Below are 124,445 nucleotides of genomic sequence, written 5' to 3' on the forward strand. Positions count from 1 at the left end.
GTGGTCTTGCTTTATTCTCAGTAATCAGGAGATAAAAGAATAAGTAAATTCAGTGGCAGATACTAGCTTTAAAAAGTGCTTTATTTCCTGCTATTGGTAATAATACTGGAAAGTCGAACCACATTTCTACTGCACTTAGTTCATTAACCCAGGAGACCCCATCAGAAGCGTGGTCTAGATTTTCAGTATGATCAATTATTTAATTAATTGAAACAGTTACACACATAACTTATAATACTAGTTATTAAAATAATTTGAATTAGAATGAATGCAGATGAATAGAACCTGTGCAACATTGGAAAACATATTAAAAGTAAATTAGATCATGATAGAGGAAACAGAGGGAAATAAAGCTAATATATTTAAAAAATGTAACTGATTTACATCAGTGTGTAATTTGGTTTTCTTCTTATTTAATGCAAATGTCTATTGTTCTATGGATGTACCTACATAATCTATTATAAAGTGTTATGAAGCATTGGACTGGAACAATCTGATATATTTCTTATATGTTCCATTTTTTCTAAAATTTTTATTTTAAGATGATTTTAAGTTTATAGACAAGCTGTAAGAAAACTTTGAACGACTATGTTACCACAGTATAGTTATCAAATTCAGTATATTTAGCACTGATAAAATAGCTTTATCAAATCTACAGTCTGTATTACAATTTTGACCATTTTTTTATAATGCTCACATAGTGTTTTTCCCTTCGGTACAAGACCAATCTAGAATCAGACACTGCACGAAGTCTTCTCGTCTCTGTATTCTGCCACCCAGAATATTCCCCAGCCAACGACGCTGAGCTCTTGAATAATACAGGCAAGTTATTTCATAGAACATTCCTGAACTTTTATTTTTCTGATGTTTCCTCATAGTTAGAGTCAGGTAAGAATGCTACAGAAACAATGTTGTTCTTTTTTAGAGTGTCATATCTGGAGGCGCATGCTATCCATCCGTCCCCTCCCTGGTGATATTAATTTTAATCCCTGGTTAATGTATTGTCTGGTGTCTTAACTGTATAATTACTAATTTTCCCACTGAAACCATTAAACAGTCTTTGGGGAGACACTCTGAAACCATGAAAACATCATCAAACTTGTTTCCTACACCCTGCCTTCATATCCATCCACTGATTGTTCTTACCTAAAGCAATAGTTGCTACCATGAGGCAAAATGATGACGTCACAACCAGCACTCTTCCCGTGGTTGGCAACTGTCATTCTACCACAAGGAAGAGCCCTTCTGCCCTCTGTCAATCAATCTCCATTCTGGGCCTATGGACTCCTATTTTATCTGAAGATATTTCTGTTCTCATTTACTTGGATAATTAAAACATCTCAGATTGCCAAGGTGGAGCCATTTCAGGCTGGCTTCTGTGCTATTTATTTATGCCTCCATTTAAAAAACATTTTTGGGGGGTGAACACTTCCTTCATTTCTGACACAATAATGGGTTCCAGGCTCACCTTGCGCCTTCTTTGCCCCAACCCTGCAATCGGACATCTCATTTTATCGGCTTTATGGAGCCATTTAAAAAATTTTACTTTCAAAATATTTAAAACATAACCCAAAGACTTATTCTGGCATTTTGGATATATTCTTCAGTATTACTTGCTGCACTAATGAGGAAAAATATGAAAATGTTTTCTTTTTCACAAAAGAGCAGCTCATTTAAAAAAATTTAATGACACTTCTGTGGATTAAAAAAATCAACACTAAGAGATCTCTAATAGAACTTGTAAGTCAGAGAATACTATGCTGGATCAGAATATTTTCCTTGGCCATTAGAGCATGTTAACAGGGACTGAGGTGCTAATCACACAATTAAGTATTGCTGGAGTGATGGGAGCAACTGTAAGATCTATATTTGTCTGCCCAACATCTGCTGCACATTATCTCAGTACACCTATTAATTCTGATGACACAACACTTTGCATTCTGTCACAACTGTCAGCAGTAAAAATTTGCTTTTATCACTGATTTTTTAGCAATTTGAAACAGCACTTGCTATTTTTCTTAAAATTAATTTTTTATTACATGATCCAATAATGACTTTCTGCTTTTCAAAATGAAATACAGTCTATTCAAAAATATCTCACTTAAATTACATCAGAATACAAAGATGGGGTAAGTTTGGGATTAGGACCACTAAGGTGATCCTGCTCTTGCAGAATAGCCTCTATTTTTTTTCTTTCAGTTAAAAATGAGGTGAGGTAAACTGTTGAAAACAGGAGGGGCTGTGAAAGAGAGGGTTTGAAAATCATGGAGGACTGAACCATCCTTAGGACAGTGGAAGACGGATGACTTGGGAAAACCAAAGGAGTGCCAGGCACTGAGGCCCAGATAAACTTGATGGTTGCCCTTTGAAGTGACACACCAACCTTCAAAGGTGTAGGATCTCTTCTGGATTTCTCAGTAGTCCCTATAGACAAGAGCAAAAAAGCGACTGGACTGATATAAATCTGAGTTTTTTCTAAGTGAATGACATGGCTAGGTACAAATACTTCCCTCTCCTCCTAATACTTACTAGAAGAAATTCTAAAAATTTAATTCATAGAAGAAATTCTAAAATTTAGAAGACAGAGGAAAGAGGAAAGAACACACTTCATAACATAAACGAACACATATGTAGCTCTTGGATATAATTATTTATGCCCTTTAAATACATAACATGTTTTTACTGCTTATATAATGAATATCAATGAGTCAATGAGGTATATTTCTTCAAATTGAAATAATATTTTACAGTGATAAGTTATGTCTCAGGTATGTGGGAAATTCAGATTTAAAATACTTTACTGAAAATGATTGGCAGTTGCCCTGAACCCTGACCTCCTTTTGACAATGTGCAGAATGACCCACCCTCTCAATCTTATATGTCTCCTGTAGCTGGTTCAATAATCATCAAGTATCTTTTGCCCAAATATAATTTTGTAAATACTTTTAGCATAGTTTCCCAATTACTCTGTTTGGATTGGAATTAAAAAATAAAATAAATATTCTCCATGTTCAAAGGCTGCTAAGTACTTGTACAAATACCAACTCTTTCAGAAATGTTTAATTGGGGGAATTATTTTTACATTATGTCGTAAAAAAAGATGAGTCAAAAGATTAGAAATGTTCTTGTGTTTGTTTTTCATTGTGATCTAAGTAGAAGAAAAAAAGCCAATAAAATGTGTTGAACAAATAATGAAAAAAGGCAAATATGCGTGTATCTGTCCCCCAGAATAAAGAGCGAGCGGGCTCACTTCGATTGTTACAGACACTGTAACACAAACTTAAAGACATAAAAACATCCAGGGAGGAGGTGTGTCCTGCCTTTCTCTGAGTTAACATCCATTTGACACCAACAGCAGTGTTTCTGTTACCTTTAACCTCAGTTTGGCCGAGGTTCCTAATCTGATTCTTTTCCTCCCAATCTTTGCTCTGCCCGCCGAGAGCTACAGATCAAGTTTTCCAGCTCAGGCAGAGGAGCCCTGTATCTTCCCAGTTAAAAGACCAATTGTGTTATGCTTTTGTCTCCTCCCCTTTGGACGAGCAACATTCCCTTATAACAGATGGTCCCATACTCAATGTCAACAGCTTCTCTCTCTCTCCCTCTCTCTCTCCGCCACCTCTTTGGCCGCTTGGCTTCCTGGCCTCGGACTTGATTCCTGATTGTCACCACTGGGCCTTGAGCCTGATGCCTCTGCTCTCAGTGGCCCTAGTCACCTCGGTGAGGGTGTTTGTGCTCTTTCCCTTGAACTTTTCTTTGAAGTGCCTAATTACCACTTTCTTAAGGACAATGTGGGGGGCGGGGGGGGGGATAGGAGGTGTCCTCTTGCCTGTATTCCTTCTGGTGAAAACATAATTGTGTCCTGGATACAATCCTGGTATTTTAATGCTCAGGAAATACCTCTCCCATGAGGGGAGTGTATGTTTTTTATAAGGTAAGAGGGAGGAGGAGGGGACTGAGAAAGCTAGCAGATTTCCTGCCTTTTTCCTCCGGTTACCACTTTCCCCTCTCCCCACTCAGTGCTAATCTCTGCTCTGAGGTGACCCTCACGCTCCCTGCGTCCCCACTGCTCCGTGAGAAGTGCAGACGCCACAGAGATACCTCAAACCTTCCACCCCAGCGCTCCACTCCTCACGGGACTGGAACCCATCTCCCTGCCCGTGGTCAAACCCCAGGCCCTGCACGACGCTCATACGTCCCAAATGTTCTAAAGCCCTGGGTTACTTTCACACTCCTAAGAAATTTGGATTAAAAAGAGATATTTAAGTCTTTCAAGGTAGAATAATCTGAATCTGCTACCTTTACTAGAATCAGCCGGATAATAATTCATAGCAGTGTGATGCATAAAGATGTAGAACCTGTGCGATGGACTGTAAGTCACTTACAATGACTTTTCAATTTCAGGGCTTGGAAGAACTCTGAAGTTCTTCGTTTCACATTGACTTAAATATGAAATACAGTTGCATGCGAGAAGTTTGGTTACTGTCCCTTTCCTCCTGTGGCTTTAATTTAGAAAGAAATTCTTTGCAGTATTTCAGGTTTCTGTGAGGGAGAAGGGTTTTCTGGGTCTGGTTTTCCAGAAACTCTGAGATCACGCCACACTCCAGGCGATGCAGGCTCTTCCCATTCACAGAACCAGTATCGGTTGAGGGGCTCCCCGCCTCCATCCACAGTCTAATACTCAGGCTCATAGTAACTCCGTAGGTAGGGGCCAGTCGGGGCACAGCATAACCAAAGGTGGACGTCCACTGAACCTAGCCTCCTGATCCTGAGCCAGGTTCTTTATATATATATATATAAAATCTTTATTAATGTCAGCGAGAGGAAGGGAGAGGGAGAGAGAGAGAGAAACATCAATGATGAGAGAGTCATTGATCGGCTGCCTCCTGCACGCCCCCCTGCTGGGGATCGAGCCCGAAACTTGGGCCTGTGCCCTGACTGGGAATCGAACCACAGTCTCCCAGATCCTAGGCCGTTGCTCAACCGCTGAGCCCCGCCTCGCTGGGCCTGAGCCAGGTTCTTGACCTCCTGCTCTGGGTCCCAGTATATTCTTCTCAAGTCTGTTCAGGAAAAGAATTGAAGGATCAGTGATCACTAAGAATGCTCTATCATCTCCCCTGCCTCAGAAATAAAATGAAAAGGGGAGTTAGCCCAAATTAGCTTTAGACTGCTCAGTGAGTTTTATCTAAAACATGTGAATGAAGTAAATGGGTGCTATATGTTGTTTTTTTTTAACGTTTCAATAATGTCTTATTTAATTAAAAATATACAAAATATGTCAATATGTAATCAATACAAAATTATTAATGAGATGTACATTCATTTTTTTGGTAGCAAGTCTTCAAACTGTGCATATTGTATACTTATAGCACATCATTAATGATTTTGTTAAAACAAAAGCAAGAAAAACATATCTAATGGGATGTATGGTTATTTATTATGTTTGTCTTTATTTTATGATTCAACATATCACCAGTCTATAAAAAGTATACCAAATGTGTAACAGTGATTGAATTCAGCCAACTTAGATATTTTTCACTTTCGAGTCAGATAAAAAATCCATAGTTTTACACATATTTTGCAACTTTGTTTTTGTGAAGGTATGTGACAACTAGAATATGGGCCTCCATTTGTGCTTTTATCCCAAGCCCCGCCAGTGTTAGGGGTGGAACTGATTACTTTCTACCACATGAGCAAGTACCGTGGAGGGGAGAATTCACAGGCAGCCAGAGCCCCTGTCCGTGATCACACTGACCACCGAGCTTCTTCTTCCTAAATGTCTTCCCACACTCCCTTTGTTCTCAGCCTTTCCTTTACAATGAAATAAATACTTGTTGACTAAACAATGTGGGGTTTTTACTTCTGCAGCCTATATAGACTTTCACATGTGCCACCTGGCTGGTACATAACACATTCCATGAGTCAGAGATAACAGGTAAGGAAACAGGTTGAGAAAGTTTAAAGTGATGAAAGCAAACTTTTAATTAGTCCCCCAGGGCTTCTTGTTTTAAGTTCTTGCTCTTTCACCTTCATTTTGTTGCTTCATTTTGGGTGTGATTCTGACCAGGAGAAATGAGAATTAGGAAAGTATGTGAAGTGTAGCAATGAGCGAGACCCAAGAAGGAGAAAGTAGCTGTTTGGCTTCACTGAAGCTCACTGTCTGTGTTCAGGAAAAATGGGAAATGTGAACAGGGCTGTGTTGATGGAGCCTTGGGTGTTAGGTTGGGATTTTACAATTTACCCTGATGATTTTGCACCATATTTTCTAGAGAAAGTAATTGAAGTAGAGAAATCTTATTAATAAAAATACTGTTTATTTGCTCTGGAGAGTAAGCTGATTAGTGGGAGCAGGAGGGGAGATAAGTAGTTCACCTTGAACCTGCTAATAATAACCCGCTAAAGCCTACCCCTTCCTTTCATTCTGCAGCGTGGGAAGGGAGCAGCTAATTCTGACCAGCTGGTTCCTCAGTGTGTACAACTGGTCAAGAAAATATGTGTAAGATCATCTTGTTCCTGGATTTAAAGTCCTGCTATGGCTTTCTATTTTACTTGGGGTATAAACATGTCTTAAAACACCTCAGAGGGCCTTAAGCAACCTAGCTCTTCTTTACCTTTGTAGTTTTTTTCCTATTTCTCTCTGCCCTGCTCACTCACTCTTACCTAGCCACATTGGCTTCTTTGCTTTGCTTCCAATAGACACACTGCTGCCTCAGGACACTGGCACTTGTTACGCCCTCTACCTAGAATCCTCTTTCCTCCAGATACCTATGTAGTTCATCCCCTCCTGTCCTCATAATTGTTGCTCAAATATCTTCCCCATGACGCCTGCCTAATCTCGTTATTTAAATGGAACCTCTACTCCAGCACAGCCTGTCCCCTTTCTGTTTCATTTCCCAACACACTGCTTATCATCACATGGCATCCTATAGCCTTTATTTATATATTTACTGAGGGGAGAGATTTGATCAGTTTTGCTATGGCTGTACTTGTCAAGACTTACAATGCCCGGCACGTAAAGGTACTCGATAATATTTGTTAAATAAAATGAATGACACCTTTTCTTCTCTGATAATTGTGCATAACATTTTTGGGATATTTTGGTTTGTTAAAGAAACTGTTAACCTTCTTATGGATTTCTATGAATCTGGAGAAATTTCTTCATCCCTCTGAAAACGTTGTGTTACTGTTAGAGACTTTCTTTTCCAAGACTGGCACTGACAGCAGGGTTTTAGTCACACTGAACAAAGATGACCTACTTTTTCTAGGTCTTAGAATGGGGCTTGCTAAAGCCTGGGACCTTGCAAAACTCTCCATTGCTGGCTGGGATCTATGGTCAGAAATATTAGTACTCAAATGGTCTAGTCTGTTACGCCACTCTAATTGTATTTTATGTGTTTGTATTTAATGTGTGTTATTATAATAGTGTTTTATGCTCACAGACTGGTAACGCTGGAAATGCTTCAAAGATATGTACACTTTTCTCTATAATCAAGTTTTAAACCTTGAGGGCGAAGGACCAGGTTTCTATGTCTAAACTGGTGGCACAGTTTAGACATCATAGAATAATAAATATAGGTTGACTTGGTGTAGTGATGACTGTCTTTTAATTATAAGTCAAATAATGCCAGAGAAATTATAGTCTTACACATGGGTATTAACTATACCAAGCTCCTCAAGATTCATATCAGAACAAACAACTCCTGCATGACCTTAAAATATCAAGAAATTTGGAATCAGAGAATGGAAGGAAAGGAATAACTGAAAAGATAATTTTCTGTTATCTTGTTTCAACATTTATTGCCAACATTTAATTGTTGAGAATGTTTTCAAAATACTATTTCATCTTAGTCATGCTGTGTGGCCTGGGCTAGGAGACTACGGATTATATTTCCTAGGCTCCTTTGACCCTGGCAGATCAAAATGGTACAGGAAAAGCTTCTAGTTTCTAGCTCCTACCCTATGAAAACTGTTGGCAGTTTTGCAGTGGAAATGAGGCGAGGTCATCCCAGATTCTACAGTACAAACGGAAGCAGCATTTTTCTTTATGGAATGGTCCTTACTTAGCATTCCAGTTCAGCCCTGACAAAGTGGGTGCTCCCCAGGCAGGAGCATTAGCAGCACCTAATCCTAGGTATTCTCTCTCCTTGCTCCTCTAGCCCCCATCAACATTTTGTTCTTCCAGATATTCCAGTAGCTTTGTTATCAATTTCTTGGTATGTGTTTAAATTCCTACTGCTGTGTCTGTCCTGATTGGACCCTGACTGATAAAGTACTGATAGGAAGCCACAAGAAATCTTCTACTACAAACAGAGGATCTCTCTTTGACACCAGAATAGAGAGGCACCTCAACAATTATGCTCCTTTTGGAAGTCATATAGTTTCACAAAAATGAAGTATGTTCATGCTTCTGAAACAAAAATGCAGTAGTGTGTCATATTATAAACTCAGCACAGCTCTTTGGAAAATAAAATTGACTTGAAGATTGTATTTCAAAAGACAATATTTTTTTTTTACTCTTAAAAGTCTGGGGGCATGTAATTATACTAGTAAACTCTACCAAACACCTAAGAAAAAACTAACACTGATCCTTCACAAACTCTTCAAACAAACAGAAGGGGGAGAACACCTCAGATTTCAGTCTGTGAGGCCAGTATTATCCTCCTATCAAAGAAAATAAAGCTTAGTAATGCTCCCTGCTGTAGTTATGGTCAACTAGGTTTGGGGTTTACAGGAAATTGGCAAGGTGAAAAAGATACACTTATTGAATGGTGCTCCGCAGTTCTAACATGCCAGATGGACTTCCCGAAATGACTGGTTGAGAGGTGAGTGCTAATCTTGCTCTTTATTTTAAATTTAAACACTAGAAATTTAGCACTTTGATCAGATATTGATCTTTGTTCATTAATTTTATAAGGATAACTTATAGTAAAATAACCAGTGAGTTTTAAAAGATACGAGCTGTATTTTTAATAAATGGAAAAACACACACTACAGGGAAACAGACCTACAGTTGTTGACATTGGGGAAGGAAGGTCTCCTTTCATATACCACATGGATCAGCAGCCCTGGAGCAGCCCATCAATAGTACCTCCTCTCAAAGAGTTTGTCTTCATTTCCTTTGTGTATTAGTGGGCTGGAAAGAAATGCTGAAATTTTGTTGAAAATTCACAGAAATAATTATTTAGATGCCTATTTTTTTAGATATATTTGTAAAGAATTGGGCAATTAGTTTGAAAACTCACTCTTGGACGTATATGTGCTGGCTTAGGCAGAGAAAATGAGGAACAGATTTTCAATTTAGTGGAGTTACTCTTTTTTAGAGAGTTGAAAATTTATTATAACAATGGTTAAAACATGGCTTGAAATGATAAATCATTGCCTTGCCTAAGGATAAACAGTAATTCTCAAAGTTGGCTTATTCAGCAAAAACATTTTATGGGTGGATCAGGAAATTGAAATTGTGAAAGCTTGTGCTGGGTGTGTTAAGATGGCAGCAGAATTAAACTATGAGACTTGGGAAGAGTTGACTTTATCGACAGTGAAATTTTGGAAAATTTAATTCAGTTTATATGTGATAAAAGTTAGTCCACATATGTTTTTCTTCCTTCGGAAGGCCCATCAACTAGTTTTTCCTTAAGACAATAAAAGCAGCAGCCTTACAATATTTCATATGACATGTCACTGGATTTTTCAACTAAAAGATGCTCAACAAAATTTCTTTCAGTGTTCTGGTCCTTGTGCCTTGTGGATTGGATTATGCTTATAAAGTTTGCAAAACAGTAAAAAAAACTATTTCAATTTGCATGCACATTTTAAAGTGGATTCATATTCTCAAAATATGGTGACACTATGACAAGAAATTACTATACAATGTAAATTCAGGTTGGCTCAATTTTATGAAATAAGTACATTCAGTCCAGCTGTGATTAAATAAGGAAGCAGAGAGGAAAAAATTTTCCCCCTGATAGCACATGATTAAAACATTAAAAAATTTTGTTAATTTATTCAACAAATATTTATTGAGCCTACTATCTGCAGACACTTTTTTAAGTACTTGGCATAATCGATGAACAAAGAGAAAAATTCATATACAAGGACTAAAAATTTTCAAGTTAAAACCCCTCAAATTTGAAGAATTTTAGACACCATCAGAGACCTTTGGAGAGCTATTTATTTTCTCTGCTATTAGAGAACTTTCTGGAAATATTCAAGAAACACTGATCTAGCTGCTTTCTTACTTTTGTAAATACCTAGGTAGTTAATTTGAGAATCAGAAGTCTGCTTGAATGAGTGTGGAAAAAGTGAGCTGATGGAATTGGGTAACCTCGAGGGATACAGTGAGACAGACATCAGTCTGGGGGAAGCTCCTGTTCCTACAACAGAATGGAATAGTCTTGTGCACAGAAGCTTCATGTTCTTAGACCCTGGTCTTTTCTGCTAGATAGCAATGGATCCACACTGGATAGTCTTGTTCTTGAACGACCTTTTCCTCTGCTCCATGCAGCCCATTTCCTTTCATTCAGACAGAGCTTGGAGCAGTTATTAAGTCTCATTTCCTTTAGCTATAATCACATTGCATTTCTTTTTCTGTGACTTTATATTCTCAGGTGCAATCTGAGTTTTCTCTATGCTCACCCACTTATATTTATACAATTTTGTGATAATCTAGATTCTTCTAAAATGATCTATTTGATGATGTGCTTATTTTTAAAAAAAATTTTATTGGAGAAAAATATCACTTTCCATTTCTGTGGTGTCTAATTTTGCTCTTATGGTCTATTGCATGAAGGTACAGATGACCTACTTTATGTATGTGATTGTCTGGATACAATTTTAGATTCTGGTGACCGTCACAGGAGAATGGCAGTAACAGAAGTTGGAGAGTATCAGTTTGCACCTCATCATCTCTGCCGATCTTTTAAATCCCTCAAAGGGAGGGCTGCTGATGGCCTCCTATCAATTCTAGTTCCTAAAGATATCACAGAGGAGAGCTGAAGCTGTACTGACCCCCCACTTTCTTCAGTTTTGTGGTGATTACAGTCCAGTTGCCTTCAGATGGGTCCTTCACTTGCTACCCAAGTCTTCTTGGCTCCCAAATTCAGTAGAGATCTGATGGGCCAGTGAAGACCTCTCCACTCTTATTTCCAGTGGAAATCTTCCTTCTTACCTCTACCTGCATTTCTTAACGTTCTTTCAAGCTGGTTTCCAGGACTGGGTTTCTAGATCTAGTATCTTGCTTTTGCCTATTTCTTTCCCTGGACACTTCATTCCTATCCTGGTCCTGGACCTAGTGTCCTGTCCCAGCTGCTTTATGAAGAATCTCCTTGAGGATAACCACCTGCCTGAGTTCTGAGCACGGTTCACCCTGGAGTCCTTGATGATGTGCTTTTCCAAGCCCCTTGATTTTCCTGGGAGAGCCTAGCATTTGCTGAGTTAAACTATTTTAGCTTTGGCTCCCTGGACTACACTATCAACAGCTTCCTTTTTAATGAGGTGACATGCCTGGTCTCAGCTTCTCTCTCCTTGCCTGGGATTTCCTAGGAAGAATCCATATTCCCAGTGATTTACCTTCTGAATCTTAACATACAGAGACTATTGTTCCCTTTCACTCTTACTTGCAAGTTCCTTTAAAAATATTGTAAATAGTCCTTGGCTTTCATTTAAAATTAACTATTTCACTCCAGATCTCATTAACTCAGAGAATCATTTACTGAGTTAACTGTAACACAGAATTTCTTGCAAAGATTGAAATGACAAAAAACAAAAGAAAAACCCCTCATATTTTAGGAGATGCTAGGTTGAACTGTGTACATTTTAAGTTTAGACTTTATAAAAACTTTCAGCTATTCTGAAGACCAGTGTAGAAAGGAGGAAAATCAAAATATTCTCATTGTATACAGATGCCACAGCAGGGGTTTCCACACCTATTTATTTGGTAGCTTCCAAAGACTGAAGGAGTTATCAATATCAAGTAGTGGTTTGTCACAAATGTGCCAAAAAATAATTTAAAGAATCTTCGTAGGAAACCAGATTCCCTTTTCTTAGGTCCAGATATGTTTTCAGAATGACGTGGAGTCTGGCTAAATCCTCTATGTAGAGAAAGATCATGTTTTGTGCGTGATAATTTGGTCATCTTCATTGTAAAAACAAAAAAAAGTTCTAATTTTTGATAAAGTGAATTCTGGAAACATCATTTATATTTTTATATTTGGCTTTGACATAAGGCTACATAGAGAACTTGTGCAGATGTGCCCGTGCTCACACATGCACAGATATGCGCACAGAAATCAAGCATTCTTCTCTGCTGCATTCTTATTCCTTTCTGAGATAAACCATCATATCAGTAATCCTCAACTGAAATAATATTTTCCCCCCAAAAGTCTGCTAGGGAAAACTTCAATGAACACAAATGTTTCTTACCAAATATTTCCAAAGTGTTTACAAATGCCTTAAATCCAGCCATGATGCCATAATAAAGGGTATCGTGTTGGGAAGAAAATGTCCATCCAAAGTAGAAAACTACTGGTTAAAAATCACAACGCATCAAAAGATATTTTTTCAAGGATAATTTCCATTTACCCAAGATGTTTTTCCATAAAAATTTATAAAATACTCTAAAAGAGAAAACAGAACATTCAAATAAGCTTTGTTTTAGTTTCCTAATCTTTACAGTCAAGGAGCTGGACTAGATGCCGAGTTTTTTTCAGCTCTAATGTTCTATGATTTTAGTCCACATGTTAAAATGCGTCCCACTGTTTAAATCAATTGGTAATAGAAAATGTAGCTCAAAATTATGAAGCCTAATCTATAACCCTTTTAATTTACAGATAACAAAGGCCAGTCCCAGGGAAATAACACTACTACCCAATGCTACCCATCCATTTGGGTATCAATGCCACTTCTTCCACATCTCCTGAATCATCAAGTATTTCCCTTTTTGCTTTGTTTTGTTTTATTAAAAACTCCATATTCCCACTTCCCACACCTAGAAAATCTGCTTTAGTAATTTTGGGGTGAGGTTAGTGATCTAATTTTGTAAAAGAGATTCTCAATATTCTGACTTGTAGTTAAAGGTCTGAACCACAGGTCCACATCAGACTACCTGGGGCACGGTGATGTAGAGGAACAGGTGTGCAGCACAGTTCTTGGGCAGCCTCTCCAATGTTACGCAGCAGCATCTTCCTAATAGGTCCATCATTCTATGGACCTCCCTAGTGTTTTCTCCCTTCCAGGTGAAATGTATATTATATGAATGACATCACTTGGTGTCTAAGTCACTTTTCTCTGATAGGCTTCCTATGAAAAAGGATATTCCGAAGGAAACGAGAATTCAAAGAGTAGACTGATAGCCCTTACTTACCATCTGCTCCAACCTCACATTCTAGAAGTTTAATTCAGCTCAACTCCTGGAAACTCCCTTATTGGAGAGCATAAATCTGTCCATCACCATGCAACAGTCTTGAGCCTGTTAAGGCAGTCTGGGATTTGGAAATTATGTACTTGGTGTATTATGAAGTCAGTTTCTGTAAATTGTTAGAATATATCATAAGGAGAAGGCTCTTTGGATACTTTTTCATAAGAATTTCTTGACCTTTTTGGTAGTAAAAGAAAAGCTTAAATAGGCTTAATATCTAATAGCATTGCTATTTTATAGAGAGAAAACGGACAGCAAAATTGCTTCTAAGAGATTCCAAGCACTTCAACATTCATGTAACTGTCAGTTCTCAATACAGATTTTATGTGTTTACTATATGCAAATTGTGGACAAAATACATTTCTGCCCCTTTTGTTACTCATGGGTGCCAAAGTTTAGTTTAAGGCTTTTATATGTAGCACACTAAAAGAAATACATTATGATTCAGCCCTCAATAAAACATCATTCCTGATCTTTTTTATTCACAAAAAAGCAAATTAATCTTTTATCTACTCATATTAGGAAAAAGGTTAGAAAAAGGAAACAGGAAATGACTTACCTCTAAATATGTATGACTCCAAAAAAGTGGTTGAACTAAAGCTTAATACAATTTTAACAAAAAGTAGAATTCAACATAATTTCATTTCTTTTTAAATCTCATTTAAAGAATGTTTGTTATTGAATTTAACAAAGTAAATTCATTTTTAAGTCATGTTGTTTATAAGGCAGTCTCTGAGGATCAAGTATACATTTAAAGCCATAATAGACTACCAAGTGATACATAAAAGCTTTTGTGAACATTTTATGTTTGCTTTAGAAGGCTGATTTGTTAAATCTGTGACAATTTTATTTTTTTAAAAGAGTAAAACAGGAGATCGTATCCTTATATGGATTAAGAAACTATTTATGAGTTGTATATAGAAATCTACCAATGTTAGGTATGTGTATAATTCTTGCCTTCAATGTAGTTGGGCCAAGGAAGTGGTTAGTTAATATACGTACCTCAAATGCTTTAAGTGAATACCTATGAAAAGGTATACAAAATATAAATAGTACTGTATATTTTCAAAAATTTTAAATAAACACAAAGAATATATAGGTGTACATGTTATAATTTCAAAGTCAACACTAGCACATAAGTTTTTTTTTATCTAAATACATACTAGGATATTGCAACACATGCACCTACAAACACATGACCATGCACATAACCTTGCTTTCTGCCACTTGCAAGAAAGTTAGAATATACAATATAGTACATTGTTTCAACTTAAATCATATTGGCAAATTAATGAGGATGGCATTAAAAAATTCTGATCTAAGAAATCAACATGTAGAAAGATAATTATGCCATAGATTAAAAACACTGAAGACTGATGGGAAGCTAAGGTTTTGATTGTTTGTCCCAGTAATCTTGAAAGATACAGAAGAGACAGGATTGCCTGTAAACACTGAGAATGATCTGTTTGGCAATTGGGATTTTTGAAATCTAGCAATCCAGGCCAGAGACTCAGACCATCGATGCTTCGGATCGCAGAGAAATAGTATAGTTCTGGGCAGTTGTCTGCAAGGCTGGGGGTGCTGATGGAGATCTTGACGCCCATCTGGATGGGAGACGGCGATTTGCTGGTCTAGCTGGGCGGGAAAATCCTTTTCCACGTGAAAATTTCACTGCCACGGATTCCTACAACACAGAAGAAAACATTCGTCACACGATACCTGCACCAACGCTGGGCGTAAGATTTTATGAATCCCAACAATGGGATTAACGTATTAGCATATTTACAAGCAAGAGAAAGCATAAGAAAACTAAAGAAGATATCTATTATTTGTGGTATTGAATGTTTTAATCAAAGCAATTCACTTTTAATATAGAATATGACATTTAAAAATCTCTTCACATTGACAAATTTTAACACAACTGATCTCTTTTTAGAACTAAAAAAGAACTTGTATTTTCTTTTTCTTTCTTTGGAATCTTATTTTTCTCAAGGGAAGAGATGAAGAACTATCCCTCAGCATCCACAGTAGAGGACCCTCCCCAAATCTTCAATCAGTGCAAAAATGGGAAATATTTAGTAATAGTTCTTGTTAGCTAATGAGAATTTGGATGGAAGTATACGACCATTTCCCACCTGAAGCTATAGGACCTTACAGGTATTTATAGGCTCAATTACAAAAGAAAGATTCATAATATGCACCTTATGTTCACTGCAGAATTATTTACAATAGCCAAGCTATAGAAGCAACCCAAGTGCCCATCAATTAATAGATGAGTGGATTAAAAAGCTGTGGCACATATATACAATGGAATATTACTCAGCCATAAAAATAATAAAATCTTACTATTTGCTTGGATAAACCTAGAGTACCCTAAGTGAAATAAGTCAGTTGGTGAAAGAAAAATACCATATTATTTCACTTACATGTGAAATCTAGAGAACAATATAAATGAACACACAAAACAGAAACAGACTCATAGATCAGAAAACAGACTGATGGATGCCAGAGGGGAGGGGGTTGGGGAACTGAGTGAAAAAGGTGAAGGGATTAAGAAGTACAAATTAGTAGTTACAAAATAGTCATGGGAATGTAAAGTACTGCATAGAAAATAAAGTCAATAGCATTGTAACAACTATGTATGGTGCCAGTTGGGTACTGGAAATATCAGGGGGATCACTTTGTAAAGTATATGATTGTCTAATCAGTATGCTGTACACTGGAAACTAATACAAAGTAATAATGAATGTAAACTGTAATTGAAAAATATTAAAAATTAAAAAATGTAAAAAAATAAAGATACAAAAGTAGGATAATTATTTGTACATTGTGCAAGTTTGCACAAGGTTTCTGATAAAATAGATGAAAAGTGTTATTTCTGTAGGGTTTGAAAGCCACATAAAATATTTTTTAATGCCAGAAGGGAGTAACCTGCATAGCTTAAAACTATGTTGCATACATATTGAATTGCATACAAGGATTTTTAAAGAATTAGCTAATTATAACAATATGTCGCCCTGTAAGCTTTTGTAAATTACACATAAAAGGGGATTGTTGGATAGCTCTTCATTGTAAATACCAATCTCTTCTTCTACCTCTTCTTTACCGATAACTAATGAAGATTATACATTTTCAAACTGTCTGGAAAAAAAAAAAAAGAATACTGTTTATTCGAATACCAGTTTTTTGGCAATTTCTACGCTAAAAATTTAAGGCTCAGTGGTTGTGTCGACCTATGTACCAGGGGTTCCAGGTCTGATTTCTGGTCAGGGCTGTGGGCTCAATCTCCAGCAGAGGGCATTCAGGAGGCTGCCGACTGATGTTGATATCTCTCTCTCATTAATGTTTCTATCTCTCTCCCTCTCCCTCCCTTTCTCTAAAAAAAATCAACAAAAAGATATTTAAAAATATATATGCTAAGAATTTATACAAACAAGGATGAAATTTTAAGCTATAATATCATTTTTTATTTCAATGTACTGCCTATTAGCTATGCAAATAAGGGAAGTTTATAAGGCACTATTTTAAACAATATGTTTTACCCATATTCTCATTTATGTGACTAATCCCATGAGAAAAAACATGAATCAAATGCATCCATAGTTAATAACTGAAAAGTGCAAGCTATTTTAAAAATATTTCCCATATACTTTAAAAAACATAAATACTTCAAAAAATGAAATTCAATAAATCAACAAATGCATATTCAGAATACTTTTTCAAAAAACTTACAACAAACATTTGATCTTCTTGAGGTTCTTAAGCCTATTTATTATATTTATGTTATCCTATTTCAGAATTTTAAAAAGTTATAATGTGCTAACTCCAGCATTAAAACTACACTTTAAAAAGTTCACGTTGAGGAGATTAAAGACGGCAGCAGACTGAGTGGAAGCTGCACTGACACGCCCCCCGGGACCAATCTGGATTTACAATTAAAACATAGAAAAACCATCCTGAAAACCAACTGAAGACGAGCTGCAGAGCACCCTCATGACCAAGGACAGAAAGTGGAGGCCGCATAGAGACTGGTAGGAAGTGTGGACGCGAGAGGGCCGGCTGGGCCCCCACAGGCGGCAGCTGAAGGGCTGGAGGAAGAGCTCAGCTGTGGGGGTTCCCACTGAGGACTCTGGGGCCTCAACCCCAGGCTGGGCTCCCCAGCCCAGAGCACAGGACTGAGAAAGGTGCCCACATAACATCTGGCTGTGAAAAGCAGCCAGGTTTCTCTCTGCCAGGGAGAGGAGGCTGGAACTACAGGCACCCTCTTAAAGAGCCAACGCACAGAGTTTAGTGTGCTGTCACTCACCTTGGGCTCCGGCAGAAGGAGGGCAGAGTGGACTGGAGCTGTGTGAAGAGAATCTAGTGTTGTGGGCTCTAGAGATTGAAATCAGAAGGCACCCTTTTGGATTCCTGTGCCGAGTCATTCCCCCATACTGCAGAGGACATCTTTCTCAGGCAGATAATTTGAGGCTTTTGCCCTGGGGGGTGGAAGCAATTGCCCCACCCTGCTGGAAAACCTCTCACACCACCCAGAGAAGTTTCTACAGCCTGAGGCTCATTAAGAAAAATCAGATTAATCAGCCTACTGGCAGAGGCAGATCTCAGAGTGCTTTAACTCTTTGCCTGATCTGTTTCTGGACCGGGCCTTGGAAAAGCAGACTTTGGTGTGCATCTTGGTCCTGTCCAAACACACCCAGCCCCAGCAGAGGGGACCTCAAGCAGAGGGTTGTTGACAGCTCCATTCAGGATCCTCAGGGCCAGTCACAAAATGCATCTGACAGCCTGCACCAGAGACCCTCCAAAAAGACTTAGAGTTCTAGCAGATTTACTTAATACATAGAAACAAACCCAAACAAACAGCCAAAATGGGGAGACAAAAAAAAAACAAGCCCCAAAAAAGAAGTCTCCAGAAAAAGAGCTAAATGAAATGGAGATAAGCAATCCATCAGATATAGAGTTCAGAATACTGAATGTAAGGATGCTCAACAGCATGAAAAAAGACATGGAAACTATGAAGGAAATGAAGAATGACATAGCAGAAATAAAGAATACATTGGAAGGAATAAACAGCAGATTAGAGGAAGCTGAGGATCGGATCGGTGAATTAAAAGACAGGGTAGAAAAAAATCACTCAATCAGAGATACAAAAAGAAAAAACAATTAAGAAACAGGAGGACAGTTTAAGGGAGTTGTGGGACAACATGAAACATAACAATATTCACATTATAGGAGTGCCAGAAAAGGTCAGAGGAAAAAGTCACACAAGTTCAGGAGGCACAGAGAGTCGCAAGCAAGAATAATTCAAAGAGGCCCACGCCCAGAAACATCATAATTAAAATGCCAAGAATTCAAGACAAAGAGAGAATCTTAAAGGCAGCAAGAGAAAAACAATCTGTTACCTACAAAGGAGCTCCCATAAGGCTGTTAACTGATTTCTCATCAGAAACTCTACAGGCCAGGAGGGAATGGCATAAAATATTCAAAATAATGCAAAACAAGGATCTGAAACTAAGACTACTCTATTCAGCAAGGCTATCATTCAAAATGGATCGTGAAATAAAGAGCTTCCCAGACAAAAAAAAAAGCTAAAGGAGTTTATCACCACCAAACCAGCACTGCAGGAAATGTTAAAGGGACTGCTGTAATAATAATAAGAAATAGAGAGAGAAACATAGGCATAAAGAATTAAAATGGCAATAAATAAGGACCTATCAATAATAACCTGAAGGACTTTAAGGAAGGGAGAGATCAATAGCAATACAGTCATACTAGGGGACTTTAACACCTCATTGACTTCACTAGACAGATCTTCTAGACAAAAAGTCAACACAGAAACAGTGACTTTAAATGCATATTAGATCAGATGGATTTAATTGATATTTATGGATCATTTCTCCCCAAAGCTGCAGAATACACATTCCTCTCAAATGCACGTGGGTCATTCTCATAGACCACATGTTAGGACACAAAACAAGTCTCTACAAGGTCAAGAAGACTGAAATCATATCAAGCATCTCAGATCACAATGGCATGAAATTAGAAATCAACATCAGTAAAAACACTCAAAAACATTCAAAAACATGGAGGCTAAATAACATGTTATTAAACAATGAATGGGTTACCAATAAGATCAAGAAAGAAATCAAAAACTTCCTGGAAACAAATGAAAATGAACACACAACAACTCAAAATCTATGGGACACAGTGAAAGCAGTCTTAAGAGGGAAGTTCATAACACTACAGGCCTACCTCAAAAAGCAAGAAAAATTTTTAGGAAAACTATCTAACCCTACAACTTAAAGAATTAGAAAGCTCCCCTGTGAAGCCCTCCAGACCAGGGCTTTTGTTTCCTGGGAGTTTTTTTTAAATTACTGCGGCATTTTCACCTGTTATTAGCCTATTCAGGTTTTCTGATTCTTCCTGATTCAGTTTTACATGATCTCACTCATATGTGGAATCTAATAAACAAAATAGGCTGAGGAACAAAACAGAAACAGAGACAAAGAAGCATGGAACAGACTGACAAATCTCAGAGGGAAGGTGGGGTGGGGGAGTGGGTGGGGAGAGATTAATTAAAGAACTTATATGCATATATGCATAACCCATGGACACAGACAACAGTGTAGTGAAGGCCTGTGTGTGTGTGAGGGGATGGATGTGGGGTGGAGGGGATCAATGGGGGGAAAAAGGGGACATCTGTAATACTTTCAACAATAAAGATAAATTAAAAAATAAATAAAAAGTTCATGTTGCGTTATAATCCAAAGGTTTACAGTTATTCACAAATGAAGGATCAAAAATTTAAGATGCCAACACATGCACCTACAGTATATTAATATGACTGCAAGGGACTGAATTCTAAGCCACGGCTAAATATGAATGCAATTCCACCAAAATATGTTCATTACTTTCTCACCTCTGTTATCTTTTTCCAGTCCACTCCTTGCTTCACTTGCTGCGCCCCACACATAGCAGTTTTTCCTTGAAGCTCTTGTTCGATTTGGAGCATTTCTAAATGCTGACTTAATGTGGCCCCAACACTGACATCAGAATTACATTTGGTCCAATTATCCTGGCAGCATTTAGAATTTTGCAATGCAGGCCCTGTTGATGTCTCATAGGTTTTCAGCAGCTTTTCCACAACACCATAATTTGACCTTGGATCAGCTGATCTTGGTCGGCCAGACAAATTGCTAGGTCTCCAGTCATGCTCGTGGAGCATATTCCGATAACTGCTGGGACCTACGTGTTCCTGTGTTTGTCTGACCAGGCCTGTTGTGGAATTTTTGGTGGGATTATCAGGCACATTTTCTCTAGGCACAGGCATGTGGGCACTGGTTTTCAGAATATCAGACACATTGTCATTTTCTGTTACGTTGCCTATACCAGTAATTAAGGTATCACAGGGTTTAAGATCTTCAGATGGTTCTGAGTAGCTTTGATTTTTCTGTATTGCATGGCAATTTCTATCTGTTCGGAATACGGTCCTATTAAATTCATCAGTCTTTACAGCCAGCTTTTCATTCCTAGTAGTCTTTTCAAAGCCACAACTGAAACTTCTAAGTGGGCCACTGCTCTGTGTCACCGAGGAGCTAGAGTCACTGCTTACATGAAGGTCAGAATAAGATTTAGCAGGATGATCTGGGATCATCTTTTCATATTTTGACTTACTGGGAGCAGAGCAGGTTTTCTGAAAGCACAAGGTCTTGGGGCTATTTTTTGTGCCTATCACAGTGTCATAAGGCCACATGCCAAATCCAACATTTTCATTACATGGAAGCTTGTTATCTATTTTGGCTTCTGGTGCCAAAGAAGAAAACATGATCCCATCTTTCAAAGTCTTCCTTTCATTTAGACACAATGTAGGTATCTCATTGTGCCTCACAAGGACATGAGGACTGCAGTTCCTTCCACCTTGACCCTCTTGGACCACCTGGCTGTTGTGGTCTAAACTGTCCTTCACCCTTTCATGGGCTTGTTCAGGATAAGAGCTGGGAAGATTTCGAGATGTACTTCTTGGAGGAGGAACTGGTGGAGTTTCATTTCTTTGTAGCGCAATTGTATCAATTCCATATTTTTTCATAAAATTGTTTTGGAGCATATCAGTATAACTCAGATTCTTTCTATTTTTCTGTTTTTCTTTCTCTAAATTGACTGGAGGAATGCACTGGCCATTGTTGATCCTGTGGGCTCTAGGGGACATGTTAATTACATTTGGCATTTCCTGGAGAAAAGAATCTGACTTCATCCTAAACAATGATAAAACATGTTACATTAGTGATAACTTTATTTTAGGATAAGGTCTAAAAAAAAACACAAAACAAAAAAACAAACCCAAACAAACTTGGCCTAAGCAATGGATTTCTGCTATAGAAGGAGCCACAACTTCCTGAAGCATTGTTTTTATATAAATCCCTTAGTCAAAACCCCCAAGTCTTTTTTACTGTAGGATAAAGCACACTTCTCAGTGCTGCATTCAAGGCTCTACATACTCTGACCCAAACTATCTTTCCAGCTGTGTCTCTCATTTTTTCTATTACCCAAAACTTCACCTACACTCAGGCTAGATCACGTATAGTCTCTTGGGTGTCTGCTATTAGCATTCCCATTTCTACAGGTTTTCTCTAGTCATTTCCTTACCTCCACTGTGCCTACTGAATTCCTGCTCATTATATCTTGTGAGCTCAAGTTCCTCCCCTTGAATTTGAAGTAACATTCTAAGTAGTATGACAGAAATCTGAATAAAAGTGCAACAAGACATGAGTGATACCAAATGAAAGGTGTCATTTGGACTTGAAAGAAAAAAAAGAATTTTGGGGGTGAGTAAAGGACAGACAGGCAAAGCGAGTGGCAGTAAAAGCAGTGTGGCTATTCAAGGAACAATGAGCACTTTGGTGCAGCTGGGCTACAAACCCGAGCGGGCAGAAGGGTGGAAATAAGTGAGCAACACTGGGCATCACAGTATCTCCGAACTGCATAGTAAGGATTTTGAACTTTTCCCAAGGCCATGAAGTAACAACAAAAACTTTGTACCAGATGCGATTTATAAAAGAAAATGGGCAAGTAACTTTTTAGAATTAAGTTAATAAACACTTAAGAACTTATATGCATATATACAGAACCCATGGACACAGACAATAGTGCAGTGAAGGCCTGACGGGGGGCTGGAGGGGGTTAATGGGGGAAAAAAGGGAACAACTGTAATACTTTCAACAATAAAGGTAAATTTAAAAAATAAAGGAAATAAAAACCTAAATATAGCCACAATAGGGAATCACAAGTTAAAGTTAATTAATCATACTGATAAATATAAATCATTTATCTCTTCAACTTATAAAATATTATGTGCTAGCTCACAATGAAGTGCAGATAAATACTCATTAACAGAATAGTAAACAAAAGCTAAATGGGCAAGTAGAGGGCAAAATTATGGATTAAACATGGTTGGATGAGAAAATATATTGTAAGTCAGTACAAAAATTCTCTCTGAGCTCCCTAAGAGATTAAAAAAAATAAAAATAAAATAAGGGCACACATTGCTATAGCTTCCTAAGAGAAGCTTCTTGTTTCCCTAGGGAATAAATGTTGATCCCAGGACAACCCATCTTTACCTAACTTGTACAAAATTCCAATTTATTTTTTAATTTGGCTAAAACTTACTTTTACAATTACATAGGTATTTCTGAATTGAAACACTATTTTTAAAGCATTGTATATATGTGTGTACATATTTCCAATATGTTGTTCTGAAAATTATGTATACTTCCATTAAACACATAATAAATGTAGAGAAATAAATGATCCTTAGGTAGAAAACATTTCAGTGGAACATCATTATGTAATTAAACACCACACTGTTAAATCTGATATAGTTTAAAGATGTATTTAACTAGATTAACCCAGTTGTATACTTTTCCATTGGCTAAATACTCAAAATGAAAAAAAAAAAAAACCAACAAAACTTCATCAGAAGATACTTGTTAATTTATTATGGATAGTATCCCTTAACTAAATACCAAAAGAGTAAAGTACTCCTAATAGTCGAATTGTAAAGAGAATTAGAAGATCTGTTTTAAGAATTAGCAAACAGGGAAATATTCAATGAAAGACTTTATCTCTTATCTAAGATAACAGATTTTAATAACTCATTGGTAACTATCGCTAACAAAATGTAAGGAATTCATGAACTGAAAATAGTACTTTTCTTGATTTTCCAATGTAAATAATCATAGATGTACCAGCTTACCTTCTATGGTTAGACCGCTTTCGAATTTCCTCTTGGAAGCTGCATAATTCTTCACTGACTTTGGCAAGTTCTTCAAGAGCCTTTATGTATATAAGCAATAGCGGGTAAGCACTTTGAAATGTAAATAATCCTTTAGAAACAGCTTTAGGCCAGTCACATCTAACTTACCGTGTGGAGGGCGCCAGAACAGCCCTGGCTTGCTTCCTCTGAAGTCCTCAGGTCAGGCCAGGCGTCACGTTCCTTTTGGCTGCCTGTGGCCAGAGGGTCCATAAACCCCACCTTTGATTTTTCGGTTGCTTTTTGTTCCTTACACATTTGGTTTCCTCCAATGAGTAAGCTCTGCTCTGTTTTGTTTTCTTTTTCCAGACCATCCCTGTGATTCATGCCCATAAATTCACATTGTCCTGAACTGGGGTATTTTGGAGAAGATTCCACCACTTTATCTTGCATGGACTTCTCATGGTCAAGATCAATGACCTTGGTACGTTCATTCATGTTCATTTTCCTCCGAAGCTTTACTTCATGGCAAAGCTGCACGGAAAACAAAGATAAGACTTTTTTCCCCCTTAAGTTACTTTGCTAAGCACACTATTTTGATTCCCTTTGCCATATGACTATATACTACCCTGGGGTATTAATGCCTTTAAATAGTTCTTTTAAAGTCTGGATTAGCCATAAAACTTTGATAAACCATAAAGACTACTTTTTGTAAGCCAAAGCATGGATGATAATTTCTGTCTTTCTCATCAGAAATTCAACTTAGTCAAAATTAAACCAAACCCTTATCTACATATAGATATCACTATAATAGAGAAGCACTGCCACACAACTGGAATGACCTGAATCAATCAATTACTGGCCATGCTCTCTCATTGCTTTTGGAGAGAAGCAAGAGTCTAACTCACATTTAAAGTCATGTTTTTAAATACAGTAGGCCAACATTTAACTGTCTTAACAGTTGACAATCTCATATTCTGTTCCCTAAGTAGATATTTTGCAATTGAAGGATGTTTCTGTTGGAAGTTATGTTGGTGAGGGCTAGTTAAAACTGAGTGGTTTTTTTTTTTAATGCCAGGCTATACGCATTTAAAAAAAGGTTTCCTTCCTGATTAAAACAAATGTGACCCTGTCCTATGTGATATAAAAGAATTCTAAGGCTTTCATCATCTGTCTATGTTAAAGTGGACCCCAGATTATTTCTTTTTTCTTTAATCCTCACCTGAGGATATGTTTTTATTGATTTTTAGAGAGACAGGGAGGGAGAGAGAGAAGGAGAGAGAATCATCCACGTGAGACAGAAACATCGATCAGTTGACTGCCGTATGTGTCCCTACCTGGGATCAAACCCGCAACCTGCATATGTACCCTCACCTGGAATCAAATCCACAACTTTTTGGTGTATAGGACAATGCTCCAACCACCCAAGCCACTTGGCAAGGGCCCCCAAATTATTTCTTGATGAGAATTTAGTTTAACCTGCAGGCACTCATTCAGTTCACCTCTGAACAGAGGAAGCATGTGGCTTTCTCTTCTGGCATGAGTTCTGAAAAAGCTTGTCAAATTTCAAAGAAGACTAACAAATAACTATTAAAGCAAAGGACTACATTTTACAGCCACAACCTATATTTGCACTACATCTATTATTTAAGGAATAACAGATTTATTACTGCTCAATATTTATCTAAATCTCATATGAGAGAAGCACTATACATAGTTGATGCCTGAAGGTTATACAGGATATTTATTTCCCTAGATACTTATAAATCTATCATTAGGTGAAGTGCGGATAGCATCAACTTGCAGCCATGACCCCTATAAAATTTTTTACTGAACTGTCCTGGGCATTATGATTTTGGTGACCTTGAGGGTATTAAAAGAAGCAATCCTCAAAAGTACCATGTTAAATCTAAGGATGCTGCTGGAGATGCCCTCTTTTTGAGGAGTCATGGGTGAAACAAGATTGCTTTAGTTTCAAAATTAGGGACAGAAAGGCTATTCTTGGAAAATAAATTTGCTTCTGTTTTCTGAATATTGAAAAATACATTTTACATGTGAACCTTCCTCTTGTCTTTATCTTACCTTTCTTTTTGTTTTGGCATACTGTGACTTAAGTAGAATTTTTATATGCCATCATAAAGTCTCTTGGGAATTTATGTGAGATATGAATAAGCAAATAACATGATGTTATTGATGGAAAACTACTTTGTATAAGGAATCTGGTACTAGCTCTTGTCAGTGGTTATCTAATCATTCGAACAAAGGAAGTAAGTAGGAAAGATTGCATATGATAAAAAGCTCCCAGGCATATATGTACTCTATCCAGGGATTCTATCTGGATTATACCAGGTTTCAGGTGATCCAAGGCTGTACATCTTGGTTTTACAGTAGCAAATGCAATGATCATAGATAGTGGCTGAATAGAGAATCATCAGCATTTTAATACCCAATGCTGGAACCTCTCACTAGATCATATTATTACCTGGAATCACTAAAGTTATATGTATGCTCCTAAAAATCTACAGTTCTCTAATACATGGCTTAATAGTTTGCATCTGATTTAATATACAGAACTTATACCAAGTATTGATTATTGATTTCAGTTAAAAAAATTATCTTGAGTCTCTGTGACATGTGAGGATGATTTCTCTTTTCCTCAATCTTTTCTACTCTCAGCTTTGTAGACTGCAAGAAGTGATGTATAAAAGGTACATTCTTGCACGTTACAAAGCTGGGACTCTAAAAGAAATATATACTTGTATAATAAGGGGAGCAAAATGCTAGCATTCAGATACTGAGGAGCGTCATCTATGGGTATTCTGGGTAGCACATTTTCTGAACACTTTCCCTAGTTATTAGAGCTGTATACTGCAAGCAGCAAGGTGAAGAAAAACATTAGAGCTCTTCTTTCTCCTTGACGCAGAAAGGATAGTATTTACATGGACTATCAGTCTAAGTTCAAAGTATGTTTGCCCTGGCCGGTGTGGCTCAGTTGGTTGAGCATTGTCTGGTGCACAGAAAGGTCACTGGTTCAATTCCCGGCCAGGGCACATATCCAGGTTGAGGGTTTGATCCCAGTCAGGGTGCTTAAGGGGGCAACCAATCGATGTTTCTCTCTCTCTCCCCCTTCCATTTTCTCTCTCCCTTTCCCTTCCTCTTTCTCTAAAATCAATAAAAACATATTTAAAAAATAAAAAAAATAAAGTATGTTTAATGCTTGCTAATTGGTAAGGCTAATATTTGCCATAGACAGAATTTACAGAGCTGTCAGAATAATTATTTTACAATAACAAATTTAACCAGAAAGAAGATTGTTTTTGCAAGTTGGCTTAAATCATTGGCTAGACTAATCCTGACCCCCTTAATTATTTTGCTTGGATGCTAGAATTATCTGAGACTGTTGCTAACTGGACCTTCCAAACTTTTGGGAGCCAATGACCCATCACTTCAGGTTTCTGACTGGAATTGTGCATTCTGATTTGACACTGGCATCTCCTTGTTGATCCACTCTGAGTCTCTGGGTGGAGGAATTAAGAGAGTGAGCAAAACACCTTTTCTAAACTATAGAGGGATGAGCAGTGGATTCTTCCTTCAGTCTCTTAATTATATACCACATGCTTGCCTTCTCACCTCTGTTTTAGAGGGATAGTTTAATAGCTACTCTTTTTAAAAAATTTTCTCGTAGCATGCCAATTTGTGTTTTATTCACAACCAATTACATGGTTGTTAAAAAGAAAAATATTTGCACTATAAACACATAAAGCACCAGCTTTGATTGCCTCTGAATAAAGGCCAAACAGTCTGTGAAAATGATTGCTTTGGCTATGTACACAAAACCGTGTAAGTCAATACCATAGAAGTTATCAGAAGAAAGCAAGATACGTATGAATACTTTTCAGTTGCAACAAGCTTAAATACACATCAATGTAAATGCTTAAGGGGAATATTCTAGGCTCAACATGCTGAGGGAAGGCTAATGGGGATTAAATGACTCTTGGTATCAGACTCATGGCATGTCATTTTTCATTACCCTTTTTCTAATATATGTGCCAGTAAATGTGGCACCAGAATAAATATCACGTCCACTGCCATTTTCTGTCTGAGACACGCACTCCATCTGATTTTATGGAGTTATCTAATATGTAGTTTCCTTTCGCAGACATTATTCATCTATCATCTCAGGAAAGTTCTGCATTTTAATGCTCAATTGTAATTTTGCTAATTTGTTTCACCAATTAAGTCTTTCTTACATCTTCCTCCTAAACCCAGGATTTGAAAACTCATGAAAAAATACACACCTCTTTTGATACCAAGGCGCTCTAGGCAGAAAATAAACTGATACTCTTTACGGTGACATTTCAAGTTCTTAATTTTCATGCACGGCTATAAAATAAGCCTGGTCCGTATGATACCATTGGGTAAGGTTACGCTATTTTTGGTGTAGTAAATGTCAGTGAGACATGCATCTCTTAAGTGGAATTAGAAAAATAAAAATAGTTTACAAAACAAAACAGACTTCTGCATTTTCATTCTGAGCTTTAAGTTTCCAATGTGTTCAAAACAAGTCAACTTGTACCTCTTCTATCTTCTTCTGCATGATCTTCCATTGGGCCTCCCATTCCTTCCTTTCATTGTCAAACTGGTCCAGTAACTCCATCTTTTCCTTGTGCCAGTCAGTCTGTGTGTCCTCCCACTGCTTATGCAGGTCCATGGCAGCCACGTGAGTGTTAGTGAAGGGGGGTTTCTGCTCGTCTCTGCCTTCTCTTAAATGTTTTCTGGAAGCTTGGAGTTGTTTTATTTGAAGCAGTCTCACTTGCCTTTAAAATAAGCCTAATGTAAACATAACAAGAGTGAGTTCCAAATCCCTGTGCTTTCTGGCAACATTTTATCATTTTGTCAAGAGCCATCGACATAAACAAATTATACGAAAATTGGACTTAGAAGAAGAGAAGAGATGACAATCTACTTAAGAAGGAACGAATACCGTCAAAAAAATAAGTATTATCTAAAGTTTGTTTTCCCCCTTTCTAAGACAAGACGGCAAAATTATAGTGCACAAGATGGTTCAATGCACAAGTGAGATGTAAGGATTCCTTTAACTAACCGCCTAATCCAAACAGAATTTTTCATGACTCTCTAAGAGCGGAAGCCTGAAATTCAACTGCATGGTCACATCTACACAACTGTGGTAGATTCTCCAGCAGCAGAATTCCTCCTTCTGTTCCGCTTATGCAAGCAGGTTGCATATTTCTGTGACTTAAAGAAGTGAGACAGTGCTGGACTAGAGTCTCAATTTTATATTCAGAGTTCAAGCCCATGCCAAAGGTGATTACTGTATTAATAAGACCCCAACATTTGGTAGTAAATCTGGGACTGGTATATTAGCAAGAAACCAAACTAAATCACAAAACCAATTTTCACTATTTTACTTTATCAAGTAAAATGTAAAAGCAGCAAAACTATCCTGGGAGCCAAATATTAAAATTTATCCATGCTCTCTTTTCCTTCTAATAGATAATATACCAGAACCAATTTGGGATACTGAATACAGAGAATTAAAGAAAACATTTGGTTCAGTTTGCAAAGAAACCCTTGATCACATTAAACAGTACCTAAAATGATTAGATTTCTAGCATTTAGGGTATGTGTATTTAGGGTCCAAAGATGCAATTTAAAATACCAGATTAGTAACTCTGTTACAAATCACCTAAAATCTTTGAGATTAATTTATTTACATTAAAATAGGGCTAATCACAGGGTTGTTCTAAAGATTACATGACATAGGAAATGCAAAGTAGTTTGAGACATTTTTAAAATTTTCCTTATTTTTTGCTTTAAAAAATCTTGTGCTGACTTCCACTGAAAATAATTTTTATTAATAAAGTCATCTACTTTTTTAATGGATAGAGAAGTATGTTTAAAATGTTTGACTCATTCTAAGATAATCATGCCTATAAGAAATCTAACTCTTCAGGTTTCTAGGCCAGGACCAAAATGTCTTAACTTAGCAGGTGGCAGTTAATGCTAATTATGAGCTGAAGTTCCCAAGAGTTACTAGCTGCCTGGGTGCTGCTAGAATCATGGACTGAAGCCAACATAACCAGGCAGCACGCCTCGTTTTCTGTCAGGAGAGAGCTGCGTATCATAGCCCAAATATAAGATAAACATTGAAGACTAATTTAAATTTTTGTCAGACTGTTCTGAACATGCATATCTGAGTAGCAAACTGTTCCAAGCATGTATTTTCTGAGCTACTATCTAGCAATGAGCTATAATAGACTAATAAGGGTAAAAACGTTAGTGCTACATGCAGCTCCCCACCTTCAAAAACACCCCATTAATGTTCGGATCTGTATTGTTACTCTTTTCTCAAACAATCTGCTACAGATACTTGGATCACTTTTACCTATTTCTTTGGCACTCACAATACTATGACTAATTCACTCAAGAAAAAAGTAATTTCAGATTTAACCATTAAAGATGTATCCACTTAGCCACGCTCTTTTTCTAATCTCATTTTCCACCCTCTATAATCTTTCCTTCCTTCTTCCACCAGTGACCACAAAGACCTGTCACAGCAAATGCAAGCTGCCCCAAATATACATCAAAGACCTAACAAAATGAAGACAGTAAATAATATACAGAATTTTGGTTTTTTGTTTTGGTGAATCTGTCACTAATTTGATTAGATAGTAATTCTTTAGGTTAGTTTAATAACTATTCATGGGACATGCAGACAGTGATTATTTTCAGAGACTAGCCGACTGCTTAAAGCTGTATGTAATTAACTGCGAGCTGAAACTACCTTGCTTACTAGCAGGTATTTAGGAACAGTGGAGTGGTTTAAGATATTAAGAGATAGTTGCAGATTTAATCAAAGAAATTACAGAAAGGGAGCAGAATAATTTCAAACTACCTGGAGAAAGGTGTTATGATATTCGATATTTCATCCTGACGGTCTTTAAACACTGGGATTGTTCAGAAGTCATCGCAAAGTTTCCCTTACAATCATATAGCAAGTGGCTCCCATTTCCCTTTCTCTTCCTAAATTCTTGAACCACTTCCAGATCAGGGTTAAAAGGTGATACACCCTTTTCTTTTCCACCTAACTGAAGACCATCCAGGCAAACTCTAAATCAGGTTTGCCCTGGTAAGAGGAAGACACATGAGCCCAGATACATGTTTCTAAAGCAGACATAATCCTGCACTCAACTGCCAAGAGCCAAGCTCATCAATTAATACACAGAAGGGCCCAACTACAGAGCTTCCCCTTTCCAAGGCCAGAGCAATTTTTTTTTTTAAAAAAATGTACCCTTATTGATTTTAGAGAGAGGAAGGGGGAGAGAGAGAGAAGCATCAATGATGAGAGTCACTAACTGGCTGCCTCCCGCACGCCCCCGACTGGGGATCGAGCCCGCAGCCCGGGCCTGTGCCCTGACCGGGAATCGAACCCTGATCTCCTGGATCCTAGGTCGACGCTCAACTGCTGAGCCACGGCCAGCAGGGCCAAAGCAATTCTTAGTGCCAGGAAATGTAACGGGTATGGATCAAAAACAAGCCTTTGAAAGAAAATTCCTATAGAGCTGTAACTGTGCCAACTATGGGGGGAGGATTTGTTTTGCCCTCTTAGCATCTGTCTTGTCACAAATGTCAAGTGTAATATGGCTGAATATAGTGCTCCCTCCTCTAAAACTAAAGTGCAGGGCACAAAGTTGCGAGGATTAACTGAGCAAGAAAGAGAGAAAAGTGTTTTGGGTCCTAGTAGGTGTTTAATGAACGCCTGTTTCTTCTTTCTATCCCTTCCTTTCTTTGTCTTTTTTCTTGTCTTCCCTCCCTCTCTCTTTCTCTCCCTTCATCTATCCCCCTCTGTTTTCTTTCTAAAATAAAATTGATGGTTTTGATCTTTATTTAATTGGAAAATTGATAGAAGCAACTCTCATATTTTCAATAATTTTCCTTTGCACTCAGTAGTTTTCAAGTATTTCAAAGATTCGTGGAAAGTTAAATATTTAAGAAAAATTTTTTATTAGTATTTAAAGTAAACAAATCTTATATAAAGCTGCTTTTGTTATAATTCTTCTTAAAAAGATATATTTTTAAAAAGCCAACTAACAAGGCCACTTTGTAGGGACATAATGTTCTATAACGAGAGGTTATGGGGTAAAGTGGCTCACCACATTCAGACACTCCATGTCAGTGCTGTACTGAGGCAAATATAAAAGTCCTCTTTGTTCCTAGCTGTCACTCTTTTTCACCCACAGATATGGGCATCTACGTGGGAGAGAAGAAAGGATTTCTGCTATGTGCACCCCTCCCCGTGTCTCTTTGATTCTCCATTCCTTCCAGAATTTCATTCAGAATAAAAACGTATTAGGGCGAATGTAAATGAGTAGAGTGAGCTGCTCTGCTCGGCCAGGCACTAGCTCTTCCCCCACCAACTCTAGGACGGCATCACATAATCCACTTAGCTCCCCCCCCAGGCTTCAAGCCAGAATTGTAGAGTTGTGCGTGGGATGCATGAGGATGGTGATGGGAGGAAAATAGTTCTGTTAACCTTCCGGCCTTATTCAGAAGCAAAATTTAACAGTAACACATGAGTCTCATGATAAATCATTCTCATTTCCCAAATTAGCCTCAACGGGTCATGGTGACACTTCTTTGTCTGAGGGGTGCTCCGTTCTTACTACTCCTGGTCATTACCATTTCACCCTCCCCCGCAACGAAAACTGGATTTTAGCCAAACAAATGAAACTGTTGGGGAAGTTGACTCCATTGCAACTTTTCTCTTCCAAGATTTTTGTTTAGAGTATTTGTTTCTTGCTCTCCTATTTCCTCTTTCTAAACATATTACTTTTCATATAGTTGAAGATCTTTCCTTTGTAGGATGTCACATATTCCAGTAAGAATGCCACACACAGTAGGTACTGTCAATCTCACAATTCCTAGAATCATTTGCCCTGGAGATGCTTTGCTTCCTCTTGACTCTGAGGAATTAGACATTCCTATGTCAGTACCCATCAGAGTAATGCACCCTTTGCTCGAAGACTCCCTGGCCCTTTCGCCAGCCTATTATAAATCGCTTGCATCACTTCAACTTTATCCCTCCCCTACTGTTCACCCGCAAATGCATCTTTCCAAAGACAACCATGATTTGATTTTGTTACAGGGCAAAAGGGAATAATTTTTATTGCTATTGCTTACTATCTCAACATGTTCCTCATATTTCAATAAGGTCAAAGAGATATTTCCACACGCAAGTCTGAAGAACTCAGTTTTGCCTTCTCATTTTTAATTACCTTTTCTCCTTCCTTGTCTCTTCTCTAGTTATATATTCAAACTACAAAACATCCAAGATACAGGTGCACTGATTTTATATCTCTTATACAATAAGGCTCTGGAGGAAACTTTTGGCTCGGGTAAACAAATATCTAAACTTAACCAGCTTAAACAGAAGACTTGGTGGTAAGATTCCTGCCTAACAACTGCAGATTAACCCATTATGAATGGCCCACTCTTCAACTCAAATTACAGAAGCACTTCTCACGCAGTGAGCAAACCATCGTCTTGGATGAAACCACATTTATTATTTTTTCATTGCCATTTTCAAATATCAGCAGCCTCAAAGGTTGTGAACTTTACTTTGCAAATGTTAAAGTCTTCACCCTAATGAAAATAGCATTCTAATAAATAAATTCCGTAAAATCCATGGTAGGCAAACTGCTATTTGAAGTAATGAGAAGGGCAGTGTTTGAAAAACAGGCAGAGAGCGGATGGCACTCAGAGTTGGGAAATCCACTCACAGCAGCTGAACCCTCTGTCCCTGCGAGTCAGTAAAATCCGTTATGAACCCCGCCCCACTGCTCTAAGCCCAGACACAGACACTGAAACAGGCAGATGTTGAAATCAGCCTCCACTTAAATAGTATCCATAGTTTCAAACACGTCAACAGCAGCCCCTTTACATTTTGCCAGAATTAGTCACTTGCTTTCGAACTGCCAGAAAGACACATACCTTCTTGCTCTGGGGAGAAGTCCTATGGATGTTCGACCACTGGCCAGTCTAGCAGGGGAAGGATAGCTAGTTGCTTTAAAGAGAAAAGTCTCAGCTTGGTGAAGCTTGCTTCTTTGCAAGAAATGGAAACGCAAGAGGAGTCCAACCATTCAACAGAGCAGTACTGACAAGTCCCTTTGAAGCCTTCAGCACTTTCACAAATCAAAAAGCTGCTCAGCTCAGTCTCACAGCAGCAGCCCAGACTCCTGTGACGTCGGGCCCTCGGAGGCGGTCTTCCAGCCACCGCTTCCAACCCGAGCTTTGTAACTTTAGAGCAGCTCCTTTTCTGGGTAAACAACTCCAGGTCCAGGACATTTTTAGCTTTTATAATGGAGCTCAGTATTTTCAAACTTGCCAAAGGAGCTGGTAGTAATATCACACGATGACAATGGCCAATTTTATATTTCTTTTATTTGGAAAACTCAACTCCTCTTTTAAATAGGCAAGAATTCTCTCTCGCATGCCTCTCCCCCCTTTTGGCCAGCATCAGAATGCACTTCTCAGTGCTTTTAGAGGTTGTTGTCTGGATGTGGCAGAACATGTGTAGCAATGATACACAGGCTGTCCCCCCCAAAATGTGTATGCACTTTAACAGCTGATAGCTCAATTTGAAAATTAAATGTATTTTAATAAACCCTGCCTTTATAATTATTCAAAGTGTGTGTATACATTTTGGGGGCGCACCCTATATATATGATCTCAAAAAATTTGTGAAAATATATTAAATTTCTGTCTTTAAATAAAGTAGAAATGGGACATATTTAAAGACCAACCTCATAGCTCCTTGTGATTCTATGACAGTTTGCTGCCTGTGTCTACAGCTATAGTGATGTCTTTCTGCTGAAGGAAATAAGAACCAATGCGAAAAGGAGATACTTATTACTGGAGGAAAAAAAGCCAATGAGGTACTGATGTGCTTGTTTTCAATTGCAGTGCACTGTGGCCCAAGTCTTTGCAGGGGCTCCCTAAACCGTGACCAAATGGGTCTGTCTGGGAAATGCTAGGAAACCTTGTTTCCCCAGCCACATTTCCAGGTTGCGTGAACTTGCACATACACGCATCTGCTCATATTTGGTTTAACTGACTTAAAGAAAGTGTCTAGAGTAATTTGGTGTCTAATTCAGCAAATAAGCTAGATAACAGGTTAAATAATAAGGCCTTACCCTCAAGTCTGTGTAGTTGTTCACGCTCACATTATTCTTGCCTGCTTCCAGATAAATATTTCATGGGGAACTAAAAAGTTTAATAATAGTAACCCACTCACAGGACTTTAGCATATGTAGGACAATTGACTGAAATCATATTCTGTGTTCTGGAAGCCTGGTATCATAATCTCAAAAGCAATAACGACAGCAATGAGTATAATAGTGACCACCCACGGAGAGACAGCTCTTGGCAAGGCTCTGTGCTACGTACTTGGAATATATCTTTCTTTTAGGTCATCCTCACAGCAACTGTGTCTGTGGATACTATTAACCCAACCTTACGGATAAAACAATGGCTCAGAGAGGTAAGGAATCTTGCTTAAACTCATAGGAATATGCTTATGCAAAAGAGTGGGGCTTGGAACCAGGTTCTCCAACCGGAGGTCCTGGAATTTTGTCACCCAGATCTTGGTTTCAATTCTACCGCCACCACTTATCTGCATGAAATTTGAGTTTCAGCTTCTTCCATAAAGGGATAATTATATTTATTTTGTGAGTTTGTTGTAAAAAGTATGAGGGATACTTACAGTACCAGATACATAAGAAAAGTTAGCTCATTTCTGCCTACATCCTTATGAGGACAGGAGGAAGATCCTGGGGTGGTGTGTGTGGGGGGGGTGTCCTCCAAAGCATCTATACAGAATTATCTATCTAGTAACACTGTTCCCCCTTGCCCACTCTTCCACTCCAGACCTCTTAATTTCCATGTATCCTTTGTAAATCAAATTAAGACTATTTTCTGAATCCTATCAGAAAACCTGGAACACTAATTTGAAAGAATATATGCACTCCTCTGTTCACTGTAGCTTTATTTACAATAGCCAAGATCTGGATGCAGCCCAAGTGCCCACCAGTAAATGAGCGGATAAAAAAAGCTGTGGGACATTTACACCATGGAATACTACGCAGCTGTAAAAAGGAAGGGAATCTTATCCTTTACGACAGCATGGATAGACCTGGAGAGCATTATGCTAAGTGAAATAAGCCAGGCAGAGAAAGACAAGTACCATATGATCTCACTCATATGTGCAATCTAGTGAACAAAATGAACTAACAAGCAAAACAGAGACAGACTCACAGGTAGAGAGCAGGCTGGCAGCCACTGGAAGGAGGGGCAGGGTGGGGGAGTAGATGGATAGAGCAAAAAGGAAAAAGAGAGAAAACTAATGGACATGGACAACAGTGTGGTGACTGCCGGGGGAGGTGGTGGAAGGAGGTGGAGGAGGCCATGGGGGGATAGATGGTGATGGACAGAGACTTCACTTGGGGTAGTGAACACACAATACAGTGTACAGATGATGTGTCGTAGAATTGTACACCTGAAACCTGTATAATTTTGTTAACCAGTCTCACCCCAATAAATTCAATAATAAAGAACTTCAGATAATATGTGGTTAAGTTATAGAAGAAATTATGTTTGGTTATAGACTATACTATCAATCAGTAGTACCTGTGTCAATGCCCCTTCTCATGGATGTACCAGGAATTATTTATTGTAGGTGCTTTATCTGCTTCTTACCATGGTAAAGCTGAACTTAAATTATATATAAATAAAATAAAAAAACTAAGGAAAGACTTTGACAAGAATTTCACACCGAGTCCATCACTTCTTATATTATTTACCAACACTTTCTGTTGTAATTTTTCATACGTATTAGCTAAAGTTTCTATGCTATATTTCATACTCAAAAGAAACAAAGTAACACAATTAGATAATAGCATGCAAAGCAATAAATATTGAGCACAGGTTTTTTGAAACTTTCCACTAAAACTTTGTTTGAAGAAAACTTTGCTTTAAGGAAAAGTTTCTGCTGCTATGTACATGAAATTAATGGATTTAAGGATCGATGCTGGTGTACTCAGCCCTGCAGTGATATTCAGACACCTTGAAGTGCCTGACATTTTCAGGTTGGTGTCCAAATGGCTGAAAACCTTTTGGGAAAAATGTAACTTGTTGTATAATCCAGCCTAGCTTTAAATCATTTAAATATTTAAACCTTCAAATATTAAATTGATCCAAATTATTGCTCTATGTGTTGCAGGGAATTTGGAAAAATCATTCATATTTGATGACATACTAATCCTATTTTGATATATTACAAATATGTTAAGAAGTGTATATAATACTTAATGCAAAGTAAATGTAGACACACCAGATGCCATCAAGACACACACACACAAAATCCTGGAAAGGATTTGAAAAAGTTTATACAACTAGCGATATAAAGCGACACATTAAAATATTTTGAGAGCGATGAAAGAGGAACACTAAGTGCATGAAAGTCACTAGCAGGTGTTTCCAGACTTACAGAATCTTACAGCCTGAAAGGCCTCTGGAATCATCTAGCCAACCACCTTCTCATTTTACAGCTGAGGAAAGGAGGCCCTGATGTTGAGTCATTTGCTCAAGGTCACAAAGTCATTTACTAGCAATGCCAGGAATAGAATTCAGGTCTTCTCATTGCTGTGCCTTGAAGTTTAAAATTCCAAGGCATTCAAGGGAAGGGAAGAGAGCCCAAGGAAGAGTATGGGGTGTGAGAGGCTGATTTCTGGCTTTGTTAAGTTTTAAACTCAGCTTTCTTCTAAGTCCAAATGAGGAAGATGAGACTCCATCTTCCAAGTGTAACACAGGGGTCCTAGAGCAGAATATTTATCTTGATGACCATTTATTGAAAGAGGCTTGTGTCCTTAGATAATATAAATCCTAGGTCAAAATACAAAAACGAAAAGATTTTAACTTAGAGGTTGGAAAAAATCTGGGGATCAACACACCAACTTTGCCTTTAGCATGCCAGTACACACTTAATTTATAGGTTTTTGTATGGAGGATGATCTTGAAGCATCACAAAGCAGTTATTTAATCTCTTTATGCTATGACCACCCTGGTTGGGTGTGAGACTGGGTGGCTTCTGACTTCTTGCTTAGGTCATTTGTCAGTCCCCTTTTCCTTTACTTTTTGAACACATTTAGCAGTAAAAGGGGCATCGCATTTCTATTTTCACTAGTAAGGAGATAAAAAAAGTTGGAAAGGTGACAACTTTGAAAAACTGGACTCATTTTTAAGCATATTAAAATTTAGAAGCTACTACAGGTGACATATTTAAAATAATCCTTCCTTCTAGAATTATGCTGGCCCTTTGCAATTTTCAAAATACTTTAGGATACATGATCTCAGTTGTTTAGAACTCCCTAGAATCTTAAATTATCTTCCATTCCTAGGGAGAGGTCTTGGGTGCTCCTGTTAACATTTCTTTTAACAAATATCCGTAAGCACCAACTCTATGCCAGGTGTCCTGTTAGATCTGAGGATTGGAAGAAGACTGGGCTTTGTCCTCAACAGGCTCGGTCCACTCTGCAGATCCCTAAAGTATGACCTGTAGCAGGGCCGCCCACATCCTGAGTAGCCCACTGTCTAGAAATCAATTCATCAACTAATGTTGAGAGTCTCTCCTGGTAGTCCCCATAGCATTTCACCAAGTGGGCCTCAGTTTAGCATTATTCTCAGCCTTTGCTGCACACCATGGTCACTCAGAGAATTATTTTAAAAATTACTAAAGTTGTCACTTTCCCCTAGACTTTCTGAATGAGACCATCCAGTGGTGAGGACTGGGTTTCTTCACTTTTATAAAGTTCCACACCTGATTCTGCCAAATTTGGTCCTGTGTTATTTGAGTCCTAAAATAAAAGAGGTTGGACTCTGTGTTATAAAAAGTAGTATAATTTTGATACTTATAAGAATCTGGTTTGGGTTATACAGTCATGAGAGTCACACACAGAGTGTTTGTTACCCATGGAAGTTACATATTTAGAATGTTGTTTTCTAGCTAATGTGCTATTTTCCCAGTGCTGGATACTTTCCCCCTAGAATCATGAGATACTGGCTCTCTTTCCTGAGAGCTGAGGGCTGGTGACATGTCAACAGGTTTTTTTCCAGCCAAGCCAATCTGTCATAGGGCTATGTATAGGAATTTCCAAATGACAGAACTATTCAAAAGAAACAGTTTCAAAACTATGTTCTTTTTAAGAACTGGTGTGTATTCTGAAGAAATAAAACATTTTAGAAATGTGGGCTATTTAACACTAGAGTTTTTATAATAGGTTTTCAAATTTGTTTTTAGCATCTCATTATATTATTTCCAGATTCTTGACTTGGGAGATGTTGACAATGTTGACGACAAAATGTAAATAATAAGGAGTGTTGGAAATGCCTGCCCACCACTAGAGGGCCGCCCTGAGTCATTTCTCTCTGTTAGGAAGTCCTGGCAGTAAAACAGGGCTGAGAGAAGCCATTTAGTGAGTATAAATTGAAGGACACAGGAATTAACCCCTATTCTCCCTCACTCCCTGCCCCCAGGGAGTTGCTAGCCCACCTATATCTTCTACCAGAAATGTTAGACTTATCACCATTAGGTGATGGCATTATATTTTCAGTTATTGTCTAATAAATGCCATTGACAGAGGAAGCAGTCTCACCACAGCACAGAAAACAACAGCTAGCACACAGAAAGGGCTCGACAAAACAAGCCTATATAGGTAAGCTTTAATTAGAGCTCGGAAAGAAACTGTTTTATTCATGGGGCATGGAGTGGGGAGAGGGAGAGATCAGAATGAGGAACCCTATGGGTGGGTGCCGGATTTTGAGGGTTTAGTTCAGCATCATAATGTGAGAAGGCTCATGTAGATCTGGAGATGATGGTACAGAAGGGAGGCTCATGCCACCCTTCAGTGCAGCCTGGGGCCCACTCTGATCAGAGGACTTCAGAGCAGCCAGACCCATCTCCACACCAAGGGCTCTCAGTGCATTCACGTCAGACACACTACCAGAATGGCTGTCCTGGCCCTTACACTATATTCTTCTGTTGTTGTTGTTGCCATCAAAATATTTTGAACAGTAAGATTCCTACAACTTCATTCTTGAATCCACCCTGCTAGTTTGAATTACTATTTCTACAAATATCAGCACTTCAAATAGCTACTTAGGAATAAATTCTATCCCCTCTAAAATGAGGAGTGTGGCCGGAGACTTGAGTTTCTCCTCCCGGAGGCCTTCTCACTCGATTTGTGAGGTCCAAAGCTGGGATGCTCACTTTTTTTTCAATGATCTCCTTTGGCTACTTCCCAGTAGCTTTTTCCACATTGAGAATCTAAGCAGTTAGGGTAACATTAACACCCTCCATGCAGTGGCCCTGGTACCTCAGTAGACACACATTTCCTTTCAGACGAAACAGCTCAGATTCCTAGGGGTCACCTAAAATCCAGGAGAAATTAATTTTGCTGACTTATGTTAAACTCTCCCTCTGAAGTTCTAAATGACTGATCTAGGCTGACACAGAAGATGTTCCATTTAAAAAGTCTAACTGTTTTACCTGTCCAGGAGTTAATAAAACAGAGGGAGTGACATGGATTGTGCAAAAATTGCACATGCTCACAAACAAGAAGAGAATCCTAAACTAGACACTAAACTGAGCTTTCTGACTTTAAGAAATAAAAGACTCTATAAAATATTTTTTAAAGCTCTTAAATTCCCTTCCCTTACTAAATCATTTGAGGCAAGTGGGCAAATTAATGTCTCTCTGGCCCTCACACCTTCTAAATTTTCAAAGGCCTAGGTTCGAGCAGGTACTTTCGACAGGAATTTAAAGAGCCAACTTGCTGACTTTGAAGGAACATTATGGTGGACGAGCTCAGAAAGGTACAAATGTTGTTGGCGAGCCTTCAAAAGTCACTTACGCATTTTATTTGTTAACATAGATTATATAAGCAACTCAACTCAGGACACTTGGAAGAGACTACAGAAGATAAATTTGTAAAGCAACATTTTTCAGATTTGATAATCTCCAGAGCTTTGCCACTGGTGGTACAATAAAGCTCCTGAAATAGTTGCGCCATTCTGAAGATTTCAGGCTCGTTTGCCCATTTTGTGAAATTCAGTGTTCTAAGCTTTTCTGAAACGTTCTAGATTTTTGAATTGTGCAGTCCTCCAATTCACTGTTTATTTAATATATATTTTGGTATAAGATAAAAACGTTTAGTTATTTAATATATCTAAAAACGTGCTGATAATTTAAAAGAAAAGTGATCAAAAGAAAAGTAAAATAATATAAACTGGACTTGAAATACCCTAAACAGGAATTTTGGTTTAGCCAACATTCAAAGAAACATTCTAATACACAAGTCAAAAATTTGAAAAGGCTGAATAATTGCTAAAAACCACTGATTATATATTCTTATATCATAAATTTTATAAATTTATAAAATCACGCAATTTTATTTTCAGATGTTGGATTTTGATGGTACCTATTTTGAAAAATAGCTATAGGAAAACTCATACAACTAGGAACTAAAAAACCTTTTATAATTGTAACTGAAATTGAATAGCCAGGAAATGTCAATACCTTTAAGTTTATTAAATATAAACATCCGAGATATAAGACGAGGCCCTCTAGGACAGCACAGCCTGGCTTAACACTGGATAGTGAAAGGTGGAGATTTCTGAAGTTTCTCCTTATTTTTGAGAGGTGAATGTTACATTTGCTGCTCCTCTTCTCTGATCAAGTGAGGTCTTAAATACTGTACTTGAAAGTTGTTCCTGGAAGCGTTTTAACAATTACCAGTAACTTCACCAGGACAGCTGCAGAGTTATTTTAGAACTGAACTGAATACTTTACAGTGAGCGAGTCTCTAAGTAGAGAAGGTGTGGAATGAAATGCATTAAGTTACATCCAAAGGACCTTTAGAGATTCTATGATTTTGCACACACTTTCAGAATGGCCAACATTTAAAGTAGCTACCACCACACCCTCCTCTCCCAACTGATCAACACAAAAGTAGGAGTATTTAGTATGTTACCACAAAGCTGTCTTCCTCTGTCTGAGTTTCCCTCTGAAATTCCACAAGTAGACTGTTGAGAATACCAGGACCTACTCAGGAAATGTTAGTTATATCAAAATGTGCCTGCAATCACTTCACCTCCTAACGGCTAAATCAAAATTACAAAACCATCTTTCATTAGACCTAACTGGTTTATAACTAGGGTTTAAGCAGTAAGTGTTTTCAAAAACACTATTTCTGAACTGCACCAAATCCAGGAGTATAAGCAGCAGTCAACTTTTCACACTTTCTGATATTATACTCCACCACTTTCCTCTTCAGTCCCTACACTGCTAAGGAATCTGACCCAACGCATGACTCTACCAGATGAAAGTGGGCTGTAGTTCCACAAGAATAAAGCTGCAAACACTGCATGAGTATTTGAAGTTAAGGCAGAGCTACCACACGGATGTTCCAAACTTCCCTGGCAGCCGATTAAACAACCGTATCCCACTCTACCACACGGACCGAAGGGAAGGTTGGGGGATGCAGGCCAGTGCACATTCCAGGCTCAGCACTGCATTTCCCTTTGTTTTGTGTTTTAGTTAGTTGTGCTTAAAAATAGTCTAGTGAATTTATTTTTCTTAAATTAGGCCCAAATTACCAAAGACACTCCCTTCCTACACCCAAGAATGTGCATGCAAGGACATTTTCTACAATAAGGTTGGTTTGTTTGAACTTATTTTCCACAAGATGTTTAAATAGCAAGCACGCAGCTTCAAAGTGCAAATAGGAGAAGATTCTTTGCCTCAATAATTGGGGGATTTTGTTTTCTTGATGAACAAAGAACTGGGTGTTCCTGTTTTAAAACTAGCTTTATACAATACAAGTAACAGGATGAAAGGGGAGAGAAAGAAGATACTGGAATTCTTTCTGAGGTCCTGGGCACCATCTTTGTTAACTTCTCTTTCCAAGCCTGTGTCCTGTGGTGCAAGGAAGAGACGCACCCTAAATCCTGGGTGTCTAGAGAACAGCTGAAGTTCCAGAGAGATTAAGGCAAGGGACAAGGTCGCTTCATGCCTGCCGGCCTTTGCTGAGACCGCCTCTCAATTACCAGCCCCCAGAGGCCGCAGGCCCCTAGGACAGAGGCAGGTTTGACCTTCCTGACGCTGGATGCACCATTCATACACCACAGTGCGGTAGGGGCGTGTGTGTTCACGCAGGCGCCAGCTGGGAAGCCAGCCGCACAGTGGGTAGGGCCGAGTTGGAAAGGGCTTCCCTGGACTTTGAATAGAAAGTAAAATTGCCTCACCAACTTCAGAGGAGCTGTCAGAGCGACTCCCAACGCCCCTAAATCTGTGAGCAGTAGCCAAGTGAGTCCTGTTTCTTCTTCCCAATATCTTATATTGAGGGCTTGGATTGACTCTGAGATTCTCATAAAATTCTTCTATAAAATCAATGCCTTAGGAGTTCATAGGTAAGATTAATACCCCGATTGCCAGGATGACCTAAATTCCCCGAAAGAGATCTGAAGATGAATGGGGCTGGTGTTTCAGTAGCCCAAACCTCCCTTGGTTAGCCAATCCTTTCTAATTCAGGTCACAGAATGCCATGGAGGTGTCGCTCCACCCATGCATATATTTATGGTATCACTGAATCCCAAGCTAGTACCGCATGGTTTACTGAAACCTTGGTATAGCTATGTATGTATATTCTAGATAATTTGAACACCTAAAGATGTTTGGTGGTTCTGGGAATTAAAAAGATATAGAAATGCCTCGATCAGCACATTCAGTTCCAATTAGCGTGGGGTAGGGCCTCAATTCTAGAAATATCCCAGGAACTCAGATGTGCAGCCAGGGTTGAGAACCACTGATCTAGATATTTAGTGCCTGATTCCTCTCAGAAAGTTAAAATGCTGAAGCCAGTTTCTTAAAGACATTCACAATGTATATCCATGCTACTTCTGACGTGAACAAGTGCACTGCATACCACGCTTCTCCACAGGGACAATATTAGAAATTTGGTCAGGAGGACAATTATTTGAAATTCTGACCCCTTTCCTATCAATGCCAGAAGAGCTGCTCAGTCATGTGACAACCCACAACACCTTCATACACTACCGAATATTTGCAGGTAGCTGAGAATCACTGCTTAGCTGGCTCCAAAGGCAATAAATATTTCAGATAAATTTCTGCCCTAAGACATTTGCTTTCAGTTGTTTGGAAAAATAGTTCCTCTGGTCTGGAGACTTATTGGGGATCTAACAAACAGGTTTTGGTTTTTGAGGTGGTTACTTTCCCTGAGATAAAATTTTTAAAAAAGTAAATGCTTGAATAACTCAGTAAATATAGCACTTACGTTTTTTAAATTCCTTTTTTCATGAAGTTCTACCTAGACTTTAAAAATAATTATTTTATTCGTTTATTTTTAAGAATAGTTTATTGATTTTTAGAAAGAGAGGAAGGGAAAGGGAGAGAGAGAGAAACATTGATGTGAGAGTGTAACACCAAGGGGCTGCCTCCTACAAGACTCCTACGGGAATCGAGCCAGCAACCTGGGCATGTGCCCTGACTGGGAATCGACCCAGCAACCTTTGTTGCCTGGGACAATGCACAACCAACTGAGCCACACTGGCCAGGGCCTACCTAGCCTTTTGAATCTCGAAGATGAAACACTAGATGTAGTGACAGATTCCAGCTGTTGGTTAACCACTCCTCACTCCAAGTCTCTCCTCCCCTCCAAAACAAAATGAAATAAAAACCAAAAAGAAAAAATAAGCCATGGAGATTAAGAGCAGTTATTTTAAACTGAAATTTCAACTATTGTTAAGTGTTTCTCCTCCTCCCTTTAAAAAAAAATTAATACCCAAAGGAGCACTGGGACATGAGGTCACAAAAGTCTGTTACCAGTACCAACATTCATAGTAGAGCAAACATTTTCCACATATTATTCTTTATTCCAAGATGCAAGATACTTACCTTGACTACAGATTTTCATCTCCACCTACCAATCTCAGAGTATTTCCAAGTACGTGACCTCAGTGAGTGCTGTGGTTTCTGAATCTTCATTGGCACAGGTGCATTTCACCTTTCCATTGGGTACATTGCCAATAAGATGGACCAATAAGGCCTTCGGGGTACATGGAGACTATCCAGGCCATTTTAGATGGGAGGGTAAGGGGGCTCAAGTTCAACAAAGTAAGTTTATGTCTAGAGAGTAATCCCTATTGGAACTATATACTACTAGCTGTGGATTGTGATTTAATAAAGTCCCAGAGAATGACTATATTTTTTCCTATTCAAAATATTTCACATATTACAATTCTGGCATATTTCCTGTTCTGGAAGCAGTTCTGTGTGACAATCTATTATACAGGGCAGGACTCCACGCAACAAACTTGATTAACAACATATGGCTCCAAGTATAACAGGTAAATGCAGAAATGTGGGTTTGGTTGAAAGCTGGTCAAATGCAGTAGGATGGGTGGGGGTAACTATATTCTCAATGAACTTAGGCCTAATACACTCTCATGCTTCAAAACACATCTCTTTAGACAGAACAACATTAACATTGCAACCAATTACTCAGTTTCCATGAGGATCACATTTCACTCATTCACCAAATTTTCATAGATATTATTGGATATCAAAACTTTCCTCTTAGTCTGATGTAACTAGCAAAGGTAGTTATAAGCCTACATATTTTTGAGAAATGTACCCAACTTGGGAATGTCTAGCTTTTGAATTATCATAGTAGTCAATTACTGAGAAATAACTGAGAGATTTATTCAGTTTTTATAGTCATTCTGCCAATGATTTATCAAGAAGAGTACAAATTAAGATGTAAAAGATAGAAGCACGAATTAAAATGATTTATATATATATATGAAAGTCACACTTACTTCCTTACCTGAAATATTTTAGTGCCTGGGCTTCTTGTTGAATTTGGTAGTGGTAAGATGGGTCTTTTTAAATAAACTAAGCAGTCTTCAGTGTTTTTATAGCATTGGTTACTACAGAAATTATACTTCTTTTTCTTCTTGTCTTGAAGGATGAACAAAATAAACAAACTGAAAATACTACAATGAATGGTAAATGATAAAAAATTTACAGTACAAAAAACAGCGTAAAAAGGAAGACAAGTTTAAATATCGTTGTGTAAGAAAGTGATGAAAATAATACAAGAATGAGAATAAGTAAAATGATAGGCTGGAACATCTGGGAAGGTAAATGCAAAGACAAAGAGAAGAACCAATTAATAATAATTTCAAAAACTTACATTGATAGCAACTGTTCTAAGCATTCATTCAACCTCAGATAAAGCAGAACACTCCCTCAGGCCTCTATTTACCAAATCTGAAAGCCTATTATAATGCACAGCGCTTTCTCTCACTCTCATCTCTCCTTTTTCCCCCAAGGGTACAACTGAAAAATCACATGCTCAAGATATCCAAAAAGCTGCAACAAGGAAACTAAAAACCAATTTTTTGATACAATAAATAGAAGGAAGAAGCCTCAACATTTAAACAATTCAACAAGCTTTATCATAAGACTATCTTTTCCTTCCACAGCAAAGCAGAGCAACATGCAAGCTCAATAAGGGCTGCGATTTTTCTAGTCGTCACTAACAGGCAGTTAAATTAACGTCAGTCATGCTTCTGGGTATAAACTGATTTTTAAGTTTAAACCTCTTGCATGTCTTAAAAGCCACGCATGCTGTTGTACTTCCACGGGTTCTCCAATGGATACAGGATGCCAGGCCTGCCCCAGGGGGCGGCACTGCCCGTTTTGTTTTATGAATTATCTACTTAGGTGGTTGGTTAACTCTGACAAAATGCATTGGTCTTTGGCCACCATACCTGGCTAGAGCGGCTCCGTCCAATTCATCGGGCGTGCCTCTACAAACTAGGATGAAGGAAAAACGCTGGGTTTCCCTGCTCGGGAAAGGTTATTCCTATTTCTCTGAATTAGTGTTGCCGTCAGGTTAAAGTAATAACACTCCTTCCCCAGTCCTGAGACTCTCCACTACAGAGCCGACACTGATACTTTCTAGAAATCATGATTATGCTACTTCAGCTTGTGGTCAAGGAGCAGCTTCCATTTATTCCTTTCGGTCGGGCTCTAGACACAGTATCACCTCTCTTCTCTGCTGGTTTCTACGCTTACCAGTAGTGATGCATCCGCCCAGTAAATAAATAAAAAACATATATATATACATGTATATATATATATATTTTAAACTCAGTTTTAATCTTGGCTCGAAAATGGCAAACCAGCAATTGAAGATTCCTGTTAGGGATCTTCTTGCAGCTGGATCTACTAGAATCAGTGGAGCAATAAGGAAAATGTTGACTAATAATAATAGTAATCAATCTCAAAAATCCTTTCATCTTCACAGAAAAGCCGGGGGTAGGGAAATAAAAAGTTTCCCCTTAAAAGCAACAGAGGGTAAACGGTTAACCAGGTAATCGGGTGATGAGAACCTCAGGCCCGGAGGAGGGGCAGCGTGAAAGGACCGCGCGCCCCGGGCCTCCGCGCGCCCCGGGGCCTCCGCGCGCAGCCGGGCGCGCAGCCCGGGCTTCTCCCCAGCGGGGCGCGGGGGGCAGGGCGCGGGGACGCCCCCCGGGGCCCGCGGCCCCCGGGCCAGCCTCGCCATCGCCCTGGCTCGCAATAGGCACAGCTGTACCTGACTCACGGATATGGGCTCCTCGGCGCCGCGGTCGTCCGCGGACTTGGGCACCTCCAGGCGGTCGATGAAGCTCTGCAGCTCCTTGCGGAAGGCCTTCATCTGCGCGTTGATGCGGTAGAGCAGCTCGTGCTCGCGGATGCGGCTGCCGTCGTCCTCCTCGTCCATCAGTCCGAACAGGTCCCCGTTGGCCACGTAGATGCGCGCCTCGGTGATGATGGTGCTGGTGTCGGCGATGAGCCGGTCGATGGTCTTGCCCAGGCGCTCGGCCTCGGAGCGGATGTCCTTCATCTGCTGCCGGTCGGAGAAGCTCTTGGGCCAGGGCCCGGGCGCGGGGTAGAAGGAGCGCGTGGGCGTGAGGCAGCGGATGTTGCGCACCTCCTCCGAGTCGCTCTCGCCGCCCACGGGCCCCTCGCGCTTGCGGTGCGGCGGCCGCGAGTCGTCGTCGCTGCCCTCCTTGCGGCCCGCGTCGCTCTCGGCGTCGCTGTCGCGGGGGCTGCCGCGGATGCCCAGGTGCGAGGCCAGGTCGTAGCGCTGCATGTTGGACATGAGCACGCGGTTCTCGTACTGCAGCTGCATGACCTTGCCGCTCAGCTCGTTGATCTGCAGGCGCGCCGCCTTCAGCTCCTCCTGCAGCGCCTCGGTCTTGGCGCCGTCGTGGTGCCGCGCGCTCTCGTGGGCGCCGGACTTGAACTTGTACTTGTTGAGCTCGGCCGTGACGCGCCTGTTCTGCTCCTCCAGGTCGGCCACGTTGCGCCGCAGCAGCTCGGTCTCGTCTTCCACCAGCTGCAGGTGCTGCCGCAGCTCCGACAGGGACTCGCTCTGCTCCCGCAGGCGCGGGTTGGCCGCGCCGTCGAAGTCGTCGCCGCGCAGGTCGTCCAGCTCGGCCTTGAGGCCGCGGTTCTCCACCTCCAGCTCCACGATCTTCCTGCCCAGGATGTTGGCCTCTTCCTCCACCAGCCGCAGGCGCAGCTTGAGCTCCGCCTCCCGGGTGCTGGGCGGGCCCCCGGCCTCGCCCTTGGGCAGCGGGCTGTCCAGGTCCCCGTAGAAGGACCGGTACTTCTGCAGCTCGTGCTCGAACCGGTCCTTCTCTTTGTCGATCTTGGCCATTTTCTTTCTCATCAAAGCAGCTTCTTCTTTGACGAACTGCAGCTGGCATTTCAGGTCCTCATTGTCCTCCTCATTGGGGAACAGAGAAAAAGGGGGGAGAGCGGTTTTTTTGTGTGTGTTTTTTTTTAATGTAAATCAAGAAAACCACCAAAAGGACACCTGCATAAACTTTCACACGGGGAAACGTAAGACTAGGACCACAGGGCATTAAGAGAAACAAACTGCTGGGTAAAGCGGACTTAAGATTTTAGAACAAATTCGGTGGGAAGAGGGAAGCGGCGCGCAGCAGGCTCGGCGGGTGGCCAAGGCGCCCGGCGCGGAGGCGGGAGCGCGCGCAGCCCGGCGCGTCTGAGCCCATCAAGGAACCTGAGGGGACTGTGCGAAAGGGGCCCCGGATCCTGCTGCAAGACTCCGGCCTATAGAGATCCTTCTGCAAGTACCAGAACAGAGCGGGTAGAGAGAGGAAAATAAACACTTAATATGTTACGCTTTTCAAAAATATGGTCCACATCAACTTTTTCAAATTCTGTCTTATTTAAATATTGCTTTAGTTAAAGTTAATATCTAATGAGAAAACCCTTTGAAAGCATTAAAGAAAAAAAAAGCATGCTATAGCACCCCAACATGTGCATCTCAAGGTCAATATCTAGCCGAGTGTATTTGGAGAGCCGCTAGGTCACCTCTGCCTCCAAGAATTCCCTCTTCTGTTGTTTTCAAATCACCTTCATTACGGCTCCCGGTACCTTCTGCTCACCCTAATGGCATAACGAGCCTTTACCGTGGCCTTGTTGCCAAGGTTCTTAACCAGCCCATGTTGAAAACATCTTTTATGTTCTATTTTTATCCTTTGGTTGCCTTTCTTTTGTTTCCCCAATCATGGGGAATTACTTCAGTCCAGGACTGGAGAGCCACCAGGAGCCTCTTCTGTCCCCTCTGCCATCCCTTCCTAGCACATTCCTTTCTTTACTCTCCCTGACACCACAGGGACAGCTATTCTACTGACCTTATTAATTATGAGCAAACAAGATTAGCACCATGGATACAGTTCTCAAATACAGGAGCACACAAAGGACTATGACATTTTGCTGTGTGTAAGTGCGATAATAGCAGGGATGCTAGTGCTAGCGGTGTAAGCAAAGACACCGAACGCTTCCTACCGCCTGCATCTACAGCGACAGTCAATGTGCACCCCTAAACTGTGTTTTACAGGAGCGTGTCTGGATGTTATGTCTACTTATAGAAGTGGCTCATGACCTGCGTTTATGGGTGCTTGATGTACCAGTTGAAGTTTTATTTCTACATACCTCTGTGGGAGTCTGTTGGGCCTTTTTTTCAGATTTTGGCAAATCTTTGCTTCCTCTTCTCTTTAAGGAAAGCTGAAACAAGGCACGGATATATTTAGTTTCATAGACTATGGTTTTCATTCAGTTTGATATTTTTAAATACCCTAATCTCATATGACAAAACCAAGCCAAGTGAAAAGTGATAGTTCAAAAATTATACAGGAGAAAGATAACCCAAGCCAGATAGATCTAGATATATTTTTACTTTGGACTGAGATACACATCACAGTAGAAAAGGAGCTTGCAATGATCTAATTAATTGAGAAATACAGGAAACCTACTGTGAAAATGCAGAAAAATAACTTGGACTAAATTTAGGTCGATGACTCAAGGTATTTCAAATGGGAGCAAATTCTTGTTAGCATTCTACATCACTAAGGAAAAAAAGGGGTAAGTTGGAGTTAGGTTGCGATAAGGTTGCAAAGAGAAGCTTTCAGTGGATTTATGTAGAATCTGAAGAATTTCTTTCCTCAGCACACATCCATGCAAACACACACACACCATATACACATACACACCTGCGCAGTACCACGGGGAACGGGAGGGGCTGCAGCGAAGAGGGCACACTCCACGTAAAGGAGCGGGCCGATTGCTGGGATACAGGAATGTGGGCTTTTCAAGAGGAGCTGGAAATCTGCAATGTTATGTGAAAATCTCTCCCATTTTATTGGTTGGTCCTAATTGAAATTCAAACAAACACACTTTGTAGGTCAAATAACACAGATCCAGTGCCAAGTCATTTCATGGACTCGCAGTACGTGACCTCTGGTGCTCAGTTCCATTTCTAAACACCAACATAACAAGGAGGGGCTCTCTGTATAAATGATAATCCATGTGTATGAATATCTACCATATACCAGACATTGAGCTGGAGACTCAAAAATCAATGAAATAATGCACGTACCATTAAATAGCCCGTATTTAGCATGGGAGACAGGGAAGCAAACAATTACAGTACAAGTTGTTAAACATCACGCTTTCGGTTCTGTGAAGCAAGAACTTTGTCTTATGTGGCATCACCACACTGCGCTTGTCACACGATGGATGGTGAAAAAAAATTGCTGAACTAATGGGTGAATATAAAATATGAGGTGTGAGATCAAAGAGGAGCATGGGGGTAGAAACTGACAGTAAAAGCAGGCTTAAAGGCCTCTGAAAAGAGGAGTCTTGAATTTGCAAAGAACTGCAAATTAAATTCTTAATTTCTAACCCCCACCCCGTGTCAGATGCAGGCACAGGTTCAGGCACAGAAGCACAGAAAGCACGTTGCGGCAGTGCTTTCATTCAGTGCGAAACGGAAACTAGAGCCAAAGGAATCGTCCATGTGGTTATTTCTAGCTCCTACAGCTAAACATTCTCTATGTTGCTTGAAACAAAAGCTGTGGGGAATGACTCACCAAAACCAAAGGAGTCCCAGGAAAACCAAGAATATAGCCAGCTGAACTAGGGAATCCTGGAACATTCTCTGTAGTGGCTACCTTCAAAGAAGCCCCGAATGCATTTTATTTCTTATCAGATGCTTTTACTTTGAATTTATTCCATTACATATTTATTTACTGTTAACTAATGCACTTCATGAGGCGACTGTGATACAATAAGAAAATGAATATAGTCTCTGCTCTCCATGGGGCTCCTTCTTTATTTGGCATTTTAGTTTACAATTTAATAGTCTGATGAAAGCAATGATAACATATAAACAATACTCATTGCCATGGATTGAGTACTAGTTCATGTCAAACACTCTCAACTAATTCCTAAACACCTCTGTTAGCCTAACTTTGCAGATGGTAAACTAAAGCTTGGAGAAGTTACATAAACTGTTTAAAGCAGGGTTCTCAAAGTGTGATCCTCAGAACATCATCAGTGTCACTTGGTAACTCATTATAAATGCAAATTTTCAGGACCAATCCCGAACTACTGAATCAGAAACAAGCTCTCTGGGTGATTCTGACACGTGATAAAGTTTGAGAAGCACTGGTCTAAAGTCACTGTTTAGTAAGAATCCCATCTTGACCCAAGTCTTTCTAATCTTTCCTATCTATTAGATCACAAAGGAGAAAGGCTTAATCCCATCTGGGGCTGGAGGTGATACAGGGAATTCAGGATGATTTCCAGAGAAAAGTTAACGTCTTGAATCTGAGGAGTTAGCCAGTAGAAGATGGAGAGGGGAGGAATGGAACAAAAAGCATTCCATGAAGAAAAGCCATTTCTGGGCCACAAATAAATTCAGTATGGCTGTAACAAAGAGTGAGGAAAGGAGTGACGTGGGATTTGGCATAAGTCAATCTTGAAGGACACTGAATAAAGTTTGGATTTCTTTTTACCAAGGTCAAAGTATTGCACTAAGGACAATTAGGGGTATTAAAGGGTTTTAAGCAAGAAGTGTCCATAATCAGACTGTCCTAGAAAGAGTACAAAGACACAAAGGTGGCAGTCCAAATGGCCCTGAGGTAAAGGCATGACATGCAAAGGAAATGAAGAAAAGTATGCTCTGGTTCTCAGAACTGCCCCCCCCCTTTGTGTTTCATTAATTCCACAGGTATTTGTTGAGTTCTGTGTATATATATATATATATATGCTACTCTATGGCATACAAATATGACTGAGAAATATTTTACTCTCCCCCCAAAAAGCTAATTGTTTATGATGATAAAAAGGAAGCAGATAAGTAGCTAAAACAGAAAACAGAATTAACTAAGGGAATGAATTAAGAACAAAGAATTGAGAGAGCAAAGAAGTATCTATGATTCCAGATCTGGGGAAATCACAGAAAATCACCCAAAGGAGCTTATTTCTGAAGAGTGTGCAAAACTTCAGTGGAAATAAAAACCAGTAAACAGCAGAAGCAAAGACTTGGAGAAAGAATGTCTTATGGCTCCACTGACTTCTGAAGAGAAATAATGGAAGTAGAGACACTTTAGAGAGAGATAGAAGACGACACTGAAAGGACTGAGGTCAGCTTGTGGAGAAGAGAAATTTAGACTATCCTGTGGGCAAAGTTAAAATGAGCCTCTAAATTAATTCAGGAGAAATGCTGAAACTAGGCCACTCTTTCCCAAGAGGCATTTTCTATTTCACTTTTATTTAACTATCACTCAGGTGGCGTGTCAAACTCAGATAAATCTCTGAAACAAGGTTTTCCCTGGAATAAAGGTATATTGCCTTTAAGGTGCCTCAAGGACTGTAAGTACCTTTAAGTATCACATTTACATTTTCAATAAATAGTTCATCATCTTTTCATATTCTAGTAAGTTTTTATTAAGTTTCTGACTCTAATGAAACCAAGATGAAAGATTCATTGGGTAGAGAAAGTTGGAGGAATAATGTAAGTCCAAAGAGTCCCTTTTCTATGAGGATACAATGTCCTGGCCTCCCTGTTTGACATCCTGGCCCAACTTTACCCACTATGTAGAAAGACCTCTATAAGGGGAGCAGTTTGGGAGGCTAGAACCAAATCTCTGGTTTTCATCTTTGCTTGCAGAGTAGGCACTTCAGATGGTTCTCTAGAGAAAAATGCTGAAAACATGCCTTGTCCACATCTTAATTCTTTGCATTCCCAACCTCAACTTGTCCCAAAGAGGCTGCTGTTCTTTTTAGCCACACAAAGGCCAGGAATTAGAGAGTTTTGCCAAAAATTATGTTTGCACAGCAATCATATAAAATGGATTATTTGTGTTCTAAAAATGTTTTGAGCCCGCCTTTCTTCCTCAATTGAAATTTGGACCGCTTCTTAATTAGCAGCATGTTTACATTTTCAACAGTTAAGTAACGGGGAAGAACCTCTCAAAAATGTTTTTGAAAAACATGTTACGTGCATAAAATTCTCTCATGTTTTTGATAAAATTAGAAAGAAATCCATTTGTATGGTGATTAAATCAAGAAGTAAACTATAACTGTATATATCTAGGATTTATTGGGCACTAACTACATGCCAAGCACTTTTCTGAGAACCTAATATTTATCCACTCATTTAATCTTACTACAGTCTTCTGAGTTTGACAGCATTATCTGCAACACACAAAGGATAAGTCACTCAGTGCTAGAAACAGGATATAAGTTATTCAGCTTCAAAGCTCTTGCTCTGAACAACTACATTACACTGTTATTCCAAAAGAAGATAAGGGTCGGGCTGTGTTATTTCCAAGTATTTCCTTCTCTGTGCTCTTAACCTGGCTGCATGGGCTTGGGGGCACTAGTGTACATTGATTACACATGAGCAATGTGTTTTTGTACTTTCAACATAGTCAACACAGTAGTCACATACTCACTCATTGTTTCTCAGAGTCATCCTGTAAGTACATGTGACTTCAGGGCAGCATTAGGAGGGAACCGTGGGGATTTCTGACTGAAGGCTGGAGAGAAAAGGCACTTTGGCCCTGCTATGGTCCAAATCCTTTAAAATTCGTATGTTGAAACTCTAATGCCCAATGTAATAGTATTAGGAGGTGGGGACTTCAGGAGTTGCCCTCATAAATGGGATTAGTACCCTTATAAAAGAGACCCCACAGAGCTCCCTAGTTTCTTCCAGCATGTGAAGATATAACAAGTCTCTCACCTAGAAGAGGGCCCTCACTTGGCCATGCTAGCAACTTGATCTTGGACTTCCAGCCCCCTGAATCGTGAGAGAGAAATTTTGTTGTTTATAAGCCACTCAATCTGTGGTATTTTGTTATAACGGCCCACATAGATGAAGGCAGGCTCCAACCCATTTGGAAGGGAACAGGAAGGGCTCTTGTACCTAAAAGACCAAAAAGACCTCCTCCTTTCCTTCTCTGGTAGGTATCACTGATACCTACCAGAGAGCCTGGCAGAGGTGGGTCAGGTGAGGGCACCCAGAGAGCTTGCTCATGACCACATTCTCCACTCTCTTCCATGGAAGGGTGAGGCAAGATCCAAGCTCTACACTAAGTCAGGATCTTGGGGGCCAAGGGAAATGTGAGGAAAGGAGGCATCCCAGGATGACCACATCTTGGGATTCTTCTGTGCAAAGTCTTCCAGTCATTTTCCATCTCACTCAGCGACAGAGTCCTGCTTTACTAAGGGATAGGAGACCTCAACTGGATCTATCCTCATAACGCTATGAAAAGACTTGACCAGGCTTCCATCCACACTAATTAAAATAGATTCTGGTTTTGGGCCCAGGCATTCTGTCCAAAGCTCCCAGGGTGAGTATAATATGCAGCTGGCTCTGAGAACCACCACCCTGCTCTCGGTGGTCAGCCCCACCCCTACCCCAAACAAGCTCTCAGACCCCATCTCCCACCATATGCCTCCCTGCTTCCCTTGCTTTGGTGTCACAAATATCCTCATGGTTCCTCAAACATGCCAAGCATGCTCCAGATGTGGGACCTCTCCCCTGCCTGCAACACTCTTCAGGGTCCCTAATTAGAGAACTTTCCAGACCACTTTATATAAAATAATAAATGCTCCACTCTCTTGCTCCTTGTAACCCTTGTCTTCCTAACTCTGCTTTATTTTTCTCCACAGCTCCTCTCACCATTGAACTTGTGTATTTGTCTCATGCCTGTCTCCTTGTTCTGGAATGTGAGTGGCACCTGCACAGACTCTTTGCATTGTCCTCTGTTAGAGCTCCAGCTCTTAGACCTACACCTGGCACAAAGTAGTTGCTCAGACAATGTCAGCCGAACAAGGAAATGGCTCCGTCAACCTTATTTCTTACACAGGTTTGTTTTTGAAGCATCCTAACCCAAGAAGTTGATTGAAGGTTAAAACAAATAAAAGTCCATTTTCAAAGTCCCATTCAAAGTTTGGAAAAATAAAAATATTTTCAACCTTTTCAACAGAAAGATTAAAGGGCAAAAGATATGAGTTGAAAAGTATTTAAAATATAATATACCTTTATTCTGTTCTATTACTTTTCTTGTTTTTTACCAATCTATTTTCTCCAGTGTCATAAATAAAGATTCTGGGTCTCAAAATCGTTTTGTAAAGGATATCTGGTACCAATATTCTTGGATGGCATGTACACCTTCACAGCTTTTATTCATCAGCTTCTCTCCCACAATCACTCTTCTGTCCCTAACCCTTCAAGTCTGCAGACTGCCTCTGCTTCTATCTTCCTGCCCTCAAGCCCAGTTCACACTTCTCCAAGTTGCTTTCTAAAGAGCCCTATTTGGGAGGAACCAAGTCAATGACTCTGCCGACTCTTTCACTTTCCCTAGCCTTGGGAAAATGTCAATGTAATAATTCTGATTTCAACTAAGTTACTTTCCATGCAATATAATTCAGTAAGTGTTTCAAAAAAAAAATCTGAAAATTATGAGCATAAAGGCATCTATCCTTTGGACCCCAACCAGAGTCTATTATACATTAGACTTAAGACTTTTATTAATGATTAAGGCTTCCCATAATAAATCAGTTTACAAAACTGGCTGTATTTTACCCCTGCCAATGGGAAGTCAATTCGTAATGTGCCCCATTAAAAGGCAGAGTCTATTTCTATACCTCTTCAAACTGGGCTGGCCTTGTGACTTGCTTTGACCAATGTGATGGCAGTAAAATGTGGTAAGAGATGACATGCCAGTTCTGACTCTACCCTCTAGAGACTTTGCACACTTCTGCTCACTCTCTTGGAAACATGCTGCCTCATGGGACAAGTCTGGGATCGGCTGCTGATGAAAGGAGCCACATGGCTCAGTTGTTCCCATTGTCCCAACCAATAGCTACCCAACTCCTAGAAACAGAGCTTCCCTGCCCCTCTGGGCATGGCTCAGCAGTTGAGCATCAACCTACGATCCAGGAGATCGAGGTTCAATTCCTGGTCAGGGCACATCCCCAGGCTGTGGGCTCGATTCCCAATGACTCTCTCATCATTGATGTTTCTTTCTGTCTGTCTGTCTCTCCTTTCCTCTCTCTGAAATCAATAAAGATATATATAAAAAAAGAAAAAAAAAAGAAAAAAAGAAACAGAGCTTCCCAACTATCAGCTGAATATATGTGGGGACCCAAATGAGACTAGAAACCCATAGACAGGACCACAGAATTATGCAAATAAATGACTTGTTCTAAGCTACTACATTTTGGGATGTTTTGTTACATATCAAAAGCTGACAGACACATTTACAAAATACCATACAAAATACCATGGAGATTAAAAAAGGCATTAAGCTAATAAACTCAGTTGATACTTGTGGGAAAAAATCTCTTATTCAAATTTCAGAAAAGCAAAAACATATGTAAAAGGCCAAAAAACCCCAACAAACCCAACAAAACAACAAACAAAAAAAACAGTTGAAGATTTCAAAAACAGAAAAAAAGTGAATCTCAATTTACTTTACATGATTCTATTTTCCCCTGCTTTTGTCAATATTTTAATTCCATAAAAATTTTTAAATAAAACTGAGCTTTAAATAAATTATTATAAAAGCTCACCTTTCAGTTCTGAATTGCCGATGATTCTTTTAATAAAAGTAGGTGTTCAATTAGCACCAAAGGTGTGATATGAGTTAAAAGCTAATACAGTTCATTCTAACAGTCAAGCTTTTACAAGGTCTGGCTCAGCACATTTTTTAAGCTGTTTGTTTATTTGAACTTAGCTTTTATTATTTCTTTTCAGAAAAAACTGCTGTACACCTACATCTTTAAGTGCTCCCTGGATCTAGGTTTCTAATTTATACCTGTCAATTCCATCCCTCGTCTTAGCAAATTCTGTTTGTCCTTCTGTTTCTATAGTTTTCCTATGCTGGGGAAGAAAAATATCTTTAATTTTACAAGTTTTTTACTTAAGTCAATTTACAGATTTGACACATAAAGACAAATTCAAAGGAAGCTGTACCCAGAAAATTCTCAATTGTAATTCAAGGATTAGATGTTCCAAATTTCTACTGATTGATAGTTAAGAAGGCCAGAATTTATTCAAGAATAGAATGGAGGAGAGAGAAAAAGAAATTCATTATTTATTCATTTACTCTAAGAAACAATCTTGAAAGATATGGGAAAGGAAATTGATCAACAGTTAAAATCAGGGTTTGTTTCCAGAAGATACTAATAAATTTAAAAAAAAAACAAACACACAACTGTGAACTTTCCTTTCTTGGGGAAGATGGTGATCTTCTGGATATCATTATGGAGCTTCATGTCAGAAAGGTAGAGAGGTGTCTCTACCATACAGAAGTGTATGTTCCCGAGATGCAGCCCCACATCTGCAATAAATAACTCAACCCTCTTCTGCCAGAAGGTAATCTCCTTCTGTCCCTTAAGTCCAGGCCCCATTCCTATTTTCTGAGTTATAAGGCTTCTGAGCTTATTTTTTAAAACTCCAGTGAATGCTTAAACAAACACTTTCAAAAGCTAGAAAAGCTATTTTTCTGCTGTAAAAACCTCGGACCAACGACAAATTAAAATGGTTGGGGTCATGTTGTTTTTTCTTTTTAAAAAAAAATAAAAGAACCCAATGAATTTTCCTTTTCTTGGCTCCTCCATACTTCTCCCTTTGTACGGATGTTTATATCTACAGCTGAGGTCAGACTGACTCTAGAGTTATATGAATTGTTTTTTGCTAAGGAATATTAATGAGTGAACTTTGTAGAGCATGCTACCAAACCAGAACATCAATGAAAGAGGAAACCCTTGAATTTTTGTCTGTATGGGAATCAGGGTTATCTCCTCAGAGCCAAGAGGCTTTGAAAGGCTCTAGAGTTGCATAGTGTTTTTCCCCTTTAAAAGTCATTCTCTGATTCCAATAATTGCTTTACAACATTTTGGGTCTTTTCCTAGCATATTGCTTGTTAGTAGTGCTTAAATGTTTTTAGATTGGAACTCACTTTCCATGATTAGTAGAGTGAAATTTACATAAACCAACAACTTGAAAAACGAAATATTGAACTAAACTCCAGAAAAATCTATCTTCCATGGTCCTTAAGATTATCAGAGAAAAGGAAACAAATGGGAGCTTCTCTTGTTAATGAGGTGTGTTTGTTATAGAATCAGAGGAAGTAGAATGGGGAGAAAACTGTGATGATAGTTTATGATATTTAGTAATTGTTGAGGCTTTTAAAATCCTTTTTGAAGAATATTCCTTTTAAAAGTCAGATTTGGACACAACTGCCTGCCTTCCATTATGTGGTCCATACTATATGATCAAAACATCTCTAAATCCTTAGGGAAAATTAGCCTCTGTATTCTTTAAACTACTCTAGGACCCCCAAGGGGCTCAAAGCTACTGGTGAGACAGTTTCTGATACAAGAAACTCCTTCATCATTGTAGAAACCCACTTTTGGGGTAGAGCATAGGTTGTTAGAGGATTTTCCAAATCACCAATAATGAACTGATCCCAAAGCAGACCATTTTGCTTTAAAAAGCAAAGGCAACATGGTAACAAGTGCTTCTCTAATATTCATATCATATATTACACTTGGATAGGTACAATATATGGCCTTGAAAAACTCCACACAAAGAGATTTAGGACTGGCTTTCTCAGCTGAGATTTTTTTTTAAACTTGAGAACCTGGTTAATGACTTGAAATAATAATCATTAAAAAATTATTGTATGCCTTAGATTCTTGACCCACAGTAAATGTATGCTTACTAAGCTATAAATGTCATCAGCAAATGCAGAGATTTGCATGCTCTTTTAATTTGCTCTAGCTAATGAATTGGGTTCTCAGCACCATTGCATTTAGCAATTAAAACACATTTAGAAAATCATGGCTGAGCACTGATAGGCAGCATTTATAAGTTGAAATGATAATTTGTCTATCTTATTAAAGCAGTGATATTAACATCATTGTTGTATCAAGTTCAGAATCTTGTAAGGAATCTGCTAAAAGTGCCATTACAAAATGGCAGGATGCTAAGGGGTGGGTATTGCAAAGGTGCTTTAAAATGATCCTTTATACAATTACACATTAAGATATTAGGGATAAAGTTTTAAAGGTCAGAGGATTCAATAATTCCCAAGATGCACTGAAAGGGAGTAGAAACAAATTTGGGGAGCAATTCCTAGACTAGGTTAAAAAGCGAGAGCCTACAATAGTGCTTTAAAAATTTTGGAATTAGTTACCAAATTTTAAAAGGTAGACAATTTACATTTCAAAAGTCAAGACCTCCAGTTTCCCTTGAAAAATTAGAAGACCTGATAAAGTTGGGTCGTGGTCACGGCATGGACACGTTGGGTGAGAAATGAATATTGAGATGTACCATACCCAGTGTGCCCCATTCTTCTTAACCCAGACAGCTTCAATCATTCACACACCTGCTGGGCCCCTAGCACAGTGGAATGTTCAAACTCTGCCCTGGAGCTAGGGTTATGTACGTGGAAGGAGCTCAAGAAACCCAAACTTCCAGCCCGGCCGGGCGTGGCTCAGCTGTTGAGCGTCGACCTAGGATCCAGAAGACTGCGGTTCGATTCCCGGTCAGGGCACATGCCCAGGTTGCGGGCTCGATCCCCAGTAGGGGGCGTGCAGGAGGCAGCCCATCAATGACTCTCTCATCATTGATGTTTCTCTCTCTCACACCTCTCCCTTCCTCTCTCTGAAATCAATAAAAATATATTAAAAAAAGAAAAATCCCCCAAGCTTCCAGCTAGTATCTTCCAGGAATCCTTTCTGTACTACCTAGACTCTGCCTGTTCTTTTCCAGGAGCACATGTGATTATCAAGTCTATGCTACAGAAAAGTTCCTCTGAGATATGAATAGCTAAGTGTTAATTTTCAGATTAAAGAGTCTATGTGTTCTGGACATATTATAAGCAAAGGCCATCACCTAGCTATGTCCTGGCAATATTTTTGAACTGTTTAGTCTCCTTTAGCTATCCAAATGCATTCTCGCCGCTTCTCTGCCCTGGTCTGTGCTTCAGAGGGCTGATCACTGTGTACTGTTTTACCCAGCTTCCTTCCTCTACTAGCTGCCTTCCAATTGGGTTTGGCCAGTAGAAGGCACTGGCAGAAACGCTGAAGGATGAAAGGTAGGAGAAAAGATAGTTCAGGGTATATCTCCTCACTTCCTTACTTTTTCAACACCACATCTTAGCAGTAGCTTAGACCCCTCTGGATGACGGCTCCTAATGGCTGGACCTCCCTCCATCCAGAGGTACAGCTTTCACCGGCCCCTGTAACACTGTTTCCTCAGCAATGTCTTCCATCTCTAGAAATGGCGACGGTTTCCAAGTGTAGCTAATCTCTGAAGTCTCTGAAGGCCTCACCAGCCCAAATTAAGAGTATGTTCCCTTAATCCTACCTATGCCACTATGAGTAACTGTATTCCTTTAATCCATCTAGGGTGAATTTTACTTTCTATTGGAGGACCTTGATTGATACAAAGGGTAAAGAAAAATATCCATAACTATATAAAGAGAAAATAATTTGACCTAAAAAGGATTCAAAGTCAGACTAATCTCACACTTCTCCACTGCCAACAAATGCCAGAAGCTAATGCAACAAAATGCATAATCTGAGAAGAAAAATTTTAACTCAGTAATTCCATTCTGCCATTTCTGTGTGAAGTCAATCAAATGCTATTTTCAAAAGTACAGAGTCTCAAAAAATAAAACATATACAAACATTTCTTGGGGGGGAAAAAAAAAGTTAAGAGCATTACCCAATCAATTAAAGGTTATTTAAAACTGAGGTCTCAAAAATGTAGAAGTTGTGGTTTAAAATCATTGACAATAAGTACTGAAAATGTTTGAATATACAGAATTATTTACAGGGATATATAATTACATATGAGACAAAAGATATTCTTTAATTTGAAACTGTATACCATAACCATGAATAATTTAATAAAAACAATCTTAGTTTATAATCTCATCAAATTAACAAAAACCAGAAATTAATCTAAGAGGTTGGACTAACCAAAACAATTCATAATTCCTTGTTTCATTCTTGATTTTGGTAATTAGGAAAACTGAGAATCATACATGTATTACAAAAAAACCTTAAAGTTAACATTAGTGGAATTAAAAATAGGACAACTTTCCAAATCATTGCAGAACTTAATTATTCTAATTTAAATCTAAATAAATGAATCCGATAGCTGTATTTTATCTTTGAAAGACAATACTTTGCATAAAACAGATCCTCCTAAATTCACACAGATGGCTACCATTTGATAAAGGCCTTGACAATCTCTTCTTCCATGTGCAAGGAAGCAGTAGCTACAACCACATACCAATATATTAGCAGCCCATTATGCACTTAAATACAATAATCAATTGTGCTGTCTACTTATTTCTATTATTCAAGGTTCTTGGCCAATGTAATGGTAAGAACACTTACTTTGTGAAGGAAAAAATATATATAGTTGATTTTATTAACCACTTACCACTATGAATAATTGGTTAGAAAATTTGGAAATAATTGAACTAGACAGCAGATGAATGTAGAATAAAGTTTGAATTTTTAATTTTAAGTGCTTCTGAGTTGAATCATGCTGAATATAAATGGCCCATTAAGTGAAATATATAAGTATAAAATAAAAAAAGTCAGGAGAGAAACTAAATGACATCTTTAAATGTCATCTTCAAATGTCACTTGTCGTCTGGATAAAGATCAGTTTAACTGACCCTGAAATGTAAAAATGGAATTTGAACAGAGATATCAAATAAGTGATTGCATTTCCATTAAAATGCAATTAAGTCTAAAGTCTTCAAGATACAATTGAATTTTCAATTTGGGAAATACTTCCTAATACAGTGAACTTGTATGTTATATTTACTCAAACATAACACTGAATAGGAACTGAATAAATTCTAATTTTAGGAACTAAAGATGAGTTCCTCTAACAACTCTTCTCTTGCCCAAGCATTTATTGATAGTTATTGTATGTATAACAGCCTCTGATGTGATTTAAATAGAAATAAGGTTCTTTAAAATTCAGAAAGCACAGAATTTAGATGTGGAGTCAAGGAAAGCTACAGAACAATCTAAAGTATCTTGTGCTTGAATACAATAGCCCTCCTCTCTCTCTGAAATGTTTAAGAGCAGCAAAGGTAGGAGAGACACATTTATCCGGACAGACTGAATTGTCAGCCGTATTGATAAATGCAAGAGCAGCTGCACTGTCTTCACCCCCCCCCCAACACATGTAAATGTGAGGTAAGGGTGGGGAAGCAGAAAGAACCGAGGATGTGCCTCAAGGGAGAGGGAACAGGGCAGGTGGGAGGAGTTAGAATGACTTTAGGGTTAAGTAAAATGTAAAGGGGAGCCTCGGAGTAGTAGACACTCATGGGAAAAAGAGACAGCAAAGTGTTTCAAAGGCCTATACTAAAGAATTAGAGTCCTAGATAGATGAAATTTCAATCTCATAGACTTAAAAATTCTTTCTAGGAGTGAAGTCTTGATTAGCTAGTCTAAAGCTATGTGGTAATAATAACAGCAAAAATACGGAAAATATTTATTTTCCTTTAAGAAGCGATTAGATTGAGGGTCAGCTATTAAGTGACCTATCTGAAAAAACACAGGTATAAAGTCTGTAAAAATAGGGGACAAGATCAACAGACCTGAAAATACTTTTCTAGCCCTATGCTTCTAGGGCTAGTCCCCTCCCTCCCCCCAAAGAGTTGTTTTCTGTGAGATAAAATAGACTTTTCCTGTGGGCACCTTGGCAATCTCAGCATTCCCTACACTTATGCTAGAGTTGTAGAACTTGGAGATTCTCGGAATACTGAGGTCGCCAAAGAGGGCAGGTCATTTGTGGGTCAGGAAGAAGATAGAAATGGCCATGAAAGGGGCAGCCTCAGTCCCTGCAGTGAGGTTGCGCAGCACTAGCCAGCGGAGGCAGACAGATGGTCATGGACCCTGCCTGTTACTCCTGATATTAACCTTTCTAAGCCTCCAGTGTTCATCTCTAAAATGAAACTATTAACAACATAATTCTACACAAAGTATCTGGCACAGTGACTGGCTTCTAATTAGCACTCAGCACATGGTTATCAGGCAACTGTGGCCCTGGGGTAATTTTCCATATCTCTTCAGCCAAATTTACTGCTGACCTGACTATCCCAAACACTGAAAATTTAAAGCAAATTTAGTTGAACAGTGCTTGGGAGCGACAGCATCCGCAGCCTTCTCTCGTTATCTAGATCTGCATTTCACTTTGCCTCAGCAAAGCACATAGAAATTCAACTGCAGAGCCGGTGTGTGTTGGGAGGGGGAGGCAGAATTGTCCCCTTGTTCTTAAATTCCTGTCCTCAATCCCCTTCCCAAGAATCCCACAAGAGCTTGTTGCAAGGAAGACTTGTTGCTTCAGGGGAATAGCTGGGGTTTGAGAGCAGCGAGGTGGAGACCTGGAAGTTTCTAGGAGGGTGGAAAGTCTCAGGAGACCTCTAACTCTGGAATCGTGGTGAGTTACTCACAGGCTTCCTCCTCATTCTGTCCCTGTTGCACTAAGCACCCAGGAAAGAGCCGAGCCCTGGTGCTGAGGCCTGCTTCTCGCTCTCTGCAAAAGAGGGCCTGAAACACCTCTCCTCACTTCCATTCACTCACATTCACAATTATTTATTGTTTATCAATTTTGTGTCAACAACTTCTGGTTGTTGTGGACACACTGATAAATAAGACAGATTCGATTCTCACTCTCAAGGAGTTCAGTGCAGGGGGTGAAAAATATAAGCAAGTGAAAGATGAAGTAACAGTTGTTACAATATTACAGAAGAATGCAGTCTAATTACTACATGCCAGGCACTGAACTGGATGGTGAGGGTGCCACAGCGATCGAAACAAGTAAGGCCCTGTCCTCATAGGGCTTACTGTCCTGAGATAATGTATATCAAAGTATTCAGTACAGCGATACAAATGTGTAACTATTGTCAAATTACAACCTATACAAGGCTGTCTTGTCTATCAAAAAATAATTAACTTGAAGTCAGGGACTTTTCTCATGGTGACATTTACTGTTATCCCCTTATATACACTATATACATACTTATTAATGTTTGCTTTAAAAGTTTGTTAAAATAAAGTCAGATCAATGTTTTGGGTTTTTCGCCTCAAAGAAAAGGCTGAGACAGAGAGCTAAAACTATTTTCTGCCACTGCTAGGGGCAAGGCCCGTCTCAGGCAGCCAAGGGTGGCCAGGGTAGAAAGGAGTGGGAGAATATACTGTGGTTAATTACTGCCACCAAAACCTAAAGGCACATCACAGCTCCACCCTCAGAGTCCCTTAAAGAAGGAACTAGGTTGTTTAATGAGGGTCAGTGCTACAGGAGGTTTCGTCTGTCACACACACAGACAGGCAACCCGAAAGATTCTTATGCTCTTATAAATACTTTCGCCTTCAAAATCCTCAGGGAAGTCATAGGGGATAAAAATAAATTTTCAATAATAACAAACTACAAATGTTTGGATGTTTAACTGATAACCAGCAATCCTTAACTCAGGGGCCACACCTCCTATGGTGAGAGCCTAGCAGTGGTCCAGGGGCCAGTTTCACTCCAGAGAACTGCGTGGTTCACCCCAGAAAACTACATAAAGTCACCTCAGAGACATTTTGCACAAATCAGAATGTCTAGGTGCCATCATTCAATACTCTGGTTTATTTATTATTGGAAAAGATGCTGAATTCTTTGATTACCATGAGGTCTTTGTGTTTTCCTGGGGTGGAGAGCTAAGGCTACATCAAGAGTGTGATTCAGATTATTGAGAAAGCTCCACTTGTCTTAAGCCCAGCACACTGGGTCTTCAGTTCTGATTTTTCCACTAAACCAGGCCCTGAATGCTGAGTAGCATCAACAGCAGAATCATTGTAGGTCCCAGTCTCCCTGGTTCAAAACCATTCAGCAGTGCCTCCAGTGCACGCAAACTCCTTTTAACACAGAGCTCTGCTGTCCCTACCTTTGTATCCTCTGTGGTATCTACATGGCCACACTACAGCAGGTGGTAAGTTACTGTTCACTAAATAGCTGCTGATTTAATCATGACAAAGATACAGTAATAAAATAATAATAATGAAATGGAATGGCATACCTGGCTGTGAATAAAACTTTTAGGGAGAACAGAGATAGAAAACTGACACAGTAAAAGAAATGATGGTTTTACAGGGACCTTTGCAAGCATTCAGTATAACTTCCAAATTTATGAATAAAGAAACTGAGGCCTATAAATTAAAATTACTTGCTCAAGGTCATAGGGAGTGAGAGGTGAGGTTTCAAAGCCAGTTTCAGCTCCATGATATATGCACTTTCCAAGAAACCACACTCAAGATCACAGCTACTGATGAAATGCCTTAGTTCTACATTCTGCAAAATTTTACTTCCTAATGTATTGATAGTATAGATGAGAACTGACAATTATTTAGAAAGCTCATCCATCCATTGGTGCCATGTAAATAGAGTGTGTTTATAATCGTCAATATTTTTCTGTGCTATAAATTATTTTCTTCATGATTCCTCAGGAGATCTCGTAGGGAGCTCAGAGTTGCCTCCATGTATCTGGTCACACCTAGGAAAGAAATTTTTTCAATATTTCTTTCCCTACCTTGATTGCTACTAAGCTCAGAGCTATTCATAATAATGTACTCCCCTTGGACTAAGTTTGCCTTCATCTTCCCAGAATTCTAACTTGACCTAATTTTTAAACCCTTATTTCAATGTTTATGATTTACTGTGAACCATTTCAAATCTCTTTTTAAGACAGGTTGGAGAGAGAAGAGATGTCAATAACTCTATAAGTAGCGTACTTCCATGCAGATATTTAAACACAAGTAAGCTGCTCATGTCTCAAGGGTGAATAACTCAGTGTTTGGCCTAGAACTCCAGACCCTCTGTTAAACTGGGAGAGTCCAGGGTTGGGGCTTTAACTCCCATGGATATGGTTTATCAGCAAATTCATATGTTGGCTGAACAATTTCTATGAAGTCCATGATGTTGCAAACATCAAAATCAATGGATAGTTCAACTGGGAACTACACCTCAACAGAAGATGCTTAACCAGGTAAAACCTCTATTTTTATAATGCCTTACTGTTTCAAGAATATAAAGTTTAAAATTCTAGCCAAGAGGGAAACAGGGATCTAATCAACTATGTAGGGTGAGTTATGCTGGCATATATTTTTATGTAAAAAAAAAATCAGAAATTTGAAGTTTATAATAAAAGTTCAATATGCTTCAAAAAATAATCCACCAATAAGGTTCTTCTGATCTGTATACTACTTGCTTTTGCTGGTGGCTGGGCATCTCAGTAAAGGAACTACTTATCTAAGACTGAGTCTTGGGAATCACTTCACAGTGAGTCTAACTAAATAAATACATCTTTAAAAATACATGATAACCTCCTGGAAGACAAGCCTTCCTGTGCTGAGCTGGTACATGCTTCCTTGTTTTTAATTTATTCTCTGTTTTTCTTACCTATATTATTCAAGAACCTGTTATCTCTGAGAAGATATGACTAAAGTAATAGTGTTTGATGCATTTGAAAATATTTATGGTAATATCATTTAAAAATATCAATGACTACTATTTCTTCTTTTTTTTCAAATTATCAGAACACTATCAGAATTAAGGGGAAATATTCAAAATGCCAAAGGAATTCCCTATAAAATTTCTCTTGGGCTGCTTCTTTGCTGATTTATCACTCAGCATTTCTTCTTTGCAATTTATAACAGATAGATATGCCTTACCAAAACCAAGTATAGTTACAATCAGTTCTTTATTTTATATAAGAAAATAAATAGGTAATTATAATCATGCAGGGCAAGCATTTGTTCATTAATGTGTTCTGTCTGCAAAGAGAGTGACTATACAGATATACTCTCTATAGTAGAGACCAAAAAATGCCACACAAAAAAAAACAGAGACAGAAATTTATAGCATTAATTATTTTTTTGTTCTAGGGTGAAAGCTCATGGCAATAGATAAGATATATTAACCAAATACACAGCAAATAAAAGTCCCAAGATAAATGGCGCCATTGTTGTAGGCCAGTTAAGAGTCCTCTAGAGCAAAGACCAGGAAAAGTTAAGAGAATCATTTTCTTTTCAGACTCTTGTGTGCAAGTGAGGCATGAGACAATACAAAAAGTACAGATTCTGAAATGTAAAAGATCTAATTATAAACAGCGCTCATCACCATCTCATTTACTTTTTTCTGTTTCCATTTTCAAAAGTCCTCTGTTAGTAATTTATTTGCTTAAATTTTATCAACACTTCTCCAAGCACCAGACCTTAACAGTGGCATGAGAAGACCCTCTTTCCTGAAAAGCACAGGAGTTTCAAAGCTTTGAAAATAAAAATTCTTCCTATAGCAGCAGGACTTCACGAAGGGCAGCGACCCTCAATTCAATAAAGCAAAGATTCGCCCTTCACAGGTCCTCACTTTATGCCATTTGTGCATTAACCTGTCCTCACATTCAAAGAGCTGATCGTAGTTTCCATAAAATAACATCTGTCATTGTGATGCTGAAAGACACCATCATTTTCCCCAGGTTACATAAATGTAAAGGCATTTTTCTACTGTGAGAAAGCACACTGCTAGTAGTCGTCAGTGTTTTATAATCAGAGTGAGAATGCCATTAAGGTTCTACGGCAGCATCCTGAGAGGTCCCTCTTGCTTGCAACTGGCAGAGTATCAGCTGCTTCAATACAAGCAAGGAACTGCAGTAAACCTATTTAATTACCTCCATCCTGTCTCTATCCAACTCTTCTTACTCCCGGGTGCCTAATCCATCCTCTCAGGGGGAGAAGATAAGCAGATGGATGTGAGCAGGGGCACAGAACTTTGCGTAGCCACCAGCCCCGAGAGCAACTGGTCACCACCCTTGAAGTCAGTTAAACCTTCAGTAAATGGTTTCCAAACTCCAACCGATGGGCTGTTGGTCTCAGTTGTGCTGTTCAACATCTATATGGCTCCATATAAGAAACTAAAATCAGGGAGTTGGAGGATTGCTTCTCTCTAGTCTATTCTATTTAATATTTTATGATTTTATTCCCCAGCTAGTATCTCCTCTTCATAATGGAAAGCTTGGCCTTCCATTGTTGTGTTTTCTCCGCTGGTAGAACGCCACAAAGGGAAGACAGTCATGTGGTTAACCATCACTCAGGACTTGAATACGTTTTCATTTTACAACCAAGAAAGCTGGTGCAATCACAGAGGGACAAGTCAGTCTTTAAACTCACAGCCTCTACCTTACAAAGTGAGCCAGTTATCATTACAGCTCAGTTATAATATTTATGTTCAGAGGGCAACAAAATTACCATTACAAAAATCTTAATTAAATGAAACATTTCTGATTTCTGAACATATTTTTACACTACTTTTTCTCTTTCTGACACTTTTCTGAGCACTATACAAGTCAACCTCATAAGAATGATTATGAAATTTCTTACCAGAATGTTTCTCATTTCCCCTATATTACATTTAGAATCCCTGTTTTTTATTTTCCACTCTCTTGCCCTCCCTTTCTATTTCTATTTCTGCCACCCTTCCCCCACCTTCTCAAACTGCAAATGCTATTTCAGAGCCTATCTGTGTAATAAAAGGTTACCTTTAGAAGCTGATACACTGCACACTTGTTCTTAAAAATTCCTTACACTTTTACTGATGTAGTCTCTAGATCAGAGATTGGAACTTTGCTTTTATAATTCCAAGGAAAAAGAAAATTAGCTCTTTGGAAGGAACACATATACCCACACTACTTGGTGCTGCAAGAGTGCTTTCCTAATCCTGAGTAGTCACTGGGAAGGGTGTGAAGAACAGAATCAAGGAAATGCATCTTTACAAAGATTCTCCTGAGGACATGCCCAGGTTCCAGCCTTTCTCCCCAGTAGCCAGATTATTTTGGTTTTTATTTTGAGATGGGGGGGTTCCACCTGTCTGGCATTTTCTCCTTTCCTGTACATAGGATGAAAATCAGAAAGCCCTGATGTCATTCCTAAATCCAACTTTCCAGATATCCATCTGAGAAACATCTACAGGACACCAAATCACAAGGTACTTCTCTTATATCCTTGGCAGTCAAATGAAGTTTGTTTTGACTTGAATGTTTTTAATCGTATAAACAAAGAACATGGTAGAAAACAAGTGAGTGATGAACATGGAATGAAGCCTCATGGAACTAACAATGAACTTTCTCTTTGCTTGCCTATATGAAGGTATTTAATAGCTACTATTCTGGGTTGAATTGTGTTCCCACAATTCATATTCTGGAGTCCTAACCCCAAGTACCTCAGAGTGTGACCTTATTTGGAGATAGGGTCTTTATAGAGGCAATCAAACTACAATGAGGTCATTAGGGTGGGCCTTAATCTGACTCGTGTCCTTATAAGAAGAGGAAGTTTAGACACAGACAGCCACAGGGAGAATGCCATGTGAACCTGAAGACAGTGATCCACAAGCCAAAAGGAGAGGCTTGGAGAAGGTCCTTTCTTCACAGCCCTCGGAAGGAGCCAACCCCACCACTACCTTGATTATGGAGTCCTTGCCTCCAGAACTGGAGAAAACAGATTTTTATTGTTTAAACTACCCAGTTTGTGATACTTCATTAGAGCAGCGCTAGCAAACGAACACAGCTACCTCCTGGAAATTGTCAATTTTTGACAAATTTCAACTGTACACTACTGTTGAAGAAACATATATCTATTCAATTTCACATTTGATCTCAACTTCAGGAAAAAAAAAATCTATGCTGCTCTTTAACGGTAAGGCGCCAGGATTTCACGAGAAAATCCACGATAGCCACAGGAGATGTTGAGAATCCTTGAAAACAACATTCCACAACTGAATACGCAGAAGGAAAGAGAGTTAGAGGCCTTTTAAGTCAACTCAGTTACCAGCGAAGAAAGTCACAAGGCTCCCAGCCTCCACGATCTTTTACTGTAGCGCACAGCCACCCTTGGGTATTAGCCAAGAACTGCATGTCATTAAAACGTCATGTTAAAAATGTTTGGAGTCAGTATAGTATAAGAATAAGAGGAAACTTAGGTCACCAAAGAGTTTACCCCACCGAAACAGTTTTCTACAATTCCTGACACATATTCTTAATTAGACTATTGATAATTTCACTGCTACACACTAGATACACTTTTATACCATTTTGACATAAGCGCAGAAAATGGAAAACTGCAATGTCGCAGTTAGTCCACAGAAAGATTAAGATTTTCATTTCAAATCTGCATAATTAAGCAGAGAAAAATGTTCAGAGGATTACTTGCGTAATTTGGTAATTCTCAATGGTTTTCACAAGTTGTACTGAATTCTCTCAGGCAGTTTCAAAGAAAAATATTATTTTAATTCAAGTTGTTACTTATCACAAAGCTAATTATTTCTTGATAGACGTTTTCTGTTTCTTTTCTCTTCCAATTATTTTCTTCGATGCTGATTTTTTTGAGAAGATTCAGGGACAAGGTAGGAATCTTGAAAACAACTGATGTAGAAGAGAATTCTGACTCTTCTACACAAAAGGGTAGAACTAACATGACTTGGTTGAAGTTGCAATTAAATAGATTTCAACTCAAAACAAAGGAAACCTTTCAAAAGAGGTATGCAGTGATAGAATGAGCTACTGCAGCAGATCTTTTAACTGGCGATGTTCAAGCATTAGACCATTTGGAGGTTTTTATAAGGAGGATTCGAGCAATGATTAGATTAGCTTAAATAGACTTTATGACCTTTTTCATCCTAAAAGTGCATGGTGCTATGAACTCAGTAGTAATATCACAGAACTAGTTCTTCCCCTCTGCTAACACAAGGCTCATTCCTTCATACTCTTGACACCCTTTGTTTGGTATAGATACGTAATTTATTTAATTAACCTACGTTTAGATGACACAGGCTGAAACATCAGTCACAGGTCTATATGTGAAGTTAGATGTAGGACTGAAGAAAAATTCTCCTTTATTAGTATAAATTCATCTATCTGTTACTATATTGGGTGAAAACAAACTGTCTTATAATCATGAAAAAATAAAATTATTTTAACAGTCATATTAGTCCTTGGAATGCTTTTCTAAAGAGTTAAAATAATGAGCACAGCATTAGATAATCAAATACTAACCTCCTTCATTTTTTCCAGTTCGTTCTGTAAAGCTTGCTTTGCAATCTCAACTTCTATAAGCTGTTGCCTCAGTTTCTCATTTTCATCTTCTGTGGTTGTTCTCTTTTCTTCCACATTTTCCAATTCATGGTGAAGCCTCACAGATACATCCTTTGCAACCTAAATGAAAGTGTTTGTAACAATAAAATATAATTAAAGACAAAATATGTGGGCTAAAGTTACATTCATATTAAAAATATTAAAATATTAAGAGCCAACACTTATATAACATTTACCATATGCAGCCATTATTCCAGATGCTTTACATATAAGCTGTTCACATACATATAGAATTTAACTCTTACAACAAGTCCATGAATAGGTACTATTATTATTCCAGTTATATAAATGAGAAAACGGAGTCTTGGATAGGTGAAGTAATATGCTCAAGGTCATATAAGCTAACAACGTATCAACCTCTACATTATAGTAATAAACGTTCAATTGTGTCTATCATGTGTAGAGAAATTTCACATATCTTCTCTAATTCTATGAGGTAGACATTTCTATTATCACCCATTTTAAAGACTAAAAAACAAAATCTTCACAAGTGGGGTCTGGGGCATGAATTTTGATCCTGGACTTCCAGGTACGTGGTTTTAGGAACCACTTTAGTTCTTGAGATTGTCAAAAAAACAAATAAACTGTGCATTTTGCCTCCTGTTCTGAGATTATCCTGGAAATTTTAGGGTTTGGAAAAGTGGAGCAGTCTTGTGTAGTGGCTCAGAACCAGGCTGTGTTTTAGACTAAGTGAGGAGCCAGCCTGGCTACCGACTAGCTGAGTTACAGGGCTGGATGGAGGCTGGGCACCTAACCTTAGTAAAAGATCCAGTTTAAGTACCTGTTAAATGATACTATTAATAACCCCTACTTTATAGGGTGTTGTTGTTTTTTTCTCTTGAGAAATATATGAGATAATAATATATATAACAATGCTTGCCAAGGTTCCCAGTACATAGTATCAACAAGGTTAAAAGAAAAAAAATAACAATACACTGACTTTCATAAAATGTTTTCTCATTGCTTTCTTTGAAACAAATATAGGATAATCACATTTGATTTTTCTATCTTGAAGTTAATGCAATTAAAATTATATTTTTTTGCTTGTCCAAGGCCATGAAGGTAACACCCGACTTACAGTTAAACTGAATCGAACAGACCACGCCTGCCTAAGACGCATTTCAGAGTTGAAATTTCTCCACTGGGGGGAGATTCTGAAGAAGCAACTTCACATTAAAAAGAATGTGAAGTGTTTCTTTTATTTACTTCATGCTCCCTTTACTTCCAAGAGGGGTCTTAAGTTGGGCAATTTTCCTTTCGGGGAGTTACGGAATTGGTAAGTAGAGCAAAGGACTGGTAGAAGATGGGGGGGGGGGAATCTTGCAGAGAGAAATCTCAGACTCCCCTGCACCCAGCGCTGTTGCTACTCAGGGCTCCAGCGACCCCGGGGCGTCCTCGCCGCACCGCCCTGCAGCGCCCGATCCCCCCCCCCCCATCCCCGGCTCCTCCGAGGCAGCTGCGCTCTGCCACACCCTGGTGTCTGCCGGGGACCCCGGCGCCCTCTTCCCACCACCCCTGCTAGAGCAGAGCCCCGTTACTCCGGGAGAGCCCAGAGCCGCCTCTGCAGAAGGCCTGGCACACCGGGCTCTTCAGGCCCACCCGTCTCTCCCTCCCGGGACTGATGCTTCGTGGTCAGAACTGCGAATCTCCGTGTCCTTAAAGCCCTTTGCCAGTCACCGCCCAAGGCTTTCAGAGCAGAGCCCGGCCCCGAGCCCCCGCCCGCCCGCCCGCGCCCCCGACCTTGAGGTCCTGCTCCAGGCTGCGCAGCAGCTCCCCGTCGATTTCCCCGGTCTGCGCGTAGCGGAGCCGCTTGCGCTCGGCTTTGCGGAGGCGGTACTGCAGGATCCGGCAGTTCTTGTTGGCTCTCTCCAACTCATGGCGCATTTCCTGCAGTTGACAGGCATCTTCCTCGAAGAAAGTGTCCCTCATCTCGTCCATCTCGGTCCTCAGCTCGTCGATCTCGTTCTGGGGTGACAGGCCGCGGGTCAAACACCCCCTGGCCCCCCACCCCTCTGGCATACACCGTGTACACCCCATCCCAATTCCAAATCCTCAGCGTTATCGCCCCCTCTCCGAGAGACAGGAGGGACACGGAGAAACTAGAAACGCGGGCCTTCTTTGGGCCTCCCCTCGCCCTCCTGCTCTGTCACGTTCTCTCCATGAAAATGTGGGGCGAACCATGATAATCAGAGAAACGGAGGCCCAGATTCGGGTTCACATTAAAGCCTAACGCCACCAGTCTCCGGCCGTTTTGAAACCGGAACAGGCCTAGGAACCCCCTCCCCGCGTTTCCTGTTCCCCTCCCTCCCGAGGCTCCCTAACAGGTTCGCAGCCGCGCGCCCCAGCCGGGACACGCCCTGATCCCCCGGGCCCGCTCCTCCCCTCCCCCACCTGCCGCCCGCGCCCCCCTCACCTTGAGAGTCTCGTTTTCCTCTCGAAGCTTCTCCATCTCCTCCTGCATCTCCTCCTGCTCCGGGAGCTGCTGCGGGTGCGGCTGCGACGGAGGGGGCGCCGCCGCCTGCATGCCGCCGCCGCCCGCGCCGCCCTCCGCGCTCTGCTGGGGGCCCTCCGCGGCCGCCGCCATCGGGAAGGAGGAAGGGGCGGCGAGAGGCTCGCAAACGGCGGGGGCGCCGGAGACCGGGGAGCTCCGGCTGCCGCCGCCGCCGTTCTTCGTGTGCATCTGAGCCGCGGCCGCCGCCGCCGCGCGCTCCTTCTTGAGATGGAACTGGATGAGCTCAGACTGCAGGCAGCCTTCCTTCCAGTAGCTCCCTGCGCCGCTTCCCCCCACGACGCCGCTTCCGGGGTTCCTACCGCCGGCGCCGGGGGTTTTGACCGCAGAGGCGGGGGGCGGAGGGGAGGCCCCCTCCCCGCCGCTGCCGCCCCTCGGCTGGGCGCGGACGCCTTTCCCTCGCCAGCCCCTGGGCGGCGGCGGCTGCGGAGCGCCCCCCTCCCTTTCCCCGGAGCCGCCGCCGGCTCCTCCTACTTCCCCACCCCCTCCTCCTCCTTCCCCGAGCGGAGGGGGTTCCCCGAGTTTCGAGGGCACGGGCTCTAGCTCCCGGGGCGGCTCCTCGGTCGGGCCAGGCCTCTTGGCGCCCACCGGGGCCAGGGGCGCCGCGGGGGCCGCTTCAGCACCAGCCGCGGGCTGGACAGCTCCCTGCGCGGCCCCTTTGGGAGCGGGCGGCCCCGCCTTCTCCGCGCCGCCTCCGCCTCCTCGGGCGCCGGCCGGAGGCGCCGCGCGGGCCCCGGTCCTGTTGCCCTGTGGCGGCGGCTGCTGCTGCTGCAGCTGCTGCTGCCGAACGGAATTGAGTTTAGTGCCGGCTCCCACCGGGTACCGGGCGGCCGCGGGGGTCTGTCGCACCGAATTGTCCCTCAGTCTAGCAGGTGACTGAGCACGCTGCTGCTTTCTGCTGCTGCCCTCCGGGTGCAGGCGAGCCTCGGGGGCCCCGGGGGCGGCGGCGGCTGCGGCTGCGGCCGCGGCAGCGCCCCCGGTCGGTGGCTGGCTCATGGCTGTCTAGGAAGAATCTACGGATGCGATTCAGAACGGTCCATCACCAGATCATTCTCTTCCCTCCTCTCCGCCACCAAACTTCCCGTCTAGTCTGGAACAGAAACAAAAGAAGGAAAACATACAACATGTCTGCACTGTGATAGAGCCAAGGGCGATTTTGCTATGCAACGAAAGCCCTAGAAAATGATGAGATTTGGAAGGTGCTTAATAGAGACCTTGGATTTAGGAGGAAGATGCAGTATTGTCAGTTCTCGGTTTGCCCAGGGAGGCGCTCTCTCCAGCCCATCCCATTCCCGCGAAATGATGACGATGTGAAAGCAGCTGAATGAACCATCACAGTCTCAGGGTGGCATGTTTTGGCAAGGGTGATACATGGAGTCAGAAAAGAATTGGGGGCAGGGGAGATTTTAAAAGGAGGGTAAAGTCAAGAAGCAGCAGCTTCAGAGGAAAAGGAGATGTCCACATACTAGAGTTGTAAATACCCTGATTTTTCAACTTCGGTTTTTCTCACCTCAAATCTGCAATTTAAAGAATAGTTTAGTGGAGAGAGTTTTGTTTAATTAATATTCCCAGTGTCAACTGCAGGAAAAGGGTTATGATGGAGATTCCTGAAGAAAATTTGCTATGGATAAATGGCACTTTTCTCAAACGGCTCTAACCCTTAATATTCTTAGTTTGAGAAATGCAAACCAAGTCCTTTAGACTAGACTAAAACATATATATATATATATATATATATATATATATACATTTTAAGTCAACTTCCGTTTCAAGAAAATTATGGCATTAGAAATCATCTATATAGTTTCGTCACTAGCAACTCTAAAGGGATTCTTCTTTTTTAAAGCTTTGGGAAATAATTTTAAAAATACTTTTAGAAAAGTTTATTGATGACTCTGCACAATTTCTTAAATTACAGATGATGACTTTTTCTACACTTATCCAAATTTTATAGTTCTTATGAATTATTTGTTTTATGCGTGATTGCTAGATAGAAAATATTTTATTCTTAAGCATCTTCTCAGATGATATGTCATAGGCAAAATTATATTTTTTTCAGTGCCTAGTCCCTCCTATGGAGCCAAATTCTGAGACAGAATGACACTGCACCCAAGAAGGCTGGTGCATCCTAACTCATAGTGATAAGACCAATTTCTATCGTGCAATTTTCCCAAAGATGAAACCATCACTGGAAAATAACAAAATCTGGAAAATAACAATCCATTGCCTCCTGGCTTCTCCCTAGTGATTCCGCTAGTTAGTCAGCTAGTATCAATTAGGTGCCTTTTCCTTAGAACTATAATTTTTCTCTAAAGCATTAAAAAGGGCATGACTAGGCAGAAAGTTCTGCTTTTAAAAAGTCCTATTAGGAGGGGAGATACTTGTCAGTTACTTTACTAGTATTATTCCTGTTATTGTCTATTTTCAGTACCATAACTTAGTAACATGCTGTCAATCCTCACTTTATAAAGAAATGTTACTGGAGAACTCCAACTCCCTTTCTCTTCCCGGGATCTCCTTCCAACTTGGTTTGGAAAATAATAGTGAACAAAGGAGACATTTGAGGGGAGAAAAAAGTTGTCCATCAACTTATTTTCTGGGTGTTCTCTTGGAGCCTCATGCTCCTAGAATGTGTGGCCTAGTTCATCTGCGTGGGTCGCACTAACGGGGATCACCCAAACGCGGTACTTGGCCTATGCAACCTTCTTTTTGTTTCCAATGAGGCAGAATCGCTCCGGAGCTGAGCGCCACCGGAGAACGCTTGAGCTCGGGCCCAGACACCGCCAACCCAGGAGAAAGCTCGGCTTCCACCATCGAGGGTACCCGGCTGCTGTCCCTCGGTTCTCCCAAAGTGACAAGATGCTGTGTCTCTTCCCCCGTGGAAATCGTCAACCAAGCAACCCCAGGAGAGCCCAAAGGAACATTTCTAATCTCCTGCCCACTCACCTACCCTCTCTCTCATCCCAGCCCTGCAGAAACCCAGAACTGCTCACTTCTCAGCAGAGGCGATGTATCGGGGTTGAAGTGAATCGGATGCGTTTTCCTTCTGAGCTTCCGGCGACCTCAGGGTGAGATGGTGTCTTTCAGAGACCAGGAAAGTTTCACCTCGTAGGTTTAAATTCTACTTTCCGGCTGAGCGCGCCTCTGGGCCCCGGGCCCCGGGCCCACACCCCCTGGGCTCCTCCACACAATGGCGCTGACGAGCGGCGTCCGGGTCGCCCGGGCAGGTTGCTCCGCCGCGGCTCCGAGCGCGCAGGGCGGGGCGCGCGGTGCCAGCCGCTCCCGGGAGCCGCGCCGTGCGCCTCGGCTGCCCTCCCGGACGGCAGGGCAGGGCAGGGCAGGGGCGGGATGGCGAGGGAAGGCAGAGGAGGAGTACCCGAAGAGAAGCTACTTTCAAGAGGAAAGAGAAGAAGGCGGGGACGGGGAAAGCGGCGGCGGGTGGCAAGAAGACAAAAAGGCCGGAGCCACGCCCCAGACGCGAGGTCCGCGGCCGCGCTCCCAGCGCTCGCTGCGCGCCGAATCCCCCACTTGGCAGACGATTCCAAAGCCGCTGGAAACCGGGCGCACGGGGTTTCCGCAAAGCTTTGTCCTGGGCTCGATCAATCTCCGTCGGTTATTCACACGGGTGTTCCCGGGGAGGCGGCCGCGGCCCGTGTTCCCGGCGGCACCGGCGTCCGGACGCAGCGGGGGCGCCGCCGGGAGCTCTTTGTTCGCTCCTTCAACTCTCCCCGCGCGGCGCCGCGCGCTCCCCTCCCCCAGCCCGGGCGGAGCCACGGACGCCGTTTCCCGGCGCAGACGTGGTCGCCGGGCCGCCGTCCCGCAGACAAAGGGTTCCCGTGACGCGGGACTCGTTCAGCGCAAACCAAGTACACACGCGCCGGCGGAGCGCGTCCCTCTCTACTGAGCTCCGGCGTCCTCTGCGGTGCCGCACGGGTCGCGGGGACCCACACCCTCCGGAGCGGTGCGCGTGTGGAATCGAGCGCCTTTATCCTATACGAGCTTAAGGAGTTGGGGGGGCGAGGTTCGGAATAGATGCCTTTAAGGGGTACACCAGTCCATACTGTCCCACAATAGTAACGCTTTAAAAATCTGACGGGAAAGTTCTCTTTTCCTTCCCAGTTTTATTTTCCTTGGGGGGGGGGGGGGGAGGAACATGAAGGAGACCTCCTACCTCCAAGGATTCCTTAGTGAACTCAAAGATGACAATAAAGACTGCTTTAGAGAGGGTATTTTTAAAAATTAAAGTTTTCTCACATTTAATATTGTGGTTTTGTATCTAAAGGGAGGTCAGTGCCTTGAAATAATCATTGTTAATGCTAACATGAATTTTAGTGTGAATATTTTATTTACCAAGTGTAACATCTTTCATTAAAATGAAATTCAAACTATTTAGGAACAATTTGCAAACAAGCAATATGATTACAGCAAAATATTGTTCAAGCCCTGGTGAATCATATCTCCAACTATAAGACAAATGTGATATCACGGTGATATCATTCATGTATCATCTGCTCCAAAATGGGTAATAAATGCCTATTTTATGCTTGGCACTGTCCAAGGTGCTGGTTATACAAAGATTAAATTAAGAAATAGTCTTTGTTCTGGGGATGCTCAAACCTATTGATGGAGACTAGAATAATTTCCATATAATCCTTTGGAGACTTTTGGATGGTGGAACTGTGATATCTGTGATATCACAATTATAATTAATAGCTTAGACTTTGACCAATATGTGAAAAATAGAGGAATAAAAACAAAGTAAAATGTCATCACAATTTATTTAGAATTTATATTTTGCAATTTGTCATTATGTACCCAAATTTGAGTTGTGATTTCCTTAAAAAATACCAAGAGTCATAGGTATCATTCAACAAAGTGGATAAAAATGAATAAAATTATTTTTTCACATTAATTATAAAAACTAAAATGATATTATAAACATAGTCTAAGAACACAAAATATCCTGGCCCTGCTTCTCTTAACAACTTGTATATTGTTCAGGCATTTATATTTCAAATTTTTCTAATTATTTTAATGTAATTAGTAGCTTTAGAAATAATAAAATCAAGAATTGATTATCATGCAGTCAATGTACTTAAATGTGTATATTAATAATTTAGTATGTGCCCGGCCGGGCGTGGCTCAGTGGTTGAGCATTGACCTGGGATCCAGACAATCAGGGTTCGATTCCCGGTCAGGGCACATGCCCGGGTTGTGGGCTTGATCAGTGACTCTCTCATCATTGATGTTTCTATCTCTGTCTCTCCCTCTCCTTTCCTCTCTCTGAAATCAATAAAGATATATTTAAAAAAATAATAATAATTTAGTATGCAATTTCAAGGTTGAACATTAAAATACAGAATAAGTGATATTTAAGATGCTTCTTTATTCAAATAAATATGCTAAAAGAAGAACTTTTGAACTGGAAATATATCTTCTCTATTCCTTTATTTGCTAGTTAAAGTTAGCAAACCTCAGAGACGATTATTCAGTGATTTGTCTGAATTTAGAAAGGCATTACTTTTACTGTGTTTTAGAAGAAGACAGGCCAACAACTTTTTAATACTGTAATAATGAATCATCTACTCTGTAACACAGGAAGATGTGGATCTTCAATCAAGAGAGTCTAAAGTCTCAAACTCAAAGCCCTTAAGAAAAACAGCTTGAAAATCTACCCTTTTACTCTCATGACTTTACCCATATAACTGTATCTTTAGCTACAATACTTTACAGTTTGCAAAGCCCTTCCACTTTGTATGGTCAAAATACTGTGAAGTAAATACTGTCTGCTCTACTTAAAAACGAAGTAGCTATGCTTCAGAGATGTTTGTTAAGTGACTTACTCAAGTTCAATTTTTTGAAAATGTTTTTTGATTTGAGAGAGAGTGGAAGGGAGAGGGAGAGAAACATGGAACAGCTGCCTCCTGCACATCCCCTACTGGGAGGTCTAGCCCACAACCAGGGTATGTACCCAGGCAGGGAATCAAACCAGGGACCTTTTGGTGCATGGGGCGATGCTCAACCACTGAGCCACACCAGCCAGGGCTCAAGTTCAGTTTCACAATCAACTTGAATGGGTCCTCTCTTCCGTTAAAGCTGATTTTTATATTCTTCACATGTGCCTCTCTTTCTTGCTATGACTTAAAAATCTGTACCTCTAAACCTGACTTTCTATCTGTGTCCTAGCCTGTTCTTCTTACTTATGCACAGACTGTATTTGGAGATAAAAACATCACCTCAATCCCCATGTGAAATTTTCCTCTCTCCTCCAACTGATATCAATGTCTATTCCATTTCTCTTTTAATGAAGGTCAACCATATATTCTATGTCTATTTTTCTTTCAGTGATATCGTCAGTTGGTATACTTTCCCACTAAACATTGTTTTCTTCATTTCTTAATCTTTTCCCTTCTTTTCTTTATTTTTTAAATTTTTGTTTAAAATATTTACAGATGTCCCTTTTTCTCCGCAATGACCCATTCCACCCCGTTCCCCTTCTTTTCTAGTCATTTTTTCAAAATATTTTCTAGACTTATCTTTTCTATTTCCTGTACAATTACTACGAAAATCTATACCCTCATAATTCTATATTTAGACTATTGCAAATTCTTTCTATATTAGATAAATGCTTTCTGCCAAATCCATATAATCTAATGCTTTCAGTTTACACCTTTATTAAACCAAAATTACAAGTCCCTCTGCTTACAGTCACTGCATTATTTTCAGACTCTCCTTTTAGACTTCAAGAAACTGCACTGTCCCCCAAAATGTACTCCTTAATACTTCAGCACACATACTCCCTGTCCTAGTTAGACTTACCGTCTCTCCCCATAAGCAAATGGTTCTCATTCTGCTTGTATACTTTTCCTCTTGCCATTTTTTATATTTGGCAGGTCCTCCCTTTCCTGTCCAAAAGTTACCCATATTCTAGGCCTCAGCTTAAATTTCAAACCCTTCTGCCCTATGAATTTAAGCAAATTTTTAAATTTTCAAGCCTAATTTTTTTCACTCAGTTTATTAATTTATGTATTTACTATATATTGTGGAATTCATGTTATCAATAGTAACTAATTTATGTGATTATTTTAAAATGCTGAAGGTAATTCTTATTACAGTGCATGAGACATGCAATCATCATAACAAATAATAATAAATAATAACTATGTGTGTGGCATTATGAGCTGTAGATAAATGTTAGCTACTTTTGTCAGTTTCATATTTTAGGAATATTATTACATTAGTTCACACCAAGCGATGCTATTCCTGAATTTCTATAGAACGAATACGTAATGTCATACTATTAGAAACACTTAGTCTTGGGTTATTTTATAATTGTTCACCCAGATGGTAAATATCTTCAAGTAATACTCCTATTTCCCTCATTACCTTCAGCAGGGAGTTAGGCAGATAGAGGCTGGTCAGTATAGGGGCTGGATTGATTGGTAGACTTTCAGTGACAGAGAAAAGCTGATGTTTTTAGATTCATCCTCTGTTTTCAGAGAGCAATTTAGCTTGGATATGTGCCGCTGTCTTGACCTTTATGACATATATATGCAGTCACAAGCCACATTTATTCTCTGGATTTCATTTCAGATAATAATTTATGAATCATAGACTCCTTGGATTGTAAACACCATGATTCACCTTTTTATCTCTAAGCAGGCTACCCAAACTACATTATACATTGGATTTAGCCCAATTTCAGGCATCTCAATAAAGTCCACTCTACAATCTCCCAGGGTAAACATATACACATTATAACTTAACATTATGATGAAAACTAATGGTTTAGTTCATGTATTGGATTAAGGCTGCTTTATGAATGACATAAATTGCAACTCTACTATAGATGCTTTAGTTACTTATGTTTTTGCTGCTAAGTTTGCAATCTGATATTACGTAGCCATTACTCCCGTAAATGCTCATGCATATTCACCCTTGGTAATTCAAGCAATGTCTAGCCACTCATGTAGCCTGATTTCAACCCAGCCCATTTCCAATCTTATCTTTACCTTCTTAATCTTAGTGGAAATTTTTACGAGTCTGGTAGGTATTATGTAAATGCTGTACACATTTAAGATTACCATTAAATTTCACCAAATATCACTAGTGTCATAATTTAGGGTCATCAAATTTTTATAGGAGTGCTTTAATAATTCTTTATCCTACCTACTCTAAGCCCACCATCATCAGTAATTAAGCTGCTCTAATATGAGTACAGTAAGCTAATTCTCATTGTTCCAGATCAACAAGGATGGCACCTTAAGTTGCTCTATATGTCACTACAAAATTTTAATACAAGTTTTTCATTTCTACCACCTACTTTCCTTCACCTTTGCTCTCTGAGAAAAAAAAAAAAGTCTAAGGGTCCTTTGCATAGACATAATCAAGCAAAGATTCAATTAACTGTAAGTAGGCCTGGTAGCTTTTTGTATTATTATATATTGAATATTTGCTAAGTAAACTGCAAAGGTTATATTTTATATTCAACTGATTCAGTTATAGAAAAAAAGCAAAATGCCACTTACATTTTCTATTATACTTTGTTTTTCTTTTTGTTCTTAAATATCAGTGAGATTTTAATTTAATGTTTAATCACTAAAGTTTTGGATATTATGATATGCTTTTAAAGATCAGAGTACTCTTTTCTCTGACAAGATTCTAGACTATTTTGACTTTATTATTTACTCAATGATATTTATTGTATGTAAGTGTCCACTCAGGCACACTCAATTTAGGATAATTTGAAGAGGGTTTATTTACAATGGGACTATCTATATGATATAGATCAGATGTAGGAGAAACCACAATGGATACTTTCACAACCTGGGGTTAACTAACAAAGAGGACCTATCACCACACTTTGTTGAAAAGAAGACATTATTGGCAATAGTATTAAATTGATGAGGGTACACAGTGGTCATTGAAACACAGAAAAAGAGATTTGTGTAAAGCATGCCACCTTGAAAACTGTTTTTTCTACTGGGTGATACACTTGGTTCAAGAGAATCTCACTCTCCTCCCTGCCTCTGGTCTCCTGGAACTCTATTGATTAGTCCAATTAAACCCAGAGGGCTATGGAGATATTTGATGTGATCCGCTCAAACCAGCTTCCTGGTTGGAAAGCAGATCTGAGAGTCAAATGTAAGATATTCAGCAGAGTAAGCTAGAATATTATCAATAACTAAAAGAATTTAAAAATTACTATGTTCCTCATAAACTCATATCTCTCATGTATGATGGTGATCTTAAAACTTCTACTGTTGGAAAAAGAAATAAAAATGTATGTTGTCTCTTTTGGCTTTTTCTTTTAATTTTGCATAAAAAGTCTAAGAAAAAGTATGTCAATTTACATTATTATGATAATCTTGAATCTTGTTTAAGCAACTAAAGAATGCCTAACTCAAAGTGAAAATATCAGCATTGTGCAGTAATTCCTTTCCTTATGTTTTGTCAATCTCAGCACCTTTAAAAGGCAAATCAATGCCAAATACTATCAATGCAATTGATGGCCTGGGACAACCTAGAGAATATTTGTTTAAAACACACACGTACACACACACACCCTTATCCACACCAGTGTATACCTCTGAAGTGTGAAAAATAAAACTAACAAAGCAACAAACTGCAGATATTTGTAAATAAAATGCTCTGTTCTGAGCAAGAGCATCTTGCCAGGAGAAGACCAAGCTAGCATCATAGCAGGTTTTAGTGGTGTATATAAATATGCTACCTTTCAAAATGCTTTAAACATGATAGTGTTTCCATACATTGTTATTTTAAAATCTTTATCAAAAAGGGATAGTGGTTTAACTTTAAAATACTTCAGAGGAAATTAAAATAGCATGCAGTGCCAGATAATAGAAATTTTATATCACATGTCTCATGATTGATAGAAATTGCACAGAATGTATAGAAATAGTACAATTGCTTGATTGAAAGTCTAAGAACTAAAATTAGGGGACAAGTACTTGACTAATTCTCTTGAACATTTAGTGGATCCCTATTTTGGGCTGCAAAATATACACCTATTCTGAAAGGATGTCTGGGGAAACTCTCTTACTCTCCCACACTTTTTCAAAAACATTTTAATGCCAAGATATTTTATATTATTTAGGTATATTTTATAACTTTCTTCACAGTATGTATTTAATGTTTGTAAAGTTCAGAGGAAAGTAAATAAGATGAAGCTCCTGTTTTCAAGTTTACACTCTGGAGTATAACTAATGAATACTTCTAAGAAATAATCAACATAAGTGCAAATCAGACCAGTACTGATGTTATGAAGGTGTTGCAGAAACTTACCGGAGAGGCATTTATTTAGGGAAAGCACCACGGAATGGTAAAGCCTAAGCTGGCCTTGAAAGCACTGCAGGTCTGACCCGTTTACTGAATTCCCTCGGCAGTGATCTCTTTTCGCTTTAATTCTGATGTTTCATTCTCTTTTCATTTAGTGCTTATTGAAAAACTCTTAGATCCCAACCATGAAATGGTAACTCCACTCATTGAACAGGGCCATGTCCTGTTCGCAGTTCCATCCCTCCTGTGCCTCTGTATCAATTCACTGCTCTTTGCTCACAAAGGTTATTTATTCATAAAGATTTGCATATGTGAGTTATTTTGTCATATTATCGCAAATGTAGGTGTTATTTTTCTCATAGAGGTTGTCAGGAATGCGTGGGGCCACAGCTTCCATCTTTTGATATCCTTCCCAGTGTCTAGTGCAGGGCTTTGCAAATGCTGAGTGCTTCCTAAATTTTCTCAGCTGAGTGAGGCTGGAGGGGTTGGAAGATGACTCTAACCAAAAGGACCGAGAGTACAGGCGAAGGCAAGGCAGGAGGCCAAAGTGAGAGTGGCTTCTCTCTATGAGTAGCTGGGTCTCTTCAGCCGTTTTCTAGTGTCAGTTAATAGAAAGTCCATATTTTTTCAGTTATTTAATTCAAAATACTCAAGTTATCTTTTTCTTCTTAGACACCACCTCAAGCAATTAATTAGGTAGTCTACTCCGCCCTAAATACAAAATGAATTCCAAATAGACTCACACTCACCACTCTCATTGCAGTCCACAGGAAAATCATTACTTACCTGAAAGACTCTCTCCTCTTCTACCCTTCTCTTTCCTATGTAGGTAATGTCCACATGGTGACCGCAGTGATCTTTTCCACTGTAAGTCAGAACATATGTTGCCTTTAAAATGGCTTGACCCCTCTTTTGGAGCAAAGCCCAAGGCATGTGTATAACTCACAAAACTCTACATGATCTGGCTCCCTCACTCTCCGCCCTGCTCACCTCCCGCTTCTCCTTTCACATGGGCCTGCTTGCTGCTCATGAAACGCTACAGCACACTCATGAATCATGATTTTTGAAGCATTTATTTTCCTTATTTTAAGAAGGTTCTTCTCCAAAATAGTTCTTTGCCTCATCTCCACACCTACTCTGGTTTTTCCCCCAAATGTCACCTTCTCTGACTATCCAATATTCTGACTATACAAATTTGTGCTTGTTCATCAATCTCTGTTTTCCCTTCTGTGCTTTATGTTTTTCTTTACAGTACTTACCTCCATCTAATGTGTTCTGTGAATTGATTTGTTTCCTGTCTGCCTCCCCCTTCTAGAACGGGAGCTCCAAGAGAGTAGAGTTTTGTTTTTTGCTTTTCATTGTCTATCCCTAGGATCCAGGACAGAGGACCTAAGAAAGTAAAAAAAAAAAAGTAGTTTATATATTTGAATAAATGAACGAATACATAAATACATGAGTAAATCAGAAATAATTTCTGGAGGTTTCAAATGCCAAACCGAGCTTTGCTTTGAGATGAAAAGCAACACAGGTAGACTATGGATTCTTGAGGAAGGGAAGAGAGGCTACCTGAAGTCAGAGAGGGGAAATCTGAGAAAGACAAGAAGGGTGGGAAAGGAATTGCTGTAATCCAATCTGATGTCATCGGACTGGTTTAAGAAAATATTAATGGAAATGGAGAAAAAAATAATGAATTCAAATGGGACAAAAATAGAATTGGCTGAATTAAGTATCATTGGTAATACTTGAAGAAGGAATATATTTAATAGGTTTTATAGTACCATCTAGTGGTGATCTAAAGAATTTCATCATTATTCTTATTTCACTCTAATAACTGTTTTATTTTATTTAATGTAGTCTTTAAAAAGGGATTATAAAGAAATATATTTATAATAAATTTATATAGCTTATGGGCTCAGTAACAGAAAAGCACGCATTTAAAGAATCATTCCAATTGATATTTAAGAAACCGGCTTTGTAGTGTTGATATTGACAATAATTTTGAAATTAAAAACATTTGTGATATATTATTTTGCAGAAAATAGCCATTTATTCTCAGATGCAGTAAAAATTAGCCAAATTTCAAGGTGTGCAGCAGACAGTCTGTCTGGTAAGACACATGGTCTATCTAAGAATAAAATAATTGCTACTATGAATGAAGTAAAAGGTAATTAAGTGCTAGGGGTCTTTCCCAAGGATGTGAGCATGTGCTCACTTATCCCAGAGGCCACAATGCAGCTGCTTTGCACTTTGCTGCTGGGCTGGAGAGAGAGCCACAGGGCACAGAGCTGGCCTATCAGCCTGGTTCTGAATCCACATGTCCACTCACGTCCCACCAACCATTTGGATACAATGCAGCCATGCTGTTCCCCTTTTAAAAATGTGTGATTTAAAACAATATGATTCTAGCATTTATTATTTCTATACTACAGCACAACTTTAAGGTAAGGGAAACCTGATATCCTCACACAAAAATATTGACCTCTTGACTGAATATTTTAAAGACTGCATTTAGTTCAACATCATTTGATGAATTTTAGTACAAGTTTACATTTCTATTGCAGAAATGATATTTCATAGTGCATGTGATCAATAAATTTGTCCCTGGAGCACTAGATGTGTAACAAGAGATTTTCCATATCTATAGAGAATTTACTACACTAAATAACTCTCCAGTTTTGATGAGGTCATTTAAATCTTGATATGGTCCACAAGGGGAAAAATTCATGAGAAAGTAGATAACTTGAATGTAATATTGTTTTCCCTTGAGGTAACAGGATTTCATGATCTGTGGAAATATTATTCTATTCTTCCCCCACGTAAAAATAAAAAGAGCTGCTATTCCAGCTGGCTAATTCGTTTAATTTTCAATTCTTGCATTAGCTCCCAGCATGGGAGCAATTTTTAGTGGCATTGGTAAACTAAGGGCTGATGGATGCAATGAATTGAATGGTAAGATTTAAAATTAGATACATTTTGAATGTAAATCTTATTTGTGTGGAAGCAAAGGTTTTTTAATGGAGTCTTAAAATATAAAATGTATACCTATTGTCATATATATGTATATATATGTAATATATTTTACCAAGTATATCTGGAATACTTATTGAAACCATCTGGCCTCCTAGTAGTTATTTTTAAATGTATCATGTTAACCACAATTTTAAAAATGTGTCACAAGGAATATAGAAAGCAGTAGCTCCTGCAATATCTCCCCCTCTACATAGTCCTTCCTTGTAGAGAAGCTCATTGATGAATCACAGAAATCCCTTGGGATTCATCAGGAATCAGTTATCATAGACACACTCAAGGCTCAAGATCTTGGAGAGCCTGAAAGAGTGTCATTTGGTCACACTCTTCTGATTGGGGAAAGTGTGAGGTGAGCCCTTCTGGATCCAAGCAGGATACAGGATTCCTGGTCATCTTTTAGGCATGTTTTACTGTGCACAGCACAACAGAAGGGAATGAACACTATTTACCAATTCTTCACTGCAAGACAAAACTTAGCCTGCCCTTGGCAGTGGCCAGGAACAGTTTTGCAAATTATTTAGTGACACGAAGACAAGTCAGCTCAGGTGTGGCTAGAAAGCATCCAAGCAGGTAGAGTGGAATTGTTGGTGCCAGGCTTTGCCTCCCACCTGAGCTGAAGGTTTAAAAGCACAACTGCCTCCGTGACTCTACCTGAGGCCAATCTTTAAAAGGAGAGGTTAAAATAATAATAATAATAATAATAATAATAGTAGTAATAATAAAGGAGAGGTTGATTGGGCCCATTGCTAATGCTGACAGGCCCTCAGCCTTTGCTGAGTTAGTTGATGAGGGAAAGCAGATGAAACACGATGAGTAGGCCTCCTTCCCCAGAGCCTCTGTAGGATAATTCAAAGAGAGGCGATGAGGCTTTGAGGAAGGTGTGCTTTAATCCATTTTGTGACCCAAGTTTCTGGTCCCATGTGGTCTTTTTATTCCCTCCGAGTAGGATCATCCCAAGTGAGTGGTTTCTCCAAGTGGGTCTCTTCTAACGGGAGCCCTAACGCTCACAAAATCCTCTCCCTTTCTCCCATGAGCTTTGCATGAAGGTTAAGTCCAAACTGCCATGTTCTCTACATATATTTCCTACAGTCCTCAGTTTTCTGCTGAAAATGCACGGATCCAAACCTCCAGAACTTGCAACTATTTTTTGGATACATGTGCTCGTGCTTCTGCAGGCACACAATTCTCTATTCCACTCCATAACTACTTTCCCATCTTCCCCCATATTAGGTACCTGGACTACATTCGATGTCATCTACCAAAGGGCGGAAGACTTTCCTTACCCAGGAGTGTGCAATGGGGAGACCAGCCTTTGTACTAAACTGTTGATCTCATTCCTTGAGCCTGAGATTGGGTCTTTTGCAACCACTGGTGACCAGGTTTTCTATGTCTACCCTTCTTTCTGGGACCAAGTATAAGGCACATCTTGAACACAAAGTCCGCTTTTGAAAATGCAATGTGAATCAGGTGAAGAAACAGAGACAGATTTAGCATAATAACCCCAAGGAGACAAGCAAGGAAGAGACCTTCTTGCTTTCCATTTGCTTCCCACTGCTCCATCCTTGGAAATGGATGAAACGGAACACTTGATACTCTGCAGCGAGGTGGGCTGAGGAGAAGAGGCATGACTCTAGGAGCCAGCAGAGGAATCAGAGGACACATGGAGGTGGGATCAGAGGAGAGAAGAGACAGTGGGACCAGAGAGGAAATTTTCTTATTCCCTTCTCACAACAAGGGCAGTGGCCATATTGTACAGTCCTAAGACCTGATGAAAGACCCCAGGCGCTTTAATGATTTGGGCATGATTTGTCCATGGTGGTTTCTGAAAACTGTCCATTGACTTTTTAGGTGGGCTACTGAACTACTGGGTGGTTTGCCATTTCCCAAGTTTAATTTCACCGGTATCACGTTTCCCAGAAATTGCTTGAAGTAACTCTTCTGATTTCTCTTAATTTTTAAAAAGCAAAGGAAAGAAGAAAGCCTGACAGAAGGATGGACAAAGGCTGCTCTAGTGTGCTTCCCTTCAGAAAGGTTATATGGAGATATTCAGAACTACTTGGCCCAGGATTTAGTGGCAGGGGACTGGCAGGCGTTTTAGAGGAGCTTCGAGATGGTCAGTTACATTGGAGGCTAGGCTACATGGTGTGGCAAAAATGAGGCTAGAGGGATATGAAGGGTCCCTGTGACTGGGGGTCTGGTCAGCTGTGCTAAGCAGCGTGAATGTCATGCTTTTCACAGGCCATCGCTGTTTCTACACTGTTTCTAACATCCACGTCTATATCTGTACTTACACTAGATTATGATCATTTACTCACTTATCTTTTCTACTATAGTGTGAAACCCTTTATAGAAATATCTAATTTGGTTTTGTATTATCAACAACTTAGCAGTTCCTGGTACATAGTCATTGCTAAAGGCATGCTCATTAAATGACCACATATTTGACATGATGTTTCTCGGCTGTCTCAGAGAGATTTAGTATTTTTCTGGAATGTCAATGGGAATTAACTAAACACATCAGCTCAGCCAACAAATATGAAATGGTTAATGCTTCTTTTGAAAATCATATGTATCGTTTTCAACTCTCAAGTGTCAAAACATAAGTGAAACTTTCCTTAAGTAATAAATACAGATGGAAATAATACATGAAAATTCAGTTCCTACCACCCTTAAAATTGTTATCCTACTTAATTTAATTAACATTGGATTAAGAAAACTGGTTCCAAAGTGAAAATATAAATATGGATAAGTTGTCACTTTCCAAAAGAAGTGAAAACTAAGCACATGTGTTGAAAGAGTGTTTCTTATTCAAATTATTCCACGAATTATTTTCCTTTTATTAATGTTGGCAAAGAACCTCCGTAAGGAACAATGTTCTATTTTAGATAAACACTGCATAGTAATTAAGAAAAACAACATCTCTCTTAATATTTTCTCTGAATAACAAGTATTTTTCGAGTAGGACACTGTAAATTTGTGCATATCAACGCCTCATCTTTCAAAAGATTCACTACTCTGACTATGTTTTACAGTACTGGGTCTCGTTGTGTCTTTCATGATGAAATCCCATTGTCTGAATCACATTTTTGGCAGGATGGTGTTCTGTTTCATTCCATGCAAATCATGGGAGCTTGAGAAAGGAGGAAAACAGAATTTATCTATAAAGCTTATGCTTGATTTTTTGTTACGGCATGTAGAAAATTTGCTAAAGTGTATGATGGGGATATAAAAACATTTCTGTAATTTTTTTAATCAAAAAATTAGTTTTTTGCAGCAAACGGATACCATATAACACTGAGAAGCTCATTTCTCAGTTGTTTTTAAGCTCTTAAATTTAATCCAAAATTCAAAATGAATTTGAACGTTGCTGCTAATCTATACCCCTGCACCCACATTCGTTCTAGTACCAGGTGTCTTGAGACACATTATAGTTTCATTTTATTCTTTCAATGGAAAAATAGCACTTTGGTTCATCAACTAACCTGTTCTTTCTCTCAGAACCCCATGTTCTGACTCTTTCCTGTTTTTTTATTTTTATTTTTTAAATTTTACTCAACTAGTTCCCTGATTTCTATGATCCAATTCTATGATTTCTAAAGTAAAATTTGGCTGATCTGTCAAACTAATTGTAAATCTAGCCACAGTCTTCTTTTATTCTCTATGCTATAATCTCACATTGACTCATTATTGTGACTCTATGTTAAAGGTGAGATAATATCCAGGGGCTGTGCTGTTTTTCATGGACTGAATATTTGGTTTGACATGCCTCTGCCCTAAGCAGCCTGGGCATTTACACTGACTTCCATGCTTTCAAATTGTACTGAAGCTGATTTATAAGTAAGGTATTTTAAAAAAAATAATCTGCAAATCCTATTTCCATCTCTTCTATAGCTTCAAATTGAAGTAACTTAACATCTTAAAAAAGTTTCAAAACTTAGTCTTTGATGACACAGACCATGGTTGGTGTGATTTACCAACTTAGTGACTTCTCAGGCTGATGGAATTTCCTCCCCTAAATGGCAGTTGTGCGCCCCCTGCTGGTAGGTTGCCTCCCTGGTGTGGTCATTCTGCTGATGAACAGATATGTTTCATTGATGTCAAAGATGATCAGCAACTAAAAACTCCAGCATATTGAAGTCCAGTGACATATTAGGTCAATACTGGACTTAGTGGGAGACCCCTTCATGATCAATGAACAACAGGATGTGCTTTAACAAATTAAGTGCAGATTTATATACTAATCTTACACTTCGAAGGTCCAAGATTCAATCCTTTAATTAGTCTAAACCACAATAAACTTTCCTTTTCTATCATAAAAAGGTTTCTTTACTTCAAAGGGACACTCAGGGAAGTTTATTCAATGGGCTACTTTTTCACACCTGAGCAAGCTAATGAACTCAGTGTTCATTTTAATAATGGAGGGTCTTTGACATTTGTTTAATAAGAGATTCTATTGAGTGAACCTGTTAGCTTTCCTTCATCTAGATCAGTTTCTCAACCTTGGCACAACTGACATTTAAGGCCACATAATTCTTTATTGGGGGGACTGTCATGTGCATTCTGAGATGCTTAGCAGCATCCCCAGTCTCTTCCCACTAGATGTTATTAGCACCCTCTCTTCTGGGTATGACAACCAAAAATGATTCCAGACATTGCCTGTTGTACCCTGGTTGGCAAAATTACCCCTACTTGAGAATCACTGGTTTAGATCAATACAGGGTTTGAAGTTTTCCCCATAGGGCCTCTTGAGTCCATGTTTTTAGGGTCTGCTATTTGTAGTAGCAGGTAACTTAATGACAACAGAGTATTTATTCATCTATTGCTCTCACTGATCCTGGGTTGTAATCTAGCCAGCAAACTTCTGTGAGTGGCACACAATGACACTATGCTATGTGGCTGGTGATATGTACTTACAATGTAGTATTATATCAACCTTAAAAAGAATAAAGTAAGTTTATAAGTACAGGCATTTCATAAAATTTATAAATATCTCTGATAAATATACAGTATTAAATTACACTAAACAAATATAAGTTGAAAAACTGCATAATATAATTCCATTTTGGTAAAAAATTTAAGCATGCACCTAAAAGAATACAAAGAATTTCTACCCAAATTTTACAACTAAATTGTTAAATTGTTGACTTTATTTTTATCATCATTAGGACAACTGGCCTAAATAAATGAGTAAATAATTAAGGAAATAAGTTAATGAGGGTTAGATTATCAAACATTTACCTACTTTCTAAATAGTATTATTATTCTTTACATTATTTCCCCAAATAGCACAATTAGAAAACTATTAATGGTAATAACTTTGCATATAAGTCATTATTATTTGTTTGATAGTCCTTAAAGATGAGTAAAACTAAAATATTAGTAATTATTTAATGAGTAGGTGTTTCAGTTAAGAGGATGGGAAACTTGCTCAAAACACACAACTAAGTTGGCCTCTTAGCATTTGCTCTCTCTCAGCAGGGACCAGAGCCTGTTCTCTTTTTCCACATGGTGGCAGCATCTGAACGCTGTCACTCATTTCCTCTGGGGCAAGCACACAGTTTTAGGTAAAACCTTGGTCTGTGCAGTCTGATTAGAGGCACATGGCTAAATGAGGCTGCCTTGCCAGGACTGATGTGCTGTGTAAGTCTTCCTATGAAAACACTCTCAGTTACAGAAGAAAATAATATATAATGTTATCTTACCATTGTGGGGGAGGAAGAAACTTTCCTCTACCCTCAAGTCTAATAATTAAACCTACATAAGAATGATTAACAAGAGAAAATAACAAAACTTAACACTTATATAGACATGAGAACCCCACATACACGAGAGGGTCAGAAACACCACTTATATGAGAGGTTCAAGGGCAGAAAGGTAAAATGAGGTATATATGATATGAGCCAAGGATGAGGTGAGGTGCCCTGAGTCTTCAAAGGGTCACTGTAGGATGAACAACAGAAAAAAACCAAAGAAACCAATAATGTTCACAAATATCAATAGAATTTACAAATATGCAGTTTGATTGATGAAGAAAAGAAGAGTAGGACACAAATGACCAATATCAGGATACTTTACCAGCTAAAAGAATAACATGAAAAACTATGTCAACAAAAGCTTGAAAACAGAAAATACCAATAAATTTCCTGAAAGATGAAAACACAGACTGGCACAATAAATAGAAAATCTGAATGTACTAAATACAGAAATTGAAGGGTAATTAAAAAAAAATTTTCCTAGACCCATGAAAACTTTCCAGGCCCAGATGTTTTCATTAGTGAATTTTCTCAGACATCTAAGGATAAAATAATACAATTTTACACAAACTCTTTCTGAAAATAAAAGAAGAGGGAGTAATTCTCAAGTCATTTATCAGGCCTACATTACCCTTTTACCATCAACAAAGCAAAAACAGAAAATGACATACCAATGTGCCTTCTGAACAGATACAGGAACACTGATAGTAATATTAGCAAATGGAATCCAGCAATATATAAAAATGGTCCTACATCATGAACAAATATGATTCATCCCAGCATAGAAGCCTAATTTAATCTTTGAAAATTAAGCAATATAATTCACAAGATTTGGGAGGAAAAAGATCGTCTCCATAGGTTTAGAAATATCGCTTGACAAATTGTGATTAAAAATAAGGAGACTAGGAAGAGAAGGGCGCTTTCACAAAGTGAAAAAGTGCATCTGTGAAAATTCTACAGGTGATATTATACAGGGTGAGGCAAAAGTAGCTCTACAGTTGTTCATATGGAAAATAATATAGTAAATAATAAATAAAAATATAAGAATAAACTCTTTTTCACATACTTGTAACTGTAAACCTTCTTTTGCCCCACCCTGTATTTAATGGCAAAGGGTGTATTTCACTTAAAACCAGAAACAAAGCAAAATGTTCACTCTTACCACTTCTGTATATTATTGGAAATTTTAGGATTACAATAAAATAAAATAAAAATAAGAAAAATAAAATTGTACAGACTGGAAATAGAAAATAAATTGTCTTTGTTCTCACGCAATGTGATTTTATACACAAAAATACTAAGGAATCTTGAAAAGAAGCTATTACATAAATTTAGCAACACCAAAGGATATAATAGTTTCTATATGTTGGGGAATGACATTAATTTTAAAAATCTATTTACATCAGTATCTCAGACATGAAATTTTAAGGATACATTTACTAAAATAGATGCAAACCATACATAATTAATTATAAATTATAAATATTGCTGAAAAAAGTACCAAAGACACAAATAAATAAAAAGCTATACCATGGTTAGCAATTGGAATAAAACCTCAGTGTCCATTTTCCTTTCATCTGACACATACTTCATCAGTAAAAAATATATATAGTTTCTTTTTTGAAAAAAAAAAAATGTCGTTTCTTACAGAGAAAATGAGAGATCATATTGAGAAAGATTCTCCCATGATGCAAGCAGGGAGGGGAAATGGCAGTTACTGGAGGAGGGACACAAAACTCCTCCTGGACCCTTCTCTCTTATTCCAATGTGGAACAAAAGCCCTAATCTGTGTGTGAGGGTAAAATAGGGCAACAAACTGTCACTTTAGGAGACAGATGAAAATCCGCTGCAGCCTGGAGGAAGTAACATAAAACTCCTCTACCCATGGGGAAGGGTGCAAATACCTGCCAGGAGGCCAGGAGCCAGGGCGAGAGGTGGGTGAACAGTTGTGCAGGCCACCTCCCTGACCAGCGCCCACCAAACGCGGAGGCTGAATGCCAACATCCAAGAATGGCTCCTGATCCCCACCCCCACGGCCAGGCCGTGTCAAGCAAAAGTCAGCGCAATGCTGCTGGGAGAGCTGATGAGGCTGACTCTCCTTGAAGATAGCACAACGGAAAGGAAAAATCTAAAGCTGAAGGTAGAGCAAATATTTTATAAATCACCTGGCAAACCAATCCCCAACACAGAGCACGAAATATCAGTAGAAAAATTTGAAGTCTCTGGTTCACTGAGTGTAACTATAATAACAGAACAAATATCACATCCTGCTCAACTAGGTTGACACGACACCCCTACCCTCCACCCCACCCTCACATACACACAAAGGCCTAACAGAAGGGAAGATGTGCCCCGTATCCATACAAAAAACTGATTGTCCTTTTTCAGCTTCGGAGTTTTCTTGCCCTGAGATAACCTAAATTCCTAGCTCTGAGTTAGTATAATCTGTCTTTGTACAATGGAGGTTAACTATTATTCTTTTAATAAGTTTCGTGTTTCAAAAATTTGGGGGCATATAAAAAGTCAAAGAAATAAATGTACTCCCAACATGCAAAGAAATTAGCACCAGACTAAGATATGTTACAGGTGCTGAAAACATCTCAAGTGGAATTTAAACATCTAGATCAGTGATTTTCAATTGGTGTGCTGCAAGAAATTTTAAAACATGAAATACCTGACTATTTAGTCAGGAACACTGACCTCTTTCCCCTTAGATGGTCAAATTAAAAAATGACAACAGCCAACACAACAATAGCTATTAAAATCAATATTATACCTATTTTTTGGTCAGATCAGCAAAAAATATAATATATATTTGGTGTGTTGCAGAATTTCAGTAATTAGTTTGTGTGTCATGAGATGAAAAAGGTTGAAAATTGCTGATCTAGATTAATATGTTAAAGACTATAATGGAAAAAGTGGTCAACATACAAGATTATATATGTAATTTTAATAAGATAGAAACTATAAGAAATAAACAAATGGAAATGTTAAAAATCAACACCATAAGAGATGAAAACTGCCTATGACAGCCTCATCAATATAATCATAGGTATATTTTCCTGTGGCAAAAAAATAAAAATAAATGGTGAACTTGAAAACAGGTGAATAGAAATTACCAAGACTTAAATGAACAAAAAATAAAGAGTTGGGGAGGGGGCAGAACAGAGAAAGACAATGGGACAGAAGGTGTGCTTGAATTACTTGCCTAGAATTTTCCCAAATTAATAATGCACATAAAAGTGCAAACCTGTGAAGGACAGAAAACACTGAGCAGAATACATAAATTTTAAAAAATAATTGGCATATATTCAAACTTCTGAAAACAAAGGACAAAGAGAAGCTCCTATAAGTAACCAGAGGAAAAGTAACTCTTAAGAGTAACTGAGAAATGTCTATTTAGGTCTTTGCCCATTTTTAAATTGGGTTGTTTGTCTTCCCTTTGCTAAGTTGTATGAGTTCTTTATATATTTTGGAAATCAACACCTTATCAGATGTATCATTGGTAAATATGTTCTTCCATACAGTGGATCCTTTGCATTTTGTCAATGTGTTGTTGTTTTTTTCTGTCCAGAAGCTTTTTATTTTGATGTAGTCTCGACATACGGATAACCAAAAGAGATATAAAAAATGCTCAAAGTCACTAATAATCAGAGAGATGCAAATTAAAATGACACTGAGGTATCACCTCACACCTGCCAGAATGGCTACCATTAATAAATTAGCAAATGACAAGTGCTGGTGTGGAGAAAAGGGAACCCTAGTGCGCTGCTGGTGGAAATGCAGACTGGTGCAGCCACTATGGAAAACAGTACGAAGTTTCCTCAAAAACTTAAAAAATGGAATTGCCATTTGACCCAGCTATAAAAATAAAGAACTCTTACCCTTTGAGACAGCGTGGAGGGACCTGTAGGAATCTGTCCATTTCATCCAGGTTGTCCAGCTTGGTGGCGTATACTTGTTCATAGTATTCTCTTACAGTCCTTTGTATTTCTGTAGGGTCAGTTGTTACTTCACCTCTTTTGTTTCTGGTTCTGTTTATTTGGGTCCTCTCTTTTTGTTTCTTGATGAGTCTGGCCAAAGGTTCATCAATCTTGTTTATCTTTTCAAAGAACCAGCTCTTGGTTTCATTAATCTTTTGTATTGTTTTTTTTAGTCTCTATGTTATTAATTTCTGCTCTGATCTTTATTATTTCCTTCCTTCTACTTACTCTGGGCTTTTCTTGTTGTTCTCTTTCTAAGTTTTTAAGTTGTGGGGTTAGAGAGTCTATAAGAAGTTTTTCTTGTTTTTGAAGTAGGCCTGTAGTGCTATGAACTTCCCTCTCAGGATTGCTTTCATTGTGTCCCATAGATTTGGAATTGTTGTGTGTTCATTTTCATTTGTTTCTAGGAAGTTTTTGATTTCTTTCTTGATCTCTTTGGTAACCCATTCATTGTTTAATAACATGCTATTTAGCCTCCATGTGTTTGAATGTTTTTTAGTGTTTTATTGTAGTTGATTTCTAATTTTATGCCATTGTGGTCCGAGAAGATGCTTGATATGATTTCAATCTTCTTGAACTTGTAGAGACTTGTTTTGTGTCCTAATATGTGGTCAGTCTTTGAGAATGTCCCGTGTGCACTTGAGAAGAATGTATAATCTGCAACTTTGGGGTGGAATGTTCTGTAAATGCCAATTAAATCCATCTGATCTAGTGTGTCATTTAGGGTCACTGATTCCTTGTTGATTTTTTGTCTGGAAGACCTATCCAGTGAAGTCAGTGAGGTGTTAAAGTCCCCTAGTATGACTCTATTGCTGTCAATTTCTCCCTGAAAGGCCTCTAGAAGGTTTTTTATAAATTTAGGTGCTTCTATATTGGGTTTATCAGGGTTATATCTGATATATCCATATATGTTTATCAGGGTTATATCCTCTTGTTGGATAGATCCTTTTAGTATTATCTAATGACCTTTCTTGTCTCTCCCTACAGTCTTCATTTTGAAGTCTATTTTATCCGATATGAGCATTGCTACCCCAGGTTTTTTTCATTTCCATTTGCATGGAAAATTTTTTTCCATCCCTTCACTCTCATCCTGTGTCAGTCTTTTGTTTTGAGGTGGGTCTCTTGTAGATAGCATATATTTGGGTCATGTTTCTAATCCATTCAGCCATCCTGTCATTTTATTGGGACATTTAACCCAATTACATTTAAGGTTATTATTGATACTTATCTATTGCCATTTTAATTCTTTATGCCTATGCTTCTCTCTCTCTTTATACTTCTAATTACAGCAGTTCCTTTAACATTTCCTGCAGTGATGGTTTGGTAGTGATAAACTCCTTTAGCCTTGTTTTTGGTCTGAGAACCTCTTTATTTCACCATCTATTTTGAAGGATAGCCTTGCTGGATAGAGTAGTCTTGGTTTCAGATCCTTGTTTTGCATTACACTTCATGCCACTCCTTTCTGGCCTGTAGAGTTTCTGATGAGAAGTCAGCTGACAGCCTTATGAGGGCTCCTTTGTAGGTAACAGATTGCTTTTCTCTTGCTGCCTTTAATATTCTCTCTTTGTCTTGAATTCTTGGCATTTTAATTATGATGTGTCTGGGTGTGGGCCTCTTTGGATTCTTCTTGTTTGGGACTCTCTGTGCCTCCTGAACTTGTGTGACTTTTTCCTTGACCAAGTTAGGGAAGTTTTTTGCCATTATTTCTTCAAACAGGTTCTCTAACCCTTGTTTACTTTCAACCTCTTCTGCCATTCCTATAATGCAAATATTGTCATGTTTTATGTTGTCCCACAGTTCCCTTAGATTGTCCTCCTGTTTTTTAATTGTTTTTTCTTTTTGGACCTCTCATTGCCTTTTTCTACCCTGTCTTCTAATTCACTGATCTGATCCTCAGCTTCCTCTAATCTGCTGTTTATTCCTTCCAATGTGTTCTTTATTTCTGCTATGTCATTCTTCATTTCCTTCATAGCTTCCATATCTTTTTTCATGCTGTTGAGCATCCTTACAATCAGTATTCTGAACTCTATATCTGAGAGATTGCTTATCTCCATTTCATTTACCTATTTTTCTGGAGACTTCTCTTGTTCTTTCATTTGGAGCTTGTTTTTTTGTCTCCCCATTTTGACTGTCTGTTTGGGTTTGTTTCTATATATTAGGTAGGCCTGCTAGGACTCTCAGTCTTTTTGGAGGGTCTCTGGTGCAGGCCAATGTCAGACACAGTTTGTGACTGATCCTGAGTATCCTGTTTGGAGCTATCAACAACCCTCTGCTTGAGGTCTCCTCTGCTGGGGCTGGGTGCTATTGGACAGGACCAAGATGCACACCAAAGTCTGCTTTTCCAAGGCCCAGCTCCAGAAGCAGATCAGGCAAATACTCAAAGCACTCTGAGGTTTGCCTCTGCCTCTTGTTTTGTTTTTTTTAATTATAGAAGCCACAGGCCTGCTATGTAAATTTTGCAAAGTAAATGCCCATATCTTTAAATTTAAACAAATAAGGTAGAGCTACCCCTGCAGGAGTATACTTAATTTAGTAGGCATAAAAATACAATGGAAATATAATAGGCATTTTCTAAAAGTGTTCAAAATATTTACTGAATCAACATTAAAATTTTCAATAACTTTTTAAACCACGAACTATGTTATGTTATTTAACTAATAAAGAATCCTATTTTCATTGGAAAGGTACTTTTATTTGTAGTCTATTGAAAAGCACACATTGTTACTATATTGGCATCTAAGCAAACGAATACTATGACTTCCTCCTCATTTCTCAATAAAAGGCCTGCCACAGTCTCAGTCCCCGGCTTTGGTATGATGGCTTTCCTTTCCCCTTGGGCATGCTTACTAATTGCCTGTTTTTCTGTTTCTTCAGCAGAAGCCTCCAATCTCTCAGATCTGTACCCTCCCTTATGGAACAAGAGTCCTGGTCAGTTCAGTGACTACTTGGTGGAGAATGGAAAGGCCATTATCAACCCCTGGGTATATCCTGAGAGAATGGGCATGTATAAAATTCTACTAAACCAGACAGCCAGATATTTTGAAAAATATGCCCCAGAAAATGAACAAAATCCATTATGGGGACTGCCTCTGCAGCATGGCTGGCAATATAGATCAGGTAAGAATTCCTCTTGTTTTTCAATCTAATGATCTACCAATATAGCCACATAGTAATTGGGAAATGGGACTCTCTCTATATATCATACGATGTTTTCAAAATTAATTCTTTTATTTTCCCTGTTTCCCCCATATAACCATTATTTCTCTCCTTCTTCTCTTCCATAAGTCCTTCTTTTATGTGTGGCTTGTTTTTAGTAGAAACTGCAATGGGCATATAGTATAGTTGCCAAACACAGAAACACTTCATTTCTAATCTATTGAGCATTCTGAAAGTATTTATTCAATTTCTACTAGGTGCCAGAACCCATTCTAAACACTGAGATGAACAAAACAGTCAAGAGGAAGAGATATATTAAAAACAGAGGTGATATCACATTAGTTTCAATTCCTTAGAGTTCTAATTATGGTGACCTTTGGGGGTGATGGCAAGTAGTGGCACCTTGTTCATAAGGGTATTTCCCTGCAAATGACTTATTCCTTTTGAAAATAAAGTACATTTAGTGTTCACTTAGAAAATACATTTGTGCCAAAGATTCACAAATTAAAGGATATTTTTGTCTTGGCAGACAGAAGAGCTCATGAAAAACAGCGGTGCCTCTTGCCCACTCCATACTGATAACACCACCAATAAGGGTATTAGTTCAGTTCTTATGGAAAAATATAGGGAGATCAGAATTTATCTGTGGCCTTTGCAGGGGTCATATACAGGAGCTACTGAGGTTGGCAAGCCATCCATCATTGTCAGAGTATATCTTGAGACCCAAACCTACTGTTTATCTGGCTTTCTTTGGAGTCAAAAAGACCATGGTCCAGGAGAAATCATGAACATATAGTTCACTATGGAAAGCACGTCAGCCTCAGGGGCCTGCAGGTCTGTAGTAGTTGGAGGCTGAATGGGCTGATAAATTAATGCCTTTCTTATTCTTTCATTACATTCACACATTAGAATCAAGCCTGACTAAACACAGCATTTTCTAAGAGCGGTGGGGAGGGGGTGGAGTGGAAATAAGTATTTCAGACAGTTTCCCTGCCATCAAAGATCTTACAACACCACTGGAACAGGAAAGATAGCAAAAATTAAACAGAGAACAGTACATAACAACTCTCCAACAAAAGTTAGAAGTGCGAAACAGGAAACAAAGTGGGGTCAGTAGTAATAATTAGTAATATTACTATCACCATTTTATAACTAAGGCATAAATGGGAAGTTATTTAGCAAAGGTAAACTGAGTCAATGACAAAGCAGGGATTTGATTTGCCTATAGACCTCTTTTAATCTGTGTGCCTATTACCTCCCTCGTTTAGAGAGGAAGAATAGAAGTAGAAGAGAGAAAAATTACAAAAGGAAATAATATTCAAGACAGGCCATTCCAAAGTAGAAAATTTTAGTAATAAAATAAATTGGTTCAGAGAAGAGAAATAAAGGACAAAGTGTGATAGGAAGATAAATACTCATCATCAGGTGATAAATGTATGAATAGCCTGATGATTGTCAGGTGTAGTGGGTAAAGGGATTAAGAAGTACAAATTGGCAGTTACAAAATAGCCGTGAGGATGTAAAGTACAGCACAGGGAATATATAGTCAGTAATGTTGTAATAACTATATGAGGTGTCAGCTGGGTACTAGACTTATTGGGGGGATCACTTCTTAAGTTATACAAATGTCTAATCACTATGTTGTACACCTAAAACTAATATAATACTGAGTACCAACTGTAATTAAAAAATAAAAACAATTATTAAAAAGATAAATGTTTGTGCATCTTTGCAAAAAGAAAAGAAAAGAAAAGCTCCTAATCAAGTGACAGTTATAGCCAGTTTCAAAATGTGCCTAATAAATAATTGGTGCCTCTCCTCTCTTCTAGGCAGATTAGCTGATCCCAGCCGGAGGACAGACTGTGGCTATGAATCTGGAGATCTTCAGTGCATCTCTGTGAACAGCTGGTGGGCTGGTAGGTTCATTTAAATAGCAAAGTAGATAATACACCCCGCCCCCCCAAGAAAAACAACACCACCAGAACACGTATTCAACATAAAATTCTAGGGACAGAGACAAAACAAAAGCAGCACTATTCCTTTGGTAAAAGGAATCTTCATCATGTACCTTGTGGCCTTATGTCACATTCTGGGATTTAACAGCCACAAAATGTCAATAATGATTCCTTAGGACATATTCTGCTTTTCACAGAAGGACTGAAACAAGGAACTGCAAAGGATGGTGGCCTCTGACAGACCAACGCTCATGGTTAAGTGGGAGGTCCCACCAGTGACAGGGAAATGAGAGAACAAGAAAATAATACTTTTTCTCATTTTGCTAAGAGCAAGTGTGTTTAGGTTTTAAACCTGTAGACAGAGATTTGTCTACCACAGATCATTTTTGTCAAGCAGTAGTCTAAGGCTTCAGTCACATATTGAATATGACAATAATCAGAAGCTGTTTTCTAGTTCTTTATTTTGTGTTTTAGTAATGAAATTAATTTACACACAATTTCTTAGAGATATTTCTCAATAATTAGTAACAAGATCACACTACAGTTCACTTTCTTGGAGTGACACACATCATATGAACCTTTACATATTTTTCTAAAATGAAATTGCTTGGTTCTTCTCAAAGATCCACAAAGAGTCATGGCCACAGGTCTAGAATCAAATTTCTTCCCCTCCCCCCAAATCAATACAAGGATGACTTATTGCATCTTTAAAATATCACAAGTCTGAGGAATCATCCGGCATCTTGCTGTTGCTGTAGCTAGAAAACTTAGATCTTAGTCATCAGCCTACTGAACTGTTCCTTTTTCAGAACCATAGATACCATCCCACATTTTTCTGATATTGTTTTTAACTGTCGTGGCTTGCTGAATCAAAGCAGCTGAATTTGATACAAGTTCAATGTCAGTTCCTTCAAGAATTAACTCATCTTTCTGGGGTTGAGATACTGAACAAGAAACGCTTGACCTCATCCGAACTCTGCAAATGTATTTTTCATCCAAGAAATTCCTGATTTCAACAAAAGAACCATTCTTCTGAATAATGACTTTCATGGGGAAGTGTAATACCCTTGACCATGTTCTGTACATAACTGCAGCCAGTTCCTTTCTACTGCTGCACCATTTGTCCACCCAGAGCCTCTTTCTTTCCAAGGAGACTGAGTTCTACATTGATGTGATTGAAGTCCCTCTCCAGGGTGCCTCTGGCGCCCTTCACAAAAACTGGGCATCCCTTCAGAGTGATGTCGACGTTTTTTGGAATGTTGCAGTCTGATTGCTGAGAATGGTCTTCACCTCTCAGTAAATGTGGCAGAAAGAGCTAGAATCAAGTTTCTTTATTTTCAGATTGACTTGGTAGTTTGGAGTATCAGTCTGCAGCACTGGGTGTGCATCTGCCTTCACAAATGTATGTTATGTGTATGATGAAAAGTTTTCCGCATCACCAGTGGAAATCGCTTTAAGCTTTATAGCCAACGATATTATAACATCTAAATCTGCTGGAATAGGTTCTATTTAGAGAGGAAAAAACCCTTAATTCATTGTCAATTTAATTATCCAAAGACCTATTGTCACCCTTACCCACCATTTTTACTTTAAAGACCTAATGGTTGCACATTGAACTTGGTTAAATAAAATACAAAATATCAATGCTATAACCACATTAAAATATTTTAGAAAACAATCACATTTCATGCTAAAACCTCAGTTAAAAGTGTTGTATTATTCTGTGCACAAGTAAATATCTTCCTTTTATACTTAATGCTTTAAAAAATAAGTATTACCAAATCCATTAAAATCACTTTTTGTTTTAAAATATTATTGTTAACTACTTTGACTCATATTTATTTATGATTGTAGAGGTATTAACAGACACATGTTAAAGTTATATATATAATTCTTAGAGAATTTCAATTTTCTTGCAGTGACTGTTTTAATATTTTTCTGGATCTGTGAGTTTTTGCTTAATGGTTTATAGATTACTTAAAAATATCCTCTATCCCATTCTTTAGTGCTTGTGGTGATAATAGGTATTTTGCTCTTACAGACATCAATTACTTTCTCTGTGCATTACCCTTCCTTGCTGCGGTTGATTCTGGCATAATGGGGATATCATCAGACCAAGTCATACTTTTGCCACCACCCGAGGATGAGACAAAGTTTTGTCTCAGTGTTTCTACTTGTCAGTCAGCCTTCCCTAAGATAATGAGGAAGTGGAATGTCTTCTACCAGGTTTCTTTTTTAATATTTGTAATTTATTCTCTTAGGAGGTGGTAAGATCATTTCTTTTTTTTTTTGGTATAATACTTTGGTTAATTTTTGTGTGTGTATTATACAATATTTTCCTAAGTATTACAATATAAGTTTTATGCAAGTGATAATATTGTTACATTGCAGCAGGACATTACATGTCATTAATATCCTCTGAACCAGTACAGCATTAGCACAAAATCTATCCACTCATCTCACCCTAAAAAAATTATATGTAAATGTGAGAGCCCCCAGGATATCTCACTGAATGAGATTATCCTGGTTAATTGAACCATGGGATAACTTGAGAGAAATATGATTATAGCGTTGGTTTTTAACCAGTCAATTAACTTATTTAAACTGCATTAATAAGTGATCACATATAGGTAGAACTGGCAACTGTGGGGCAATCAAAATCAAATATTCAATGACCAATATAAAATACATTGGTTAAGCATAGACATGGACCAAGATCAATGCTGAAAACATAGATTTTCTAGTTCTTTAGTTTTAGTTCATTATTTTAGATAAGTTTAAATTAAATATTCTAATAATTTTTTCCTTACTTTTAAACTCTTGTGATAACTTGGAACTGTGGTAGCAGAGAAAAAAAATGATAAATAAAAAATAAAGTATTGACTGTTGGGAAAATATTTACAGTTCATTTCTTGTAAATGCACTTGATATTACTACTAATAATAGATAATTATTATAGTTTTTCTGGAGCGTTAGTGACTGATAGCTTACACAAATTATTTCTTAGACACAAAATTCTCCTTTTATGTAGAATATTGCTAAAGTGAAATTTGAACAAGATTAAATTGTGGGGAGAGCAATTGCTATACTTGCTCAAACATGAACTAATTTCTCCTCTTTACTATATATAGCATTTGCAGTTACCTTCTAGTAGCTTTGAGGACTTGTTGAAGCACTTATGGGTTGCACATACCACAACCTTGGAAGAAATTTTCAAAATATTTGACGAAAGGTAAGAATGGATCCCAAATCATTTTTATTTAACGTGGCAAATAATTTTGGGGTTTATGTTTTTATAGTCTTCTTTTAACATGACTCTCATTCTTCCTATTAAATAATATATCTAATAATTGGAGTATTTAATGATGAGGTATAAATATTTTAGTATGATCAGGCTTAAAAAGTGTTTTATGAAGAAAGGGCACACATTTGAGAAGAAAAATCTTATACCAGCCAACCAACAAATAAAACTTGCATTCAGTTTCTCTCTATTTTAAAACAACAACATTTTATTAATTATTTTGATCACAGACAAAGAATATGATAGGTACATACTTTGCGGGGGTAATCAACCAGCATCAGGGTTAGTACACAAAATAGCCTGGAAGATTAGCAAGCCACTCCACATGTAAACCTAGAGGTATTATATACCTAGATATGAAGGTGTAAGAATAATTTGCGCTAAGATTTGACGGACACTGTGTTAGTCAGGGTTTTCCAGAGAAAGAGAGAGACAGAGATTATAAGGAATTAACTTCTATGATTATGGAGGCTGGCAAGTTCATAATCTGCAAAGCCAATGTCCAGCTCTGCAGCTCTAGTTCAAAGGCCAGCAGCTGCTATAGAACCAGGAAGAACTTACGTTCCAATCGTCAGCTAAGAGAATTTTCTCTTACTCAAGGGAAAATAAGCTTTTTGTTCTATTGAGACAGTCAACTGAATGAATGTGGCCCATTGACATTATGGAGGGCAATCTGCTTTCCTCAGTCTACTGATTTAAATAGTATTAATCTCTTCCAAAAACACTCTCACAGAAACACCCAAAATATATTTGGCCAAATAGCTGGGCTTTCTTTGGCTCAGTCAAGTTGGCTCGTAAAATCAACCATCACAGACACTATCTAGGGGTGTAGTCAATCACCAAGAGTGAAATATGGGGTAAAAATCTGGGTATGGTAAAAAAAAAAAAAAAAAAGGAACAAACAAAATCAAGGCCCGATGGGGCTGTATATTTGTAAATCCAGGCAGGAACATTTGAGTATCTCATATTTCATGGTTGTCTCTCTCATTGACTCCATCATCCAGTAGGGTAAATAAATAACCTGATTAGCAAATTCACAGCACATTTCCTCCTCTACCTATTGCTTTGGCTTCGACAACTAGATATTATGTTGAGCAACGGAGGGGTTTTCTCCCTTGGCAGCCAGTGGTATGACTTAGGGCTGTGCCATCACAACAGTTGTAACTCAACTATTCTTTCTATTCTGATGACAGGAAACAGGGATAAGATGATCAGACCAGGAATTCAAGTTGGAATTGTCAAACTCAAGATTTGACAGATAGCAAGTCGTATTTTAGTTTCCTTTTCTATTTACAGCTTTTTCAGGTTTTTACACAAAGGTAAATCACTAGAGAATGAAACTTTGTGTATAGGAAATAAGATTTAGTTAAAAGTGAAGGATACTGCAGAATTTGTTTTCTTATATTTCCTTTCTTTTGTGGACTTAGGCTTTTAAGCTTATAGTATTTATTCCTATTTATGTAGTGGAGCTGCTTTTGAAAAAAAAATATTTTTAACAGGTCAAGTTTATTTAAAAATTACTCCAAAATTACAGAGCATATAAAATATTTAGTGAATAAGTTTAACCTGTATATGACCATTTTGATTACAAGCTTATAAACCAAAAAATAAATCAGTTTCCTGACATTATTAGAGCACTTTCTTCACTAAATATAACAAAATATTACTGTTTTATTTATCAACTCATTTTATTTCCTGAAATTCTATCTTTCTTACTTAACCCTTCATTTAAGTGTCAACAAATGACCCTCCTAAGTGGATTTTTAAAATAGTTACCATTTCTTAAGTACAATAAGTAAATGAAATTTCACCAAGCATTTTAATATAATATCTCCCTTCAGAATAACTTATTTTTGTAGATCATGAATATGAAACTGAGTTGTTTAGGAACTTGATTAAAATCTTACAATTAGTGAATGACAGGGCTGGTAATTAAATTCCCTGTGGTTCCATAGCCCCTCATCTCACCATATAGGCTGCAGTGCCTTCAATGTGTGTGACCTCCAAACTAGCTTTCAGAAGTCAATATCTATGAAGTTTCTTCTTCCTTTCCTAAAATATATTAAAAGCTATTAAATAATAAAAATATGCCTCTACCTTTTTAATGTACAGTCATGCGTTGCTTAATGATGAAAATATGTTCTGAAAAAATGTATTATTAGGCATTTTCATCATTGTACAAACATCAGAGTGTGTACTTACACAAACTTAGGTGGTATAGCCTATTACACATCTAGGCTATATGGTATAGTCTATTGCTTCTAGGCTACAAACTTGTACAGCATATAACTGCACTGAATACTGGAGGTAACTGTAACACAATGGTGAGTATTGGGTATCTAGACATATCTAAAACACACGAGATTAAATCAACACAAGAGAAAATTATGCAATCAAGAGATGTGCTAAACATGAGATGTATGAGGCAAACAGCAAACTTTTTATAGATGGAGTTTTTGTTTTTTACTATATTATTTGTTGATTACAGTTTTCATTCAACACTGCTTTGTATTAGTTTCAGGTGTACAGTAGGTAGACTTTTATGTAGTTTACAAAGTATTCTCTCTGATATTTCAAGTGCTCACCTGGCACCATAGATAGTTATTACAATATTGTTGACTATGTTTCCTATATTTTACCTTACATTCCCATGACTATTTTCTGACTAACAATTAGTACTTTTTAATCCCATTATTCTTTTTTATGTCATCCCCAACACTCCTCCTCTGTGGCATCCATCATCTGTTCTTTGTATATATAAGTGTGTTTCTATTTTGTTTGTCCATTTATTTTGTTGTTTATATTCCACATATAAGTGACATCATATGATATTTGTCTTTCTCTATCTGGCTTATTACACTTAGCGTAATAACCCCTAGGTCCATCCACCTTGTCGCAAATGGTAAAATTTCATTCTTTTTTATGGCTGAGTAATTGTATTCCATTGTATATATGTTCCACAGTTTTTTTATTTACTTGTCTATTGATAGGAATTTGGATTGCTTCCAAGTTTATCCATATATGCATGGGTTTATTTCTGGGCTATCTATTCTGTTCCTTTGATCTATGTGTCTGTTTTTATGCCTGTGCCATGTTGTTTTGATTATTATAGGTTTGTAGTATTGTTTAATATTGTAGTGTGATATCTTCCACTTTGTTCTTCTTTTTCAAGATTGCTTTTGCTATTTGGGGGTTTTTGCAGTTCCATACACATTTTTGGACTATTCTAGTTCTATGAAAAAAAAAATTGGTATTTTGATAAGAATTGTGTTGAATCTATAGATTGCTTTTGGTACTATGGACATTTTTATTACGTTAATTATTCCTATTCATGAGCACAGGTATATGCTTCATTTATTAGTATCTTTTTGTATTTCTTTCTTGAAAGTCTTATAATTTTCCTAGTATAGGTCTTTACCTCCTTGGTTAAATTTATTCCTAGGTGGTTTTGTGTGTGTGTGTGTGTATTTTTAATGCAATTATAAATAGGATTGTTTTCTTAGTTTCCCTTCCTGATAGTTCATTATTGGTGTATAAAAATACAAACGATTTCTGAACATTTGTCTTGTACACTGCTACTTTACTGAATTCATTTATTAGTTCTAATAGTTGTTTTTTTTTTTGGTGGAATTTTTAGGATTCTCTATTTGCAGTATCATGTCATCTGCAATAACGACAGTTTTACTTCTTCCTTTCCAATTTGAATACCTTTTAGCTAGGACTTCCAGTACCATGTTGAATAATTATATACCAAAAAATAAGAATATGTAGAGTATTGAAGAATTGGGGCCATGTTTTTGATCTACTAATGCTGGGGAACTTCCTTAAAGTCTCATATGTTACTTTTTCTAGGTAAAAAATATAGTAGGATTTTTTATTTACATAAAACAATGCTGAACTCTGTGTAGTCTACATATACTTAATAAAATTCTGTGGTCTTGGATCTTAAAATTGGCTTGTGCATATATATTTATATTTTAAATTAAAATGAGCCTTTTAAGATATATTTTAACATTTTTACTTGACCACATCTTAAATGTAGTTAGCTAAATGTTTCAATACTATATTTATTTAAATTATTTGAAAGACTTCTGTTGAGTTTCACTTCCGCTCATATGTTCTCTGTACCTTGAACTGGTACTCCAGTGTCTTTCCTTCTCTCCTAATGTTGCTGATTTCTTTGCAGTTTGTTTAACTCACTGCTGCTAAGGTGTATGGCCATTGCTCAAATTCCTTATGTATTCACATATCCCTTAATGCTTATTTCATAGTCAGCTGTGATGTGACTGAAGATAGCAGACTCTGAATCTAAGCCAAACTCTTCTTTCATCAAGGGTCCACTGAACTCACTCTTCTAATTCTGGATATTAAGGTCAGGGAGGAGCCCACCAGCATGGGAACCAAACATGGCAAGATGTATCTTCCTGGTTATGTTACAGCTTATTTAGCATTGACAGACATAATGTAAGCATTTTCTATTTAATGAACCTTGCATATGTGCTGTGGAGGCAGAAATTAGAATATAATCTAATGAGAAAATAAGCTTTAACTATATGATTGATACGGTGTCATGGGAATACACCTGAGGAGGATAGCCAATTCTGCCTCAGGTGAGTGGGAAAACTTTGTAAAGGAGATGGAATCTAGGATGTGACTTGAAAGAAAATGTAGCTGGTGAGCAAAGCAGGGAATAGACAATATTTTAAGAGGAATGAGTCTGTTTAAAAAAACTGCAAGTTGTTCAGCATGTGTAGGCAGCTGATGAGGACAGGAACTATGAATTACATAGTTACAAAATGATTTACTCCAGCCCTGGCCAGCATGGCGTAGTGGTTATAGCAGCAGCCCACACACCAAAGGGTCGTGGGTTTGGCTCCAGGTCAGGGGTACATGCTTGGACTGCAGGTTTGATCCCCTGCCCCACTGGGGCACGTGCAGGAGGCGGCTGATCAATGCATCTCTCTCACATCGATGTTTCTCTCTTTCTCTTTCTCCCTCCATCGTTCGACTCTCTCTAAAAATCACTGGAAAAAACATCCTCAGGTGAGGATGAACAACGACAACAGCAAAAAATGATTTGCTACACTTTTAACCTTACCGTTATAATAATTTGCTCCTCAAATATGTGAGAGAATTTGATTTCCTAGAAGACTTTTTTTTGTCCTGCAGGAAAAGCCCATGTATTTAGAAAATTGGGACAAGGAAATTGCACATCTCTTTCTCTAGGATGCTCAATATTTTGGGGGCCTCCTGACTTCAGGAAATCAATAGTTATAAAGGATGCATGAATCTAGCAAAAATGCTGCCTTGAAATCTTTGATTTTTATCTGCACATTTCTAAAGGGTATTACTTTGTCATAGTCTAATATCTGGTTATTATGTAATATGCAAAGATAAGGTATCTTGTTAAAAGTGATAAAACTCAAAATAAAATATAAACACCTGATTGGATGGTCCTTTACAAATTTAAAATTTTAACTACCTATATTTGTATTTTCAAAGGTAGGAACTCAAGCCATGACATTCTTAAACTAAGACCTACATTCTTAGTTTGTTAGCAGAAGATGGCTTTTTCTTAGAAAACGCTGAAGCTGCCCGGCCGGGCGTGGCGCAGCGGTTGAGTGTTGACCTGGGATCCAGGCGATCAGGGCTCGATTTCCGGTCAGGGCACATGTCCCGGTTGTGGACTCGATCAATGACTCTCTCATCATTGATGTTTCTATCTCTCTCTCCCCCTCCTTTCCTCTCTTTGAAATCAATAAAGATATATTTAAAAAAAGAAAAAAAAGAAAGAAAACGCTGAAGCTGAAATTCTGAGTGGACTAATTATAATTGCACATGTGTTCACTTGTCTTTTAGGTTGAAATATTATTCTAAACCAGAAGAAAATTTTGAAAGAAGTTGGGCTATAAATTTGGAATATATAGCTGCAGTCCATTTCCCTACAACCTTGAATAGAACATGTAATTTCCAGAGTAGTCTGCCACCACGAGTTCTTGTTGATGGGGATAGAGCCCCCTACATCAGTGACTTTACTAACCTTCAAAACACAGTACTGTTTGGTTTAAATCTTGTTCATGAAATAGATAACGCTACAGGTAAGGACCTCATAAAAATACTTTCAAGAAAATCAATATTACATTGAGTTAAGGAAATGATTATATCTATATCTATATCTACATATATATATATGTACATATAATTATAACACATATTTTCAAAGAAAGTCATGATTTCCTATGGGTATCCATTTAACAGATTTTGATTCTTCCACTCATGATCTGTCCTTTCTCATGGGTCCTTATTGACCATGAAGCCACCACACTACCTCAAGTCCATTTTTTTTCATCTATAACCCAGGAGTTTCCATTTTTGTCATAAAACTATGAATTAACGTTCCTGTTTTTCTCCAACCCACTATCATATAGCAATTTCTATAAATTGTATGTTTGTTGTATAGAAAATGTTGCTTCACAATTATATGAATTTACAATCTTTGAACATGTTCGTGTACTTTACCTGGTTTTCTGGGGAGTTACTTAATTTTTCTTACTGATTTTTATCTGAAGAGCTGGTCAATAAATTTTAAATTAAAAAAATTAAGTGTACAATTATCATGTAATGAACATATATTATTTATATGCAAAATGCATAGAGTTTTATTTAAAGTAAACATTTCAATAATTGGGTTCAAACTTACATGTAAACATGTTATATCTTTTCCAGGGTCATTCTCGTTGATTATATGGAAAAGTTTAATGAAGACAGATGATGCGAGAAAGCTAGCTCTAGAGCTTTTAGAAGTAATTCTTGAAAACATTATTCAGGCAATTCTGGAAAAATGAGTCATCAATAAACATTTCTAATTTGTTTTTTGCAACAGCAAAAAATTTAACATGATCATAACCATATAGTTTTCTTGCTTCTGTTGTTTTTGATTTATGCTCATTTGTTAAGATTCTGTCCATGTATTCTTAATTTTAAGTTAAAATTAATGTTATGATTATTTTGCTCAATTAATAATTCTTGATTTTTAAAATTCATCAATATATAATGTTTAGCATCAAAAGAAAATTGCATTAAGCTATTATTAGTCACTGTGAAATTAATAAACAGACATCAAACTTACATGGCTCTTTTGTTGTTATCTTGTATAACCTAATTTCATAAAATTTAGAGCAATATCTTGCTGACTTATAACCAAAATCCAGAATATTTTTTAAAAATACTGTCTATTAAAATTTTAAAGCTCATAAAACTGAAATGGCAAATAGAATACCTGAGTTGTCAGTTTTTTGTGTGTGTTTTCACTGATCACAAATTTATAGCAGTTGTATACTAAGTTTCCTTTCCTCGGTCCACTTGTGATAATGAATGTTTAAAGTCAAGTTTGTCAAAGTTGCTCTCTTTTAGGAGAGAAATGTACTGGCCAGAAGTGGTGACTTCCAGAGTTGACATGAAGCTTTCATATGAAGGTTTCCCAGGGCTTTATCTCAGACTAATTCTACCCACTAACTGTTGAAAATTATATAAATTGGTTTGAATAATATGAGCACTGGAATAGGAAAGACATAGTTTAAATCTCAGCTCTATTGTTTTCCAGTATAAACTTGGGCAATTTTTCTAGCCCCTTCTATGCCCCAGCTTAGTTATAGTTAAAATGAATATTATAAAAAGCCCAGTGGCAGAATTATTTTGAAAAGTCAATAAAAACATGATTATCAAGTAACTAGGGCTCTTCCCATAGAATAGTATGAATTTACAAAAGGTAACAATTGTCACAATAATTGCCTGAGAGATGGATGGCACATGTTGTATTGTTGGGGCAGTAAAAACATCTTTGATGAGCCAAGACATGAATACATTTTAATGAATCCAAAAACACATGAAAGATTTTCTTTAGCTGTATACAACAGAGGAAGTGGGGTAAGCATCCTTCCCAAAAGATTTGAAATAACTACACATCCATGATATGTTTATACAAAACCAAATCCTCAAACTACTTGAAGACAGATGATGCTAAAAATGGCAAAACCACTCTCAGTAAAAAGAGAAAAATTAACAAATAGCAGTGCATTCATAATACAGGTTTTGACCCCATTCTGGTGTCAGGGTGGGGGGAAGTCTCCCCCCCAACACACTTAGTTCTTACAGCGGGACTGGTAATGAAATAATAAAATTGACAGAAGACTAGACTGACAGGAGGGGGAAAAAATCAATTTAATATGTGTGGACAGGAGAATAACAATGTGATACGATCCTCAGATCATAAAATAAGGCCCAAAGAAATGAACAAACTAGGCTCCCTTTTTATGCTTTTTAGGCAAACAATAAAATTGTGAGAAATTGACAGGATGAAGAAAGTGCTCGTTTGCAGGAACAAAAGCAAGGTTTGGGCTTATGTAGTAAATTAGTGAAGGTGTTACAATGTTCATTTATACAGGCTTTTCCAACTCTGGATTTTTTAACCCTGGTGATAAGGTCATCTCTCAGCCCTTAGGAGCAGAGCGGGCACCTGTCACATGATTTATTTCCTTTAGAGAGACAGAGGAGGGTCAGAGTGCTGCTCCCACTCTTGCAGCTTCTCAAATCATTTTAGTTCAAAATCACCAATATGCCATTGTGGAATATCTTGGGGCAGTCATCCCTGAGCCCCAAAACCAGCAAGCAAAGGTAGACCAAGGAAACCTGTCAGATAGACTGAGGAGGGTTCACACTAGCAGAAAAATCATCATGAAGCAAAAGGAACCTGCAAGCCTACACACTAAACAGAATTAAGTATTCTCAAAAAAGATTTTGAGAATATAAAAACCAACTTGAATTAAATATTAAAAACTAGGAACAGAGATGAATTCTTAAAGAGAAAAAATGAAAAAAAAAAAAAAGAGTTAATAAAACTTGAGAGAAAGAAATTCATAAAGAAAACAAAATCATCTCAGAAATGAAAAAGAAAGCAGAAGTTGAGTTGCCTAAGGGATAGTAAGCGCAAATAAAATTTTAATAAGTTTGATTAAAGAAAAATAGTAAAATATCCAAGAGCAGAGAACAGATCAAACAGATCTGAAGAATGATACGGAAAGTTCATGCCTAGACCCAAATACCTGTGGAAACTTCGTACATGAATATCATGGAATCTCATCTCACTGGAGTAGAGAGCAACTTATTAATAAATGATTCTGGGAAAAATGAGAAAGATTAATAGCACATTGGAAAAAGGTTAAATAAAGTTTATTTCTCACACCCTACACAAAACAAACTCTGAGTGAATTAGTCATCTGAGTGTAAAGAAATGAAACTATGGATATGCAAGAGGAAAATTTGGGTGAATACTTCTTAAACCTTGGTGTAGGCACAGGCTTTTTAACTTTATTGCTTGAATGCCATAACACAGGAATGATTTTATGACCTAACGAGTGAAAGTGTTTGTATGACAAAAACAGCAAGTGTGTGTACATGTGTTTTCAGGACACCCCGTATGTGATGACCACTCTGTTGGCCAGGCTGTGGAGATATAGGTGCCAGGGTATATTCCTAGTGGGCTTGTAAATTGGTATAAACCTTCAAGGGGGAAAGCTGGTAAGACCTGACAAAACTACATATGCACTTTTTAAAAAATCCTTCAAATGTACCTCCAGGTATCTATCCTGAAGAATATACCTCCAACAATACAAAATATAAATGTAAAAGTTTATGTATGGTATCACTGTTTGTAATTACAAAATAATGGAAACAACATAAACACGCCCAAGTAGGAGAGTGGTTGCACTAAAAAAATCAAACGCTACACAGTTATAAAAAGAATGAGAATGATTGCTGTGAACTGAGGAGTGATTCCTAGGACACACTGTTAAATTAAAAAAAGGACTTCAGTAAGAAAGAAGAAAAAGCCTCCTTAGCCAGTTGAACATTTAACCTTCTGGAGAAGATTAAAGCAATAGAATAAAACATACACATAAAAACAAAAGAATAAGAAAAATAATTAAACAAGTATTAAACAGAAAATACATAATCACAATGACAAAATAAAGTCAAAGAATAAATTAATGGATAGAGAGAAACAAGATGGTGGCGTAGGTAGCAGCTGCCCCGCCGCCTCCCGCAACCACATCAAAATTACAACTGAACTACAGAACCACCGTCACTCAGAGCCTCCTGAGACCTGGCTGAACAGAAGCCCCACAGCCAGGGAGCTGAAGCAGCACCGAGACCGGGAGGAGGGGCGGAGACGCGGGCGGATCGGGGCTGAATCACGGAGACGCGGCCGAGGGCCCACACCCGGTGCCCCGGTTTAAACCCGGGAGGGAATCTCGGCGGTGGGGGTTTCCTGGAGGAGTGAGGGGTCCCAGCCCCATAGTGGGGTCCCAGCCCCACGGCAGGCCCCCAACCCAGGGCTCCAGGGCCGGGAAGAGACGCCCCCACAACTCCGGGCTGTGAAACCAGCGGGGACTGTCCCTGAGGGTCGCGGAGGCTGCGGGAGCCCCAGCAGCTCCTCCTAAAGGGCCCGGCGCGGACTCACTCGGACGCTCCCTCGGAGCCCAGCGCCGGGCAGCAGCCGGAAAGGACCCGGGACACTCGGGGGGAACTAACCTGCCTGAGATCCGGGCGAGAGGCGGAGGGCGGCTTCCTCCAGGCAGAAGGGCTGGCGGAGGCCATGGCTCCTGTGGCGAGTCCTCCCCGCACACAGCCGGCAGGCAGGCGCCATGTTTGAATCGCCAGCACCTGACTCACACCTTTGGCCCCGCCCCCCCCACCTGCAGGCTCATCCGGGCCATTTCCAGGGGCTTTTCTGTGCAAGTCGCTTCTCAAGCCCCATGCTCAGGACTTTCCTAAAATCTCTCAAACAAGCAGCAGCGGGCCCCGTACGGCTTGATAAGCGGCCCCAGGCCTGGCACTAGCGGCAGCTGCACTGGCTCATAGCTTGGCCTCACCTGGACACCTCCAAGCCCAGCACAAGCAGCAGCCAACTACGGTTTGCTGAGTAGCTCATGCTGGGTGGCCCTGGACAAGGCACTGGCAGAGGCTGACTTTGCACCTCCCGGGAGGCCCCAGAGACAGTGCACCTGGTGGTGAGACTCGACCACGCTGGATTACAACCCTACCACAGCCACAAGTGACACACTCAAGGGGCACACTTGGTGAACACCAAAGCTCCACTGAAGTAAATCCTGCTCCATGGGGGTGTCTCCAGCACAGCAGCTCTTTGGCTGTAGTTGAAGCTGGTCCTCACAGCTGATTGGCCTGGGGGTCAATTCCTCCCAAGGACGCCAACAGCAACCAAGGCTCAACTACAACAGGACAGTGCACATAGCTCACACAGGGGAGCACCTAGAAGGCCCAGCTCAGGTGACTGGGGAGGCTGAGCCACTGGATCCTACAGGACACCTACTACACAAAGCCACTCTACAAATTCCAGGACACATAGCAGCTCTACCTAATACATAGAAACAAACACCTGGAAGCAGCCAAAATGCGGAGGCAAAGAAACATGTCACAAAGGAAAGAACAGAAGAAATCTCTAGAAGAGGAACTAAATGAAATAGATCCAAGCAAGCTAACAGATACAGAGTTCAGAATTTTGGTTATAAGGATGTTTAAGCAGACTATTAGGGAAATAACTCAGAAAGTCGATAACAATAAAGTACCAACTTGAAATGAAGGCTACATGAACTGAAATGAAGAATAATTTGCAAGGAATCAACAGTAGAGTAGAGGACTCTGAGAATCAAATCAGCAATTTGGAACATGAGGAAACAAAAAACACCCAACCAGAAGAGCAAAAAGAAAAAAGAATCCAGAAATATGAAGATAGTATAAGGAGCCTCTGAGACAACTTCAAGGGACCCAACATTCATATTATTGGGGTGCCAGAAGAGGCAGAAAGAGACCAAGGAATTGAAAATCTATTTGAAAAAATAATTACAGAAAACTTCCCCTACCTGGGGAAAGAAAGCGACTTACAAGTCCAGGAAGCACAGAGGGTCCCAAAGAAGAGGAACCCAAAGAGGCCCACAGCAAGACACATCATAAGTAAAATGCCAAAGGTTAAAGACAGAGAATCTTAAAAGCAGCAAGAGAAAAGCAGTTAGTTACCTACGAGGGAGCACCCATATGACTGTCTGCTGATTTCTCAAAAGAAACTTTGCAAGCCAGAAGGGAGTGGCAAGAAATATTCAAAGTGGTGGAAAACAGAGAACTACAACCGAGATTGCTCTACCCAGCAAAGGTATCATTTAGAATTGAAGGTCAAATAAAGAGCTTCACAGATTAAAAAAAAAGCTAAAGGAGTTCATCACAACCAGACCAGCACTACAGGAAAAGTTGAAGGGTCTTCTTTAAGAAGAAGCTAATGAACAAAAGAATCTGACCAACTAAATAGATCCAGAGACACTGACACATGTAACAGACGATCATATTTCAGAAGAAAGAGGGAAGGGGGGTGGAGGGTGGGAAGAGATTAACCAAAGAAGTTATATGCATATATGCATAACCCATGGCCACAGTCAATAACGGGGTGAAGGCCTGAGAAGGGGGTGGGAGCGAAGTGGAGGGGATCAATTGGGGGGGAAAATGGGATACCTGTAATACTCTCAACAATAAAGATAAATTAAAAAAAAAAAGAATAAATTAATGCATGGACAAACTTTCTTTTCAGAGGGGTGAATGAAATCATGGTTGTAAGTTTCCATTGATTTTTAGAGAGTGGAAGTGAGGGAGGGAGGAAGGAAGGGAGAGAGAGAAACATTGATTGGTTGCACCAGGGGACAAACCTGCAACCCAGGTCCATGCCCTTGACCGGGAATTGAACCCTAGGTCCCCAGGCCTATGCTCTAACCACTGAGCCTCACCGGGCAGGGGTAGTTGCCAGGCTCTATCTGGCCATATAGCCCTAGCTCACATGTGGAGAGCGGCTGAACCTGAGGCTGGCCAGGACTCCAGGAGCAAGGCTGTGCCCTGGAGACCCTGAGGGCCCCTGTCCAGGGCAGAGGCAGAGCCGTGCCCGGATGCAGGTTCCCCTGCCCATTGTGTAGCTGACACGCTGGCTTAGCAGAGCTCTGCGTGCGTGCAGCGTGTCCTGCCAAAGCCTAGGATGTGCGGTCAGCCGAGCAGCGGTGAGGGGCCAGCTTCCAGGCACAGGGGCACAGCGCGTAACAGCAGAAAATCCCCAAGCTGTTCCGGGCGCAGCAAAGCAGTATGTCCTGAGCAAGCTTGCCGAGGGATTGTTTCTGTCCCTCTCAGTTACCCGCAGTTGCCATGAAGAATTGTTACCTCGATGTATATAATAAAGACGCTGAGCTCGCTTGGGGTCACTGTCTCTCCACCCGAGGGCAGGGTCCCGCCTGCCCCAGCTTTCACTGTCTCCTATGTCTCTGTGTGTTTCTTAATCTCCCTTCGCGCCCTCTCAGGATCCCCCACTTTCTCGCACAGGTCGCCGCACTTTTGTGATCAGCACATTGGCATAATGGAACCTCAGGATCTAACATTTTCCCACTGAGGCAAGGAGAGTGAGATCGAGAGTGAAGAGAGCCATAGAAATCTTCTGAAGTGATCAATTTCTTTAAGGTATTTGCACTAGAACCAAGTCTCCTGAATTTCCTTTGGTCCTGAATTTCTGAAAGTATAAATAACTGGAAAAAAGAAATGTTTACTCAATTAGTTTAAAGAGATTGCCTTCAAAACTCTTTTAAATTAATGAAGTAGAGTCGTACCACTCACCTACACTGCAAAACTATTGAAATCCCCAGGAGCAGAATGTCTGGGAGGGCTGAGCCGTGCAGGCTTGTAGGACTGAGGTGATGGCTGTCAGAGACAACATCCATTAGCAGAGCATTCGGCATGTGTGGGAAGGTGTGTCCCTTCAAGATGCTTCTTAGTCCTAATGAACCATCAGGTTTTTACATATCAACTCCATATTTTACCTTTTGGGATCCTTGCATTTTTTCTTTTTTGGTGTTATACCTACCTACTGTGAGAATTAAACCGGGATGGATTATGGGTAAGAACTTAAACTGCTCTGCTACACTTTTGAATGGATAGGATGAGTGACCACCTAGATTAGTAAGGGTTCCTTTGATTAAAGTGATGGAAACCCAAATCAAACTCTCTGGGGCAAAAAGGAGTATTTATTGGAGGATGCCTTGTTGTCAGATGTGATTAAAGAAGTGCGAGTAATCAACCTCTGGGAAGGCAGGGCTGTCACAGGCTCCAGGAATGGCTGGAACCGGGGACACGACCACTGTCAAGACTGTCTCGGCCCTTTATCTCTGCTCTTCTGCTTTTCAGCTTCATTTTTTCCTATCTGAGGAGGTCAGCTTCTTGTGCTCCTTACCCAGCACCTGCAGCCCACACCTTGCTGTTCCCACTACCAGGGAGGCACTGGCTAATTCTAGTTGGAAATAAAAACCTGGGGAAGGATTCTGAGTCAGTCTTTTCAGGTCACAGGCTCAGCCCTGGTGTATTCAGCCAAGGCCATGAGATCATGATGCAATGATTGACCCAGAATGAGTCTGGGGACTAATCCTGGGTGAGTCAACATCACAGGAAGTGTGGGGCTTTAGGGATTAGATCTGAACTAACATTACAGCTCCCATTCCAACCAGGTGACCTGAGAGAAGAGAAGGTCACTCCAAGAAGAAGGATGTTGACTCAGAGGTGCCAACAAATGAGCCGTGTGACTACTCTCCGTATACAGAGAGATTTGAAGGGGGAAACAAAGGCCTCACTGTCTCTAAAACTGGTCGTCTATATGCTTGGATCTGGGGCATTCCATAGTAGAGATTCGTTCTTTTTTAATTTTTATTTACGGCAGCATCCATGTTAAAACAAAAGAAAACCATTCTTGGAGGAATGTACAGCACCTGCAGTTGCCTGCCTAATGGTTATCCTACTTGACTCCCCTTTCTTTCTGGCAGAACCTGCCTATCTCCATAGAGATACATGCATATACAGATTTTCTATATAAGTGTCATGTAGAGAGAGTGTCTGGCAAATAATAATAGCTAACCTATAAAGTGTCAAGGACTTCTCTAAGTGCTCTTATTTACTCACTGAATTGTTACAACTCTTATGAACTAGGTAGATACTTACTCTTTCCATTTCACAGATATGGAAGCTGATGTACAGGGAGAATACGTGACTTATCTAAGGTCACTCAGCTAGTATAGTATTATTGGATCAGTGTCTATGGAAGTCATTAAACAAGTATTAATTGTAATATTAATATTAATGAATTATAATTAGACTTGCCATTATTAAGATGCCATTTGGGAAGGACCTGAAACAGCAGCAATGAAAGGGAATGTACTATATTTAATAGGTTTCATACACCATCTAGTGGTGATCTAGAGAATTTAATCATTGTACATATTTCACCCCGTAAAATCGAAGGAAGTTTTATTTTTTCATAATGACCTTTAAACAACATTGCAAATTGGCAATATATTTAAAATCACATATTTACATAGTTTGTAGGCCCAGTAAGAGAACAACACACATTTAAAGGATCACTCCAATAGATGTTCAAGAAACTGGCTTCCTAGTGCTGATGTTGACAAAAGCTGGAGTTTTAAAAATTTGGAATAACTTCTCCTTCAGAAAATAGTCATTTGCTCTCAGATACAGTGTGAAATGAGCTAGATGTTGAGGTTTGCAACAGTCAGTGTAGTGTGTGAGCCTTCTTCTTAGGGAACAAAAAGTTGCTACTACATTTACGAATGAAGTACAAGGTACGTAAATGCTCAGGGCCTTTCCTGAGGACACTCACTTATCCCAGAGGCCCACACTGCAGCTGCTCTGCATTTTGCTGTTGGGCTGGGGGAGAGGGAGCCACAGGGCACAGAGCTGGCCCTTCGACCTGATTCTGAATCCACATGTCCACTCATGTCCCACCAACCATTTGGATACAATGCAGCCATGCTGTTCCCTTTTATAAAGCTGTGATTTACAACAGCAGAATTTTAGCATTTATCATTTCCACATAGCACAGCATAATTTTAATGTAAGGATACCTGAAAGCTTCATATAAAAAAATGGACCATTTGACTTTGAATCTTTTGTTCAACATCATTTCGTGAATTTTAGTATAAACTTGCATTTCTATTGCAGGAGTAATATTTCATGGTGCATGTGATCAATAAATTTGTCCCTGGAGCACTACACATATACCAAAATCTTTTACACATCTTTAGAGAATTCATCATATCATGCTCCAGATGCCTAGAATCTGGCTAATACCCAGAAATCTCCAGTTATTTGATGAGATTTTTTAAATCTTGAATATTATCAGCAAGGAAAAAAATCATAAGAAAGTAAGTAACTTGTTCATGAATTTCTCTTTCCCTGAGTAGCAATACTCCAGGATATATGAACATATTATTTTACCCTTCCCAGGTGAAAAAGAGCTGCCACTCTAGTTTGTTAATTACTTTAATTAACAGTTTCTGTATTAAATGCCAGTATGAGAACAAGTGCTTTTTATGTTTTTATGGCATAGTAAACTAAAGGCTAGTGTATGCAATTGACTGAGTGGTAAGATTTAAAATTTGAAAACCTTTTGAATGTAAATTTATGTAAAAGGAAAGTTGAACTTATTTTATTTTATTTTTCCCATCACCATTTGTCCCCTCTATACCCTCTTCCACCTACCCCATGCCCCACAGTCAACACACTGCTGTCCATGTCCATGAGTTCTTTCTCTCTTTTTTCTTTTTTGCTCAAACCCTCCACGTTTCACTCATATGTGGAATGTAAGAGAGTCTCATAGATAGAGAGCAGACAGACAGCTATGGAAAGTTGAATTTTTTAAAAAGGGGCCTTAAAAAATGTAGACATGTCATTACTATACTTTGGACTGGTATAAATGTGTGGATGATAATATTATATTAAATATATTTGTAGTATTACATCCTTGCAGTTATTTTAAAATGTAATATCTTGATATTTAAAAAGTTTCCTTGAAATACACCAAATAGCAGCTCCAGAAACATCTTCATCTCTACGTCATTCTCTCGTTCAAAAGAAGTTTGGGGAAGGAGATCCAAGACGGCGGCGGACTGAGTGGAAGCTGCACTGACACTCTCCCGGGACCAATCTGGATTTACAACTAAAACATAGAAAAACCATCCTGAAAACTAACGGAGAACTAGCTGCAGAGCATCCTCATAACCAAGGACGAAAAGGGGAGGCCGCACAGAGACTGGTAGGAAGTGTGGACGCGAGAGGGCCGGCTGGGCCCCCACAGGCGGCAGCTGAAGGGCCGGAGGGAGAGCTCAGCTGCGGGGGTTCCCACTGAGGACTCTGGGGCCTCAACCCCAGGCTGGGCTCCCCAGCCCAGAGCACAGAACTGAGAAAGGTGCCCACAGAACATCTGGCTGTGAAAAGCAGCCGGGTTTCTGTCTTAAAGAGCTAATGCACAGAGTTTCATGCAGCCACTCACCTTGGGCTCCAGCGGAGGGGGAGCGGAGTGACTGGAGCTGCGTGGGGAGAGTCTGGGGTTGTGGGCTCTGGAGAGTGAGATCAGGGGACGCCCATCAGGACTCCTGTGCCGAGTCATTCCCCCAGACTGTGGGGGACATCTTTCTCTGGTGGTGAATTATTGGCTTTTGCCTGAGGGGGAAGCAATTGCCCCACCCTGCTGTAGGAACTCTCACCCTGCCCAGAGGAGTTTCTACAGCCTGAGGCTTGTTAAGAGACTGATAACAACCACCCACCCCACCCTGTGGAGCTTCTGCAGCCTGAGGCTCGTTAAGAGAATCAGATTAATCAGTCTGCAGGCAGAGGCAGACCTCAGGGTGCTTTGAGTCTATGCCTGACCTGCTTCTGGACCCCGGCCTTGGAAAAGCAGACTTTGGTGCACATCTTGGTCCTGTTAGAGGACATATTCTGCCCCTATATGAGGCCCACGTGAAGCCCTCTAAGCAAGCTTCGTAAAAGCTGTGGAAGGAAGTCACCATGAGCACAAGCAGAAGGGAGAACCACCTTCTTGTCAGTACACGTTGTCTCTGCTTAAAGGTGAGACATTTTACCTTCTATGATCCTGAAGTGCTTCATAGAAAGGATAGACTAAAAAAAAGAATAATTTTTCTAACTTTGAGAGAACTAACAATATTTGAAAACATTTTTTGATCAAGAAATAAAATAATTCATTTTTAAGTGTTTTAGAAATCCAAATTCATCATCTAAATTTATTTTTCAAAATTTCTGCCTTGCCCTGGCCTTTGTGGCTCAGTTGGTTGGAGAGTGGTCTCATACACCGAAAGGTCATGGGTTTGATTCCTAGTCAGGGCACATACCCGGATTGTGGGTTCAGTCCCAGGTTGGGTTGTGTACGAGAGAGCAACCAATTGATGTTCTGTCTTTCTTTCTTTCTCTCTAAAATAAATATATCCTCAGATGAGAAATAAATAAATAAATAAATAAATAAATAATAAATAAAATGACATTTTCTGCCCCTTGACTATTGACCATGAAGATCTATTCCTCCAAATTTCATGAAATTAATTTAATTAGAATAACATCCAAAATTCCAATCAGGTTTTATAATTTTTATTAATTTATGTGCATT

The 124,445-nt window shown here is 39.1% G+C and overlaps 3 protein-coding genes and 1 pseudogene across 7 annotated transcripts; 1 reads left to right on the top strand and 3 right to left on the bottom strand.

Moving 5' to 3' along the window:
- Positions 1–14,505: 14,505 nt before the first annotated feature.
- On the bottom strand, positions 14,506–33,848 carry KIAA0408. Of its 3 annotated transcripts, none has more exons than XM_081140977.1 (6): positions 33,666–33,848; positions 28,231–28,471; positions 23,826–24,188; positions 23,658–23,737; positions 20,328–21,603; positions 14,506–15,095 (listed from the first exon to the last, which is right to left on the bottom strand). In XM_081140977.1, the coding sequence occupies exons 1-6, from the start codon at positions 33,812–33,814 to the stop codon at positions 14,922–14,924; spliced, it is 2,283 nt and encodes a 760-aa protein (XP_080997103.1). In that variant the 5' UTR covers positions 33,815–33,848; the 3' UTR covers positions 14,506–14,921. The 3 variants fall into 3 exon arrangements, with proteins under 3 accessions (XP_080997103.1, XP_080997102.1, XP_080997104.1); XM_081140976.1 differs by having other exon boundaries at positions 20,328–21,660; XM_081140978.1 differs by lacking the exons at positions 28,231–28,471; positions 33,666–33,848 and adding an exon at positions 27,953–28,165 and having other exon boundaries at positions 20,328–21,660.
- An 11,783-nt stretch (positions 33,849–45,631) lies between these two features.
- Positions 45,632–78,158, bottom strand: MTCL3 (MTCL family member 3). Of its 2 annotated transcripts, none has more exons than XM_081140974.1 (7): positions 77,406–78,158; positions 74,317–75,502; positions 73,644–73,868; positions 71,805–71,963; positions 49,822–49,893; positions 47,408–48,586; positions 45,632–45,939 (listed from the first exon to the last, which is right to left on the bottom strand). In XM_081140974.1, exons 2-7 carry the CDS (start codon positions 75,406–75,408, stop codon positions 45,829–45,831), a joined length of 2,838 nt encoding a protein of 945 aa, XP_080997100.1. In that variant the 5' UTR covers positions 75,409–75,502; positions 77,406–78,158; the 3' UTR covers positions 45,632–45,828. The 2 variants fall into 2 exon arrangements, with proteins under 2 accessions (XP_080997100.1, XP_080997101.1); XM_081140975.1 differs by having other exon boundaries at positions 77,363–78,158.
- Positions 78,159–100,290: 22,132 nt separating this feature from the next.
- Positions 100,291–112,731, top strand: LOC308559142 (protein LEG1 homolog; the record flags this gene model as incomplete). The annotated part of the gene is made up of 6 exons (XM_081141428.1): positions 100,291–100,591; positions 102,460–102,546; positions 104,627–104,811; positions 105,717–105,817; positions 111,746–111,984; positions 112,613–112,731. The coding sequence occupies 6 exons, from the start codon at positions 100,291–100,293 to the stop codon at positions 112,729–112,731; spliced, it is 1,032 nt and encodes a 343-aa protein (XP_080997554.1).
- LOC308558655 (large ribosomal subunit protein uL6 pseudogene) lies at positions 103,372–104,167 on the bottom strand (annotated as a pseudogene). The gene is made up of 2 exons: positions 104,161–104,167; positions 103,372–103,877 (listed from the first exon to the last, which is right to left on the bottom strand). The product of its transcript is annotated as a large ribosomal subunit protein uL6 pseudogene (transcript).
- Positions 112,732–124,445: the final 11,714 nt, after the last annotated feature.

Source organism: Miniopterus schreibersii (assembly GCF_964146895.1).
Source record: "Miniopterus schreibersii genome assembly, chromosome: 6".
NCBI classification, from domain to species: Eukaryota; Metazoa; Chordata; class Mammalia; order Chiroptera; family Miniopteridae; genus Miniopterus; species Miniopterus schreibersii.

Coding starts and splice junctions, on each gene's coding strand:
- KIAA0408 (XM_081140976.1), bottom strand. CDS start 33,814: ATGGTTGGACTCCTCTTGCGTTTCCATTTCTTGCAAAGAAGCAAGCTT. Junction 28,472..33,665: donor CTTCTCCCCAGAGCAAGAAG/GTATGTGTCTTT, acceptor CTTATTTTAAAG/GCAAGTGAGACTGCTTCAAA. Junction 24,189..28,230: donor TGCAGAAGAAGATAGAAGAG/GTACAAGTTGAC, acceptor TTTTCCGTGCAG/CTTTGCCATGAAGTAAAGCT.
- MTCL3 (XM_081140974.1), bottom strand. CDS start 75,408: ATGAGCCAGCCACCGACCGGGGGCGCTGCCGCGGCCGCAGCCGCAGCC. Junction 71,964..73,643: donor GCCTGGAGCAGGACCTCAAG/GTCGGGGGCGCG, acceptor ACTTTCATTTAG/GTTGCAAAGGATGTATCTGT. Junction 49,894..71,804: donor AACTGGAAAAAATGAAGGAG/GTTAGTATTTGA, acceptor GCCTTGTTTCAG/CTTTCCTTAAAGAGAAGAGG.